The sequence below is a fragment of the Malania oleifera genome, chromosome 4 (assembly GCF_029873635.1).
Source record: "Malania oleifera isolate guangnan ecotype guangnan chromosome 4, ASM2987363v1, whole genome shotgun sequence".
Classification (NCBI taxonomy): Eukaryota; Viridiplantae; Streptophyta; class Magnoliopsida; order Santalales; family Ximeniaceae; genus Malania; species Malania oleifera.
In genome coordinates, this window is record NC_080420.1 from 121,184,472 (window position 1) to 121,328,650 (window position 144,179).

General features: G+C 34.8%; 5 protein-coding genes and 15 non-coding genes across 21 annotated transcripts; 14 read left to right on the forward strand and 6 right to left on the reverse strand.

Moving 5' to 3' along the window:
- Positions 1 to 13,573: 13,573 nt before the first annotated feature.
- Positions 13,574 to 19,462, forward strand: LOC131154540 (small ribosomal subunit protein uS10y-like). 2 transcript variants are annotated; one of them, XM_058107368.1, is made up of 4 exons: positions 13,574 to 13,646; positions 13,844 to 13,963; positions 14,329 to 14,442; positions 19,052 to 19,462. In XM_058107368.1, the coding sequence occupies exons 2-4, from the start codon at positions 13,852 to 13,854 to the stop codon at positions 19,192 to 19,194; spliced, it is 369 nt and encodes a 122-aa protein (XP_057963351.1). In that variant the 5' UTR covers positions 13,574 to 13,646; positions 13,844 to 13,851; the 3' UTR covers positions 19,195 to 19,462. The 2 variants fall into 2 exon arrangements, with proteins under 2 accessions (XP_057963351.1, XP_057963350.1); XM_058107367.1 differs by having other exon boundaries at positions 13,582 to 13,646; positions 13,841 to 13,963.
- A 3,768-nt stretch (positions 19,463 to 23,230) lies between these two features.
- Positions 23,231 to 23,391, forward strand: LOC131154717 (U1 spliceosomal RNA). The gene has a single exon (XR_009136631.1). It is a non-coding gene; the product is annotated as a U1 spliceosomal RNA (small nuclear RNA).
- Positions 23,392 to 24,641: 1,250 nt separating this feature from the next.
- LOC131154662 (U1 spliceosomal RNA) lies at positions 24,642 to 24,802 on the forward strand. The gene has a single exon (XR_009136578.1). It is a non-coding gene; the product is annotated as a U1 spliceosomal RNA (small nuclear RNA).
- Positions 24,803 to 26,714: 1,912 nt separating this feature from the next.
- On the forward strand, positions 26,715 to 26,874 carry LOC131154707 (U1 spliceosomal RNA). The gene has a single exon (XR_009136622.1). It is a non-coding gene; the product is annotated as a U1 spliceosomal RNA (small nuclear RNA).
- Positions 26,875 to 27,764: 890 nt separating this feature from the next.
- Positions 27,765 to 27,921, forward strand: LOC131154722 (U1 spliceosomal RNA). The gene has a single exon (XR_009136635.1). It is a non-coding gene; the product is annotated as a U1 spliceosomal RNA (small nuclear RNA).
- A 2,795-nt stretch (positions 27,922 to 30,716) lies between these two features.
- Positions 30,717 to 30,877, forward strand: LOC131154673 (U1 spliceosomal RNA). The gene has a single exon (XR_009136589.1). It is a non-coding gene; the product is annotated as a U1 spliceosomal RNA (small nuclear RNA).
- Positions 30,878 to 32,277: 1,400 nt separating this feature from the next.
- LOC131154684 (U1 spliceosomal RNA) lies at positions 32,278 to 32,438 on the forward strand. Its single transcript, XR_009136600.1, has one exon. It is a non-coding gene; the product is annotated as a U1 spliceosomal RNA (small nuclear RNA).
- Positions 32,439 to 42,860: 10,422 nt separating this feature from the next.
- LOC131154696 (U1 spliceosomal RNA) lies at positions 42,861 to 43,020 on the forward strand. Its single transcript, XR_009136611.1, has one exon. It is a non-coding gene; the product is annotated as a U1 spliceosomal RNA (small nuclear RNA).
- Positions 43,021 to 59,724: 16,704 nt separating this feature from the next.
- Positions 59,725 to 59,883, forward strand: LOC131154719 (U1 spliceosomal RNA). The gene has a single exon (XR_009136633.1). It is a non-coding gene; the product is annotated as a U1 spliceosomal RNA (small nuclear RNA).
- Positions 59,884 to 61,444: 1,561 nt separating this feature from the next.
- On the forward strand, positions 61,445 to 61,610 carry LOC131154720 (U1 spliceosomal RNA). Its single transcript, XR_009136634.1, has one exon. It is a non-coding gene; the product is annotated as a U1 spliceosomal RNA (small nuclear RNA).
- A 1,219-nt stretch (positions 61,611 to 62,829) lies between these two features.
- On the forward strand, positions 62,830 to 62,989 carry LOC131154718 (U1 spliceosomal RNA). Its single transcript, XR_009136632.1, has one exon. It is a non-coding gene; the product is annotated as a U1 spliceosomal RNA (small nuclear RNA).
- Positions 62,990 to 65,069: 2,080 nt separating this feature from the next.
- LOC131154723 (U1 spliceosomal RNA) lies at positions 65,070 to 65,222 on the forward strand. Its single transcript, XR_009136636.1, has one exon. It is a non-coding gene; the product is annotated as a U1 spliceosomal RNA (small nuclear RNA).
- Positions 65,223 to 70,984: 5,762 nt separating this feature from the next.
- On the reverse strand, positions 70,985 to 71,057 carry TRNAA-AGC (transfer RNA alanine (anticodon AGC)). Its single transcript has one exon. It is a non-coding gene; the product is annotated as a tRNA-Ala (tRNA).
- A 5,600-nt stretch (positions 71,058 to 76,657) lies between these two features.
- On the reverse strand, positions 76,658 to 76,730 carry TRNAA-AGC (transfer RNA alanine (anticodon AGC)). Its single transcript has one exon. It is a non-coding gene; the product is annotated as a tRNA-Ala (tRNA).
- Positions 76,731 to 82,011: 5,281 nt separating this feature from the next.
- LOC131154542 (GTP-binding protein SAR1A) lies at positions 82,012 to 87,592 on the reverse strand. The gene is made up of 3 exons (XM_058107369.1): positions 87,195 to 87,592; positions 86,486 to 86,617; positions 82,012 to 82,446 (listed from the first exon to the last, which is right to left on the reverse strand). Exons 1-3 carry the CDS (start codon positions 87,321 to 87,323, stop codon positions 82,126 to 82,128), a joined length of 582 nt encoding a protein of 193 aa, XP_057963352.1. The 5' UTR covers positions 87,324 to 87,592; the 3' UTR covers positions 82,012 to 82,125.
- LOC131154712 (small nucleolar RNA snoR83) lies at positions 83,597 to 83,713 on the reverse strand. Its single transcript, XR_009136627.1, has one exon. It is a non-coding gene; the product is annotated as a small nucleolar RNA snoR83 (small nucleolar RNA).
- LOC131154711 (small nucleolar RNA snoR83) lies at positions 84,265 to 84,386 on the reverse strand. The gene has a single exon (XR_009136626.1). It is a non-coding gene; the product is annotated as a small nucleolar RNA snoR83 (small nucleolar RNA).
- A 14,438-nt stretch (positions 87,593 to 102,030) lies between the features above and the next one.
- On the forward strand, positions 102,031 to 103,742 carry LOC131154543 (uncharacterized). The gene is made up of 4 exons (XM_058107370.1): positions 102,031 to 102,592; positions 102,682 to 102,788; positions 103,087 to 103,205; positions 103,485 to 103,742. Exons 1-4 carry the CDS (start codon positions 102,415 to 102,417, stop codon positions 103,579 to 103,581), a joined length of 501 nt encoding a protein of 166 aa, XP_057963353.1. The 5' UTR covers positions 102,031 to 102,414; the 3' UTR covers positions 103,582 to 103,742.
- Positions 103,743 to 123,487: 19,745 nt separating this feature from the next.
- Positions 123,488 to 127,025, forward strand: LOC131154544 (small ribosomal subunit protein eS1z). Its single transcript, XM_058107372.1, has 7 exons — positions 123,488 to 123,629; positions 123,732 to 123,779; positions 123,877 to 123,982; positions 125,394 to 125,534; positions 125,652 to 125,837; positions 125,948 to 126,148; positions 126,717 to 127,025. The coding sequence occupies exons 1-7, from the start codon at positions 123,619 to 123,621 to the stop codon at positions 126,807 to 126,809; spliced, it is 786 nt and encodes a 261-aa protein (XP_057963355.1). The 5' UTR covers positions 123,488 to 123,618; the 3' UTR covers positions 126,810 to 127,025.
- A 3,932-nt stretch (positions 127,026 to 130,957) lies between these two features.
- LOC131154545 (calreticulin) lies at positions 130,958 to 135,148 on the reverse strand. Its single transcript, XM_058107373.1, has 14 exons — positions 134,962 to 135,148; positions 133,622 to 133,729; positions 133,285 to 133,477; positions 132,913 to 133,171; positions 132,768 to 132,824; positions 132,626 to 132,673; positions 132,433 to 132,519; positions 132,282 to 132,339; positions 132,120 to 132,187; positions 131,940 to 132,035; positions 131,806 to 131,853; positions 131,603 to 131,632; positions 131,388 to 131,501; positions 130,958 to 131,296 (listed from the first exon to the last, which is right to left on the reverse strand). Exons 1-14 carry the CDS (start codon positions 135,062 to 135,064, stop codon positions 131,285 to 131,287), a joined length of 1,281 nt encoding a protein of 426 aa, XP_057963356.1. The 5' UTR covers positions 135,065 to 135,148; the 3' UTR covers positions 130,958 to 131,284.
- Between the last annotated feature and the right edge of the window lie 9,031 nt (positions 135,149 to 144,179).

A 144,179-nucleotide genomic window follows, 5' to 3' on the forward strand; every position in this document is an offset into this window, starting at 1 on the left:
CCCTTTTCTGACCATACGTCGGGAATATAACAGATATTCAATTTTTGGTACAAACAAATATGTTTATAATACAAGCAGATATGTATCAATACGCACGATGTAATCAATGCACTCACAAATGATAGGATGTGAAGTTCAAGTGAGATTTTGTTAACTAATGTGTTAACTCTCAACAGTATGTATGTCAATGTGTATACGTGAGCATAAGACTTTTGATTTCAAGATAATATACTAAGACTTTTGATTTCAAGATAATATACTTGTAATGTGAATAGTCAAAAAGTCTCTACAACCCTAAACAAATATCACAATAATATTTTTTAAATGTAAAACACAATAGATATTAGGGTTTAAACTTGCTAAAAATATTTTTGACAAAACACAAAGCAAGCTTATGAGCCTTGCAATAAGGATGCAAGATCTTAACCCAAAGAGGAGTTTTTCCCAATTCAATATTTATAAGTGAAATATAATGGGAAAAACTTTAAGCTACTCTCTAAAAATCAATATACAATCAAATGCAAGTGTGAGAGAGTTTAAGCTTGTAAAATGAATATGAAAAACTAATCTCACTCAAAATAAATGACTAGATGTGTAACGCCCCGAACCCTTGTACCCGGGTCCGGCGCGTTATAACTGATAAAATTCCTGATAATCCATAATCAACATATGCACAGCGAAAAATATAAACATAATCTCGATATAACATAATACCAGAGTTTACTAATTCTAACTATAATCCATAATAAATCATTCATTATCTGCATTTCTATAAATCTACATAACTCTCAAAACATTTCAGTATTTTCACAATCATTCCTTACTCAACAGCCTTAAAATATAAAGATATAAAACATAAATATTTACATTTCCTAAAATTATCATAGAAATATATTATTTTCTTTTTCTATTTCCCAATAATGCTATAAAAACCTTGAGCTCTCAAAGCTCGATCTCGAGGAAATATTGAAAAAAGATAAATTCATATTCGGGTTAGACACATTTCAGTAAGGGAAGAAATAATATATTAAAACTGTGTGTGGTCTACATGAAATTTTTAAATAACATATTAATATCATTTGCAAACCATTAACATGAATTTTGAAATCATTTCCTGTTCCTAATCATACACATGCAAAATATTTACCCACGAGACTACCCAAGGATATGGGTGATTACCCGCCCATACAAGTAGTACCCCTCTACTCTAATACCTAGACAACCCAAAGGTCACGGCTAAAACATACCAAGTCACTCACCTTACTCAGTAAATCCTTAAGTAATAAATTGATCTCGTACTCACATAGTTCATACAAAAGTTTACTGGCGAAGGCTTCAAAGAATAGGAAAATTTACCCGCCCATATAAGTAGTTTCCCTCTACCCTAGCACGTTATGCAGCCTATTGCTACACCTGATACAACTAAGACACTCGCCTTTCTCAGCAAACCCTCGGATGAAGAGTTTGCCCCACCCAAACGTAACATGTTTTACTAGCATAAATATTACTAATACCATAATACATTATTTTATTTGCCATTATTTTGCATCTCTCAACTGTTTATATTTTCATCTTCTACTTTTCATTTCATTTCACTTTACGTGACTCTTTTCCATTTTACATTATTCACATTTCACATTTCATTTCTATTTTGTTCATTTCCATTTTCATTTTATTTCATTTCATTTCGTTCATACCCATCATCTTTCAGCTGTTTTACCCAATATCTTTCAACTGTTTTATCCAGCATTTTTTAGTTGTTATACATTTATCCAACATCTTTCAACTGTTTTACCCAACATTTTTCAACTGTCATACATTTACCCAACATCTTTCAGCTATTTTACGTAGTATTTTTCAGCTGTTATACATTTTACCCAACATATTTTAACTGTTTACATGGTTGTATTAACACGCACAAGTAGCATAGTTCATATCATATTTCATTATCAACATATTACTTACTTAACCTGTCTCTCATACACTTAGCATATATTTTCATACAACATTCCTATTTACTCATGCCACACAATTTAGTAATAAAATTCATACACTACCTATAAAATAAGTCAACCAACATTTAATGTTTATATACTGAAAATACCTTTCATTCCTTACATAATTATCCTAAAAATATTTTTCCACTTTCATTAATTCATTTTCGCATATACATATCTAATAAATAATCCTAAACTCGAAAAATATAATTTAAACAATTGACATTTTAAACCCATACCAAAACATATACATGTACATATAACACAATTTATTTTTCATTAAATTCATAAAAATTATGATTTAATATATATTTTTTCTCTTACTTGATTTTTTGAATTACGCAAATAAGGACCTCAAAAAGATGTCTGCGGCGCTTACCTGCACCCTAAAATTAAAAATTATAGTTCCATGTAATTAATAATGAATAAAATATTATTTTAATATTTCCTAAACTCATAAATTCTAAATAAATAAATGTACCTTTAAATATAGTCAAATTACCAAATTTCTCAAATCTCACTCTCGCTTTGGAGTAAGACCTAGAAAACTCCAATTGAAATTTTACTTATGTCAAAATAACGACGATCACGACTAGGACCCCTTGGTGGTGCCTAATCGTCGATTTAACTGCAGATTTAACGAAAAATTAAGAAATTAGGGGAAAGTTACCTTACCCCAGGAATGGTGCCTACGCTGCTCCCACGACAAATCCGTTCCAGTAGAAATGTCGGTGGTGGAGTTAAAAATCCAATGACACCTTCAGTTTCTTGATAGGCGCTCGTTAGACTGACGAAATTGAGGAGAGAGAGAGAGAGAGAGAGAGGGGAAGACGGAGATGAAGAGAGGACCTAAGAGAGAAGAAGAATTGTCTGTTGTTTTAGGAAGCTTTAGCTTCCTGAAGATGCCTTCATTTCATCATTTTCATTTTTTTTTTTTGTTTAACTTACTTTAAGTTATTTCATATACTTATATATAATCACCATTTTACTTAATTAATTCAAGTTAATAATGTTTAACTAATTAATTACCAATAAATAATTTTAATTTAATTTAATTCCTTTTTTATATTTCCTTTATTTATTTATTTAATACATTAATTTAATAATGTTTAACCAATTAACTAGTCAATAATTACTCTTAATTTTAATTAATTAATTTAATTTTTTTAATAAATTTTTTTCCCACGTTATTACATTATTTTCTCCTTTAAGAAATTTCATCCTCGAAATTTTTACCAACTAACCTAACTATCGAGTTCAAATCCCAAGTTCGAATTTCTCTATTCGGAAACATTACCATCGATGGATTTGCCATGATTTTATGAAGCTAATTACTTCTTCACAAAAACACAAAAAATCATCAAGGGAATTCTGCCCCCAAATTTACGAAACACAACTCAGAATTCCTAATGGTATTTTAATCTACCCATCATTATCCTTATCGCAACTTAATCTTATACTCTAGTATAAATTATCCTTAACCTAATACTCTAATATTACTATATCCAAACGATGTGAAATTAATCACACTTCTAACTGGACATTACTCTGCTACCACAATGTAACGCTCCGAACCCTTAAACCCGGGTTCGGTGCGTTATACCTAATAAAATCCCTGATAATACATAATCAACATATACGTAGCGGAAAACATAAGCATAATCTACATATAACATAATACTAGAGTTTGCTAATTCTAACTATAATTCATAATAAATCATTCATCACCTGCATTTCTATAAATCTACATAACTCCCAAAAGGTCACGACTAAAGCATACCAAGGTACTCACCTTACTTAGTAAGCCCTTAAGTGATAAATTGATCTCGTACTCACACAGTTCATACAAAAGTTTACCGGCGAAAGCTCCCAAGAATAGGAAAATCTACCCGCTCATACAAGTAGTTTCCCTCTGTCCTAGTACGTTATGCAGCTTACTATTACACCTGATACAACCAGGGCACTCGCCTTTCTCAACAAGCCCTCGGACGAAGAGTTTGCCTCGCCCAAACGTAACATGTTCTGCTAGCATAAATACTGCTAATACCATAATACATTATTTTATCTGCCATTATTTTGCATCTTTAAACTGTTCATGTTTTCATCTTCTACTTTTCATTTCATTTCACTTTATGTGGCTCTTTCCCATTTTACATTGTTCATATTTCACATTTCATTTTTAATTCGTTCATTTCTATTTTCATTTCATTTCATACTCAACATCTTTCAGCTGTTTTACCCAGCATCTTTCAACTGTTTTTACCCAACATCTTTCAACTGTTTTACCTAACATTTTTCAGTTGTCATACATAGGGGTGAGCATAATTCGGGGAAACCCGAATTAACCGATCAATTTCGGTCGGTTCGGTTATGGATGTACCAAATTTCGGTTAATCGGTTATCGGTTCGGTTAAGAGAAATTTTAATTCGGTTAACCGAATTATCCGAAATAATAATGAATTAAAATTTAAATATAAACTAATAATATATATATATATATATATACATACGCGGGATGGGGAAAAGGCGGAGGTGGTTTTATTTAACTATCTTTGTGCCTACTGCCTACATTGTTCTTGCCTCCAGAAAATGTTGTCCAGAGGCTGGCCTGCAAAATAAATGCACCATGCCCTCTTAGAATTAATATATCCTACTGCAAAATATATCCATACCCTAGTGGTGGCACAATGCCACCTTAATGAAAAATCTAGAAATAATCTCTGGGTAGTTAATTGATGGGATTTGATGCAAGGAGGAACTTATTCTTTGTGATGAATGTTCCAATAACACAGCTAGATCATTTCCCACAAATGAAAGCCATGAGATGATGAGCTCATGTCCATTGCTCTCTTAGAATTATGGAATTGAGTTGTAGTAACTCCACCTAGAAGTCACCAGGGGGAATGCATTCAGTTACTATGACTGCATATCATCTGGACAACAGATTTATAAATTCCACTTTTATAGATTAATAGTAAAATATTCTTTTTTATTAATAAAATTAATAGATGCAAAATATCTTTTTTTTAATAAAATTAATAAATGAGTTGCAGAATTGGTAAAAAAGTTATAATTATAATCTATTTTTAATAATTAATTTTAAAAAAATTCGGTAAAATTCGGTTAACCGATTTACCCAAAAAGGTAATTCGGTCGGGTGAGGTTCGGTTAACATTCCTTATTCGGTCGATTCGGTTAACAAAAATCATTAACCGAAAATTTCGGTTAATTAACCGAATTTGACTGAACTGACCGTTTGCTCATCCCTAGTCATACATTTACCCAACATCTTTTAACCGTTTTACCCAATATTTTTCAGCTGTCATACATTTACCCAACATCTTTCAGTCGTTTTACCCAACATTTTTCAGCTGTCATATATTTATCCAGTATCTTTCAACTATTTTACCCAACATATTTTAGTTGTTTACATGGTTGCATTAACACATACAAGCAACATAGTTCATATCATATTTCATTTTCAACGTATTACTTACTTAACATGTATCTTATACATTTAACATATATTTCCACACAGCATTCCTATTTACTCATGCCACACAATTTAGTAATAAAATTCATATACTGCCTGTAAAATAAGCCAACCAACATGTAATGTTTATGTACTGAAAATATCTTTCATTCCTTACATAATTACCTTGAAAATATTTTTCCACTTTCATCAGTTTATTTTCACATTTACATATCTAATAAATAACCTTAAACTTGAGAAAATATAATTTAAACAGTTAACATTTTAAACCCATAACGAAACATATGCACGTATATATAACATAATTTATTTTTCATTAAATTTATAAAAATTCTGATTTAATAAATATTTTTTTTCTTACCTGATTTCTTGAACTATGCCAACAAGGACCCCAAAAAATGCCTACAACGCTCACCTGCACCCTAAAATTAAAAAATTCTAGTTTCATGTAATTAATCTTGAATAAAATATTATTTTAATATTTCCTAAACTCATAAATTTTAAATAAATAAATATACCCTTAAATATAGTCAAATTACCAAATTTCTCAAATCATACTCTCGCTTTGGAGTGGATCTTAGAAAATTCCAATTGAAACTTTACTCATGTCAAAATGACAACGATCACGACTAGGATCCCGTGGTGATGCCTGATCGTCGATTTAATAACAAATTTAACAAGATATTAAGAAATTAGGGGAAAGTTGCCTTACCACAGGAATGGTACCTGCGCCGCTCTCACGACAAATCCGCTCCAGTAGAAATGTCAGTGGCGGAGTTTGGAATCCAATGAAACCTTTTGTTTCTCGATTGACGCTCTTAGACCGGCAAAATTGAGGAGAGAGAGAGAGGCGGAGACGGAGACGGAGACGGAGACGAAGAGAGGACCTGAGAGAGAAGAAGAATTGTCTGTTGTTTCAGGAAGCTTCAGCTTCCTAAATATGCCTTCATTTCACCATTTTCATTTTTTTTAAACTTACTTTAACTTAAGTTATTTCATATACTTTTATATATATATAATCACCATTTTACTTAACTTAATTAATTCAAGTTAATAATGTTTAACTAATTAATTACCAATAAATAATTTTAATTTAATTTTTTTAATATTTCCTTTATTTATTTATTATACATTAATTTAGTAATGTTTAACCAATTAACTAGTCAATAATTACTCTCAATTTTAATTAATTTTTTTAATTAATTAATTTAAATTTTTTTTTAAATTTTTTCCCAAGTTATTACAAGATGAGTGTGCGAAATAGATTTTGGCAATCTATTTGAAAAATATGGGAGTGTGAATGATTTAACCCAATAAAATTTTCAAAGAAAATTGGCTAGTCTAAAACCCTAATTTTATCTTAATTATGACAAATGAAGAGGTATATATAGAGTTGGGAAAAAATATAACTATTGAGAACACGCAGGGTATTTTTGAAAAAGTTTAATTGAATTTAATGAAAATTAATCCTAATTTACTGTGGTAAAAATTTGCCAACCCGAGAGGTTTCAGTCGACCATATTATTGAGTTCGGTCAATTGTGGTCATTTTGAACTAGATATACGATCAACCGTATCAAGGCGATTTCAAACCTTTCGAGATTCGGTCGACCAAGGCAGGTTTGGTTGACTATTTTCTAAGGTTCGGTCAACCAAGTCAGTTTTGAACTAATGGTTCGGTCGACTAGGTTGTTGGGAGGCACCCACGTGTCAGTTCGGTCGACTGTAAGTGTCAAGTTCATTTTTCGGATGGTCGACTGAGCAAAGTCAAAATGTTGACTTCAGTTTGGTCGACCGACGCTTTTATATAGCTTTGGGTTCAGTCGATCGAGACTACTTAAAATGTACATTTAAGTCCTGTTTTGGTCTCAATGTTTCATCAACCCAGAGTAATTAAGCATAAGGCATTTTAGGCTATATGTGTGATGATTCCTATGGTCATTCTAAGGCCTCTTGAGCATATACCCTATCATGCATGACATGCAAAAGTTATGGTCCATTATTACAGACTTGAAAACTAAATGCAGTTACAATAAGAAACAAATGTCTTCAATTTTCATGCTCTTCACTCTATGGAGTACGCCAGGTGTATGTGTATTATCCGTCTTGACCTTTATTCTCCCTGTCCCTCATGTGTGATCTCAATTGTGGACCTGTGCACATGCTAAATACACACATAAGTTCACTGTACTTCGTCAGCATCAAAACAGAGATCTGACTCACAAAGTCAACAAGTCTTAAACTCGTGCCTGCAACGTTCGCATCAAAACCTTGTAATCCACAAACTCCAATTTATCAGCTCAATCCCAGAATGCATACCACTTTAATATTTCTAGGTTCACATAATTTCAATTACTATTTAAACTTAAAAAAACAACTCTCTTACCTCAGTCTTGGAGTGGTGTCTGGGATCCTCCAAACATAATTCTGCTCTGGTCAAATTAATGAGAATCGCCGCTAGGCCTTAAATACTGAGTTTGGTCGTCGATGGGGCGAGTTTAGAGTGAGAAAATGAGAAGAGAGAGAGAGAATGTTCACAGCCTTGTGTGTGCGTGTGTGTGTGTGTGTGAGAGAGAGAGAGAGTGAGAGAGGGCTTTTGTAATTCTAAAAGAAAAATGACATGCAACCCTTATATACTATTTTGTCCCAAAGAAAATCCATTGACGGTTTTCTTAGGCTCCAAGAAAACCGTCGACGGTTTGGTCTTTAACCAAACCAGTTTTCACTGTTTACCTTTAACCTGGCCGCAGTAAAAATATAACCGTATACGGTTTTCTTAGCACTCCAAAAAACTGTCAATGGTTTGGTCCTCACCAAACCATTTTCCTTTTTTCTTATCTTTTCTATTTTTTGGGTCTTTACATTCTTCCCTCCTTATAAAAAATTCGTTCTTGAAATTTGCTATCTATCATATTTCCAACCTTAAAGAAAAATATTACAATTTTATTAATTACCCTCACTTATGGCGGAGGAATACCGTGGTTATAAGGAAGGGTTCTGAGAGATTACAATCATTTATAGAAAAAGAAAACTCTCTCAAAATCATTTATAACATAAAGCCAAAAACATTAACTATCTTACCCTATACAAGTCAAAAATACACACATTGTTATATATTCTACTTTTAACATCTCATCTTTGATCTCCACTGAATAGATGTAAATATCGCTGGCGCATCTGTTCCTCTAATTCCTCTAATAATAGTTTCATTTCACTTTTTTTTTTTTTTGGAACCAAAATTTGTACTTTTCTCCTTAAACAATTGGGCTAGTATTGGACCAATTTAACACGTCTATTAATGAGCCTAATAAACAAGTCCATTCGAACCAGTTATCAAGTTGCTCATAAGTCAAAACGATTCGAACCCAGCTATGCTCACACTCGGCTTGTTTACAAATCGAATGTAAAAATTGTGTAATGACCCAAAAATATATATTCGACTAAAGCATAATAATAATAATAATAATAATAGTCATTAAGTTAATATCAATACAGAAGTGCTTTCTGTAGGATCCTTGATTTCATGTTTGATACTTAAGAAAGACCTTGTCTTAGCGAGTGCTCAGAGACCATTGCGGTTCAGTCACTCCTTAGAGGTTAGCCTGGTCAAAATGGAATTTCATAGGATAAATAAGATAAATACTGTTTGTACACGTAAATAAGTACATATATATAAAATAGTGTTTTGACAGACATAATTTGAAGAAATACATGGTAAAATAATAATAATAATATAAGTATCCTATGTGGGGCCTACAAGACTATGTGGAGCCCACATGAGTCCCGAAGTTGTGTGGGATTTACATGAGTCCCAAAGTTGTCTAGGATTCATAAAATCGTATGAGAACTATTGGAATTACGTAAGACCCACTTGGGTCTTGAAGTTGTGTGGGGCCCACAAAATCATATGGGGCCCACATGAGTTCCGAAGTTGTGTGAGATCTACATGAGTCCCGAAACTATGTTGGGCTCATAAAAATGTGTGAGGACTATTGAAGTTACGTAAGACCCACTTGGGTTTTGAAGTTGTGTGGGGCCTACATGAGTTTTCAAAATTCGAATTTAATTCTTCAAAAAAAAATGATAATACTAAAACATGGCTTAAAAATAATAATAATAATAATAATAATTTTTTAAAAAATTTTAAAAATAAATAAATAAATAAATAATTAAGTAAGTAATTAATTAAAAAATTATTAAATGGGAGTGGTGTAACGTCCCTCAATAAAATACAACGTAATAAATAAATGGTCAACCCGAACTCGTGGGTAACGGGGACACTTGTCATACACAGCGGAAAACCTAACAGCAGTAAACATAAAAAAATTCATACATCCATCCATAAAGCATAATACCAGAGCTTTCTATTAACATCAATATACTGTTTATATGTACAATCTCCAAAAAGTCAAAATAACACTAGGACTATGTAACAAAAATCTCCTAATTCTAGCTCAGGGCTTATCCTTCTAGTAGGGAAGCACCAATCACTCAACGGCGGCCCTGACCCGCCGGTCTCTCTGGGTTTCCTGAAAAATATATTAATGTTGGGGGTGAGACACTTCTCAGTAAGGGAAAGTAAAATAAATACAACTGTGTGGTAACATGAATATTTAAAGTGCTTATACATATACGGTACATTTCATAACTCTGAAAATAATCATAATATCATGCTGGATAATCATGTATTTTCATATTCGTTAATAAATCATAACATACATAACATTTGTTATAACTCGTAATACTGAAAATATATTTAGGATGAAAAGCTAGCTGGTGTCATGTATTACCCTCCATGACGGGTTGTGTAGCCCGAAGGTGGGACCCGACAATGGCTGGCCTACCACTACCGAGTCAAATATGTCTATAAGTACGATGGGCCCGCCACACCTGGTCTAGACTGTCAGGTGGACGTCTACACTCTACTGAAAGCCACATCAACTATCCATCTCTCATCCCCTCGTGGGATGGTTAGCACTAATACGGCCTCGTGCCAAATCTGATCTACCCATAGCTACGGTACCGAACTTTTGGTCTGAACTAAACTAATATCCTAATTGTGATAACATATAATACATGATCATACATAACATCATTACGGCCTCGTGCCGAAAACATAGATACGGCCTTGAGCCGAAATCATACGTATGACCTCGTGCCAAAATCATAGTAAATATGGCCTCGCACCAATAATATCAATACGACCTCATGCCGATAGTATAAATACATGGTCTTATGCCAAAATCATATAAATACAGTCTCGTGCCGATAACATAAATATGGCCTCGCGCCAAAAACATTTCAGGTATTTACATTTGAAAATAACTCATTTATCATATATTCATCAACTCAATATAACATAACCCATCTTTCCAAAATACCTGAAAATGTATTTTACTTGTAAAAACATTCATATCATATCTCATTTTTTGTAAAATAATATTCATGCCACACATGCTTTATTAAAAGTCATACTTCATATTTTAAAATCATGATTTTCTGACATCTCATACGTACATATACTTTTTTAAGTATCATAGCAGTATTTTTCCAATTGTACATTTCATTCATAATAAACGAATATATCATATGTTTTTCTGAAAATAAATCTACTCATAATCAATAATAGTTTGCATGGAAAAAAACTGCTTTAATTTACTCCCTTACCTAACTACTGAGAAAGTCCCTCAAATTACCTAGCCTGACCCCCGTAGGATTTTCTACTCAATACCCTGAAACTCAAAATTTTCAGTACTAAACATCAATATTTTCATGTGTACATCAATTTCTATAACTACCTTAAAGTCTAATTTGGCTTAAAAAGCCTTACCTCAACTCTGGGATGATTTCCTACTTCGTTCCCTTGACGATCCGCTTCGACAAACTTGTAGGGAAGTTCGTCAGGAGCGTCGTGGTAGCCTCAGATCTTCGATCCGGCATGAAACCAACCCAAAATCGAAGAAACTACTCTTTCCGATCTCATTTTTTGGAGATATTCGTTGTGTTCATAGCACAAAGTAAATGAAGAGATAAGTAAATTTGATTATGTTAGATTTTTATTTAAAATTCATACCCGAATTTATTTGTAAGTAAATTTGATTATGTTAGGATTTTTATTTAAAATTTATACCCTAATTTATTTGTAAGTAAATTTGATTATGTTAGATTTTTTATTTAAAATTCATACCCGAATTTATTTGTAAAATTTCGATTATGTTAGTTATTTTTATAAAATTCTCTTGAGTTTATTTTTACGCATATTCAATTATATTAGTTTTATCTTCAATATTCTTGCATTTATTTTTGAGTTAAAAAATGTTCTAAACCCCTCGGATATTTTACATCATTAATTTCTATTCAAGAAAATATTTTTAACATGAAAATTGTGTGTCATGAGTTTATTTATACGTTACATATTTCACAAAAATATGAGTAAAAATTACATGAGTTGATTTTTTTTTTACGTTGCGTATTTCACAAAAATATTAGTAAAAATGATATTATTTTAATTGTACAAATTACATAATAAAAAAATTTTTAAAACTCCTTATGACAAAGAAAGTTTAAAGTTACAGATGTTCGGTACCGCAACTTAATTGCTTAAAATTTAAACGGATCGTAGTGCACTCACACTGTTTGTAGAGTGATTTTATATGATAATGAATTTCTCTTGAATGCATACCTGGATTGGATCAGAGTTTAATAGGAAAAATCTCACTTAATAATGATGTACGTTGATTTAGTTTGATCGGCCAATCAGTTAAGTCCAGTTTTCGGACCGCACAACCCAATTATGGGATAAACATGACTTACGATTAACAGACATAAGAGTGATTTTTACAGTATATGTATATACATATTTAATTACGTGTATAAAGTTATTGATGATTTGAAGGTAAAGTATAAGTTTATATGAACATGACTATTATTGTGCTTAAATGATGATTTAAAGTAAACATATAAGGAAATATATATATATGTATATAATTAAAAATTATAATTACAGTTTTTAAAGTTAAAAGTTTAATTTAATAGTTATAGTATATGATTATAAATTTTTACTATTGTAGTTGATGACAAAAGTTTTTATGTAGAAATTTTTAAATTTATATTTATTTTAAAAGCATTTTTGAAGTTATAGTATTAAATATTATTTTACGAAATTATGAAAACTCATTTTGGCCATACACTAATAATAATCTTATTTAGTTATTGAGCGTCGTCTCACCCTGATCATTATTTTACATTTCAGATCATTTTGAGGAGCGTACTAGAAATCCGGAGTAACAAGTGCATGGGCGGGAGTAGAAAGAGTAGAATAGAATAAAAAAATTAGCATAATACAATTTAGAATATATTTATGTATTTTAGAATTTTAGAATTTTGCATTTTAATAGTTGAAACATATATTTGTAACAAAACTAATTAGTGTTTTAGTAATAAAAATAATTTAGATTTATTTGCATTCGCTAAAAAATTTATATTTAGGAACCTATTCGAGTTCGGGTCCTTACAAATTGGACTTGTGATTTACTCATTTATACAATAAACAAGTCCTTACCAAGCCAAATTCTCAAACCGCTTATGAGCAGTTTGGCTTGTTTGTAGCCCTACTCATACGTTTGTTAAATTACAAAAAAATAAAAGAATGGTGTATAAAAATACAGGTATTCCATATATATATATATATATATATGTATGTATGTTAAAGGAGGTATCATTAGCAAAAGATAATGTTAGTACTCACATCAAACTTTAATGTGTTAAATGATAAATTTATCTTTTAACTTTTATAATACGATATAAACAGAAGATAAATTTATTATTTTATTGTAAAAATTAATAATTAAATTATCATTTAATATTTGAAAAAATAAATATGTAGTAGTGGTATTTTTAGAGTACAAATAGGAATAATTTCTCTTATTTTTTTCCTAAAAAACCCCCCCGATTACATAACCATATAATATAAAAAAATATAAAATTCGAGAAGGGTAAATAAGTAAATTGATAATAATTATTCAAAGCAATGAGACCCGGAGAGTCCGAGACGCTTGCTTATATATCAACAGTGATGTGCTCTTCCTCTCGCAAACCCTAGAAGTGCGTCTCTTCCCATCCCACCCTCCCCCCTCTCTCGATCCTTGCGATTATCTGGTAATTTTTATTTTTCTTTCTGTGTTTGCGGATTGTAATTTTTCTGATTTCGTGGACGTGATTTTTGAAGAAATAAGATCGAAGAAATCGACTCATTTTATGTAGTTGTTCAGTGATTGTTGGATTATTATTTGGTTATTCATTATTGATTATTGATTTCCTCTCCAAAGAAGTAATTTTGTTATTGGATTTAGCAGAAGTAGCCATGGCTTTCGCAGCTATGAAGCCCACTAAGCCTGGGCTGGAGGAGCCTCAGGATCAGATTCACAAGATCAGAATCACCCTTTCCTCCAAGAACGTCAAGAACCTGGAGAAAGGTCCTTTTGCTCTTTCTTTTGATGAGATGCTTTTGTATCCGTACAATTACTTGTTGAAGTTTTTGATTTTTTTTTTTATAGAATTATTCGATCCTTAGACCAGACCCATGTGCTCTATGTTGTTTCTTTTTGCCACTTAGTGAATTTTTTTTGTTTAATAAGATTCCTTCTTTCTATTTTTATCATGCCCTTTTTTACCTGTTAGGTTTCCAGTTTTAGTAGTGGTTTAAGGAGATTGTTATATGTTGCCATAGAAGAGGCTAATTCCTTTCAATGTTCTGATTCTTTGAAGAAGATAGTACATTGTATAATTAGTGAGTGAACATTTTTAGCTGCTTATTTCTACTTTATGATATATTAATTAGTGTGTGCGGATCTTGTTCGTGGTGCCAAGGACAAGAGACTGAGAGTTAAGGGACCAGTGAGAATGCCCACCAAGGTTCTTCACATCACTACCAGGAAGTCTCCATGTGGTGAAGGTATGTTGTAGACCTAAGTATGGATGTCTACTCAATATGTTTTTTTATAAATTTTAGTGTAAATTCTTAGAACCATGGTTTAGTTTATTTCATGTATTTCATTTAGTTCATTTTACTGCAAATAGTTGATAATCTAAGGGGAAGCTATAGTTGTTAACCTACGTATATATTTCATCTTGATATTCAGTTAAATACTGCAAATTAGTTTTCTTCTTCTTAATGTGTTGTTTGATGAATTTTAGTGTAAATTCTTAGAACTGTGGTTTAATTTTTTCATGTATTTCATTTAGGTGATTTTACCGTGGATAGTTGTAAAACTAAAGGGAAGCTATAGTTCGTACCCTACATACAGATTTCACCTTGATATTCAATTTATTACTGCTAATTAGTTTTCTTTTTCAAACATATATTTAATGTCTTCATTTGTTTCACTAAAATGTGAACAGTTCATTTACTGCTTCAAATATTTATACTATTTTTGGATAGTCATGAGAGGAAAGAAACGAAAAGAAAAGAAAAATATTGGTTTTTTTTATGATAAAAAATAAAAGAAGGGATCCTGCTGTCTCTACTTTTTGTTTGGATAACTATAGAGCAACAAGGAGAGCTGAGCTTTTTTTTTCTCCTATGTTGTTTCGATTACTGAAGAGAGAAAAAAATTCTTATTATGTACAAATATTGACCTTTCTAAAAAAGTAAGCAAGCATGATTATATTGAATTGATAGAGAAAATTTCAGCTAGGATTCATTGTTGGATTCATAAATATCTTTCTTATGCTGGGAGATTCAGCTCATAAAATCAATTCTATTGTTTATTCATAGCTACTGGGTTCAGCCCTTCTTCTTCCTTCTGTTGTAACTAACGGACTAGAGAAAATCTTCTCAGCTTCCTCTGCGATGGAAAAGAGCCGAGCTCTTGTGGGAGTAAAATTAGCTGGGTTAAAATCTGTAGGCCTTTCTCTGAAGTAGGGGTGGATCTCAGACCCTATCTGTCCGAAGAGAATGCTATGCTGCTAAACTTCTTTGGCATTTATGTGTTTCTAGTCTCTTCTTGCGGATGGGTGCTTTCTGTCAAGCGTAAGGATTAAAGAATTTAGGCTATTAAACCCCCCCTTCTTGCATGTGGGTTATATTAAAGGTCAGAAACTCAGCATATAATTGTATAAAATGTGTTATTGGGAATTGGAGGACAAACTTTTCATTGTTCTTCAATAATTGGCATTCACAGTGTCGTAGACCCTTGGTGGATAAGTTCGGTTATCCGATAGCAAATTAATTTAATCTCCCCCTCCATGCTGAAATGTCATGTATTATGAAAGAAGGGATTGTTCCTTCCCAAGGATGAAAAGAAGGAAGATTGATTCCTTTAAGTCAGTTCTTGTTCCTTGTGCTACAAAGCATGACACTACTATCTGGCTGCTTTCTCCTTCTGGTCAATTCTCCATCTCTATTGCCTGGAACCATCTTTGATGCACAGGTTCCCAGATCCCTTGGGTTTCTGATATTTAGTTTAAGGAGAATATCCTGTGGCATGCTTTCATTTCTTGGATGCCTGCCTGGAACAGATTATATACTATTCAGAGGCTTTTGGAATGAGAAAAAACTAATTCAGCTTGTTCTGCTTGTCTTCTCTGTGATCAAGGGCTGGAAAGCTCTCATCATCTTTTTCTTTGATTGTAGCTCCACCAAACCAATTCTTGTCAAAGCTGCCCTGAATTTTAACTTTTCATGGACGGATTTCAGCTGGGAAGAGGTCACTCGTAGGATATCCAGCCTGAAGAACGCCAGATCTGCTTTTTCCCTACATGCTTATTTGGACTGATTCTATCTACCACACCTGGAGATCTAAGAATATAGTTGTGTTAGTATCCAAATTTTGATCTTAATGCTGTCTTGCAAGCTGCTATGCTTGATGTTAATGATTGCATTTCAAGCATTAGGAAGCTAAACTAAGCTCTCCTTATGCCTTGCTCTTTCCTTGTAATTTGTACTTTGTTTTCCCCTTGTGTCAACATATTCTCTCTTACCTCTAAAAAAAAAAAATCACCCTTATTAATTTTTTTTAGTTGTTTTATACTTGATTGGGTATTTGTTGCAATGATGAAATTTTATGGTAAAAACAGTCTCACTTCTCACCAAATCTCTCCATTGTCAAAGAAATTCAAAAAAGTGGGTTGCGAGGAGTGTCAACTTTCTGTTTTTTCATCATTTATTTTATAAAGTGTAATCCAAATGAATGATTTGGAGGAAGTGTATTCTTTTTTTTTTTTTCTCTCTCCAAATCACCCATGCCAATGAAGTGTTAGTGAATATTAATAACATTGCTAACACCTTATTTTGATAATCATTTAGAGTTTAAATTGAAAAAAAAAGGTTTGTTCCTTCTTTTATTGTTTGTGCACATGTTGTCCATTCAGTTCATCTCATGAAGCTTCTACAATATGCGAGCCTATTTGATTCCTTTATGAGCTTCTTTTAAGTAGTATGCCTAGGTAGTTATTTGAAGAAGCCTAAAAACTAAAAATAGGCCCATCTTATTTTCATAAAAATGTTACACATGAACTGTAAACCCCATAATCTAGGTTAAAATATCATTTGAGATTTCAATGTCTTCCTTGGTAAGGTCTTGTTCTTGGTGTGCCATGTATACATCTTGCCATGTCAAACTGCACCATGATATAGTGGCAACAATGCTGATGTTTGGACTCACAAGATGCGGGCTTGCCTGCTACCTTTTTTCCCCTGAGATGAGGGAACCCAACTTGCAGACCTGGGTCATGTCCAGCATGAATATGTGGTGGCATCGTATGAATCTGTGCCTGGAAAAATGTGTGAATGAAGCACATGTATGCATTGTACATGACTACACGTATTGGAACTTCTCTTTTTGGGGGGTGTATTTTACAGTTAAAAATATGAATTTCTTTGTTGCATATGCATGTTTTATTATGTGACAATTTTATTTGATTTCCTTTTCAGGCAGATGCTCTTTGCAACTAATATGTAAATGTGTTGCCTAATTGATCTTCATGTTATCAACATCCAGTATTCACAATGTATTAACAGAACTTAAACTCAATTTTTATTGAACACCACCCCCTCCCCGTTAAAAAGAAAAAAAATTTACCTTACCTTTGGTATTTAGGAATGGTATGAAATCAAGTTTGTCAATTAATTTTTGCATGCTCTACATTCTTTTTTTTTTCCAAATTTCCATTCCATTCCCACCTGATTTGTTTAACAAAGTAAATGTGACAAATTTGTTACTAAAATTTTTACCCTTATGGTGAGGTTTGAAGTGAAGCCTTGAGAAAAAATATCTCATGCTTCGAGTTCATCTGTGTCATTGGTTGTTTGCTACATATTGTGTAAGTAGTTGAGATCGGAAGTTAGGTATCAATATGTTTGCTTTTATATGCAAACTCGTTAACCAGTATCATCTATGTTTTGTCTGTTGCAATCTTTTGAGTCTTATTCATTTGTTCGTGATACCCTATTGTTTTCCAGCCTCTTGCAGTCGGCCTTGTAGGAAATGACTTTGCATTGGTTCACGAAATGGATATTTTTTTTTTGGGGGGAGGGGGCAGTGGGGGTTTCAGATACCATGTCTAAAAATGCTACAGCATGTACGTCTTTAATTCTCATTATATAACTACCACGGGTTTACTGCATTTTAAATGTTTATTGGGAAAATGAGGTTGAAGGCTAATGACCTACAGCTGATGGGACATGGGAGATGGGTACAATTAGATGAAAAATACAGAACCCAATAAGTTCAATAATGTACAGGATAACAGGTCAAAGGATACGGCGACAAAAAAACACATATTTTATGTATATTTGTATTATTTGACAGATGTTAAATTTTTTAGGATAGGCAGCTGCTTATTCTCTAGTAGTAAGTTTGTTATAATGTTTGCATAATTATTATCTTCATAAGAGGAGTTATTCATGAATAAAATGGAACAAAGTTGTACTGGAAGTTGTGATTGTTATGTCTTATAGTGTTAGAAAAGTTTTCTGCAATACAGATTTTTTTTTTTCAAAATCATCTATAATTTTTGCAGGCCATTGGAAGTGTTTGTGGATAATTTTAGGTAGTGCTGCCCTGAGCATTCACTCCACATAACATATAGCCTCATAATATGCCATATGCCTATTTTCATGAAACGCAATATGAGGAGCTCATTTCATGTTTTTATTAAAAAAGATAGCAAGTAATGGGCATATAAAAAAATCCAGAACATGATAGGTTCTTCCATGACTAGTTTTAGTTTTTAGAAGAAATGTTGAGTGGCCCTATCCTAATGAGAGCATAGAGAAAACTGCCTGGAGTGACTGCTCATTCCTCTTGTGACAATAGTGGTGTTTTAGTTTTTAGGAATGTTGAGTGGCCCCATCCTAATGAGAGCACAGAGAAAATTGCCTGGAGTGACTGCTCATTTCTCTTCTGACAATTAGTTGTGTTGCAGCACTTTTGAAAAATTGTTTGTTGATCCAGTTAATCAAGGCTGCAAACTCTGTTTTCTATGTTTTGTGTTCGTTAAATCTGTCGATGTCAAGCTATATTTCCAGTTTATTCACTAGTTTGTATTCTCTCTGTATGCAGGGACCAACACATGGGATAGATTTGAACTCCGGGTGCACAAGCGGGTGATTGACCTCTTCAGTTCCCCAGATGTGGTTAAGCAGATTACCTCCATCACAATTGAACCTGGTGTGGAGGTTGAGGTTACCATTGCAGATTCTTGAATGTAGTTTGTGTGCTCTGTTTTTATTTTTTTACAAGCCATGTAGTTTCCATAACTGAACACTTCCCTCCTTGTAGCCTGCTTGGCTGAGGTTATATTTCCAGAATCCAGGCTTCACAGTTTGGGAGTTGACTTTTTTAGGGTTTAATGCTGTAAGTTACAATTTTGATGCCCCTTTCGTCGTATGAGAGTTCTGTTTTGCTTCAATTTTCAATTTTAGATTTAACACTCAGATTGGAGTTAATTTGATAAAGTGTTTGATGTTGAAATGTTTTTTTTGGGACTACCCCTTTAGTTCATGAGTGACATTACTTGTGTACCCAAAAAAATCAAACAGATGATTCAAATACGCGTAGAAGTCATGTTGAAATGGTTTTGTTTTAGTTGAGTAAATGATGCTTTCTTTGCTTTAATTCCAAATATGAGTTTCAAGACCCCATCAATTCATGGGATGATTCTGAGCTAAGAGAACAATTATGTGTGTTTTTAATATCCTAGTTCTTCATTTGTCATATATTATTTGGTTATGCTCAGATGGAGAGGATTTGAGGTACCTACTGATTCTCAAATTGGCAACCTCTTTACGTGAGGAAAAGAAAATGTATAATGTATTTTTTCACACTTCAACAGGAATATTTACATACTGGAAGTTCTCGAGTGCCATATCATTTGCATCTAAACCCGAATTATATTAGTCCATTTGAAGATTGATAATGTTGGGCTAAATTTTGAGGGGAATTCATATATATATATATATGTTTTTATATCAAATACTTGAGAATCAAAATTTATTAAATTATGCTTTTAAAACTAAGGAATATCAAAGGATGATTATATGTTGATGCAGGACATCATCATAGAGTTGCAGCTTAATACTAAAGATTCTAAGGAACATGAAATTGAAGGAAGCATTCACTTGTCAGATCATAGGTTTTTGAGCTAGGGAGCTCAGAAAGCAAGTGCTAAGACACAGTTTTCATGTATGTATTCATTTAGGAGCGTTATTATTTGAGTTCTTTGTTAGTGAGTTACTACCTATGCTGAGACATTTATACCATAGATTTCATTATAGGTTCACAATTACCTAATTTATTGATGAATCCTAAAGAGCTTTCTGAGTTGAATAGGTCAGTAGGAGAACTTGAAAAAGGTTTTGTGAGCCATTGTCTTAGTCCTTCTGTAGTATCAACTCTACTGACTTCAAAAATGAAAAATGATGGATCTTGGAGGATGTGCATGAATAATAAAGTCATTAATAAAATCACCATCAAGTGTAGGTTCCCATCACTAGACTTAAGGATATGCTTGATATGCTAGCTGACGACTAGTTTGTACTCCAAGATTGAGCTGCATAAATATCACAAAATTAGAATTAGATTAGGAGATGAACGAAAAACATCCTTTATGACAAGATGGTTTATTTGAGTGGTTGGTCATACCCTTTGGACTCTTTGATACTGCTGACACTTTTATGAGGGTTATGACGCATTCTGTAGCCATTCATATTAAATTTCCTGATGACCTATTTTGATGATATATTGATCCGAAGTAAAATTAAGGAGAAGTACTTGAGCATCTTCATGAGATTCTTGTCGCTTTGAGGGGACAAAGTTGTTTGTTAACCTGAAGAAATGCAGCTTTTAGAAGTCTGGTGTGTTTTTCCTTGGTTTTATAGTCTTCGCACTAGGAATAGTCATTGACCTTGATAAAGTTAAAGCAATGAGAGAGTGGGTTGAGCCTAAGATTATTATCGAAGTTCGTACTTTTCATGGTCTCGCTACTTTCTGTAGACAATTCATGAGGCATTTTGGCACCAACATGGCTCCCATCACTGAATGCTTAAAGAAAGGGGAGTTTCATTGGAACCCTTCACCTACTAGAGCTTTTAGAGAGGTTAAGTAGAAGATAACTGGAGCATCTATACTTCACATCCAAACTTCAGTCTCTAGGATGGATATTGGTGGGCTTTTTGAGTCCGGAGGGATAGCCTATAGCACTTTTCAATGAAAAAAATTCCCAGATGTTTGACAGAGATATAACACATAATAGAGGTTTTTTTGTTGTAACAACATTTGAGATATTATTTATAACCTCAAGATTTTGTACTCTTTTTTGATGAACTTGTTTTGCAATATCTAAGTTTATAGAAGATGCTGAGTGTAAAGCATGCTGGTTGGTTGCGTAGAGTTCCTTTGCGAGGACACATTTTTTCTTAAGCATCATTTCGGCGTTGAGCATAAGGTGGTTGATGGCCTCACCGGAGTAGCAATTATTATCTATATCATGAGAGCTAAGGTTATTGGGTTTGATTATCTAAAGGATGAGTATATTTGGGCTTATTTTTCATGGGGTGAGTGAGGGCTATCATAAAGTTTTTCTAGATTTCCATCATCCATGAAGGATACCTATTTAGAGGTACTAGGTCCCATACTTCTTTTAGATACCTTTAGGTTTGGGAATTGCATGCTAGAGATTAGTTGGTTGCCTAGGGAGGGATAGAATCATTGCCTTAGTTGAGGATAGGTCTTATTGATCTTCTTTAAAAGAGGGATGTAGCTATAATAGTGTCTTAATGTTGCACCTCTTAGTTAACCAAATCTAAAAGACACAACATTGGTCCATAAGACCCTCTATACTCTTCTTTCATTGCCGCACATACCTTCAATAGAACTATAATAGCGCGCAATTTTATTCTTTGTGATTAGACTTCTTTTACTTAGCTTGATTAAAAATTTAAATTAACATGCTTAACTCATCTATCTTTTACTATTGGTGCATTCATCTGCTAGTGGAACAAAGGGAATATAACTAAGAACATTTTAAGTCGCAATTTCTAAGTTGAAAATTTTCAACTTTGCAAAACTGTAATAATAATAATAATAATAATAATAATAATAATAATAATAATAATAATAGGAGTCCATTTTCAAGCTGTTAAAGGAACAACTTGAAAATATAATAGTTGGAACATATTTTAACTAAAACATTCCAATTAACCTAAAATCATTTACGCATGGTTCGTTTAGATCAAGAATTTTTCTTTAAAAAGGAAAGAAAAATAAGGAGGAAACCTATTTTCTATTTTATTTTCCTTATATATGAAATATTATTAAAAATGAAAGTTCGTTTTAATATGATAAAAAATTAGGAAAAATCAAATATTAATGATTTGTAAAATCAAAATTTTGTTCTTGGATTTGATATATATTTTATTTTCTTTCTTACTCCCCTTCATAACCAATTATGAAAATATGGATTCCTTGATAATTTTATTTTCTTTTCCTAATATTTTTCGAGTTCCAAACGGGACCTACGAGAAACAAAAATGCTGAACGTCCAACTTTAAATCTCCTAAGAGAATTAGATTACAATCTTATTTTTTTCCCTTATTAGTTCTAGTTGATTTATGTAATACATAATGTGTATATTATAGACTAATTAAAAATAAAATAAAAAGGGCATTCTCGTGCCATAAGAGTGATAAGACCCCTTACTCTACGAGGGTAAAGGGAGGCTCGTCACAATGTACGCAACCTTATAGTGCATTTTTCCTTAAATTTGAACTCGTGACCAAATTGGTCACAAAGGAGTAACCTTGCTGATGATCTAAGGTTCGCTATCGATTAATAATAAAATAAAGAAAAATAATAATATTACATCCACAATATTTTTGTTTGCATGCATTTTATGAGCCAGTTATATGGTTTTTAGCTCAGTTGAAAAAAATAAAATAAAACCATTGTAATTATAGAGCAAGCACAGCTATTCCCCAAAGTTTGGATAAAGAGTTCCCCAAAGTTTGGATAAAGAGAATATTAGTTTCTTAGTTTGGTTCAGTGCAGTATCATCAATGAAGAATCAAAACCTGAAAATATTTGGAAAAAATAATAAAAATAATTTCAAAAAGATTTTTAAAGCAGAATATGACAATTGACAAGAAGAGATTTGTTAAGCTTTTTCTGTCCCACATTGGAAGAAGGTAGAAGAAGAGAAGCAAGTGTGAAGCTTTAAAATGGGCAAATAGGCAAATATGCAAAATACTTACCTGGGCGGGGTCTATGAGTGCTCATGTAGACTCATGGCCTAGGTGTGCAGCTTCCATTGCACTTAGGAGGGGCGCCTGCCTAACATCTCCCCAAGTGGGAGAGTGTACGTCATAATTTGTGGTAGTGGGGGCTTGTGTTCGCGCGGTCCCTTCTTAATTTTATTTTTATAAATTTCATTTCTTTTAAATGATTCTTTCGAGACCTGATTGTTATGGAGCAAGTCAAAGTCGAATTTCTCATTTAATTATTTCAAAATGTCAATTCATATTTTCATTTTTCATCAATTCATATCCCATTCCTCTTTTAAAACTTGAAACTATTGCTGTATATATATTTAAGGATTTTTGTTATTAAGGTAAACCTAAATATGCCAATTGATAAGAGATGGATGAAGATAAAATAAGCAAATAATTGGAAACCAATACACTTGCCACTAAGCATAATTGTGATGAGAAGCTTGTTTTCTTTCAATACAGGCTTGAATATTAAATCTTAAGGCTAAATGAAGGTGATGTATATGCTCTTGTTCTCTTACATGGCATGCTATGCTTCTTGAGAGTACGATTCAAGAAAGATATTATGAAAACCTTTTATTATCGGAAAAGTTGAATGCACATTGTAGTTGGAGTAGTTGTATAGCCTCTTCAGGGATAGTCTTTGGAATATAATTACGCCATGGTTCTACGCTTCTTCCCCAAACATATGTTACCACTATAATGCTTTCATTAATGACTCTCTCTCTCACTCTCCTGAGCCAAGAACGTTTATATTTTTTCAAATCATAGGAATATTAATATGCCAAAAGACAATGCCTAAACCCAACATTATCATGAAATTAACGATAACTGAAACGTGGTAAGTGATGAATTTACCTCATAACCCATGTAGAACATGAATTTTTCGCTACACAATCTGCTAATTTTGTATAATTAATTTTCTTGCGTTTAGGGGTTTAAATTTCATATTTTGATATAAACTTGAATAAAATAAATTATAAAATCATAGTATATTTTTATTGAAATTAATGTAAATCTAAATTTAAGATTTGAAATTTGGAACTTTAAGTTCAATTGGAAAATAAAAAATAGGGAAAAAAATAAAATAAGAAGTAAGTGTGCACATTGGGGCAATCAAAATATTTGGAATTGGGGGACAAGTATGCTAATAAAGAAATGCATCTTGGAAGCAATTGTGGCAATGCTGATTATTATATATTTGTCTTTTTTCTTGGCAGACCAACTTAATAAATCTAAAAAAGTGAAGACTCCAATATTATAACTAAGCTGCCTAATTAGGAATGCAATGGTGGTATTTGTCATCTTGTTTTGTCCCACATCGAAAGAATGAAGAAAAGAAATATGCGTCTAAAGCTATAAAAAGGCCAGATAGCTATGAATGCAACATACTTACCTGGACGGGGTCTTTGAGTGATCAAGAAGGCTCATGGCCTAGGTGTGTGGCCTCCATTGCACTCAGGAGGTGCGCTCGCCTAACATCTCCCCAAGTGGGAGAGTGTACGTCATAATTTGTGATAGTGGGGGCCTGCGTTCGCGCGGCCCCTTCCAAATTTATTTTAAAACTTTTATTACTTTCTAAACATCTCTTTTCATACAAGCACATGAAACCAATTGCTGACAGTGTTCTCAAAAAAGAAAGAAAAATTCAAGGAATGTCTCAGCATTTCTTTAATTTACAAAAATCATTTATGAGTGCATCTCATACTATAGATCTTTTGAATTTCTCTATTGAATAGATAGGTCTAATGAGAAAGACATGAATTTTTTTTTTTTAAAAAGACTTTCGAATTTATACATTCATATTTTGTATTGGTCGATCATTAATAAGCGAAGAACTGATTGACAACTCATCAATTCATTCCATCGCATTTACATGCATATATTTTTTTTTTTCACATGTAGCACCTTTATAAATATTTTTATAAACTAAAAATGGATCATTTTAATATTTTTATAAAATAAAAAAATGCAAAATCTAAGTATAGACTCAAATAAAATGTTAAACCTCCTAATTTCATTGTGTTCCTATGAGCAAAAGACTAAAAGGTGTATTGATCATCCTAACAAATGACATGCCAACGGTGAGAAACTTGTTTTCTTTGAAAACAAACTTGAGTATTCAATATTAAGGCTAAATAAAGGCAATGGATATGCTCTTTTTCTTACAGAGCATGCCATGCTTCTTCAGAGAGTACGGTTTAAAAATGATATTATGAAAACCTTTTATCATCAAAAAAGTTTAACGCACATTGTAGTTGCAATAATTGCATATATAGCCTTTTGAGGGATAGTCTTGAAAATTAGATTATACCATGGGTTTTATACTTCTTCCCCATGGTTTATTGTGCTTTCATTAATGACTCTCAACTAAGAATGTTTGTATTTTTCATACAATAGAAATATTAATATGCCAAAGACAATGCCCAACCCCAACCATAACATGAAAATAATAACTAGTGAACTTACCTCATAGCCCATATAAGACATGAATTTTTCACCTACACAATCTATTAATTTATATAATTAATTTTCATATGTTTAGGGGTTTCAATTTTATAATTTGAATTTAAATTTAAATTTATATAAACTTGAATAAAATAAATTGTAAAATCATAGTATATTTTTATTAAATTTAATGTGAATATAAATTTAATATTTAAGATTTTAACCTCTAAGTTCTATCAAAAAATAAAAAAATAGGGGAAAAAAAAAATCAAAAAGAAAGTGTGCACATTGGAGCTGTTGGGCTTTGTGGAGACTAATTGCGTTTGATCTAAATGATGACCTGACTTTTCTTTAATGATAGATTTCTATCCTAAGGTTTAGTCCATGGAGCTATTGTTTTTTGGGTGATTAGGTTAAGCCCCCGAGAAAATTTTTTAGGCACGTTTTGTAGCCCATTTGGAACCCTTTGCGCAGCATATAAAACAATTGTTTTTTGGGTGATTAGGTTAAGCCGTCATACTTCGCGAGAGAGCGAGAGAGAGAGAGAGAGAGAGTATTGCACCGCCACACTCTGTATTTTCTTCCTGATAATAGTGAAATTCTTGCAACTCTGCAGACGTAGGTAAAATTACCGAATCATGTAAATACTGTCTTGTGCGTGTGATTAATTTTTTTTTGGCGTGTATTCTTTTTCTATTTTGTTTCTCACATGTTTTAGGAATTTGTTGTTAATTCTCAATAGGAGCAATCAAAATATTTGGAATTGGTGGACAAGTATGCTAATAAAGAAATGCTTCTTGGAAGCAATTGTGGCAATGCTTATATTATTATATCTTTTTTTTTCTTGGCAGACTAACTTAATAAATCTAAAAAAACAAAGACCAATATTATCACTAAGCTGCCTAATTAGGAATGTAATGTTGGTATTTGTCATCCTGTCCCACATTGAAAGAACAAAAAAAAAAAAATATGCATCTGAAGCTATAAAAATGCAAGACAGCTAAAGATGCAACATACTTACCTGGATGGGGTCTATGAGTGATCAAGAAGGCTCATGGTCTAGGTGTGCGGCCTCCATTGCACTCAGGAGGTGTGCTTGCCTAACATCTCCCCAGGTGGGAGAGTGTACGTCATAATTTGTGGTAGTGGGGCCTGCGTTCGCGCAGCCCCTTTCAAATCTATTTTAAAACTTTTGTTGTTTTCTTAAGATCCATTTGAGTTGGGGATTGTGTTTTGTCATTTGCAAAATGTTAATCTTAATGCTGCAATTTTTGCATTTTTTCCTAATTGCTATTAATTCAAATGTGTAATAAAGAAGAAATAATAAAAATAATATTTGATACAAATAAATATTGAATATTTTTTTTATATTACATCAATTACTACCTAATAAAAGAAAAATGCCTTCTCAAAAAAGAAAGAAAAATTCAAACAAAGACCCAACATTTCTTTAATTTATAAAAACTATTTATAAGAGAATTTCATACTGTACATCTGGAAATTTCTCTTTTAAATACATAGGTTTATTGAGAAAGACATGAATCTGAAACATCCTCATACTGTAGCCATGATTAGTCATACCTGAGTTGAAATCTAATAAATCAAGCTCCAAATATTGTCCAAACCAAATATTCTAAAGACATAATTCAATTTTAAAAAAACTCACCATTAGTCATAGAAAAAGTAATATACTACTTGGATATGTCAATGCGCTATAGTAAGTCAATTATCCTCTCAATTCAAATAATAATATGTTAGCGTTAGCCTTTAATATATAAGTCTCAAACTTTAACTATTAAAATGAATTCATTCTCTCAATCATTAATATCAGTAATCTTTAAGAAAATAACACCTTTGTTATATGCTAATCTTGATATTTTAATGTTTGCAACATTATATATCTTATATAATCTTTTTTCTAGCCAGACCAACTTGATAAATCCAAAAAAAATAAAAACCCCAGTATTATATTTAAGCTATCATGCAATGCAATGTTGGTACATGTGTACTCTTTTGTCACAGAGAGAGAGAAAAGAAGAATATGAAGTTATAAAAAGTAAAGGCAACAACAGGACGAGGTCAGTAAGTGATCATGAAGGCTCATAGCCTAGGTGTGTGGTCTCCATTGCACTTAGGAGATGCGCTCGCTTAACATCTCCCCAAGTGGGAGAGTGTACGTCATAATTTGTGATAATGGGGGCCTATGTTCGCACGCCCCTTCCAAATTTATTTAAAACTTTTATTGCTTCTTAACATCTCTTTTGAGTGGAGGATTGGTTTTTGTCATTTGCAAAATGTTAATGTAGTGATTCAAAAATAAATAAATAAATAAATAATTTAATTAAATAATAATTATAAAATAAAATAAAATAATAATAAAATAATATAATATTATTATATATATATATATATATATATATATATTCAGATTCAAATTAAATCGGAGACCCCCCTCTCTCTACGCTCACTCCAGCTCTCTCTCTCTCTCTCTCTCTCACCGTCTCTCTCTCTCCTCAAACACACACACTCTCTCTCTCTCTCTCTCTCTCCCCTTAATTTTCTTAGTAAATGTGTGTCAATTGAAGAACAAAAAATATCTCTGGGTTCCGATTTCAGCCACAAACATTTTAATCGGGGAGATTTCGTAGTTTGGGCATCGTAGGCACCATTCCTGGGGTAAAGTAAGGGAAATAGATTATGTCAGTTTATTTTAAAATACTTTCGATTAAATTTAAGTATGTGAATTTAATTAGTTTTATGTTAATTAAAATATGCCTGAACTAAATTAAATTATCGGGATTTGATTATATCATATTTTTTGAAAACATTTTGGAATTAAATCAAACTGCAGTAATTTGATTATATCGAGTTTTCTGAATTATTCAGGCATATGGAAATGATGTTTTTTTTTTTTTGTTATTATATATGTATTTGGGAAAAACCAAAGTGAATTGGGTAATCATCTCCCGTTTTCCTGAAAAATGTATATTGTGAGTTAAATAAAATTATGGAGATGATTAGACATTTGTTTCCCGTAAAATATATTTTCCCCAAGCAATTTATTATATTATGGTATAAACATTTAAATTGTGTGGCATGAGAACAATTTGTTATAATTGCAGAATTAAATCGGTTGGAATCCCTTTTATGATATTATACAGTGAAATTATGATTTCATACATAAATGTGATTTTATACTGAGTATGGATTTTATAATGAGTTATGATTGTATACAGAGAATGTGGTTTTATACTGATCAATGAAAATTTTGAGAATACTGTGGAATTGTGAAAATGAGATCATGCTACTGTTTTTATCATGAAAATTGTAATATAACGTTGGCAGTATATGATGAGGTTATTATATTGTTATTATATAATATTATGTAAATTGCAATATAACGTTGGTAGGATATGAGAAAGTTGTTATATTGTTATTATATAATATTATATAAATTACATTATATGATTTAAGAATTCTAATGGACCAGATATGTTGAGAGCACAGTACCGTAGTTAGTGGAATTGTTAGTGCAGCCACACTGTTATGGAAAGTGTAGGTGGTAAATTGTCGATTTGACTTGCGCAATGTTGTGGACCGCCCCTGGAGTCCGGACTAGATTGCAGTAGGAAAATCGAACTACAAACATATATTACATTGACTTAACCTAGTGGTAGACCAGTCAATGTTAAGTCTAGTCTTTGGAACGCACAACCCGATCATGTGGAATTAATACATGACGTTATATGATTGTCCATTCAGAGATGTTCTTTTATGCATATAAGATGATTTACGCACATGGAGAAATTTATAAAGCCAAAGCATGGTTTTGAGAAAAGTATTTATTTTCAGTTCTATAGATGTGAGTACAGATTTTGAATGCAATTTCATCTAAAGTTAATTAATGGATATATTTGCTTACATAAAAACTCATTTGCCACATACTGATTATAATTTATTCCGTCTTACTAAGAGGTGTCTCGCTCCAATAAATATTTCAACTTTTTAGGACCGTCAGGAAATCAAGCCTAGGAGCTCAAGGTCGGGGTGTAAATAATACAGTTAGGGTAAGTGCTGGTATGAATCTGTGTATATATAAACATTTTTGGTAATTTTGGATTACAACATGGTTTTCGAGAAATTGTATGGTAATGGTTGTGAGGTAGTACTCTGGTATGTAAAATGTTTGGAAGGTTTATTTTTGCTTTTGCGGGCTATGCAATGGTACAAATGTAATATTCTAGAATATTGTGAATATATGTAATATTGTGATAATTGTGGGAAGGAAAAATGGGGTCGTGATAGTTAATCTTAATAATGTATTTTTCTTGATTTATATTGATTTAAATGTGTAAGAAAGAAATAATAAAAATTATATTTGATACATGCACATGAAACTAATTGATGACATCTTAAATAAGACAAAATAAAAATAAATATTGAATACTTTTTTTGTATTGCATCATTTACTACCTAACAAAGAAAAAAAGAACCTTCTCAAAACGAAAAGGAAAATTCAAACAAAGAGCCAATATTTCTTTAATTTACAAAAATCATTTATAAGAGAATCTCACTATAATTCTTGAGAATTTATATTTTAAGTTAAAAAAAAAAGAATTTCATATTTGCATATTCAAATTTTGTATTAGTCAACCATTAACAAGCGATCAACTGATTGACAATTAATCAATTCATTTCATCACATTTACATACATATTTAGATGTTTAAAATTAAATATGTGTATTTAGGTTGTCACAACGATCTGGATAAGGGTAATTTATCTTTGACACAAGTCAGTATGTTCATGATAATAGTTAAAATGATTTTTAAAATTTTTTTGTAATGAAATGGTTATGTTATATCAAATTAGGAAAGCAAATTAAAAACATGATTGGCCAACTAAAGAACGCAGTCAAAGAAATTTGTTAGGTTTTTTCTATCCCACATTGGAAGAAGCTAGAAGAAGAGAAGCAAGTGTGGAGCTTTAAAATGGGCAAATAGCCAAATATGCAAAATACTTACCTGGACGAGGTCTATGAGTGATCATGCAAACTCATGGCCTAGGTGTGTGACTTCCATTGCACTTGGGAGGGGCGCCTACCTAACATTTCCTCAAGTGGGAGAGTGTGCGTCATAATTTGTGGTAGTAGGGGCTTGCGTTCGCGCAGCCCCTTCTCAATTTTCCTCTAAAAATTTCAAGTTGTCTAAGGAATCCTGCCTAGCAATCTAGACAACGAGGGCTCTTGCTCTGCTTCACCACCTTGTTGTTATGGAGCAAGTAGGAATTGATTTCTGATTTAAGAGTGTTCCTCGCTAAGTATGATTAACTATAATAATTATTGCATGTTTGATGCACATGAATAGAATGGAGTCAAATTTCTCATTTAATTTTTTCAAAATGTCAATTCAATTTTTCATTTTTATCCATTCTTTCTCTGTTAAAACCTGAAAATATTGTTGTATGTGTGTGTGTGTGTGTGTGTGTAAGGATTTTTATTATTGAGGTAAACCTAAATATGCCAATTGATAAGTGATGGATGAAGATAAAATAAGCAAATAATTGGATACCAATATGGTTGCCACTAAGCATAATCGTAATGAGAAGCTTGTTTTCTTTCAAGACAGGCTTGAATATTCAATATTAAGGCTAAATGAAGGTGATGTATATGCTTTTTTTCTTATAGAGCATGCAACGTTTCTTGAGAGTACGATTCAAGAATGATGTTATGAAAATCTTTTATTATCGGAAAAGTTTAATGCACATTGAGGTTGCGGTAGTTGCAATAGTTGCATAGCCTCTTGAGGGATAGTCTAGGGAATAGGCTTATGCCATGGTTCTATAGTTCTTCCCCAAACTACAGTAACCATTATATTTCTTTCATTAATGACTCTCTCTCTCTCTCTCTCTCTCTCTCTCTCTCTCTCCAAAAACGTTTATATTTTTTCAAATCATAGAAATATTAATACGTCGAAAGACAATGCCTAGCCCCAACCTTAACATAAAATTAATGATAGCTGAGACGTGGTAAATGATGAACTTACCTCATAACCCATATAGAACATGAATTTTTTGCCTACACAATCTGCTAATTTTATATAATTAATTTTCTTGCGTTTAGGGGTTTAAATTTCATATTTTGATATAAACTTGAATAAAATAAATTATAAAATCATAGTATATTTTTATTAAAACTAATGTAAATCTAAATTTAAGATTTAAAGTTTAGAACTCTAAGTAAAATCGAAAGAATAAAAAATAGGAAAAATAAAAACAAAAACAAAAAGAAAGTGTGCACATTGGAGCAATCAAAATATTTGGAATTGGGGGACAAGTATGCTAATAAAGAAATGCATCTTGGAAGCAATTGTGGCAATGCTGATTATTATATCTTTGCCTTTTTTCTTGAAAGACTAAATAAATCTAAAAAGTTAAAGACTCTGATATCATATCTAAGGTACCTAATTAGGAATGGAATGTTGGTATTTGTCATCCTATTTTGTCCCACATCGAAAGAACAAAGAAAAAAAAAAATGCATCTGAAGCTATAAAAAGGTCAGACAACTAAAGCAATAACATACTTACCTGGACGGGATCTTTGAGTGATCAAGAAGACTCATGGCCTAGGTGTGTGGCCTCCATTGCACTTAGGAGGTGCGCTCGCCTAACATCTCCCCAAGTGGGAGAGTGTACGTCATAATTTGTGATAGTGGGGGCCTGCGTTCGCGCGGCCCCTTTCAAATTTATTTTAACACTTTTATTATTTTTGTAACATTTCTTTTAGTTGAGGATTGTTTCTTGTCGTTTGGAAAATGTTAATCTTAATAATGGATTTTTCCTAATTCATATTGATTTAAATGTGTAAAAAAGAAATAATAAAAATAATATTTGATACAAGCACGTGAAACTAATTGATGACATCTTAAATAAGATAAAATAAAATAAATATTAAATAATTTCTGTGCATTACATCATTTACTACCTAATAAAAAAAGGCCTTCTCAAAAAAAATAAAAGGAAAATTCAAACAAAGACTCAACCTTTCTTTAATTTACAAAAATCATTATTGAGAGAATCTCATACAGATATTGAGAAAGACATGAATTTGAATAATTATTTTATAATTTTTTTTTTTAAAAAAATACTTTCAAATTTGCACATTCAAATTTTGTATTAGTCAACCATCAAGCGATGAACTGATTGACAACTCATCAATCCATTCCATTGCGTTTACTTGTATATTTATTTTTTCACATGTAGCGCCTTTATAAATACTTTTATAAACCATTCCATATTAATTATAAAATAAAAAATGAATCATTTAATATTTTATGCCCTCCCTAGAAAAAAAAAAAAAAAAAACGCAAAATCTAAGTATAGACTCAAATAAAATGTTCAACCTCCAACCTTCATGGCAATCTTAGATTGTTGTTTGTTAGGCTTTTTGCCATATAAATTTCTTTTTGAATTTAAAACCCCTAAGACAACATTGCTCAATAATGTGTCAAATTATTATTATTTTTTAAATTCAAGAAATGCACAAAAAAGATCTTGAGAGTGAATTAAATTATTGAGTCATATCTTTTTGTAAAGAAATATTAATAAATCAAGCTCCAAAGATTGTCCAAACCAAATATTCTAAAGACATTATTCAATTAAATAAACTTACTGCTGTTGTCAAAAATGTTGATCTGACTTCCGGCGAGCTTTTTGATCCGGATCACCTGAAAAGGATGAAAACAAACGTGGCTTGGAGGACCCGAGATGTACTCCGGGAGATCACTCTGATGCCTAAGTAAGAGATTGCTCCAGAGAGGTTATAAGAAACAGTAAAGATGATTTTAGAATGAGAGATACCTTAGCATCTCCGCAGTACCCTTTTTATATTGGTCAAGTTTGATCCTGGTAGATTTGTCATTTATAACGCTTAGCATGGATCACTCCGATCATTATAGCGCGGGGCATGGATCACTTCGGTCCATATATGGCTGGCGTCAATGGCTCTGGTCAAGCGATTAGCTTTGTAGGTGATTTCCCCCATTAATGTTGGGCACGTGTCTTTTCTTTAGCGTAGGTGATATATTTGGGATATATCAGTTGCCCCTCCTCCTTATTTTCAAAGTTTTGAACCATGTTTCTAAAGTTCGAAAGTTGCTAAGCTCGATTTAGGGCGTGCTTGGCTTACCCAAGTTGATCTTGTGGTGCTCTTGACTTTGCCAAGTCGAACTCAAGGGGGAGTCAGCTAGTCCGAGCCTAGGTGGAGGCATACACGGCTTTGCCGAGCTGATTTATCGAGCTGGATTTGGGTGTGGCTTGTCGAGCCGAATGTACTAACATGCCGACTCATTCGAGCCAATGCTTCTATGTGCGAGTCATGCCAAGCCGAGTTTTCGCCTCACATGAGCTGATGGTACCGAGCAGGTCCTCGTCGAGCATTTTGTGCTAAGTAGGTCTCCATAAGGCATTTGTGCCGAGCAGCTCATTGTGGGGCATTCGTGCCGAAAAGTTCTTCATGGGGCATTTGTGTCAAGTCACCGAACTGCTCTTCGTGAGGCATTCTTGCCGAACTGCCAAGCTGCTCTTTATGGGCATTCTTGTCGAGCTGTCGAGCTACTTCTCATGGGAATTCTGTCAAGCTGCTAAGCTGCTTCTCATGGGCATTTTTATCGAGTTGTTCTTTATGGGCATTCTTGCCGAGCAGTCGAGCTCCTTCTTATGAGAATTCTGCTGAGCTGCCGAGTTGCTCCTCATGGGCATTCTTGCCAAGCTACCGAGCTGCTCTTCATGGTGATTCTTACCAAGCTGCTTTTCATTTGGAGTTCTTGCTGAGCTGCTCTTTGTGGGCATTTTTGCCGAGCTGCTCTTCGTGAGTATTCTTACCGAGCTACTTTTCATGGCAATTCTTATTGAGCTGCTCTTCGTGGGCAATTCTTTTGGAGCTGTTTTTACTGCTTTTCGTGGGCAATTCTTGCTGAGCTATTCTTCGTGGCAATTTTCGCCGAGCTATTTTTACCAAGCTGCTCTTTGTGGGCAATTCTTGACGAGTTGTTCTTCTTGGGAAATTCTTGGCGAACTGCTCTTTGTGTACAATTCTTGCCGAGCTGCTTTTTGTAGCAATTCTTGTCGAGCTGCTTTTCGTGGGCAATTCTTGATGAGCTGCTCTTCGTGGGCAATTCTTGCCGAGCTGCTCTTCGTGGGCAATTCTTACCAAGCTGCTCTTCGTGAAAATTCTTGCCGAACTGTTTTTCATGAGTGTTGCCCATCAATTGGGCCATTTTTCTAGTAACTTGAAAAAAATTATTATTATTGTTATTAATAAATTAAATAATTAAATATTATTAAATTAATTAATTAAATAAACAAATAAAAGGAATAGTATGAAAAAAAAAATGGAATAAAGATATATATATATATATATATATATATATATGTAAGGTTATTATAATATAAATTAGTTAAAGTATATATATGTTAGTTAGTTAAGCTTTTGGAAGAAGCTTTTCATTTCCATTTGAATTGCAGAGGACCTGTGCCTCTCTCAGTCTCTGTCCCTTCTCATCCCTCTCCTCATACTACCTCCTCTCTCACCTCATTTTCTTGGTAAATACTCGACGATCGGAAAATAGAAGATACCGCTAGGTTCCTATCTCCGCTACCGACATTCCTATTAGAGTTGATTTGTCGTAGGAGTGATGTAGGCCCACTCCTAGGGTAATGTATACTTTCTCTCTTTCCTCAATTTGTCCTTAAATCTTCAGTTAAATCGATGATCGGGCACATTCACGGGGTCCTAGTCTCGATCAACGTCATTTTGGTTAGAGCAAATTTTCAATTTGGGGGTCCTAGGCACCATTCCAAAGCGAGGGTGAGATTTAGGGAATTAAGAAAATTAGTTATTTTAGAGAGTTTAATTGTTTATTTAGAATTTATGGGCTTAGGAAATGTCAAAATAGTATTTTATTTATGATTGATTTGATTGAACTAGGGTTATTGAATCCGGGTTCGGGTGAGCGCCGCAGGCATCAGTTTGGGGTCCCTACGGGCGTAATGAGGAAACCAAGTAAGGGAAATAGATTAAGCTAATAGTTTTTATTAATTTACCAGTTTAAATAGAAAATATATGTGTTTATAAATGTATATGATTATCAGGTAAGTTTTAAAAGAAAAGCCAACCATTTGAACTGTGATTCTTGAGCCTAAGGCTATAGTTATTATTTGTGAAAATGGAATGATTAAAGTAATTTGTTTTCTGGAAATTATGAAGATAATTTGATGTGTATCTTCAATAAAATGGATGATGAAAAAGGGTTGACTTACTATTTTAATGATATATAATTATGCTTATTATTTGAAATTGTGGCATGAGTAAAATGAAAATACCGAGTTGAGTTGTGATATATATATATATATATATATATATGTGTGTGTGTGTGTGTGTGTGTGTGTGTGTGTGTGTGTATGATATGTTGGAAATACTGAAATGTACTTGAATTATTTGCATGTGTATTGTTAATTAGAGTTGAATGTGAATGTTAAATTGCAATGTATAATTTGAGAACTCCGATGGACCATAGTGAGGCACAGTACTGTTGTGTGTAATTTTTGGTTGAGATTAGTGCACCCACATGTCTCGTAGAGAGTGTGGAGATGAGATGATCGATTGTGCTATATAGGGTAGAGTTCCCCCTGGAATTCGGACTAGTATGGGATAGCCAATTTGACTTACAGAATAAAGAGGTTGTTTTTTGATTTAACTTTGGTGGCTCGACCAGGGTTAAGTTCAGCCTTCGGGCCGTATAACCCATCATGGGGGAAAACATGACAGTGATTATCCATCTGGTAGTGAGTTCTAAATGCATAATTGTTTAATTTAACCAATGAATAATATGAGAACAAAACATGTGAATGCAGATGTGAATACAGAGTAGCATGAAATCAGAGTAATGCGAAATGTGAATGTGAAATGTGGATGATATGAAATGTGGAAGTGAGATTCACGTGCATGAAATCAGAGTAATGCGAAATGTGAAAGTGAATTATGAGATTTGAAATACTAAGAACATGAAAAGATGAGTAATACAGAGATAACAGACACAGAGTAAAGTAAATATGTATTATATATTATAGTATTATATTTATTTGGGGCGAAGTATACACTCCGCCCGAGGGCTTGCTAAGAAAAGCGAGTGCCTTGATTAGTATCTGATGTAGCCATACTGGGCTGCATAACGTATTATTGCAGAGGGAAGCTACTTGTATTGGCGGGTAATCTTTCCTATTCTCGAAAACTTCTGCCAGTAAAAATTTGTGTGAATGTGTTTGTGTACGAGATAAACGAATCACCTGAAGGCTTACTGAGTAAGGCAAGTGCCTTGATATGCTTCAGTTATAGCTATAAGTTGCATAAGGTATCAGAGTAGAGGGGTGCTATTTGTATGGGTGAGTAATCACCCCAATCCTTAGGAACTCTCATTGGTAAAATATGCTACATGTGTGTGAGTAGGGACAGAGAATAGTTTCATAACTGTGATACTTTTATAAATGATGATTATATAGTTGTACACAAACCTCATGTTAGCCACACACTGGTGTTAATCTATTCTAACTTACTGAGATGTGTCTCACCCGATATGGAATTTTATCTTTTTCATGAGGATCGCGTGATCGAGCTCAGTGAGCTCGGGGCTTGGCATAGCGTTTTTGAAAAAGAGAGGGTATAAACTTTGGTTATATTTTTGAGTTGTATATTTTGGGGTTGTATTATATTTAAGTTTTCTGAGATGTATATATGTTTGTGAATACTGGATGTTGGAGAATACCTTTTGAGATTATAGATATGTAGAAATTTTGGTATATTATTGAGGAGTTGTTATTATTTTAGCTGCGTGATTGATGTGAGAATATCATATACAGGTAATGGAACACGTGGCACCCGAGCCCTACTTGGCGGGTTCGGGGCGTCACAAGGTGGTATCAGAGATATATTTTAAATAATACTTCGGACCTTAGTTTTGGGTTTGGGGCATTACAATTTTTGCCTAGTGAGCTGTGTTTATTTGTTGGGCAATCGTCTGGCCTCACGAGCATTGCCTGTCAGTTGGGCCATTTTTGCCTAGTGAGTTGTGCTCATTTGTTGGGCAGTCGTCTGGCCTTACGAGCATTGCTCGTCAGTTGGGCTTTTTTTGCCTAATGAGTTGTGCTCATTTGTTGGGCAGTCTTCTGGCCTCATGAGTATTGCTTGTCAGTTGGGCCGTTTTTGCCTAATGAGCTGTGCTCATTTGTTGGGTAGTCTTCTAGTCTCACGAGTGTTGCTTGTTAGTTAGGCCGTTCTTCATTCGCCTAATGAGGTGTGTTCATATTTTGGGCTGTAATTGAATAATGTGACAGAGAATGCTTTGTAGATATGTACGCAAAATCCGATAATTTAATAAAGGCTTATAAAATATCCGAACATATAACTAATACAGATGCAATTTCATGGAACAATTTCCTTTTTGGGCATACTAGATTAGGTAAGAGCCCCCTAGGGCATTGGTTCGTGAGAAGTTTAGGGGAGTGTAGGACTAGAACTTACTTCTATGTTCTAACCCCCATATTCCTCGAGCTCTTTCTTTTCAAATCAACTCAGTCTCTCCTTGTGTCCATTACTTCTTCCAGATTGATACACTTCTGTGCCCGTGCCATTAGTTCCCCAATGTCGACTTGAGGCCTTTTCCCCAAGGAGTACAAGAAGTCCCCAGGTTGGAGTGTAACGACCTGCTATTTAACTGGTTTATATATATATATATATACTAAAACATTTAACATGCTTTGATACCATACTGGATTAAACCCAAACATCAACCTAAGCAACGAGAAGCAGAAATCGAATAAACATAACCACATATAATTTTATACAATACCAGAGTGCTAAACTATTTCCCAAAAATATACATGTACGACTATTTCCCCAAGATACCCTCAACTGGGCTGGGGCTATACAAAAATACTCCAAAAACATACTCACTATCTATTGACAGGGCAGTACTGTAGCCCTCTATCTGTGAGCTTGGTCTGCTCGCCTACCTAGATCACTTGAAAAATGTTAAAGTAATTGGGATGAGCCAATGCTCAGTAAGACGAAATATACTATTGCTAGTGTGTGGCAGATGAGTTACAATATTATGAAAATCTGTTTCTATAAAATCATGTATAATTGGATCTGTAAGTACAATACAAGTAATAGAAACCACCACCATTTCCATGTTGCTTAACATATCAGTATTTTAGGGTACCATTTAAAATACTTCTAATGTACATAAGTATATTCTTTGTCTCTGTAAATCTGTATATACATAATAATAACTGAAAACTTCCCTGTGGATAACTGTGTGTCATGATTTAACCCTTCATGGCAGGATTGTGTGGCCCGTAGGCAGGATCTACCCTGGTTAGCCGATCAGGGTAAACCACTATGCTCCCTCGGTCTGATTTTCCCTCCTGAACCCATATCTAATGGGGAGCCTGTCCACGTCTAGAGCACTATACGATCGACCTACTACCACGTATTATCTGAATAGGTGGTTGCACTCTGTAAACTGTATGTAGCTACAGTACTGTGCTCTGTAACTGTATGGTCCAACAGGGTCTGATACTATATAATATATTTCTATATACACTAGTGTTTACCATGATTCTGTAATAACTGTATATATCATGACAATGAAATAAACTCTAACTGTATCATCTGTATCTCTGAACTGAACTGTAATCTGTAAGTCATGGTACTGAAAATTGATTAACAGTATTACTGTAATTACTTTAAAACATAACCACTGGTTGTGTATTCTGTAAATCATATCCTGAAAATACTATAAAACATGTTTCTTTACTATACCCATATCCTCAAGCCACATAGAAGTTTTAAACATATTATACATAAATAATAAACTGTACAATTTTCTATCGTGAATAATCATACGATAAAAACGTATAATTTATACTGAAACATAGTAAAATTTTCCTAGCATAGCATATTTCTCTTACCTAATTCCTGCTAAAATCCCCCTACTGTGACGGGTCCTACACCCGTAGGATTCTCCACTCAACACCCTGAAAATCATAAATCCCATAACAAAATATCAATATTTCTTTGCCTACATCATTTCCTACAACTGTCAGAAGGCCAAAAATTGACTAAAAGGCCTTACCCTGAATTTGGGATGAAATCCAACTCAGTCCCACCAATAATCTGTTCCAGCAGACTTGTAGAGAACTTCGCCAAAAGCATCGTGGCTGCCTCAGATCGTCGATCTGGCGACTGACGGGGCTGAAATCTAAGGAAGAAGAGGGAGAGGTCGTAGGAGAGAGAGAAAGAAGAGAGCGGCGTGATTTTTTTGTGATTAAAATGAGTTTAGGGCTATTTATACTGCAGGATTCGTTGACGAGCCATGTTATCTCGTCAATGAGTTCTTAAGTAATTTCATCGACGAACCTTACCCTTGGTCAACGAAATTTAGAGTAGCCTAAATTCCTCTCTCGGTATTTTCTCGTCGACGAAGCTCGCCTTTGTCAATGAGGTCCTGTTGTACCCTCGTCGACGAAGTTGACTGCCTCCTTCTGTAATTGATTCAATTTCTCTCTCTCTTTATTATTTAAATACCATTATTTTTCGGGTCGTTACATGGAGGGCCATGGTTAGGGCTGCCAATACTACCCTATGATCCAAGTTGCAAATCTCTAAGGTAGTAGTGACAAAGCGATGTATGAATTTTTTCAACGTTTCCTTTTCTCCTTGGACTAGGTTCAACAGATGGGCTAAGGTCTTTGCCATCTTGCGGCAGCTGATGAAGTGTCTGGAAAATTGTTATTCCATCTTAGAGAAGGATTTGATGGATCCGGGTTTTAGGGTTTGGTACCATGCCCTGGCCTTCCCTTTAAGGGTGGCGGCAAACGCACAACACATGATAGCATCTGGTGCGCCTTGTAGTTGTATTAACACCTTAAAGGTATCCATTTGATCAATCGGGTCGGTCAAGCCTTCATACCTTTCTAAGGTAGGCATTTTGAACTTACTTGGTAACGAGACCTCCATCACTTCTTTGATGAAAGGTGGATCTGAAGACTTCAACGAGGTCTCCCTACAGGACAGGTTGGAACGAGCCTCCTTCATAATCTTTTCTATTTGGTCAATCTTCTTGATCCTCTCCTCTAGTTTGTTCGATCATTATTCATGGACTCCCACGCTGTTCGAGTCCTCCACCTTTCTTGTGGGGTTGGTTTTTCCATTACTCTCCTTCGGGTCTTCCGCTTTCTTCTGTGAGTCAAGATCAACCAACTGTTGGCAGGGGGTAAGTTTTCCATCACTCATTTGCTGTAAGAGCATATTGAACATGTCCTCTATCTTCTTTTGGGAGGCTTCCATTCTCCTTTGGAAGAAAAGGGATTCCTCCATTGTCACTCTCGAATGGTCTTCGGGTATAGAATGAACGGACTAGTGTGATTGATCACCCACAGCAGGGTCGGATCTGGAATTGGTGGTTGTTGTCATGATGTAGGTATCGAGGATCAAAAATTTAAAACCTTTTAGAAGCATTCTCACAGACGACGCCAACTGTTGCTGCCAAAAATGTCGATTTGATCTCCGACGAGCTTTCCGATCCAGATCACTTGAAAAGGATGAAAACAAACGTGGCTTGGAGAACCTAGGGTATACTCCAGGGGATTACTCCGATGCCTAAGTAAGGGATTGCTTCAGAAAGGTTGTAAGCAATAGTAAATATGGGTTTAGAATAAGAGATACCTTAGCCTCTTCATAATACCCCTTTTATACTTGCCAAGTTTGACCCTGGTAGATCTGTCATTTATAGCACTTGGCGTGAATCACTCTAATCATTGTAGCACGAGGCGTGGATAACTCCGGTCCATATATGGCTAGCGTCAATGGCTCTGGTCAAGCGATTGACTTTGTAGGTGATTTCCCCAATTAATGTTGGGCACATGCCTTCTCTTTAGAGTAGGTGATATATTTGGGGTATATCATTTATTATTATTATTATTATTATTATTATTATTATTATTATTATTATTATTATTATTATTATTATATAAAGGAAAAAATAAAAAGAAAAACTAAATCCTCATCAAACTAATGTTGCATCCATCGATCTACAACAGATTCAAAGGATCCGAGCAGTGAAGAATTCTAGTGAACAGAGGAGGCGTCTTGATAAGCATCAAATTTTGAAAAGATGTTGTATTGATCATCCTAACGAATGACTTGTCAAAAGTAAGAATCTTGTTTTCTTTGAAGACGAACTTGAATGTCCAATATTAAGGCTAAAAGGTGATGTATATGCTCGTTTTCTTACAGAGCATGCCATGCTTCTTGAGAGTACGATTCAAACATAATATTATGAAAACCTTTTATTATCAAAAAAGTTTAACGCATATTGTAGTTGCAGTAGTTGCATAGCCTCTTGATTGATAGAATCAGGAATTGGATTATACCATTGGTTTTATACTTCTTCCCCAAACTAATGCAACCATTTATCGTGCTTTCATTAATGAATCTCTCAACTAAGAATGTCTGTATTTTACGTACAAAAGAAATATTAATATGCCAAAAGACAATGCCCAACCCCAACCTTAACATAAAAATAACAATAGCTGAAATGTGGTAACTAATGTGCTTCCCTCACAGCCCATATAGGACATGGATTTTTCGCCTACACAATCTACTAATTTGCATAATTAATTTTCTTGTGTAAATCATAGTATATTTTTATTGAAATTGATGTAAATCTAAATTTAAGTTTTAAAATTTAGAACTCTAAGTAAAATCGAAAGAATAAAACATAGGAAAAATAAAAACAAAAAGAAAAAGAAAGTGTGCACATTGGAGCAATCAAAATATTTGGAATTGGAGGACTAGTATGCTAATAAAGAAATGCATCTTGGAAGCAATTGTGACAATATTGCTGCTTATTATATCTTTGTCTTTTTTCTTGGCTGACCAACTTTGTAAATTTTAAAAAGTAAAGACTCCAATATTATAACTAAGCTGCCTAATTAGGAATGCAATGGTGGTATTTGTCATCCTGTTTTGACCCACATCGAAAGAGTGAAGAAAATAAATATCCGTCTAAACCTATAAAAAGGCGAGAGAGCTAAAAATGCAACATACTTACCTGGACGGGGTCTTTGAGTGATCAAGAAGGCTCATAGCCTAGGTGTGTGGCCTCCATTGCACTTAGGAGGTGCGCTCACCTAACATCTCCCCAAGTGGGAGAGTGTACGTCATAATTTGTGGTAGCGGGGCCTGCGTTCGCGCGGCCCCTTCCAAATTTATTTTAAAGTTTTTATTGCTTTTTTAACATTTCTTTTATTGGAGTGTTGATTTTTGCCATTTGCAAAATGATAATTGGGGTTGTTCAAGTGGTAAGGTGAGGACCTTGTCTAACACATGGTCGAGTCCGTTGCTCCTAAAATCATACTCAAGATATTAACATGATGTTGGTGGTGGGGTCTGTTAAACATCCCTCGTGTTTTGTGCCGCACTTGGGCATCCAATGTGGTGCGATGGTGACTGGAGTCTCCGGGTAAAAAAAAACATATTTTTCCTAATTACTATTAATTCAAATTTTTAATAAAAAAGAAATAATAAAAATAATATTTAATACAAATAAATATTTAATACATTTTTTGTACTACATCATTTACTACCTAATTAAAAAAAAAAAGCCTTCTCAAAAAAGAAAGGAAAATTCAAACAAAGACCCAACATTTCTTTAATTTATAAAAATCATTTATAAGAAAATCTCATAGTATCTTGGGAATTCCTCTTTTAAATTCATAGGTCTATTGAGAAAGACATGAATCTATATAATATTTTTGTAAGTTTTTTTTACAAGAAAAACAAAAAGATTTTTTATTTGCATATTTGAATTTTGCATTAGTCAACCATTAGCAAGCCATGAACTGATTTACAACTCATCAATTCATTTCACTCCATTTACATACATATTTAGATGTTTAAATATGTGTTTTTAAATTTTCAACATCATATTATAATTTCTAATATAAAATAAACTTTTTACTAGATTGTTTTTTTCACATGTAGCGCCTTTATCAATATTTTTATAAACTACTCCATATTATTTAGAAAATAAAAAAATTATTCATTTTAATACCTTGTGCCCTCTCTACAAAAGAAGAAGAAGAAGAAGAAGTAAAATCTAAGTATAAACTCTAATAACACTAAAAGGCATCGCAATCTAAGATTGTTGCTTGATAGGTTTTTTATTATAAAAATTTCTTTCTACATTCAAACCCCCAAGACTACATTGCTCAATAATGTGTCTAGTTTTTTTTTTTTTTCAACTCAAAATAGATCTTGAGAGTGAATTAAATTATTGAGTAATATTTTTTTTTTTTTTGTTCATGAGCTCTTTCTATTTTTCTTTTTTGTTATTTGTGTGCGAGCTTTTCATTTCTATTTTAATTTTTTTGTCCCCGAAACATCCTCATACCGTAGCCATGATTAATCATACATGAGTTGAAATCTAATAAATCAAGCTCCAAAGATTGTCCAAACCAAATATTCTAAAGACATAATTCAATTAAAAAAAAAAAAAAAAACCTCACCATTAGCCATAAAAGAAGTAATATACTACTTGGGGCATACCAATGCGCTTTAGTGAGTCGATTATCCTCTTAAGTCAAATTATAATATCTCAGTGTTAGACTTTTAGCCTTTAATATGTTAGCCCCAAAATTTAACTATTAAAATGATTTCACTCTCTCAGTCATTAATTTCAATAATCTTTAAGAAAATAACACCTTGGTTATATGCTAATCTTGATATTTTAATGTTTGTAATGTTATACATCTTATATAATCATTTTCTAGCCAAACCAACTTCATAAATCCAAAAAAAATAAAACCCTAGGATTATATTTAAGCTGTCTAGCAATGTGTCACTAGCTAAGCTTGTTTAGGGCATTATGCTTGCCCGTGACCGCTTGCCTCATGTGTTTGGGATGAGTTTTCATCATCTAAATACTAGTGTATGATTATTTTCCAGTATTTATTTCATTGTATGCCAAATAAAGTAGTAAGACTCCTCGGTCACTTTGATGTTTCTTAGTGCCAGAGTGAGAATAACCTAGAAAGCTCTTTAGGGGAGGGTGAGTGTTCATCAGTCATTGTAAAACTCACTAGCTTTTGTCAACGTGTTTAGCCTACTTGCCTCCTTAGCTAAGCACACAATGTCAGCGGAGGTGTTGTTAATGAATTACGTTTGCTTCAATGTTAACTGCTTGCTTGCCACGACTTTCATGAATTGATTACTGTTTCCGCTGCTATTTGAGTGAATGTTAATTAAAGTGTTTCATGGATGAATGATGGTAAACGATAGGTTAGTTAGTTAAGCAGATGTGCTTTAGCTAGCACTGCATGGACCTTCACAAAGGTGTGAAAATAGTCGGACCATGACACTTGGTATCAAAGCCAACACTCAATTGCTACGAGAATTCAGTTACCTTTGTTGTAGGATTTGGAAAGCTTTGGTAAGTAACCACGACACCAAACAATGCTGAAAGAATCAGTGCGCTGGAAGCGCAGGTTGAAGAAACAACCAACATTATGGCCAACGAGATGGCCCAACTGAGGGGACTTGTTGATGAAGTGATGGGATCACACCAACATCAAGCAAGTTTGACAAGTGAAATGTCAGAGGACTTTCACCACACTGTTGAAACTTTGGAGTCTCGGATGGCTGATCTAGATGAAAAGGTGAATCTAATGGTTCTTGCTATGAGGAACTCCAACACTCTGCGAGTTAGCAAGACCAAGGTACCGGAACCCAGGACGTATGGGGGTGCCCGGGATGCCAAGGAGTTAAAGAACTTCTTATTTGATATGGAACAATATTTTCGTGCTGTAAGGATGGCCTCAGAACAGGTGAAAGTGAATACTGTAACTGTAACGACCTAGAAAATATTGATATTCAAATATTAAAGAGAGGAGAAAAAATGGAAACAAGAACAGAAGGAGGCAGTAGATTTCGTCGACGAGTACATAAGGAAACTCATCGATGAATACAGGGCATTATCGACGAGTACAGAAGAGAATTCGTCGACGAAACTACGTCTCGTCAACGAGAAAATATCGAGAGGAGTTCTGGGGCAGCTTGAATTTTGTCGACGAATATAGGGCTTCGTCGACAAAATTAATGAAGGACTCGTCGACCAGGTGAGGTGTCTCGTCGACGAATCTAGCAGTATAAATAAAGGAAAATCAGGATTTTTATCCATTTACCAACACCTCTCTCTCTCTCTCTCTCCTCTCTTTCTCTACGTCTCCCTCTTTCTCCTCTCTCTCTCTACGTCTCCCTCTCCCTTCTCTCTTCGATTCTGGACCCACCAGTCGCCAGATCGACGATCCAAAACTACCACGACGCTCTTGGCGGAATTCTCTATAAGTCTGCTGGAGCGAATCATCAGGAAAACGAAGTTGAATTTCATCCCAAATTTAGGGTAAGGTCTTTTATCCAATTTTTGGCCTTATGGTAGTTATAAGAAATGACGTAAGCGATGAAATACTGATATTTTGTTCTGGGGGATTGCGTTTTTAGGATGTTGGATTAGGAATCTTGCGGGTATAGAGCCAGATTTTTATAGGGCCTTTTCAAAGTTGAGGTAAGGGAAATATGCTATGCTTTGAATTTTTATAAAGTTTTCAGAGATTTTATAGACATATATTCATATCAGCTTATTATTTAATTTATACAAAATATGAGTTAAATGCTAGTGTGGTCTGAGTAGATTTTCATGTGATAAAGAATTTATATAGTTTTGTGATGTATCATATTATACTGAGTACATAGTTAATAACAGTATATACAGCTTATATAGTTTTTTTCCAGTATGTGGGTTTACATAGGATATGCATATATTGATTTATATTCACAGAGAAATGTACATGCATATACAGCTTTTATATGAATAGTTTCATGAAACAGATATATATATATACACATATACATGTATACAGATACTCAGATCAGTATTCTATGTTACAGCTTTACACAGAACAGTAATACAGAGTTATAGTATTCCATGTTTCCTATTACCATAATATACAGAATATACAGACAGAGTATATGTACAAAGTACGCAGACAGATATACAGTGGTAGCATCAAGATGCTACGGATACAGTATATGGAGATTACAGTATTACAACCCAGAAAGATAGAGTTATGGTAATTTTGGAAACATGATGAAGAAAACAGTAAAAGAATATAAATGTATATATGTATATAGTATCAGATCCCTGAGGAAAGATTATAAACAGACACAGTATAGATACAGTTTACAGAGCACGGTACCATTGCTATATTCAGATAGAGTGCAACCACATATCTCAGATAGTGTGTGGGTACCGTCTAACCGTGCTCGGAGAGGATGCAGCTCTCCAGTATGCTGGGTAGAGGGGGTCGGTTAGACGAGGTAGCAGCCAGTCCCGCGCCTAGGAGAGGATGCAGTTTGGCCGGGCTGAGGTAGTGTAAAGTATATTGACTTATCTGGAGGGCCAACCAGATAGAGTCCCGCCTTTGGGCCGCACAACCCTATCATGAGGGGTAAATCATGACAGACAAAGTCCTAGGGATACAACATAGTTATATGTATGTATATAGTTTTACAGTATATGATGAGTATAGTATGATATATCATCATTATGAAAAGTAGAAAACAGATGATACAGTATGTTTTAAATAGAGAAAGAAAGATATGCTTGAAAGATATGATTTATAGATGATTTATTGCATTACAGTTCAGTCATTATTTTAAAAGTATCCTTAACTTAGTTGCTACACACTAGTAATAGCATATTTCCACTTACTGAGCGCCGACTCACCCCATTACTTTAACATTTTTCAGGTGAGCCAGTTAGGCGAGCAGATCAGGCTCGCGGATAGAGTGTAGCTCAGATCACCCTGGTTATAGGGTGAGTTTTGACAGAGTTGTGTATGTTTTTGGGATAGATGATACTAGAGGGGCATTTTTGTATGGTCTGTATGTTCTGGATTCTGGTATTGTATAGTTTATGTATAATGGTTATATGATTTATGTTTCCGATGCGTAGGAATGTTTATTGTATATATATAAAAAAATGGATAGAATTTTGAGGACGTTACAGTAACCATGTACTTGGTTGGTGTCGCCAAACTGTGGTGATGTGCTAAGTACAATGACATTGAAAATGGAAGCTATGTAATTTATAGTTGGGTAGACTTGAAGAAGGAGCTCAAGGCCCAATTCTTTCCTGAGAATGTTGAGTATAATGCAAGGAAAAAGCTGAGAGACCTCAAGCATATTGAGTCAATCAGGGAATACATGAAACAATTTTCTACTTTGATGTTGGATATAAGAGATATGTCGAAGAAGGAGAAGTTGTTCTATTTTCTAGAGGGGATGAAACCGTGGGCAAGAACTGAACTTCATAGACAAAGAGTTCAAGACTTGTCTACTGCACAAGCTACTATAGAATGCTTGACTGACTATGCTGGGGAGAATACGGCTTCGTCCAAAGGGTTTGGTGGAGAGGGAAACAATGGAAATTCTTTCAAGAGAAGCAAACACAAGAATGGGGGTGCCGACTATAATGCATCAATCTCAAAGGAAGCTCCGTCGTCTTGAGGGTTCAACACACCTAAGGGAAAGGGTAAACTTGAGTGTTACTTGTGTCGAGGTCCTCATAGAGTTTGAAAGTGCCCTCACAAAGAAACACTTAATGCTTTAGAGGCTTCCATTGCAGAACAAGCAATGGAAGACGATGGGAAAGAGGATGATACCTCGAGGATGGGTGTAATGCGACATGTGAGCGCATTGGAAAATCTGGCTAAAGCTCCAAATGTTACACGAGCCAGAGAGCTAATGTTTGTGGACTTGAGAATCAATGGGAATAGTACCCACACTATGGTGGATACCGAGGCTACCCATAACTTTGTTTCGCAACCATAAGCTTGGAGACTCAACTTATCCTTAGAGAAGGATACAGGGCGCATGAAAGCAGTTAGTTATGTAGCCTAACCTACTCTGGAAGTAACCAAGCAAGTTACTATGAAGCTTGGGTAGTGGGAAGGTAATGTGAATTTCACAACGGTGCCATTGGATGACTTTCCAGTCATTTTGGGAATGGAGTTCCTAAGGGGGACGAAGGTAGTGCTAATGCCTTCGGCTGGTTCCCTATGTCTGATGAGAGATCACCCGTGCATGGTGCAAGCTGTTACATCAAAAGGAGACAATGGGAAGTTCCTTTTAGCCATGCAACTCAAGAAGGGTTTGAGAAAGGGAGAGTAGACATATCTAGCCACGGTGGTGGTAGATAAAGAAGTAGGCCAAGAGCTGGTGCCTACGACCATCCAAGCGGTGTTGGATGAGTACAAGGAGGTGATGCCAGATAAGTTACTTCACAAATTACCTCCACTACAGGGTGCGGAGCATGAGATCGATCTGTTTTCAGGAGTGAAACCACTTGCTAAAGGGTCATATCGGATGACCTCCAGAGCTAGTAGAATTTAGGAAGCAACTTGATGAGTTATTGGAAGTGGGATATGTTCGCCCTTCCAAAGCACCATTTGGAGCACCGGTGCTGTTTCAAAAGAAACATGATGGGAGCCTGCGGAAGTGTGTAGAGTACCACGTGCTCAATAAGGTGATTGTGCGCCACAAGTATCCTATTCTGTTGATTGCTAATTTATTGGATCAGCTAAGTCATGCCAAGTACTTCACTAAATTTGACTTGAGGTCAGGCTACTATCAAGTGAGGATTGCCAATGGGGATGAGCCGAAAACTACTTATGTGACACGGTATCATATGAATTCTTGGTGATGCCATTCGAGTTGACGAATGCGCCTGCAATATTATGTACCTTGATGAACCAGGTTTTTCGTGAGTACCTTGACAAGTTTTTCGTGGTGTTCCTGGATGATATTGTTGTCTAGAGTTTTGCTCTGGAGGAATATAAAGAGCATCTATGGAAGGTGTTTGACAAGCTAAAGGGGAACAGTTTGTATGTGAAGAAAGAGAAGTGCTCTTTCGATTAATGGAGCATCAAATTCCTTGGTTATGTGATTGAAAAATGTCATATAAGGATGGATATGGAGAAGGTAAGGGCAATTCAAGAATGGAAGATCCCAGCGATAGTGAGGGAGTTGCGTTCCTTTCTTGGCCTTGCCAACTACTACAGGAAGTTTGTAGGGGGGTATTCAAGGAGAACGACTCCTATGACAGAACTACTGAAGAAGGGTCATGGGTGGAACTAGATAAAGAAGTGTCAGGGAGCCATTGATGACTTGAAGGATGCTATCATGAGAGATCCGGTACTTGCTTTTTCGGATGTCATGAAACCCTTTGAGGTACAGATGGATGCATCAGACTTCACCTTTGTAGGAGCCTTGTTACAGGAGGGACATCATGTTGTATACAAAAGTCGTAAGCTAAGTGAAACAGAGCGGAAGTACACAATTCAAGAGAAGGAGATGCTAGTGGTGATACATTGTCTCCGTGTGTGGAGGCATTACTTACTTGGGTCAAGGTTTGTTGTGAAAACAGATAACTCAGGTATTAGCCACTTCTTCACACAGCCAAAGTTGACACCCAAGCAAGGTCGATGGCAAGAATTCTTGTCAGAATTTGATTTCTCTTTTGAGCACAAGGCGGGGCGATTGAACCAAGTCGCGGATGCACTGAGTAGGAAGGCCGAGCTGGCAGCCTTACAAATGGTAGCACATTTGACTGTGAGTATTGTTACCACAACGATGTGGGAGCGCATCAAGGAGAACTTAGCCAAAGATCCAGTTGCGCAGAACCTAATGAAGCTTACTGAAGAAGGGAAGACACGACAGTTTTGGATGGAAGATGGATTGCTGATAACCCATAGTAACCGACTCTTTGTGCCATGAGCTGGTGATTTAAGGAAGACATTGTTGAAGGAATGTCATGATACCATGTGGGCTAGACATCCAGGATGACAGCGCACTTTGGCCTTACTGAAGCAAGGGTACTATTGGTCACACATGCACGATGATGTGGTTGATTATACCCAAACTTGTCTCACTTTCCAACAAGACAAGGTGGAGCAGAGGAAAATTGCAGTATTGTTGGAGCCCCTACCAGTACCGTACAAATCGTGGGAAAGTATCTCATGGGACTTCATCACCAACCTGCCTATAGTGGGAGATGTAGGGTCTATACTTGTTATTATAGACAAGTTTTCGAAGTATGGTACATTCATAGCTGCACCAAAGTACTGTTCGGCAGAGGAGACAACATAGTTGTTTTTCAAGAATATTGTGAAATATTAGGGTGTTCCCCAAGACATTGTTAGTGACCGAGAATTAAAATTCACTGGCAACTTCTGGACAGAACTTGTCAGAATCCTTGGTTGACAACTCAAAATCTCTTTGAGTTATCACCCACAAATAGATGGACAAACGGAGAGATTTCATAGGCTACTGGAAGAGTACTTGCGCCATTTTGTCAACGACAATGAGAAGAATTGGGTACAACTACTTGATGTGGCTCAATTTTGTTTCAATGCCCAAAAGAGCTCAACAACCAACAAGAGCCCTTTTGAGCTTGTTATAGGCCAGCAGCCGTAGTTACCTCACATAGTGGATGAGCTGTACAGAGGAAACAGTCCTTGGGCGTACATTTTAACCAATGAATAGAGACAGAATGTTGAGATTTCCCGAGCCTACTTGGAGAAAGCTACTAAGAGGATGAAGAAGTGGGCAAATCAAGGGAGAAAACCGCAACACTTCAACGTAGGTGACTTGGTGCTTGTTAAGCTCAATCTTGAACAGGTCAGGGCACTGTGAGGATAAGATAGGAAACTACTTCACAAATATGAAGGATCAGTCCCCATCTTGGCCAAAGTCAGGAAGGTCTCCTACAAAATCGACCCTCCAATATGGATGAAACATCCTGTGTTTCACGTCAGCTGCCTCAAGCCATACAACGCCGACACCGATGATCCGAGTAGAATTCAGTCAACTAAAGCAGAAGTGAGTACAATTCAACCTGACAGACATAAAGTTGAAGATATCCTTGCAGACATAGAGTTCATATCCTCAAGGAAGAAGCGGCAAGAGTTCTTAGTGAAGTAGAAAGGCCTTGGTGATGAAGAAATCACCTGGGTTTCTACGGAAGATATGCAATCATTTATAAACAAAGTTGAAGTGTACTATAGAGACCCGAAGAATTATAATAATTAAATAGTAAAAAAAAAAAAAGGAAGGAAAGGGAAATTTTAAAAAAAAAAGACTCATAGGTTCTCATCAACGAATACAGGGATTTTGTCGATGAGTATTCTTCTAGAGATCGTCAACATGGACACGTGTCTCGTCGACGAAAATTTACCGAGAGGGGGTTTTGTAGAGCCTGAAGTTCATCGACAAGGGATTCGTGTTCGGTGATGAACTCCCTTTATGGACTCGTCGATGAGGTGACATGTCTCGTCGACGAATCCAAGTTTATAAGTAAGCCTAAATCGGAAGCTGCAACACTGCTCCTAGGAAGATTCTCTTCAAGTATGCTGGAGTAGATCGTTGGTTAGGCCAACTTGGGCACCATTCCAAAATTTGGATAAGTTGAATAATTAGGTATTTTCAGTTGTATCAGGCTTATTTGAATTTAGATTTTAAGTTATATGTGAATATATTGGGGTTTTGTGGAACAAAATTAGGATGTTGGATTTTAGGACTAGGGTATTTTTAAAACCCTGCAAGCATGGGTTAAGGACCCAGTGAAAAGTTTTAGGAGCTTAGGTAAATTATAATTCAAAAAATTTATGAGTATGTAGGTTCGGGAAAATATAGTTGATTTATTGGAAATATGTATATATGTATTATTTTAAGATTTTGGGGATAGTACGCTATGAGCATAAGGATAAAGTTAGAGACGAGCCTCCCAACCAGTTAGGTAAGGGAAATATGCTATGATAGGAAATTCAGAAATATTATTAAAAAAATTATAACATTTGTTTATTAAGGTACAGAATATAAAGTTATACAGTTTTACAGATTTTAGAATATGAGTTGTATTAATTGTGTGGCTTAAGTAGATATTTGTCTGATACATAATTTATGTAGCTTTTCAGAATATCATGATCTACAATGTATATATATATAGATAGATATGTTTACCAAATAGATATTTTATAGATATTATACAGACGAGTATTTTACAGTAATTACAGAATGTCATACTTTCCAAAACTATAACACTCAGATATTACAGTCAAACATTACAGTTGTAACAGTTAGATACTACGATTGTTTTAGTTAGATATTATAGTATTTTCAGATCAGATTTATAGTGTTATGATTATTTTGGAAACATGATGAAAACGGTAGGATAATTATAGAAATAGTATATATAGTATCAGACCCTAATGAATCAAGTTATGTTCAGTTAGCAGAGCATGGTACCGTTGCTATTTTCATATTAGAGTGCAACCACATATCTCAGATAATATATGGATTCCGTCAACCAGGCCTATGGAGAGATTGCAGTCTCCCCAGTATTATGGGTTGAGGAGGCCAGTTTGATGAGGTAGTTACCAGTTCCGTGCCTAAGAGAGGACGCAGTTTTGTCAGGCTGAGGATTGATAGAGTTACAGTTGGCTTACTTGGTGGGCCAACCAAGATTAAGTCCCCCCCATGGGCCGCACAACCCTGTCATGAGGGGTTAAATCATGACGTACAGTTTTCTAGGGTAAAATTTCATTTATGTATATGTATACAGTTTTATAGAATATCAGTCATATGGTATGATACTAAAAGTATAAAAAGTAGAAAACTCATATATTACAGTTATACTTTAAACTATGATAAATGCGAATTATACCATATATTGATTTACCATCTTATACAGTGAGAATAGCCTAGAAAGCTCTTTAGGGGAGGGTGAGTGTTCATTAGTCTTTGTAAAACTCACTAACTTTTGTTAACGTGTTTAGCCTACTTTCCTCCCTTGTTAAGCACACAATGTCAACGGAGGTGTTGTTAATTAATTATGTTTGTTTCAATGTTTACTACTTGCTTGCCACGACTTTCATGAATTGATTACTGTTTCCGCTGCTATTTGAATGAATGTTAATGAAAGTGTTTCGTAGATGAATGTTGGTAAATGATAGATTGATTAGTTAAGCATGAGTGCTTTAGCTAGCACCGCATGGACCTTCACAAAGGTGTGAAAATAGTCGGACTGTGTCACAAAGCAATGTTGGTACATGTGTCCTCTTTTGTCCCACATCGAAAGAATGAAGAGAGAAGAGATGAATATGAAGTTATACAAAGTAGAGGCAACAACAAACGCAACATACTTACCTGGATGGGGTCTATGAGTGATCATGATGAAATCATAACCCGTTAAAAATACAACCGCTATAGCGGTTCACTCGTTGATCGGGGCCACATGCCAACGTGTACTGAAAGTATTCCATAATAAAATTTGTAAACCATAAGTATTGAAAATATACATTGCTTACAAATCACATAAATTTTTTTACTTACACGGCTCCCAAACCAATTAATAAATTCTTTCTTATGTCTTTCGTCAACATTCTTTTAATAGTGACGATTTTTCAAGTTCGTCACTACTAATGTTCATTAATTTTTTTTATTTTTTTAAATAAAAGAAATATTAGTGACGGTTCCCAAATCCGTCACTAATAATAGGCTAATAGTGACGAATCATCAAATTTGTCACTAATATTGTGAAATAATTTTTTAAATTTTTTAAAATAAAAAAACTAATAGTGACGGTTTCCTAAACAGTCACTAATAAGGCACTGATAGTGACGAATGTGCAAAACTGTCACTAATACTTTGAAAAAAAAATTATTTATTAATACAATAATATTAGTGACGGTTTATTAATCGCCATTAATAAGTCCCTTTCATTGACACATTGAAATCATCACTAATACCTCAAGAATCGTTGCTAATATTTTTCCAAGATAGTTTTCGCGCGAAAAGTGGTTTTCTACGCTTGTTTGAGTTGGAGAAACTAGTTTTTAGTGACGGAGGTATTAGTGAAGGATGAAATTTCATCACTAAAAGTTTTGTATTAGTGAAAGATGGAATTTCGTCACTAATACCTGAACTGTTTAGTGACGGTTTTAGAAAATCGTCACTAATACTGAACTTTTAGTGACGACATTTCATCCTTCACTAATACCTTTGTCACTAAAAACCAATTTTCTTGCAGTGTAATCATGTAAGAGTTGAAATCTAATAAATCAAACTCCAAAAACTGTCCAAACTAAATATTCTAAAGACACAATTCAATTAAAAAAACTCACAATTAGTTATAAAAAAAAGTATTATACTACTTGGACATGCCAATGCGCTACAGTGAGTCGATTATCCTCTTAATTCAAAGCATAATATCTAAGCACTAGAATTTTAGCCTTTAATATGTAAGTCCAAACTTTAACTAATAAAATGATTTCACTTTCTCCATCATTAAAAACAGTAAACTTTAAGAAACTAACATCTTTGTTATATGCTACTCTTGATTTTTAATGTTTACAAGATTATATATCTTATATAATCTTTTTTCTAGCCAGACCAACTCAATAAATCCAAAAAAATAAGAACCCCAGTATTATATTTAAGCTATCTAGCAATGTGTCACGAGCTAAGCTTGTTCAGGGCATTATGCTTGCCTGTGACCGCTTATCTCGTGTGCTTAGGTTGGGTTTCCATCATGTAAATACTAGTGTAGGGTTAATTTCTACTAGTAGAGTCTTTGTAAGCCAAATAAGACAGTATGACTCCTCAGTCACTTTGATGTTTCCTAGCGCCAGGATGATAATTACATAAAAACCTCTTTAGGGGAGGGTGAGTGTTCATCAGTCATTGTAAAACTCACTAGCAATTGTCAACGTGTTTAGCCTACTTACCTCCCTCGCTAAGTACAACATGTCAACGGAGGATTTGTTAATGAATTACGTTTGCTTCAATATTTACTGCTTGGTTGCCACGGCTTTCATGAATTGATTATTATTTCCGCTGCTATCTGAATGAATGTTAATGAAAGTGCTTTGTGGATGAATGTTGGTAAACGATAGGCTGGCTAGTTAAGCAAGAGTGCTTTAGCTAGCGCCGCACGGCCCTTCACAACGGTGTGAAAAAGGCGGACCGTGACATTTAGTATCAGAGCCAAGTCGGTGACACTTGGTGAGAGCCCAAGGTTGAGTTGCTACGTGAATTCGATTGCCTTCGTTGTTGGATTTGGAAAGCTTTGGTAAGTGACCATGGCACCAAAAAATGCTGAGAGGATCAGCGTGCTGGAAGCACAGGTTGAGGAAACAACCAACACTATGGCCGCGAAGGTGGCCCAGATGAGAGGACTTGTTGATGAAGTGATGGGATCACAAAAACATCAAGCAGGTTTGATAGGCGACATGTCAGAGGACTTTCGCCACATTATGGAAACTTTGCAAGCCCGGATGGCAGATCTGGATGCAAAGGTAAATGTGATGGTTCTTGCTATGGGGAACTCCAACACTCTGTGAGTTAGAAAAACCAAGGTGCCAGAACCTAGGACGTATGGGGGTGCCCGAGATGCCAAGGAGTTATAGAACTTCTTGTTTGATGTGGAGTAGTACTTTCGCGTTGTGAGGATGGCCTCAGAACAGGCAAAGGTGGATACTGTGACCATATACTTGGTTGGTGATGCCAAACTATGGTGGCGTACCAAGTACAGAGAAATTGAAAATGGAAACTGTGTAATTGATAGTTGGGTAGACTTGAGGAGAGAGCTCAAGGCCCAATTCTTTCCTGAGAATGTTGAGTATAATGCAAGGAGAAAACCGAGAGATCTCAAGCATATGGGGTCAATCAGCGAATATGTGAAACAATTTTCTGCTTTAATGTTGGATATTCGGGATATGTCGGAGAAGGACAAGTTGTTCTATTTTCTAGAGGGGATGAAATTGTGGGCAAGAACTGAACTTCATAGGCAAAGGGTTCAAGACTTGTCAACTGCACAAGCGACTGCGGAACGCTTGACAGACTACGCTGGTGATAAGACCGCTTCGTCCAAACGGTTTGGTGGAGAGGGAAACGGTGGAAAGTCTTTCAAGAATGGCAAACCCAAGAGTGGGGGAGCCGACTCTAAATCATCAACCTCACAGGAAGCTTCGTCGTCTCAAGGGTTCAACACACCCAATGGAAAGGGGAAGAGTAAAATTGAGTGTTTCTTGTGTCGAGGTCCTCATAGAGTTTTTAAGTGCCCTCACAAAGCATCACTTAATGCCTTACAGGCTTCCATTGTAGAACAGGCAGTGGAAGATGATGGGGAAGAGGATGATGCCCCGAGGGTGGGTTCAGTGTGGTTGGTGAACGCATTGGAAAAGCAGACAAAAACACCGAAAGTTACACGAGCAAGAGGGTTAATATTTGTAGACTTGAGGATAAATGGGAAGAGTACTCACGCTATAGTGGATACGGGAGCTACTCATAATTTTGTTTCGCAGTTGGAAGTAGGGAGACTCAACTTATCCTTAGAGAAGGATACAGGACGCATGAAAGCAGTTAATTCTGTAGCCCAGCCTACTCTGGGAGTAGCCAAGCAAGTGGCTATAAAGCTTGGACAGTGGGAAGGTCATGCGAATTTCATAGCGGTGCCATTGAATGACTATCTAGTCATTCTAGAAATGGAGTTCCTAATGGGGACGAGGGCAGTGCTGATGCCTTCGGCTGGTTCCCTATGTCTGATGGAAGATCACTCGTGCATGGTGCAAGTCGTTGCAACGAAAGGAGATGACAGGAAGTCCCTTTCAGCCATACAACTCAATGAAGGATTGGGTCAGGGTGAGCAGACATGTCTAGCCACGGTGGTGGTAGACAAAGAAGTAGGCCAAGAGCTGGAGCCTACGATCATCCAAGCGGTGTTGGATGAGGATAAGGAGGTGTTGCTGGATAAGCTGCCTCAAAATTTGCCTTCACGACGGACTGTGGAGCAAGAGATCGAGTTGTTATCAGGAGTGAAACCACCAGCTAAAGGGCCATGTTGGATTGTGCCTAGAGAGATAGTGGAGTTAGGGAAACAGCTTGATAAAGTGGAAGCGGGATGTGTTTGCCCTTCCAAAACATCGTTGGGAGCATCGGTGTCGTTTCAGAGGAAACATGAAGAGCATCTACGGAAGGTGTTCGACAGGCTGAAGGGAAACAGTCTGGATTTGAAGAAGGAGAATTTCTCTTTCGCTCGGCGGAGCAACAAATTCCTTGGTCAAGTCGTTGAACAAGGTCGTATCCGGAGGGGTATGGAGAAGGTGAGGATGATTCAAGAGCGGAAGATCCCCACGACGGTGAAGGAGTTGCGTTCCTTTCTTGGCCTTACTAAACTTTGCAGGAAGTTCGTTAAGGGATATTTGCGGAGAATGACTCCAATGACAGGACTACTGCGGAGGTATTATTGGCCGCACACACGGGATGATGTGGTTTATTATACCAAAACTTGTCTCACTTGCCAACAAGACAAGGGGGAGCGGAAGAAGTATGATACTTTCATGGCCGCACCAAAGTACTATTCGGTAGAGGGGATGACACAATTGTTCCTTGTGACTGTTGTGAAACATTGGGGTGTTCCCCAAGTTATTATTTGTGACCAAGATTTAATGTTCACTGACAACTTCTTGACAGAGTTTTTCAGGATATTCAGGTCACACCTTGACATCTCTTCGAGTTATCATCGACAAACAGACGAACAGATGAAGAGATTCAGAGAGCTGCTAGATGAGTACTTGTGCCATTTTGTCAATGTCAACCAGAAGAATGGCGTGCAACTACTTGATGTGGCTCCGTTCTGTGGCAACGCCCAAAGGCGCTCAACAACCAACAAAAGCCCTTTTGAGCTTGTTACACGCCAGCTGCCGCTGTTACCTCACACAGTGGGCGAGCCGTACAGACAAAAGAGTCCCAGGGCGTACATCTTCACCAGCGAAGGGAGAAAGAATGCAGAGTTTGCCCAAGCCTATCTGGAGAAAGCTTCTAAGCAGATGAAGAAGTGGGTAGATCAGGAGAGAAAACCACAATTTCATGTCAATTGCCCCAAGCCATTCAACGCCAACACCAATGACCTGAGCAGAAGTCAGTCAAACAGCGCAGAGTTGAAGATAGTGCAACCTAACAGACATGATGTTGAAGAGATCCTTGTAGACAGAAAGTTCCTATCCTCAAGGAAGAAGCGGCAGAAGTTCCTAGTGAAGTGGAAGTGCCTTGATGACAAAGAAATCAGCTGGATTTCTGTGGAAGATTTGAAGCCATTCGTGGACAAAGTTGAAGTGTACCTATCGCCAAAAGTCTACGAGGCCGTCGACCGCATAAGTGGGGGAGAATGTCACAAGCTAAGCTTGTTCAGGGCATTATGCTTGCTTGTGACCGCTTATCTCGTGTGCTTAGGATTGGTTTCCATCGTGTAAATACTAGTGTAGGGTTAATTTCTACTAGTAGAGTCTTTGTAAGCCAAATAAGGCAGTATGACTCCTCAGTCACTTTGATGTTTCCTAGTGTCAAGATGATAATTACATAAAACCTCTTTAGGGGAGGGTGAGTGTTCATCAGTCATTGTAAAACTCACTAGCAATTGTCAACGTGCTTAGCTTACTTGCCTCCCTCGCTAAGTACAACATGTCAACGGAGGATTTGTTAATGAATTACGTTTGCTTCAATATTTACTGCTTGGTTGCCATGACTTTCATGAATTGATTATTATTTCCGCTGCTATCTGAATGAATGTTAATGAAAGTGCTTTGTGGATGAATGTTGGTAAACGATAGGCTGGCTAGTTAAGCAAGAGTGCTTTAGCTAGCGCCGCACGGCCCTTCACAATGGTGTGAAAAAGGCGGACCGTGACACAATGCAATGTTGGTACATGTATCCTCTGTTGTCCCACATTGAAAGAACGAAGACAGAAGAGATGAGTATGAAGTTATAAAAAGTAGAGGCAACAACAAAAGCAACATACTTACCTGGATGAGGTCTATAAGTGATCACAGAGGCTCATGGCCTAGGTGTGTGACCTCCATTGCACTCGGGAGGTGCGCTCACCTATCATCTCCCCAAGTGGGAGAGTGTATATCATAATTGTGGTAGTGGGGCATGTGTTCGCGGGGACCCTACCAAATCTATTTTAAAACTTTTGTTGCTTTCTTAATATCTCTTTGAGTAGGGAATTGTTTTTTGTCATTTGCAAACTGTTAATCTTAATAATGCATTTCTCCTAATTGCTATTAATTCAAATGTGTAATAAAGAAGAAATAATAAAAATAATATTTGATACAAATAAATATTTAATAAATTTTTTTTTATTACATCATTTACTACCTATTAGAAGAAAAAGGCCTTCTCAAAAAAGAGAGGAAAACTCAAACAAAGACCCAACATTCCTTTAATTTACAAAAATCTTTTATAAGAGAACCTCATTCTATAGATCTTGAGAATTTCTCTTTTAAATACATAGGTCTATTGAGAAAGACATGAATCCGAATAATAATTTTATAATTTTTTCAAAAAAACAAAACAAAAGAATTCCGAATTTGCATATTCAAATTTTGTATTGGTCAACCATTAACAAGCGATGAACTAATTGACAACTCTTCAATTGATTTCATCGCATTTACATATATATTTAGATGATTAAAATTGAAATTTGTGTATTTAGATTTTCAACATCAAATTATTATTTCTAATATAAAATAAACGTTTTACTAGATTGTTTTTTCACATGAATATTAAAAAAAAAAATTTATTCATTTTAATATCGTATGCCCTCTCTACAAAAAATAAAAAAAGAGTAAAATCTAAGCACAAACTCAAATAAAATGGTCAACCTCCTACTTATCGCCATGTTCTAATAACAGAAATGGCGTTGCAAACTTAGATTGTTGCTTGTTAGGTTTTTTATTATGTAAATTTCTTTTCGAATTTAAAACCCCCAAGACTGCATTGCTCAATAATGTGTCTAGTTATTTTTTTTTACTCAAGAAATGCACAAAAATATCTTGAGTGAATTAAATAATTAAGTAATATCTTTTTCTAAAGAAAAATTAAATTATTCATGTTCATGAGCTCTTTCTTTTTTCTTTTTTTCATTTGTGTGAGGTTTTCATTTGTATTTTAATTTTTTTTTCTCCTGAAAACATCCTCATATTGTAGCCATTATTAATCATACATGAGTTGAAATCTAATAAATCAAGCTCCAAATATTCTAAAGACATAATTCAATCAAGAAAACTCACCATTAGTCATAAAAAAAAAAGTAATACACAACCTGGGTATACCAATGCGCTTTAGTAAGTCGATTATCTTTTTAATTCAAATTATAATATCTCAACGTTATACTTTTAGCCTTTAATATGTAAGTCTCAAACTTTAACTATTAAAATAATTTCACTCTCTCAATCATTAATATCAGTAATCTTTAAGAAAATAACATCTTTGTTATATGATAATCTTTGATATTTTAATGTTTGCAACATTATATATCTTATATAATTTTTTGTCTAGCTAGGCCAACTTAATAAATCCAAAAAATAAATTAAAAACCCTAATATTATATTTAAGTTGTCTAGCAATGCAATGTTGGTACATGTGTCCTCTACCTTTTGTCCCACATCGAAAGAATGAAGAGAGAAGAGATGGATATGAAGTTACAAAAAGTAGAGGCAACAACATAAGCAATATATTTACCTAGACGGGGTCTATGAGTGATCATGAAGGCTCATGGCCTAGGTGTGTGGTCTCCATTGCACTTAGGAGAGGTGCTTGCCTAACATCTCCCCAAGTGGGAGAGTGTATGTCATAATTTGTTGTAGTGAGGGCCTGCAAAATTTTGGGTAAGGCCTACTTGAGCAAATGTTGGGGAATTGGGCTTACTCCCAAAAGGGAGATGGTTTCTATTCAAGGAGTAGCAGTTGGAAATCACAAGTGAGGAATAGATTGTTGAGAATTCCACTTGCGAGTTTGTCTCACATTGGAAAAATTTGAGTGGATGATGGGTGCTTATATACATGGTTAGACTCAAGATCCCAACAAATTTAATACTTGACATCTCTAAGTGGTGGATTGTTTGTTGTAATATAAATAATTTTTTTGCACAAGGATATGAAAAGTAACATTAATAAAAAAGTGAGGGTATATTAATAAATAATTGGAGGTGCCGTCCTCTTTTAGTTTAAAAAAAAAAAACACTAATTGACATCTTTAAAAAGTTAAAATAAAAAGTAAATATTGAATATATATATATATTGTGTTGCATCATTCACAAGTACCAAATTAGAAAATCCAAACAAAGATCCAATCAGTTCTTTAAATTAAAAAAAAAAAATCATTTATAAGAGAATCCTTATTATAGATCTTAGGAATTCTCTTTTAATATAGATACATGTATTGAGAAGACATGAATCCATATAATATATTTATAAGTTTCTCATAAGAAATTTTGCCCAAAGAAAAGTATTGCATTTATAACATTCAAGTTTTCTATTGATAAACTGCTAATTAGCGATGAACTAATTGAAAACTCATCAATTCATTCCATCACACTTACATACATATATTGATGTTAAAAATTAAAATATGTTTATTTAGATTTTCAACATTAGCTTATAATTTTTTTATATAAAATCATTTTTTTACTAGATTGGTTTTTACGTGTATCCTTTTTTTGTCATAAATATTTTATCTTTTATTTTTTGTTATTTGCATGAATTTTTTTGGTTCATAAAAGATTTTGAGTTTTAGCCACATAATGGAAGACAACTCATTTTTTTTTTTTTTTTTTGGTTTTTTCAATCTCATATCTCATCTCATTCATTTTCAAAATTGAAACTAAAACTTCCATCTCAAACCATAATCATTGGATATCTCATTTAGAGACACATGGGAAACATTAATGAAAATAATCTTGACTTTTGTACTAATTAATTATGCTTAGAACTTGATTTAATAATAAAAATAAGATCTCAATGGCTACATTTGTTCGATTCTATAGTCCCACATTGGAAGAATATAATAGAGTCTATTGCTTACTTGGCTACAAAAGAAGTAAAAAGCTCACATTACAACATACTTACCTGGACAGGGTCTATGAGCGATCAATAAGGCTCATGGCCTAGGTGTGCGGCTTCCATTGCACTTAGGAGGTGTGCTCACCTAACATCTCCCAAGTGGAAGAGTGTACGTCATAATTTGTGGTAGTGGGGACCTGCGTTTGTGCGGTTCTCTTCAAATCTAATTTAAATATTTTTCTTAGTTCTTTTTAAAAAAGTATTAGCACAATTAATTTGAACTCCCCTTAGGGTGCATACTTGCCCTTATATGATTTAAGAACTGAGTGCAACAAGTTTTTTCTAAATTTATTATTTATGTATCTTTTGGCCTCATTTAGAATCGGAAATATATTTTTAAAAGAAAAAAAAAAAACGAGCAACTTTTTCATATTTAGCTATTAAGGAAAAAGAGAAGAAATAGGAAATATATCAAATAAAAAATAATAATTTTACACATTAGTAAAATGTGTAATATATAAAGAAAATGCGATAGAAAATGAATTTTCTTCTTAATTTCCTTTTCTTTCTTTTTCTTAAACAAAGTCATTAATCTAAATTAATCTTTACAAATTTTAAATTTGAAATTTATTAAAAAAAAATACAAGAGCTAGTATATTTTACAAATCAAGGGTGAGTTTGGACTCCCATTTTCCCTATTTTTTTTTAAAAAAATTAAAATTTATATATAACGTATTTTGTAAATAATCTTTTCAACTTTTGAAAAGCCAACTTTTATCTTTTTCGAAAAATCTTTAAAAAAATTATAGAAATGAAACTTCTAAAAGTTAGAAGATATTTTTTTCCTTTTTATGCCAACAAATTATTCTATTCCATTGCAATTTTTTTCCCAACAAATTATTCTATTCCACTGCTTTTTTTTTTTTTACAAATATTAAAAAATTATCTATACATTAATTACATTTTCTAAAAATGTGTACCATATATTTTAGTTATTTTAAATATTTTTAAGAACCTTGGAATTTTTTTATCAAACTCAAAGTCATTTTTCTTTTTAATAGTTCATTTTTCAAACGGTACCAATTAGTTTTTAGGGCAAAAGACTTTTACCTCCATGACGTTTGTCAAAATGACAGAGACTTGCCGTGAGGTTTCAAAAATATTGAAGACCTCCCTTGAGGTTTGTCAAAAGAATAGAAACGTCTCCTAACAAAAACTTGTCTTTTTTGCAAAATACAAAGAAAAGTTTGTATCTTTTTAACAAATCTCAAGAAAGGTCCTTGAAATTCTTGAAACCTCATCAAAAGTGTTTAGAATTTTTGAAATCTCAGGGGAGTTCATTATCATTTTACCAAACCTTAGAAGAGGTTAGGGTTTTTTACCCTAAAAAAAAGCCACAAGAAAATTATTTCCTCAATTGGGAGAGTATATTTGTGTTTGCATTCATGCAGCCCCTTTAAGTTTACTTTAAAACTCTTTTTTGTCTTTTTTTAATAAAAAAATTTAGATATAAATGAAATTAGTTTTTATAATTTTTTATGCTCTAAATAATTTTTTATAATTGGATTGCAAAATATTTTGATGGATTTTTCTTTTACCCTGTGTTTGGAAGCGTGAATATCATTATTGTACTTGGACTTCTATGATTTAAATAAAATATAGTATAAAATTATATTAAATTTCTTCTAAATCTACCTAAATTAAAATTTAAGTCCTAAAATTTTTACTTTTAAAAACTACCTTCAAAAGACATTTTGAATTTTTAAAATTCAAATCAATATGCTACTAACTATTCATGAACTGATTGACAACTCTCACATAAACGTTGAAAATTTAAATATGTTTATTTGGATTTTCAACACCTCAATATATACCTAGCATGTACAGTATAAGATTAAGAATGATTTGAGATCATTACTACTCATATCTTTAGCACGGTGATCTAAAACCACCCACTCAATAGATTTTACAAAGGGATTGATTGTGTGTGTATGTGTGTATGAATGTAGTTACATGTTGGATTATGTATATTTTATATTTTTCACATTATAGATTTATACACGTATGTGAAGATCATGATGATGAAGATGTTGTGTTTAACTAATAGTAGCATTATAGATTTCTTACATTATGTACCTAACTTTTGACTCAAAGGACACAAACCCTCACTACCGACATGACTAGGCACCTTCATCTAAGGTGAGAGTGGTGAGTAATCAATCAAATTTTCTTTATCCAACATTGAAAAATTTGGGAAAATGATATGGTTGTGCGGCGAATCTATAAAGGAGTAGAAAGAGAAGATGGGGTGTATAAGTGATCATTAAGGCCCTTGGCCTAGGCATGCGGCTTCCATTGCACTTAGGAGGTGCACTTGCCTAACAACTCCCTAAGTGGGAGAGTGTACGTCATAATTTGTGGTAGTGGGGGTCAACGTTCGCCCGGCCCCTTCCGAATCTATTTTAAAACTTTACCCTAGGTTCTATTAATGATTAAAAAAAAAGGTGCACAAAATGTTTGGGCTAGTGTAACTATAAAAAATAAATTATTTTTTACTTTTGAAATAATTATAAAAAAGACTTTTTACTTTAAATTTTTCCATTTTTTAACTCAAAAAACACCCAAAAAAAAAAAATTTCGAAGCATGAATTCAATTTCTAAGATTTTTTTAACAAAAGAATTATTAAATTATAAAACAAACTAAAACAAAAACATGATGAGAGAGGAAAAAATTTTGAAGAGCCCTCGATCACCATGTCAACAACATGAGTAGTAGTCTGCGACTATTCTTATTTCAAGTTGTGAACATGCAAGACTCACTCCCCCTAGGGTGCATACTTATCTTTTTTGGATTTAAGAATTGATTGCAACAAGTTTTCTAATTTTATTTTCTATGTATCGTTTGGCGAAACTGAAATATATTTAAAAGAGAAAAAATTAAAAAACAATCAACTTTTTTATATTTTGTTATTAAGGAAAATGAGAAAGAAATAAACAATATACAAAATAAGAAATAAATAATATGTGCATTGTTGGGAGAGGCCACCCTTATTTCACAACATATTTTAATTTTTTTTTCTCCCCGAAACATCCTCATATTGTAGCCATTATTAATCATACATGAGTTGAAATCTAATAAATCAAGCTCCAAATATTCTAAAGACATAATTCAATCAAGAAAACTCACCATTAGTCATAAAAAAAGTAATACACTACTTGGGTATATCAATGCGCTTTAGTAAGTCGATTATCCTTTTAATTCAAATTATAGTATCTCAGCGTTAGACTTTTAGACTTTTGCCGGTGAATCTTAAGTCTCAGTCACTAACAATGTCTTGGGGAATACCCCAATATTTCACAATATTCTTGAAAAACAATTGTGCTCTCTCCTCTTCCGAACAGTACTTTGGTGCGGCTATGAATGTACCATACTTCGAAAACCTGTCTATAATAACAAGTATAGACTCTGCATCTCCCACTCTGAGCAGGTTGGTGATGAAGTCCAATGAGACACTTTCGCACGGTTTGAACGGTACTAGTAGGGGCTCCAACAGCCCTGTAATTTTCCTCCGCTCCACCTTGTCTTGTTGGCAAGTGACACAAGTTTAGGCATAATCAACCACATCATCACACATATGTGACCAATAATACCCCTGCTTCAGTAAGGCCAAAGTGCGCTGCCATCCTGGATGTTCGGCCCACATGGTATCATGACATTCCTTCAACAATGTCTTCCTTGGATCACTAGCTTGTGGCGCAAAGATTCGGTTACCATGGGTCATCAGCAATCCATCTTCCATCCAGAACTGTCGTGTCTTCCCTTCTTCGGTAAGCTTCATTAAGTTTTACTATTCGAACTTAAGCCATGACTAACTGGGAGGATCATATTGCGCTGAAGTAAGAAGTATTTTCAATTTATATATAGAATTTGAAACACAAGTGTGTATGTGTAATGGTCACACAAAAAAGATGGAAGTGGGAGACAATTTAATTAGCTCCAAATTGAGAGCATCTCAACTCCATGAAGGCAAGGTAATCAAGAGCCTTAGGTATATTCTATATGCATTGAGCTTTTGGTTGATGACGATAATTATTTATTTTGAACACTTTAAATCAAACAGTGAGTTTGAATTTTCTTTCTATTTATTTATTAGATTGCAAGACATTGAGTGATTTCTTTCCAACATTAATCCTAAATGAGTCAATTATAGAATTAATATTTTTGTAATACCTATGAGCACAAATGATGTTATTTGATTGATTTTACTTATTTATTCATGTCACGTTATTATTACTAAAAAGTAGGGTCCTATATACATTTATTCACTAATCATCATTTTTACTAACCAACGATTTTATATAATTGTACCATACACATAATATATATATATATATATATATATATATAGAGAGAGAGAGAGAGAGAGAGAGAGAGAGAGAGAGAGAGACTTATATATATATGAGATAACTGTAGTATTTCCAATTACTAAATTAATGTTTGCCAAAACATTAGTTAACTAATAATTCTGTTGCGATAAAATATAATTTGGGAATTGATGGAATCAAAATAAAATACTTGAATTTACAATTAATTCAGTTGCGATAAAATATAATTTGGGAATTGATGGAATCAAAATAAAATACTTGAATTTACAATTAGTTCCTGGGTTGAAATTAAATCTTGATATAAGTAATAATAAAATTTGTAAGATTATATTCATGCAATAAATTATTTTTTTAATATTTTTTAATCATAAAAATAAAAAAATTTATTGTTATTTTGTCTTAACATTTTTTAGAAAATGAGAAAAATTTATATAAATTTTAATTGGAGTGAAAGAGCTTAAAGTATTTTTAAGAACGAAAACTTCATTGAATACATATTAATATAATATGTGTTCTATAATTATTGATAGTGAAATGCTTAGCCCAAAAAGAAAAGAAAGAAGGAAAGTCAGAAAACGTGGAGAAGCATGCAAAATCCACCCCTACAAGTTTACTTAGCTGCACGTCCACGCGTTAGGACGGCCCTCTCTCCCCGCCCTTTCTCCTTTTCAGTTATTCCTTTCTTTTTCTTCTCCCTCCTTTCTCCGTTCCTTCGTCCTTCCTCTTCTTCTAGTCGGCAATGGCCGAGCTAGAGGTAAGCATAATTCATTCGGTTCGGTTAATATATAGGTTCGATTTGAGATTTATATAATTTTAAGTATTTTATTTTCATTTTAGGCAATATTTAATTCGGTTAACCAAATTACCCAAATTACTAATTAATCAATAATCAAATATAAATTAGTTAGTAATATTAATATATAATATATGTTAAATCTTAAATATTTAATCTGAAAATATCCTTTTTATCAATAAACTCTTTTATTAATTAAGCTGGAATTGGTAAATTAGAAACAAAAATTTGTAATCATTTTTTTTATAATTAATTTTAAATTTATTTGATCAAATTCGGTTAACCAAATTGTCCGAAAACTTTGTTCGGTTACAATAACTTGTTCAGTCGGTTCGGTTAGGGATTAGTGTTAATTTAAAAATTCGATTAATTAATCGAATTTGATCGAATTGACCGTTTGCACACGTTTAACCAAGCCTAACTAAATATTATACCTTATTTTCTGAAATTCTATCGTTTGATTGATAACTTTAATAGGTGAAAAAGAAAAATAGAGGAAATTCTTTACGCACAAAAAAGTGAGTGAGTGATTGATTAATAATTTTCCATTTTCAAATATTTTGTGTTGTGTAATTAAAATTAATTCTCCTAAACATCTATTAGGAATTGATTTTATTGTTATATTTACATCTATTTAATTTAATAACATAATAATTATAGTAAAATTTATATTTGTTAATTTAAATAATTCATGTGAGATTCACATGTAATTTCTATGAAATTTATTATATATTGAGGACAAAATTTGTCCAATGGTTTACTCCATTACCGTTCTATATTTAGTTTTTATGTTTCAATCTCATTATATTAATTTATTATGTCATTGAGAAATTTTTTATATTTGCTCGTAGTTTAGAAGGTGAGTCACCTTCCAACTTGGTGGAACATATTATTACATAGATTAGTGTGCAAAAGAGAAAGTGAAATCAATAGAAAACGTCAAGAAAATGCACATAAAAATAAAATTATATAATTGAATATTTTAAATATTAATCAAATATAAATATTAAATCACGAACACTTTGTATCGTCCAAGAAACATCCAAATCCAGTTCATTAATCAATAGAATAATTTTTGATTCTTACGTTTTGACTTGAAGGGTCAACTGGAACTAGCCACCCGTCCGATTCAAGTGAGTCTTGAAAATTGCATAGCTCGGTACATACTGATATGAACTAGGATACACTTGGAAAAATGAAAGATTCATTAATTCAAACCGAAATTGACCAGCTAAAATTGACTCATAACCAATCCGCACATTAAATGAATCGAATTATCCACCTCTAAATGAGTCTGTTAATGACGAATTTTGGATTTTATCTAATAGATATCTATCTATCCGCTAACAACTAATGTCTAAATTTATTGATAATCTCATATGTCCATACTTATTAGGCATCAATTCAAATAGTATAAGTTCTATTGGGCAACACTCCCAACTCTTGCACTACTATATGCGCCTCTAGATTGCTTCATGCCCACATTCAAACTCAAACCCAAATGCTTAATTTTTTCATGATCAAAATAAAAACACCTAAATTTTGAGAACTAAAAAACTTATAATTTTGTGATTAGTCATTAAACGTTTAACAATTATAAAATTATAATTTTAAAAATAATTTGGTTATGTTCATCATATGGTAAAAAAATTAAATTAGGAATGGAAAAATAATAGATTATCCAATATTCATCACAGATTATACGATCCAAACCACCACAAATCGACAATTGTATTGAGTTAAATATGGATTCTAATATCTTCACCTGATAATTTGCCTTATCGGTCATGAATTATCCAATCCAATCCGCTTTGTCAAATCTAAACCAAGCCAAACCAAGGTGAAATATGGGTTGACCCTATGAGATTATAAAAAAAAATTTGATTTCAGACAGAGGTAGACGTGTCTCCTCCTCCATAGTAATCTACTCTTTCGAGACTATCAACTAATCCCTAAGATGCCACCTCCTCTATTAAGTATTTATAGAAGGTTGAGTGTGTTACAAAAACTCAAAAGTTGTATTTGTGAGTATAAATTTTGAGTTTTAAATTTTTATTTATATGAATTTCAATGAAATTTAATACAAAAACTCAAAAGTTGTGTGTATGTTGCTAAATCATTATCTCTTCTTTTTTTTCTCTTAAATACTCTTTATTAAACTGTTATTTTCTCAATTTATTAATTAAACTGCACCTCTGAATAATTTTAAACAAATTAAACTTAAAGAATTTGAAGCATGCTGATCATATTATCTTGCTCAATTCCCTAATTCAAATGTGAAGAATTGGGAGTTGAACAACACAGCATGAGCATGCAGTTCCAAGGAGTTCAATTATAAATACTGGGTCTCATTGGGTTTCACAAAAAAAAAAAAAATACAAGAAGAAGAAGACGAAGAGGACCTTCACACTTAACAAAGCAAAATGAACAACCTCTCTTATACTTCCCCCACGATAAATAGCCGCCGCCACCTCCTCCATCCCCTCAACACTCTTTTTCGTCCATTCTTATTATCACGCACGGTGCCGATCAAACCCATCTCTGCAAAAGGAAGAAAGAAATTTGAGAAGATAATGTCGAGCTGTGGGCGCCGGTGTGGAGGGATGCGCACGAACAGCTCTGCTGCTGCTTCTCCTCCTTCTCTTCCTCCTCCGGAGGCAACTTTATGCTTCCAGACCCCGAAGAATGAAGCTGCGGGGAAGCAGGCAGAAGTCGTTAAGGTTGAGAAGATGGACGCCAAGAAGGATCCTGTGAAGGTGCAGGTTAAGCAGGCGGCGAAGGTGCTTCCCGACTGAGCTTAGACTCCTGCTAAGTATATATATATATTATGCATACTTGATATAGGTTTAATATAAAGTGAAGCTTTGTTTGGGTTTTGAGCCTGTCCCGTGTAGCTGTATTTTGTGGTCGGATTATGTTTAAAAATACTAAAATACAGTATCGTAATATGATGTTTTAACGAATCTCTATTTCACGTTTTAGTCGTTTGGTTTATTTGCTTTTAGTATACACACAAAAAAAAAAAGGAATTAAATGGAGATGCGGGGTATCGATCCCCGTACCTCTCGCATGCTAAGCGAGCGCTCTACCATCTGAGCTACATCCCCTATCTGCTTTGAACTTTACTTTGCGTCATTCTATCTAAAAGAGACCCCTAAATTGGATTGACCAAAAGGAAAGCTGAAAATAATGATGACTGCGATTTGAATGACCGACCCCGAAGTCTAAAAATAATAATAGCATTAAAAACCTACCTTATTACTTTTAGAACAAAGTACTTTATTTTCAGATATTTTAAACTTTAAAAATATAAAATTAGAGCATTTATGGTCATCAAGTTAAAACTTCAAATAATGATTTAAAGTTTTTTTTTTTTTAAATAAATCATTTTCCCAATATTTTATTTTTCAAAATATGATACATATAAAATAAAATTACATTAAAGAAAAGTGAAAATAAGATATATTAGGGTGTCTCTTACAATATATTGTATTCATATAAAATATTAAATTTGAAATTGCTCATGTTAAATATTCTTCTCATGGGATATCCTATACCAATTCCTCCAAATCGTGCGCAAATAGGATTTATCCCGACCTATTTGCAAGTTGGTATGGTCAACTATACCTAGACATCCTCTCCAAGTCACTATGGAGATGCAGAAACATCAAGAAGTCATAATACTTTTTAACCCCATACTTACATGCATCATTAATCATTGGGATTGAAGAGCGGGTACTAATATTGTGGATTGGTGCATTTGAAGTAACAAAACCTTGTGTAAAAATAGGTCATTCGGTAAGGAGATTCTGAAATTGTGGAAGCTTGGTTCAATCAAGCCGTTGAGTATTGGAAACAAGCTATTGTGCTTTGAGTATTGGTTGACGATTACAAGATGTTTCAAATAAATGAACACTCTGTTTTAAGTGAGTTCTCTGACCCGTGGGTACCACCAGGGATCTAACAAAATATACAGCAAAAACCTACGCAGTAGAAAGTATAAAATTATATACATCTCATCATAATGTGCCCAATACATACCAAAGTACTATAAACACTAACTCTCAGTATATATACATCTCAAAAATGGAATCTAGGGACAATTCCCACAAAAACCTAATTGTCCCTACCAAAAACTTACCCTTCACAGAGGGCAGATAAACAACACTAATTTTGCGAGGCTTTTCCCGCTCTCCTATCCGGGGCTTCTGAAAAGTTAATAAAATTTAAGAGTGAGACACCTCTCAGTAAGGGAAATAAACTAATATTAGTGTATGACAATATGAGTAATTCGTATTCAACATATATCATATATAACACATTTAGTACTGTTCCATCAAATTTGGGAAAACATATATATATATATATATATATATATATATGTATATGTATAAAAATCAACATGACGGAACATACTGCATTTTCATAACATATCTCAACTCATGTCATAATAATAATAATAACATAAAACAATCCTGGTAGGTTAGCTGGCTGTTATCATGTATTACCCCCACATGACTGGGTTGTGTGGCCCGAAGGCGGGACCTGATACTGGTTGGCTGACCACTGCCAAGTCGATAGTCTAGTCTATAGGTCCGATGGGTCTACCCAGACTGGTCCGTACACCAGGGGCAAAAACAGCACACTCCTCGAACATAACCACATCGACCATCCAATCTCACACCACTCCGTACAGCGGCGTTAACACAGATATCATGATCACGAGGACCATGAACACATAGCAACGGTACCGTGTAGTGTTAGCCTAAACCAAGCTAACTAGGTTCTGATATCATATACATATACTAAAATCGTGATACATAGATATCTCATATCAATCATTTTCACATCGATCATATCATTTACATATATATATATATATATATATATATATATATATATATATACATGTACCATGAAAATCATCGGCCCGTATGCCAATATTACACATTTTAACATAGCACGGCTCGTACACCGGCAAATCACATAGCACAGCCCGTACGTTGGCAAACCACATAGCATGGTCTGTACGCTGGCAAATCACATAGCATGGCCCGTACGCCGGCAAATCACATCCACACACACACACACACACACATATATATATATATATATATATGTAAAACATCTCGGCCCGTACGCCGGTTTTCCATCCTAAAAATCCATATCATCCACATTCCCAGAAAACGGCATTTCACAACATTTTTACTCATGCCACACAGTAAATTTTCCACATATTCAATATACGATCATTTTCACAGTATTTTGCAAATATAAGACAAATATATATATATATATATATATATATAAACATATACATTTTTCATAAATCAAATGATAACTATATATATATATATATATATATATATATATTATATAATCATTTTCCAAATCAGTACTAGCTTAGTTTATCCCCTTACCTGATCCCTGGAAAATCCCCTAATAAAACTGCCCCGCACCCGCAAGGTTCCTAACTCAATACCCTGAAAATAAAAAATTTCAGAATTAAAGTTTAGTATTTCTAAGCATACAATATTTTTCTCAACTGTCAAAAACCCACATATTGAGTAGAAAGTTTTCATCTAAAAGCATTCAAGTTTAACACCTGAGGGGTTTTCTGACCAATACTCCGAAACTGAAAACCCCCAATATTAAATTTCAGTATTTTCATGCGCACAACATTTCTTATAACTAGCACAAGATCAAATATGGCTTAAAAAGTCTTACCTCAACTCTGGGATGATTTCCAACTATTTTTCTCCCACGATCCGCTCCAGCAGATTTGGAGAGAACTCCACCAGGAGCGTCGTGGTGACTTCGGATCGTTGATCTGACGTAAAAATAGCCCAAAAACGAAGAGAGAGAGAGAGAGAAGAGAGAGAGAGATTTCTTAAAAAATTATATTTTTCCTGGATTTTTCATTCTTATAAAACAGGATTTCGTCGACGAGCCCGACCTTCGTCGACGAGTCCTTCACAAATTTCGTCGACGAGACCCTGTATTCGTCAACGAAATTCAAGCTACCCCAGAACCTCTCTTGGTATTTTCTCGTCGATGAATTCTCTTAAGCCTTCGTCGACGAAGCCTACGACCTCTTTCTGTTTCCGGTTTCCATTTCCTTTTCCTTATTATTTAAATTTCATTTTAAATTTGGGTCGTTACAGGTCAAGTCGAATGTACCAAATCTGGTACAATGGATAGAAACCCGCTTGATCGATCCACGAAATGATCTTCGAATTAGCATGTCACTTCGTCTCTAGTGTGATGCCCATTAAAGGTTCCAAAATGATCATCCTCTCATGCTCTGTGAGAGGGATGGAGAACCCCCAACATCAGGTGCGAAGGATCGGTCTGATCGGGATCTATGTTGTGGAAAAATATGGAAAAATAAGTGTATCCTTAGTGAAGATGATAATTTCTAATATATATTACAAAAAAAAAAAAAACTAACTTAACAATACTGTATTAAATAAAATTCATTAATATTAACTTCAAATTTTCAGGTGCAAATGATCGGTCTAACCGGGATCTATGTTGTGGAAAAATATGGAAAAATAAGTGTATCCTTAGTGAAGATGTTTATTAAGTATTAGATAATTTCTAATGTATATACAAAAAAAAACTAACTTAACAATACTGTATTAAATAAAATTCATTAATATTAACTTCAAATTTTCAATTAAAATGTAACCAAGTCTTACATGATCCATCTTTTTATCATTTAAAAAAATCATAATAAGGCAACTTAGGCATGTGGCTTAGGTATATAGGTATGAAACAAAATTAATTTTTATAAATTTTCATGTTATCTAAATATTTTTTTTCTAATCAAGCTGCAGATGGAGTTCACGGTGATTAGGGCCCATGGTTAGGACATATGGCCTCCATTGCATTTAAGATTCGTCCTATGATTTTTAAGAAATTTCCTTCACTTATTTTAAGAGTTTCTCTTTTAAGAGTTCACTTATTTCTCTTTGTAATTTTTCTTTTTTTTACCATGTGTTTGCAATTATGAATATTAAAATTTGGATGTGAATTTATATGATTTAAATAAAATATAATATAAAATTATATTATGCTGCATTTAGATTTTGGACCTTAAATTTAGATTTGAATGGATTTGAACAAATTTTAATATAATTTTATATTACATTTTATCTAAATCCAATAAAAATTCAAATCTAATGCCTCTCCAAACATAGGATTAGATTGCTTCTAAACTCATGTAAATTCAAATCTAAATCTTGAAATCCATATTCTCAAAAGATGCCCTAAAATAAAATTTTAAACTTTTAAAATTCAAATTATATATATATCAATTTCCTATTAGTTGATCATGGAGTGATTGACAGCCTTCACATCTAGATGCACCCTTAGATGCTGAAAATTTAAATATGCATATTTAGATTTTCAATACTTAATTTTTTTATTTCAAATAGTCTTCATTTTATTTTTCATGAAATTTTTAAATATGTAACTTTATTGAATCGAATATGGATTCTAACATTCTCATCCGGTCATGAATCAAGGTGACATATGGGTTGATTCTATGAGACATGTCTCCTCCTTCGGACAATCTAAACATGTTGCGACAATGTACTCTTTTGAGTTTCAGTTCAACCGTCAACTAAATCTCTAATTAAATCTCTATAGAAGGTTGAGTGTGTTACAAAAACTTAAAAGTTGTGTTTGTAAGCATAAATTTTGAGTTTTAGATTTGTATTTATATGAATTTCAATGAAACTTAATACAAACACTCAGAAGTTGTGCATATATTGCTGAATTGTTTTTATTTTTTTCCTCTTAAATGCTCTTTATTAAACTGTCATTATATATATATATCTTAATTTATTAATTAAACTGCACCTCCGAATAATTTTAAACAAATTAAATTAAAAGAATTTGAAGCATGCTGATCATATTATCTTGTTCAATTCCCTATTCAAATGGGAAGAATTGGGAGTTGAACAACACAGCATGAGCATGCAGTTCCAAGGAGGTCAATTAGAGATACTGGGTCTCATTGGGTTTCACAAAAAAAATAGAAGAAGAAGAAGACGAAGAGGACCTTCACACTTACCAAACCAAAATGAACGACCTCTCTTATACTTCCCCCACGATAAATAGCCACCACCACCTCCTCCTTCCCCCCAACACACAACTCTTCTGAGCTCAACACGCAGTGCTGATCAAACCAATCTCTGCAAAAGGAAGAAAGGAAGAAATTGAGAACAGGATGTCGACTTGTCGGTGCGGGTGTGGAGGGATTAACCCGAACAGAGCTCCTGCTGCTGCTGCTGCTTATCGTCTTCCTCCTCCTGTAGCAACGTCATTTACCCAGACGCCAAAGAATGAAGCAGTGGTGAGGCAGACAGAAGCTGCGAAGACTGAGGAATCGGTGGTGAACGTCAAGAAGGAGGCTGTTAAGGTTGTTCACGGCGGCGGATCTTAATTAACGTCCTGCTAAATATGTATATATATATATAGACATAATAAATTTACCAGCGTGATATAGCTTTAACATGAAAAGAAGCTTCTTTTGGGTTTTCTGCCTGTGCTCTTCAGCGGTATTTTGTATGTTTGGAAAAACTAATATACAATATCGTGTGATATAATGTTTTAAAGAATCTCTCTTTTGGTTCAGTCGTTTGGTTTATTTGCTATTGGTAGAAATATACACGAAGAAAAATATTATGCTCGTTCGGGATGGAGATGCGGGGTATCGATCCCCGTACCTCTCGCATGCTAAGCGAGCGCTCTACCATCTGAGCTACATCCCCATTGCACTTGTAATATTATGTGAAATGGTCCATCAATTGAATCGAATAAAAGGCTCAACCAAGAACACTCGGATTGTATCTTTTGAGCTGTCTTCAAAATTATATCTTTCATCTGAAAATGCAAATTCTAGTCTAAAAATAATAATAATATCATTAAAATAAATACCTTATTTATCAATATAAATTAAACATTATTCTCATAACTAAATTCTTTTACCTTATTTTCAGATATTTTATACTTCATATTAAAATATAAAGTCGCAGCATTTTTTTTGTCTATCAAATTAAAACTTAAAATAATAATTAAAAAAAAACGTCTAAAATTAAAATATATATATTATTTTTTGAAAATAATTTATAAGCAGAAAGATGAAGCCCAATATATTGTATGTGTATGAAATTTGACTAATCTATTGCGCGAGCCTTCTAATTGAGCTTTGGTTCAAAAGAATAACGCTTGAATCCTTTTTTTAACTCAATTTCTTTTTCCTTTTAGTTAAGTGCATCTCGGGTGAAAGGCACGAACGAGGAGACAAAAGTAGTCCTTTGTTCTGTTCTCAACATTGCATTTAAGAATCATCCTATCCTCAACTATATTGAGAAAGACACATTCACACAATTTCTCTTTGTAAATTTTCATGTGTTTAAAAGTACGAATATTAAAATTTTAGTGTGAATTTATATGATTTAAATAAAATTTAATATAAATTTATATTATGCGGTATTTAGATTTTGAACCTTAGATTTAGATTTGAGTGCATTTGAACAAATTTTAATAGACTTTTGTATTACATTTTATTTAAGTCCAATGCCTCTCCAAACATAGGATTAGATTGCTTCTAAATCCATACTCTCAAAAGGTGCCCTCAAAAATTATTTTAAAGTTTTGAACTTCGAATTCTATATCAATTTGCTATTAATGGATTATGAACTGATTGACAACTCTCAAAACTAGATACATACTTAGATGTTGAAAATTTAAATACGCATGTTCATACTTTCAACACTTATTTTTTATTATATTTTTACTAACAAAAGATTAAAAGGCATGAATGTCGCTCATTAGACTTTCAATTATAGAAATGTTCTTTTAAGTTAAAAACCCCAAGGATGCAATGCCCAACCCATGTGACTATTTTTTTCAACTCATAAAAACACAAAATGCTTGCAAGTGAATTCAATTATCGAGTTATATTTTTTTTAAAGAAATATTAAAATACAAAAAATAAGAAAACATGACCGCAGTGTGAGAGTTGAGAAAATAATTTTAGATCAGTTATAAAAAAATTAACTCACATGTACGGTGTACGAATAAGAAAGATAGGAAATCACCACTACTCAAATTTTATTAACAATTTATTAAGAAGGCTTCACAAATGTGATTCGAAACAAAAAAAAAAATGAGATTTTAACGTACTAGAACCAAAATCAGCAAAAACTAACTCATAATCGATCTGCACATTAAATGAGTTGAATATGGTTTAAAAATTTTTTATCCACCTCTAAATGAGTCGGTCAATGACGAATTTAGAATTTTATCTAATAGATATCTACCTATCCGCCAACAACTAATGTCTAAATTCATTGATAAACTCATATGTCCATACGTATTAGGCATCAATTCAAATAGCATAATCTATATATTGGCCAAGACCTAATCCCCAACTCTTACACTACTATATGTTTTGCCATGCTGCTTCATGACCACATTCAAACACAAGCCCAAATGCTTAATTTTCTCGTGATCAAAACAAAAACACCTAAATTCATAATTTGAAAATTTTAAAAATTATAATTGTGATTGGTTATTAAATGTTTAACAATTATCAAGTTATAATTTTAAAAATAACTTTTCTTATGTTACAAATTAAATTATTTATCTAGATGGTAAAAAAAATTATATTAGGGATGGAAAAATGATAGATTATTCGTCATTCGTCATGAATTATCATATCCGAATCGCCATAAATCTGCAAATTTATTGAATCGAATATGAATTCTAATATCCTCACATGATAATATGCCTAACTGGTCATGGATTATTCAATCCGATCCGTTTTTCTAGATCTAAACCAAGTCAAACTAAGGTGAAATCACCCTATGAGATTATAAAAAATAAAAAATTGATTTTAGATAGAGGTAGGCATGTCTCCTCCTCTGATTAGTCCTCCTTTGGACAATCTAAACATGTTGCGGCAAGTTCCAATTCTAATTGTCAATTAAATCCCTAAGTTGTTGCGTTCTATTAAAAAAAATAAAAAATAAATAAACTTAAAAGTTGTGTTTGTGAGCATAAATTTTGAGTTCTAAATTTGTATTTATATGGATTTCAAATTTCAATGAAACTTCATACAAAAACTCAAAAGTTGTGTGAGAGTGCACATTGCTAAATTGTTTTTTTTTTTTTTCTCTTAAATACTCTTTATTAAACTATCATTTTATATATATTTATCTTAATTAATTAATTAGACTGCACCCACATATATGTTTTAAACAAATTAAAATAAAAGAATTTGAAGCATACTTTGTTCAATTCCCTATTCAAATGGGAAGAATTGGGAGTTGAACAACAAGGCATGAGCATGCAGTTCCAAGGAGCTCAATTATAAAGACTGAGTCTCATTGGGTTGAACCAAAAAAAATACAAGCAGAAGAAGAAGAAGAAGACCTTCACGCTTACCAAACCATAATGAACGACCTCTCTTATACTTCCCCCACTATAAATAGCCACCACCACCTCCTTCTTCTCCTTCACAGATAACTCTTCTTGAGTTCATTTTTTATATTAAACACAGTGCTGATAAAACCCATCTCTTGATACAAGGATCCCTAAAATCTCTCTAATTAACAACAACTCACGCCAACGAGAACTTGCTAAGAGAATGTCGAGCTTGGAAGAACTAGAGAAGAGAATGTCGAGCTTGGAAGAAGTTGTGAAGATAATAATGACCACTGAGTGTGAGGGTGGGTGCGGAGGGATTTGCGCATCACTAGAGAAGAGAATGTCCAGGTTGGAAGAACTCGTGAAGATAATAATGAACATTGAGTGTGACAGTGGGTGTCGAGGGATGTTCGCATCACTTGAGAAGAGAATGTCGAGGTTGGAAGAACTTGTGAAGATAATTTTGACCAAGTGCGGGTCTAGAGGGATGCGCGCTAACATCGCTGCTGCTGCTCCTCCTCCTCCTCCTCCACCTCCGGTGGTATCTTCATGCCTCCAGACGCCAAAGAATGAAGCTGCGGAGCAGACTGAAGATGGGAAGGCTGAGAGGCCGGGATGGTTTTCCGCCGCTGAGCTTAGCCTCTCGCTAAATCTAAATGTTAAGGTGTTTCGCCGTGGAGCTTAGCCTCTTGCTAAGTGTTTGTTAATACACACACAAACACATAAATGGGCAATCATAATATATATATATATATATATATATATACATACGTGATATAGCTTTAATATGAGGTGAAGCTTTTTTTAGGGTTTTGGCCTCTCCTCTTTGGCTGTAATGTTTAAAAGAAGTAATATGCAATATCGTTATATGATGCTTTAACAAATCTCTCCTTCTCGTTTAGTCGTTTGGTTTATTCTGTATGCTTCATTAACATGAAAGAAAATTCTACATCCCCCTTACCATAATGATGATTGCCATCTTCAAAATTTTTTATCAATATAAATTTAATATTACTTTAAAATATAAAATTGCAGCATTTATGGTCATTAAAACTTAAAATAATGATTGAAAGGAAATGCCTAAATTTCAAAATCATTAGTCATTTTTTTTTTTTAGAAAAAACATTTTTTGATATTTTATTTTTCAAATATTTATAAATACATATAAAATTTCATTCTTAGGGAACAAAAATTTTCTTTCAGCAAATTCATTCTGTCAACTTTTTTCAAAAATTTTAATTATATTTGAATTAGTTCAATTTCTTAATAGGATTTGATCCCTCAATCTTCATTCAAAGAAAGCCCCAAATATTATGAAATTAGAAACTTCTTCTACAGACGCTCTTAGTAAAGAAAAAAAAAATTTATGTCCTTATTTCTTCCACCAAGTCATTTCATCTAAGAGGTGTGGCAGAGTAAATCCATATATAATATAATACAATGCACTATTTAGTGTATTTTCATCAAAGTCGGTCCTCATTGAATGAGGAACAACAATTGGGCACATACATAATCTAAGGGAATCTACTCTTTAATGTATTTTCTATACCCTCTAATGTATTTCGTTTACTCCTCTCCCTTACTCGGATTTTGATTTTTAAGAGTCTTGGGACTCCAGCCATCGACGAGTCCTTTGGACCACCGGTGCGGCACCAAACCCCACCTACGCCGATGGTGCCCTCCACCTGCGTAGGAAGTGTGCAGCTCAAGTGACAGAAATCGAACTCAAGATTAGGTGACCCTTCCCGACCAAACCTCAGGACACATGTCATACTACCATCCTGGCTACATAATAATTGTGTTACCATCCACTACTAGCTCCATGAGGCATCAACTAAAATTGAACCCAGGGTACCGACAAGCAGCCCTCCCAAACGCACCCTTGCCAACCCGATCTTACGCCTGGGGGCATCTATTTTCTTTGTTTTTTTTTTTTTTTTTTTTGGGTAACGCCGGGTATCCACAGCCGTCAATGCGCGTCCGTTTTACAGTCCGCACACACCAGCATGTGACTAATCCCACGCCCTGTAGCAGGAGCCCCACCCACCACAAAGAAGTAATTCAAACGCCCGTTGCAGGAATCGAACCCGGGATGCCAGGATTAGGCTTACCTCGTGAAAGGAAATCCCGGAATCCGCCCTTGCCAACTAAGCTCAGCCCTGGGGGCCATCTATTTTCTTTGTTGATTGTATAGTAACATGTTGAACCTCCCAAATGACTTAATTATTTCTCACTAAAAACGCATCATTTTCTGTAAATGTCAAACAAAACCCTACAATTTTGTACTAAATTTTAATATTCTTCTTCATTGCTTTTGCTTTAGATTCGTTTTTGTTCAATTGCATTTTTCTCCTCGCATTAGGAGTCCTTTTCCCTCCTTCCTAGTTTTACACTGTACAAAAGCGAGCAATTTCTAGTAAGTATGATTGTTGAACCATAAGAAATGGTAAAAGTTGAACCATAAGAAATAGTAATAATAATAATAATAATAATAATAATAATATGATGGTAATATGATGGTTGTTTGCCAAACATAGAAAATTCAATGATCAAAAAGGGAATTCAACTCCTATCTATCCACAAAAGTCATCAATGAATCACTTGCAGCACATCAAAACATGAGGAAGGGCATGTTTGTCTGTCATTTCATGAAAAAAGCATAACAAGTGAAATACCTGGCTTCAAAGAGTTTCAATAGGGAATAACATTTAAAACCAAACCCAAGCCCCTATTCTACTTGATGTATTGAGAGAGCCACTTGAACCCATCTCCATATCCCATTTTCCGAACAATGCTGCACATGAATACCTCCAGGGGCCGAACATTCGAATCCGCCAGGTTAACCTTACCCTTTCCCGTGGTGACATTGCTCAGGCCCAAATGATATCGAAGCTCATCCTCTGATGCAGCATATGGTATGTCGATCTTGTTTCCCAGAACGAGGAACGGAACATTAGAGAGAGACTCATCGGAGAGGAGAGCATCCAGCTCCTTCTTCGACTCTGCGAACCTCTCCTTGTCATAGGCATCCACCAGGTAAACCACTGCATCCACCTTCACACAAAAGAATTGCATTTTAGTTACTAATCACTTTCACAATCACTTCATCTCCAGATGCAGGCAACCCATATGCAGACCAGAAAAACATCAAGATTCCTGAAACTAGGAAAAGAGGATGAAAAGATCTCCTAAAAGAGTAGCGATGGAAAGAGATAAGCAAGTAAATATTTTAATATAACAAAGGGTAAACACCATAATGCAAGAAAAATAAAGATTACATGGATTAAAAAGGAGAGAGAAGACATGTTCCAAAATTAGATGGGTTAATCAGTAAGAGGAGATTCAATGAGTAGTACTCGAATAGAAATATGCCCTGATGCTGATTTAGAAGGTGAACTAAATTAGTGGAGCTGGGGAAAAAAAAATCAAATAGATCAGGGTTGAACTGGTTTTTTCCCCAGTCTAGTTGCAAACCCGTCAACGGGGAAACAGCAAATGAAAAAATTCTCTACCAAGTTAACTGCCAAATAATGGAAAAACAACCTAAATCTGCATGAGGACCAAATTCAAATACAGAGGAGTTAAAAAGGACCAATGACCTTTTTTAAACAATAGAGCAATGGTAAGCAGATCCATTTCTCTGATCTGTAATCAACAGGTATAAGGTTGAAGCCTAGTCCTTATGGCAAACTGTCAATTTTATATGTGCAACAAAACATTTCAAAAATAGACAGGATATTTGGTCCCCAAGCAATAATGGCTCTTTTCATTTTGCAAACAAAGATAGCACCAGAAATGTTGTCCTTGTTTGGAGGGAAGAGCATTATGTCCTTATGAGGATACGACTCACAAAAGAAAAGACCCAACATAACTCTCTTCCTAGTTAAAAATATATGTAAAATGGATAGTATATCATTGTGCACCAGTATCACACATTCTAGGAGAAAAGAAACAAAATACGTGCAGACAGCCATAAAATCCATAAACAGGAGAATTTTAAATGGTAAAACTCATTCTAGCAGAAATCTTACTTAAATTAGCAAATAAAAGGTTAAAAACTTATGGGTTATATATATATATATACACATTTGGTGAACTTAGGTTGGCTTTTTTTTTGTTTGTTCATTTGTTGTTTGTATTTCCTATTCTTAAATGAGGGAAAGAGAGGAAGAGTACACAAGGTGGGAGAAGTTCATTTAGGGCATGATGTATGGCAAAGTACCAACAGTGCACCCCATGTAATTCGGTGCCATCAGTGGACTCCCATCATTAATGTTGGCCTCACATGAATCAAATAAACACAAATGAGTTTATTTGGAACTAGCAGGGGGCCTATGCCTCAATGAAACAATTACAAATAAGAAAAATGAATTAAGTAATACTAAAGAATGTATGCGAGTAGAAGCAAAACAAACTATCTAATATTTAAAGCTATAATAACTTCTTGGAAAAAAGATATGAGAAAGTTTGATCCTATGAGAACATTTACATTGAATTTTTTGGTCTAACAAGTTAATATTTTCTATCGTATGTTTAAATATGTTACTGTACATCTAATAACTTTTCTGTCCCTATTGTGTGTCGTGTCCCCACATTTTTTAAAAAATTTACCCTACCTGTGTTCATTCTGTGTAGTATTTTTTCTGCTATATGTCCAACAGTTCATATTCATACTCCATAGTTGAAAAGGGAAGAGAGCAAGCTACAACATTTAAAGATAAAAAGGCAGTTGACCATATTTATGGTTGACAAGAGTAACTCATCCAAATAAATCACTCGAAGATGAGACCCTAATTCTCCACTACAAAAAGACCAACCCAAATATAACCCTTCCCTTCAATAAATAATCTCATCAAGCTCAAGCAAAAATGATATTGTATGGTCAGGTACTATTACTACACCTCCTGCAAAATAATGAGGTGCTATCAGCGGACTTCCATTATTAATGTGGGCCTCCCATGAATCAAATAAACACAAAATTGTCTATTTGGGATTATGAAGGCACTACAATTAAAAAAAAAAAAAAGGCTGGACAACCGTAAATGTCAACCAAAAAAGGAAGTGAATGATGCATAAATTTATTCAAGCTTGTTTTTTTATGGAATGTGTTAACATTTCTTGTTATTATACATATTAAAACTTGGCATGGGCTGTAACCTACCATAAAAATAAATCCTCAACATAACGCAAGCCTAAAAAGTATCCACCTCATGGTGACAGATAAAGACACATTTTTCCCTTCACTTAATAATCTAAACACATTAAAATAACATAAGTGTATGAAGCATGGTAAGGTATTATTAAACTATTAGTTATTACTACACCTGCTACCTAAGAAATAGAAAGGTCCATTTAACAAACTCCCCTCATTAACATCAACATCTTTGTTATCTAAGGAATCACACACAAAGACATTTATTTCTGATTTTGAAGCCACAAACAATTTTTGAGAACATGATATGGAAGCAATTTTTACTAAGGAAAATGATAATGGGCCAAGCCACACGGCGCAAGGTCATAAAATTTACAATTTGGATTAAAATTCCAAGGCTTCAAAAAAAATTTTTTTTTTTATTTGAATATTGACTAGCCATGGTCGCACGCTGCAGATTCCATGGGTCCCAAACATAATGCCAAGAAGTTAACTCCTTATTTTAATAGAATTCTCAAGCATATAATGACATTTTTACACTAAAACTAAAAAAATAACTAAGGCTACTTTGGATCATAGAAAACCACACAAAAGTTAGAAAATCCCCTCTCTTATTTAAGTTCAGTATAAACACGAAAATTTTATAGGGAACTTTGGACATTATTTGTAGACAAAATGAAGGTGCATAAAGGGCAGCCCAGCGCACAAAGCTCCCACGTATGTGGCGTTCGGGAAAGGGGCGGACCACAATGGGTCTATAGCATGAGACATAATTTTTTTTTAAAAAAAGGTTAAAGACACTAACCTCTCTTGAGGTTTTACAAAAAGACATGGACTACCCCCTAAGGTTCAAAAATCTCAAGGGCCTCCTCTAAGGTTTGAGAAACGACACAGATCCCCTGAAGGTTTCAAAAAATTCCAAGAACTTTCCCAAGGCTTGCCAAAAATATAGTAACGACCCCTCTATATTCAACAAAAAGGCAAGCCCTATGAGGATATAAGTATGTCAAAAATCAAATGTCTGGGGAGGTCCAGGGATGTCCACATCATTTTTCCGAACTTCACAGGACGTCCATGGGATTTTTTAAGCCTCAGGTGAAATACACATCTTTTTGACAAAATCAAGGATGTTAGTGTTTTTTTTCCTAAAATAAATGCATAGATGACAAGCACATGGAGCATAAATTGTGGCAAGTGTAAACACATAAGCATATCATCTTCAAATGCAACTCATAAATGAACTAAATACTACTTAATATTCAAATACAACTCATTTAAGACATTACTGTTGTTGTTCCAAAGACCTACTAAGAGAGTAAGGTTACATGTAATACATTGGAAAAATATCAGAAGTGATTTGTAGTTTAAAAATGCAAACAAACAAAAAAGCGAACATATCAAAAAACATTATTTTAAGAATTTAAACCAACATACTTGTTAATGATTATAACATAAGTTTGTTAATGCAATAAAATTATTTCAAATTATCAAGAGAAAGACAAAATAGGTCTCAAAAGTAATAAATCAGACCAATATCAAAAGTGAATTTGTAGTTAAAAGTTAAAAACTACATCCCATACACTCAAATACTATATCAACACAAACTACATGAACATTGGCTTATGAATTTAAACTAGCATATCTGTTTCTTTTATGACTACAATGAATATTTTCTTTAACAAGTAGCTGACAATAACCTGGCAAAGACAAAGAACTGGATACCATGGGAATTTGACCACCAATAAATAGCCATCAAAAAATCATAATAAAGATTTAATTCTCATAGAATTTAGCATTTTGCGTCATACAAAAGTGTGAATATCAACAAAGTAAGCTTACCATTGGCAGACATACTCTAAAAACGCTAACCTAAGAATAAGCTGGCATTTCATTCACCTTCATGCCATAATTAAAAAATATATAGGAGGGAACTTTAAGTACCTTAGCATAATAGTCTTTCCAGACTCTACGTGCAATCTGATGCCCTCCCAAATCAAAGGCCTTAAACTTGATTTTTCCAATACTCAACTCTTCAGATGTTGGGTACTGAGTTGGCTGGTGTTGAACCAATCTCTGCCAAAACCAAATTCAAGCACAAGCATGAATGAAAAATAAAAATATCAGAAATCCAAGAGATTCTTTTCCTCTTTTTTTTACTAAAAAAACCAAAAAAACAGAAACTTTGAATTTCAGATTTCAAAAAATTACAAAAGATCCAATAAGCTAAGTCCTCCATTCAGCTTAACTGAACTCATGAAAACCATTGTTGAAGTACCCTTATTATTTCACAGGAATTTAAAACAACATTTTTAACAAGTCAGTAAATTAAAACGACATACAAAAAATAATAGATGATTTTTTAGCCTTCCCCGGGCTTACCGGCGACCAAATTCTCCATGTAGTTGCAGAGAAAGTCCCGAGAAAGAATAAAATGCAAAGTTCAAATCTCAGAATGTTCATTCTTACGAGATCCAAGAAAACAAATGACAGCAGAGGACAAGAAACACAAGATTCAAAGTCCCATTTCATTTCCCTTTCTTCAATTTTCTCAGCAATCAGATAAAAAAAATACTTAAAATGTACAGAAAATGGTAGAAAGAGGAAATCAAAAGACAAAGAAAGAAAGCGTCATTTACAAAAACAAACACACCTCATCTTTCAACATATGAAGCAACGTCGTTTTCCCAGCATTATCGAGCCCTAAGAACAAGATCTTGGCCTCCTTCTGCCACAGACCGAGCGATGCGAGAACTCCGTAGAACCAATCGACCAAAAACATGGTTTTCACGATCTGATCGAATCAGACAACCTCAAAAACTGATATCGAATCGAACACTCGACCAAAATCAAAGTTTTCAAGAAAAACGACCAGATCGATCGATCCACGAACTCGAGAGTTCGTAATCTCTCGATGATTCAACGGGAACCAGCGCTGATTCTCGCAATTCTAGAGAGAGAAAAAGCTATAAATAGAGAGAGCGAGAGCCCTCGTAAGGAGAGAGAAACAGCTTTGCTGAGTTGATTCGTCTTTGTTACCTATTTGTATTTGCTTTTGCTACTTATTTATTTATTATTTATGTCCATTTTTATTTTAAATTTACAATTAAATTTACATTTACCCCCTAACCTTCTATATAATTATCAAACTATAATTTATATTCATTCTCAAATTTCTGCGATAATTTGGTTACGAGAGTTTCTACGTAATAAAAAAAAATAATTAGGGAATTACTCATCTGTCTTAAAATCTTTAATTGTAATAACAAGACAAAATTAAAATTAAAAGTTTAAATTAAAAATAAATAAATAATGACACGAATTAATGCGACCTTATATATTATAATCTTATATTTTATAAATTTTAAAAGTACTGTTTTAATTTTAGACATTTAATTTTATAATTTTATTTATAAAAACTACCATTAGATCCAAATATAAAAATCAAATAATTTTTCAAAGATTTATGATTAAAAAGTTATATTTACAATAAAAGAAATAATTTTTTTATTAGAAAACAAAAATAAAATCATAAATTAATATTTTGACATATACGTACTTGTCATTAGTCAATTGTGATGTCTCTGAAATCGACTTGCTTAAATCGATTTATATCTACTCCTCGGATTGGATTACCCTGCCATATAATATTTTAAAATAAAAATAAAAAAATTAAAACTTAAAACCTAGTAACCCATGAAGCCCAACCCACCCAGCCGACAACAGTGAATTCAATTAACTAAATTCATTGTTCATCACTTCTACTTCTTCTTCATTCAATTTCAGCATTCCCTTATTTTCGTTAGGGTTTCAACTTTCGCTCTTTCAGGGAATCAGGCTTTTGGGTTTCACTTTTACAGGTTTATCATCCACACGAGTGACAAGTCCACGACACAGTCGTAGGTCGTCGCCCGTTGGGTACTCGGACCATCACAGTGTCGCTGGCCCGCTGTGCCTGTGCCTGCTCTGCCTCAGCCTTCAGTACATCACAACTTCACGCCTTCTACCTTCACAGCCTCGCGAGTCGTGGCCCTCGCTGCCTCAACTCAACAGTCCCCTGTTCTTTCTCCTTGCGAAACCCTAGCTTTGAAGGCGATTCGCTGAAGTGCCGACTGCCGAACCAGGTTCAGGTTTAGCTCTCTCTCTTGTAAATTGAATTCCCTTTTTTTGTTATTGTGATTCTGCATCCTTCTTGTAAAGCTGGTGTTGTTGGATTCAACGCGTTTCTGTATGCAACTCACACTGGGAGGGATCACATCTGAATTGTTTGTAGGAGCAGTGGTTTTGTTGTTTTGATGGTTGAACTCATTTATTTTCTCCATTTTCTTTTTTTATTGTTATTTTTTAATGTTGTTAGCTTGGAAGAGTTTGTGTATGGTTTCATCCTTTCAGATTGTTGAAAAAGATAAGCCATATTTCTGTTGAGAAAAAGATGGCATGAAACAAGAGATTATGAGAGTTTGAATATATTCAAATATGCTGCAAAAACTTAATTTCAGAGGAACCCAAGTGGCTTATTTATACAAGCCAAGAAAGAATAAAATAAACCCCAGGGTGTGGTTCAGGTGATAGTGCGGGTTGTAAGAGTGCCTTTCACGAGTTCAGGTGTTCAAACCCTCTTGAGCTCATTTCTGCCCCTGAACTCCTGAATTTACCCTCCCTTTGGAGTTGTGGGGTCAACTTCAAAGGGCACAGGATTAGTCACGTGGACCGTAAAACGGACGCGTGGATACCCGGTGCGTAATCCAAAAAACAGAAAGAATAAAATAAACTAGCTTAAAAAAAAAACAGAGAGATCAAAACAAATCCCTATACAAGTTGTCTAGCAGAAGCATAGAGTAAATCAAGGAGGATGACGTGTGGGCACTGTTTTTCCAAAAATGGCAATTACATTAATTTTCAAGGGACTGCATGTTTAGTTAAAATGGAAACAAAAAAAATTAGAGAATGAGATCGCATATCAAATACAATTATCACATGCTAAAATAATTCATTAAATACCACGTGCTCATTCTTCCATTAGAATATAATAACTCATTTTCTTTTATATCTATCATATGTATCTATAGATAAAAAGATTTGCGTTGTGTGAAGTGTGCAAGTGAAGTGAATGAGCGAAGAGTATAAGAGTGCTGAAGGCGAGAGAGATAAAAGTGTGAGAAGAATTGAGTTGAGTGTGTGTCTTCTCCTCTTATTTTTTTCCTAGGTTATAGTATATTCAGTGTGCTCCATGGACGTAGGTGAGATTAAATCGAAGCACGTAAATCTGGTGTTCTTATTTTGTGTACTTATTTTGCTTTTGTGTGTGATTATTGTTCCTAAATTCCTAACAAGTGGCATCAGAGAGAGGTCAGAGCAAAGTTGCCAGATCGGAGGTCCGAGGAGCTATATTGTGCTAGTTACGTGTCCAAGAAAAATTTTGTTTAGGAGAGTGGGACTTAAGCGGTTCATTGTGATCCCTCACTTCCCTAAAAATTTACCTAATGTAATTTAGTATAATCATTACTGAGCCCCACTAACCACGTCATCAGTCAACCCACTCCAGTGTGACATCATTGTGTCGAGTCAGCACCACTATGGCACGGGCTAAGCTTGTTCAGGGCATTACGCTTGCCTATGACCACTTATCTCGTGTGTTTGGGATGGGTTTCCATCATGTAAATACTAGTGTAGGTTTATTTTCTAGTATTTCTTTCATTGTAAGCCAAATAAGGCAGTATAACTCCTCGGTCACTTTGATGTTTCCTAGTGCTAGAGTGAGAATGGCCTAGAAAGCTCTTTAGGGGAGGGTGAGTGTTCATCAATCATTGTAAAACTCACTAGCAATTGTCAACGTGCTTAGCCTACTTGCCTCCCTCGTTAAGTACAACATGTCAACGGAGGATTTGTTAATGAATTACGTTTGCTTCAATATTTACTGCTTGGTTGCCACGGCTTTCATAAATTGATTATTATTTCCGCTGCTATCTGATTGAATGTTAATGAAAGTGCTTCGTGGATGAATGTTGGTAAACAAAAGGCTGGCTAGTTAAGCAAGAGTGCTTTAGCTAGCGCCGCACGGCCCTTCACAACGGTGTGGAAAAGGCGGACCGTGACATTTGGTATCAGAGCCAAGTCGGTGACACTTGGTGAAAGCCCAAGGTTGAGTTGCTACGTGAATTCGATTGCCTTCATTGTTGGGTTTGGAAAGCTTTGGTAAGTGACCATGGCACCAAACAATGCTGAGAGGATCAGCGTGCTGGAAGCACAGGTTGAAGAGTCAACCAACACTATGGCCGCGGAGGTGGCCCAGATGAGAGAACTTGTTGATGAAGTGAGGGGATCACAAAAACATCAAGCAGGTTTGATAGGCGACATGTCAGAGGACTTTCGCCACACTGTGAAAACTTTGCAAGCCCGGATGGCAGATCTGGATGCAAAGATGAATGTGATGGTTCTTGCTATGGGGAACTCCAACACTCCGGGAGTTAGCAAAACCAAGGTGCCAGAACCCAGGACGTATGGGGGTGCCCAAGATGCCAAGGAGTTAGAGAACTTCTTGTTTGATGTGGAGCAGTACTTTCGCGTTGTGAGGATGGCCTCAGAACAGGCAAAGGTGGATACTGCAACCATGTACTTGGTTGGTGATGCCAAACTGTGGTGGCGTACCAAGTACAGAGAAATTGAAAATGAAAACTGTGTGATTGATAGTTGGGCAGACTTGAGGAGAGAGCTCAAGGCCCAATTCTTTCCTGAGAACGTTGAGTATAATGCAAGGAGAAAACTGAGAGATCTCAAGCATACGGGTTCAATCAGTGACTATGTGAAACAATTTTCTGCTTTAATGTTGGATATTCGGGATATGTCGGAGAAGGACAAGTTGTTCTATTTTCTAGAGGGGATGAAACCGTGGGCAAGAACTGAACTTCATAGGCAAAGGGTTCAAGACTTGTCAACTGCACAAGCGGCTGCAGAATGCTTGACAGACTACGCTGGTGATGAGACCACTTCGTCCAAACGGTTTGGCGAAGAGGGAAACGGTGGAAAGTCTTTCAAGAATGGCAAACCCAAGAGTGGGGGAGCCGACCCTAATTCATCAACCTCACAGGAAGCTTCGTCGTCTCGAGGGTTCAACACACCCAATGGAAAGGGGAAGAGTAAAATTGAGTGTTTCTTGTGTCGAGGTCCTCATAGAGTTTTTGAGTGCCCTCACAAAGCATCACTTAATGCCTTACAGGCTTCTATTGCAGAACAGGCAGTGGAAGACGATGGGGAAGAGGATGATGCCCCGAGGGTGGGTTCAGTGCGGTTGGTGAACGCATTGGAAAAGCAGACAAAAACACCGAAAGTTACACGAGCAAGAGGGTTAATGTTTGTGGACTTGAGGATAAATGGGAAGAGTACTCGCGCTATGGTGGATACGGGAGCTACTCATAATTTTGTTTCACAGTTGGAAGCAGGAAGACTCAACTTATCCTTAGAGAAGGATACAGGACGCGTGAAAGCAGTTAACTCTGTAGCCCAGCCTACTCTGGGAGTAGCCAAGCAAGTGGTTATAAAGCTTGGATAGTGGGAAGGTCATGCGAATTTCACAGTGGTGCCATTGGATGACTATCCAGTCATTCTAAGAATGGAGTTCCTAATGGGGACGAGGGCAGTGCTGATGCCTTCGGCTGGTTCCCTGTGTCTGATGGGAGATCACTCGTGCATGGTGCAAGTCGTTGCAACGAAAGGAGACGAAGGGAAGTCCCTTTCAGCCATACAACTCAATGAAGGATTGGGTAAGGGTGAGCAGACACGTCTAGCCACGATGGTGGTAGACAAAGAAGTAGGCCAAGTGCTGGAGCCTACGACCATCCAAGCGGTGTTGGATGAGGATAAGGAGGTGTTGCCGGATAAGCTGCCTCAAATTTGCCTTCACGACGGACTGTGGAGCAAGAGATCGAGTTGTTATCAGGAGTGAAACCACCTGCTAAAAGGCCATGTTGGATTGCGCCTAGAGAGATAGTAGAGTTGGAGAAACAGCTTGATGAAGTGGAAGCGAGATGTGTTCGCCCTTCCAAAACACCGTTGGGAGCATCGGTGTCATTTCAGAGGAAACATGAAGAGCATCTACGGAAGGTGTTCGACAGGCTGAAGGGAAACAGTCTGAATATGAAGAAGGAGAATTTCTCTTTCGCTCGGCGGAGCAACAAACTCCTTGGTCAAGCCGTTGAACAAGGTCGTATCCGGAGGGGTATGGAGAAGGTAAGGATGATTCAAGAACGGAAGATCCCCACGATAGTGAAGGAGTTGCGTTCCTTTCTTGGCCTTACTAGTTACTGCAGGAAGTTCGTTAAGGGGTATTCGCGGAGAATGACTCCAATGACAGGACTACTGGGAAGGTATTATTGGCCGCACACGCGGGATGATGTGGTTAATTATACCAAAACTTGTCTCACTTGCCAACAAGACAAGGGGGAGCGGAAGAAGTATGGTACTTTCATGGCCGCACCAAAGTACTGTTCTTCAGAGGGGACGACACAATTGTTCCATGTGACTGTTGTGAAACATTGGGGTGTTCCCCAAGTTATTATTTGTGACCAAGATTTAATGTTCACTGACAACTTCTTAACAGGGTTTTTCAGGATATTCAGGTCACATCTTGACATCTCTTCGAGTTATCATCGACAGACAGACGAACAGATGAAAAGATTCAGAGAGCTACTAGATGAGTACTTGTGCCATTGTGTCAACGACAACCAGAAGAATGGCGTGCAACTACTTGATGTGGCTCCATTCTGTGGCAACGCCCAAAGGCGCTCAACAACCAACAAGAGCCCTTTTGAGCTTGTTACAGGCCAGCTACCGCTGTTACCTCACACAGTGGGCGAGCCGTACAGACGAAAGAGTCCCAGGGCGTACATCTTCACCAGTGAAGGGAGAAAGAATGCAGAGTTTGCCCAAGCCTATCTGGAGAAAGCCTCTAAGCAGATGATGAAGTGGGCAGATCAGGAGAGGAGACCGCAATTTCATGTCAACCGCTTCAAGCCATTCAACGCCAACACTAAAGGCCTAAGCAGAAGTCAGTCAAACAGCGCAGATTTGAAGACAGTGCCACCTGACAGACATGATGTTGAAGAGATCCTTGCAGACAGAAAGTTCATATCCTCAAGGAAGAAGCGGCAGAAGTTCCTAGTGGAGTGGAAATGCCTTAATGACAAAGAAATCAGCTGGATTTCTGCGGAAGATATTCAACTGTTCGTGGACAAATTTGAAGTGTACCTATCGCCAAAAGTCTACGAGGACGTCGACCGCATAAGTGGGGGAGAATGTCACGGGCTAAGCTTGTTCAGGGCATTACGCTTGCCTATGACCGCTTATCTCGTGTGTTTGGAATGGGTTTCCATCATGTAAATACTAGTGTAGGTTTATTTTCTAGTATTTCTTTCATTGTAAGCCAAATAAGGCAGTATGACTCCTCGGTCACTTTGATGTTTCCTAGTGCTAGAGTGAGAATGGCCTAGAAAGCTCTTTAGGGGAGGGTGAGTGTTCATCAATCATTGTAAAACTCACTAGCAATTGTCAACGTGCTTAGCCTACTTGCCTCCCTCGCTAAGTACAACATGTCAACGTAGGATTTGTTAATGAATTACGTTTGCTTCAATATTTACTGCTTGGTTGCCACGGCTTTCATGAATTGATTATTATTTCCGCTGCTATCTGATTGAATGTTAATGAAAGTGCTTCGTGGATGAATGTTGGTAAACAAAAGGCTGGCTAGTTAAGCAAGAGTGCTTTAGCTAGCGCCGCACGGCCCTTCACAACGGTGTGGAAAAGGCGGACCGTGACACTGCCACGTCAGCAGCTAGTTGACGGCGTCAATAACGGCGTTAAGTAACGTCATCGGTAACGGCGTCAGAATATTCCGTTAAGTGGGAGTATATTTCGTTAAGTTTAGCGGAAAGTTGACTGATTTTGACCATAAAGTTTGACTAGCTTTTCAGAGTCATTTCAAGTCCGTTTTTCGAACGACTTGAACCATTTTGAAGGTTTTCGGCCGTTCCGGATCCAACCGTGCTATCCGTTTGAGCTGATTCCATCTCTAAATTGACAAATCGAGATGTCGAATGAAAAGAGCTTAAAGATCAAGATGTTTAACGGCACCAACTTCGGTTTTTGAAAGATGCAAATTAAGGACTACTTGTTTGGTAAGGAGTGCACTTACCATTGAAAGGAAAGTCAGATTCCATGAAGGAGGACGAGTAGGAGTTGCTTGATCGAAAAGCTCTCAAAGGTATCAAGATGACGCTAGCAAAGTCAATTGCCTTCAATATCAAACATATGACAACCACCAAGTCTCTTATGGATGCGCTCTCCAACATGTATGAGCAGCTATCAGCCACCAATAAGGTACACTTAATGAATAAGTCATTTACCATGAACATGTACGCAGGTGAAAGTTTTAGTAGACATCTAAATAATTTCAACGAACTGTCGGATCAACTCGCTTCAGTTGAAATCAAGTTTGACAGTGAGATCTGTGTCTTAATGATTCTTAGTCAGTTGCATGAGAGTTTGAAAGGTGTTGTTATTGCGATTAATAGTTCCGTAGGAAAATCAAAAGTGGACTTTGATGAAGTCACAAGTATGATTTTGATGGAAGAGATCAGGATGCAGTCAAACAGTGTTTCCACCTCAAGTTCAGTCTTAAATGTGGAAAGCCGAGAGAGAGATTCTTGGAAAGGAAGCGGGCATGGACGATCAAACAATCACGGCAGATCTAGGTCTAGGCAATCCAAATTCAGAAATCTCAGAGGTTCTTAGGGCACAAAGAACATTGAGTGTTGAAATTGTGGGTAATTCGGTCATTTCAGAAACCAGTGCAAAGGTCCAAAAAAGGAATATGAGGCAAAGACAAAAGCAAATGTTGTTTCAGAAAAAGGTGATATGTTGATATGCTCTTTGGAGAGTAAGAAGGAGTCTTGAGTCTTAGACTCTAGAGCCTCATTTCATGTCACTTGCAGTAAAATTGCCTAGAGGAGTATATACCAGGTGACTTCGGTAAGGTATAGGCAATGATCAACCTTGCAACATAAACGGCAACAAACATTGCTTAATTATTTTAAATAAAGTTTAAATTTTCACTTTATAACATGGTTGTACTAACTTAGTTAATGTGATCTCTCATCCAGTTCTTATGATATTTACAACTTGAGGTAGTAACGGAATAGATTGAAATATTAAACTTCTTTTAATCTTATTAATTCATTCTTCCTTTATTTGTTTCATTATTTGGTTAGTAACAATGGTTGCCTTTGATTTCCCATTTCTTTATTTTTGCAGTTCATTACAAGGATTAAAAAAAATGTCTCAGTCAATAGTGAATGCAATTGGTCAAAATGATGAAATGAGTGAAGAAGAAATTTAGTTGTCAGATTTATCAAACGTAGAACCCACAAATGAAACAACCCCACAAATTAAAAGAGCTAGAAAAAATAAACATTTAATATTTCGATAGGTTTTGAGTTGATTGAAAGTGGAGGTAAGCAATATGCTCAATGTAAGTATTGTCTTTAGAAATATCTCTACCACAGTAAGAACTTTTGGAACCTCAAACTTACATTGCCAAATGAAAAAAAAAAAAATGCATGGGTGAGAAAAACAATGATTTGAAACAAATGCTAATGAGTCAAAGTGATGGGCAATTGTCTTTACATGCAATAAAACTTGATCAAATTGTATAGCTTAGGAAGTTGATAATGGCAATTGTGAGACGTAATTTGCCCTTTTCTTTTGTTGAGTATGAAGGAATTCATGAATGAGCTTTAGAATTAAATATAGAGACAAAATTTGTGACAAGAATTACTGTGCAAAAGCTGATGTTAGTTTTTTCCAAGAAAAAGGGTATATCCATGAACTTCTATTGAATAATTCTAGTAGAATTTCTCTAATTTTAAACTTATGGACTTCATTAAACACAGATGGTTATTTATGTTTAACTACATACTTTGTAGATAAAAATTGAAAGTTTCAAAAGAAAGTGTTGAGTTTTTCAAACATACCACCTCCACACACTGGTCTAATCTTAGTAACAAGGTGATGGACTTATTGGTGAATTAGGGTATAGACAAAAAGATATTTTTCATAACATTAGACAACGATATATCCAATGACTACTTCGTAGAGTTTTTGAAGTCTCATCTTGCATTGGAAAATGCTTTGGTAGGAGAGGGAAAGTTTATTTCATGTTCGTCGCTACACTCACATATTAAATCTCATTATCTAAGATGACATAAAATTATTTCATTTGCTGACAAAATACAAGATTATGTCAAATATGTGAAGCATTCCCAACATTAGAAGTTTATATTTTATGAATGTTGTGAAAAGGTGAGAGTACCACATGTGAATGGTTGCCAAGATTGTCATACTAGATGGAATTCTACTTATATGATGCTTGAAAGTGTTTTGTACTATATAGATGATATTTGCCAATTCAAGTTTTTGAAGTTTTTTCCCAAATGATCATAAATGGAAGGAAATTGAGAAAATTGTTGGTTTCTTGAAGGTTTTCTATGATACAACTAATTTTTTTTTTTGGGACATCTTATCTTACTGCAAATTTGTGCGTTCAAGGAGTATGGAAGGTACGAATAACTTTACTTAATGTGACATTGGGTAATGATGTCTTTTAAAGGGATTTGGCTAGTAAAATGCAAGAGAAATTTAATAAATATTGGTTAGATTATAGTAAAATTTTGGCAATGGCAATAATTATGAATCTTCGTTTCAAGATGCAATTTGTATATTATTGTTTAAAAGAAGTGCAACCAATATCTTGGAAAGAGTGAGTAAACAACATCAAGCATGAGATGCAATCTCTTTTTTTGAATGTATGAAACACCATTCCCCTTCAACTTCTAAGAAAATTTCTTCCTTTGAAACAACTATTAGTCATGATCTTGGTCATATGACTCCTATTAAAACATGTGTTTATATGATACTAAAAGTAAGACATTTTTTAAATGCAAGTTTTGTTTTACTTTTATTATATATCTGTAAACTTTTTTTATTTCTATTATTATATACTTCTTTTTAGGATTTTAAATCTTTTGTTAATGAAGAAAAATAAACTCCAATATCATAATTAGAAATGTTTTTTAAATAGCGGATGGTAGATTGTGATAAAGAATTATTATGAAGTGAACTTATTATGCTTGTGACTAATCAAAATATATCACAGAATTATAAATATATATTTCTAGAATGCTTTTACGTTCAAAACCGAACATTCATATATATCCAATGGCCTAGAAATTAAATAATAAAAAGAAATCCAGGTAAAAAATAATCCCCCACCAACTCCTCCACAGTATATCAATTTATATCATTCTTAGTTATTAGTTAATCTCCCTCTTTTCACAAGCACACATTCTTTTTTGAATGTGTAGGATGTACCATATGAATGGTTGTACTATATATTGGAGATATTTAGGGCTTCAAATGAATCAAACTACTTATGAGTAATTCAAAAGTTTAATTTGATAAGAACTTGTTTAAACTCATTTATTATATAAATAAGTGATTTTCAAACTTAATTTTGCAACTCATTTAATCAACGAGCCGAGTTTGAACTTGAATGGTCTTGGGTCACTATGACTCGTGAACAACTTGATTATAGTCGACTTGTAGGTAAGGATTGTTTGTGCATCATTGGGCTCATTTAATAAGTATAAGTTAGAATCATTATGGGCTAATTTAATAAAATTGAATTAGGTTTGATAGATTGTAATCGAGTTATAAGTAAGGATTGTTTGTGCATCGAATAATTTTTAGTCACGAGCATAATTAGTTCACTTACATGGCCAAATCACACTAATTTCTTCAATAAAAAGGATGAGAATTAAGGAGAGCTTTATATTTATTTAGAAATTTCAAAAGGCTATGAGACTATAAATATTATACTATATATTAATCAAGCATATTTTAGAAAGTTAATATTTTTTCACCTAAAAATTACCATGTAAAACTTTTTTGACTCCAAGATATTTTAGAAAGTTAATATCTTGTCATATGAGAACCATGATGTAATTGTTTTTCTTTATTTTTAAAAGTAGTTTAATTAATTTATTTTATTAGTTTTTTAATCTCACATCGGCGGGAAGGATTTTTTAAGCCTTTAGTTTGAGGGTATATAAGGAGCTTCCCTCACCATTTGTAAATACACCTTCCATTTTGTAGAATTACAAATAGTATTTGTGCTCAAGATATTTCTAATTACTATTGGTAATATTAAATTTGCCCAAGTTGTAATTTTCTGGAAATAGTGGATTGATCATCGGCGGCTGAGGACGTTGGTAATTTTTTACTGAACCTCGTAAATTCTTGTGTTGTTCTTTATTATTGTTTTGATTATTAGTTTCTGTATTGCTTTAGTTTGGTTATATATTCAATTGCAATAATTATGGTATTGGTGTTTGGCACGAGTGGAATGTCCGACACAATGCACCAAACATAATTTAAGTTTGTTTTGGTGTCTTATTAGTATTAAAAAGTTTATAAATAAATGTGTTTATATAACCTTGAGTTTCATTACATATATGTATAAATTTGTACATAATATTTATGTACATTGTTCGACACAAAATCATGATGAGATTTAAATATAAATTACATTGAAAAGTTTCATTATTTATGTAGATAAATTTGTAGAAAATATTAAGTTGTATACAAGACCATGGTAATTCATAAGTATGAGATTATTTACAAAATTTGTTAAATTTATTTTAATAATTGGTTTGAAGAATTTCAACTTGTCATGATTTTTCTAGTCGAATCATTGAAGCTACTATAAATTATTAATTATTTTTTAAAAAAAAATTAAGGGCACTGAATGATACAAGATCAACAACTCTAGTACAAATAATAAAATAGATTTATTTAGTTATTTCTAATTAAACATTGCATATGTAAGCATCATTTTCTATCTTTACTAATATTCTCATTTATAGCCAAATCAATTAATCTTTATAAACAAAAATTATTAATTAAGTTTACATACACACACATACATACATATATATATATATATATATATATATATATACAATAATTTTTGTAATAAATCCTATATTTTCAATTAGTTGTTTAACTTTATATATCTACTTGTATAAACATGATTTACAATCATTTATAATTCAGATAATAGACTTTCTAGTGAGTATGTTAATTTTTGTGATAAAAACAAAAAAAGGCATATCTCAATTATCTAAAAATAGTATAATTGGGGTGTATGTGGCGTAAAATGCAAAAAAATAAAAATAAAAAAATCACTTAATCAAATCAGAGTCAAAAAATAAATAAACAATTAAAACTATTTTCATTTTTTATTATTTATGTATATTATTTTCACCAAATGATTAAAAGCAAAGAGGTAAACGGAAGATAATGAAAAGAAATATTTTAACTTAATATTTTTTAAAATTTTTTTTACTATATTCATATATATAATCTAGTCAAAACAAATATACTTATATATAGCTTTTTGGTCCATTGAAAATAAATTGAATCTAACTATATACAAGGAGGTAATTCATCCTCTATCTCATACCCTTATTCAACTCCTCTCAAAGTGAGAACATAAGACCTCTAACATGGAAGTCCAAAACTCATTTATAGAATTTATTTATTCAATTTATTTTCCAATTACTTAATAAGTCCTACCATTCAATTTGTTTGTAAAGTAATATTTGCTCATGCCATTTTCACCTCTCTCTCTCTCTCTCCCTCTTTTCATATACTACATCCCTCATGACATAAACTCGAGATGCTACAGCCCCTTTACCAACCTTGCCAACAATTCATGAGCCTTCTCTCCTCACACCAAATAGTACAAGCTTGATTTCCACATGATGATGCCAAGTTGCCACAAATTGGACTATCAAGGCCGGTGAGACCTCATCCAATGTGGATCCTCCTACAAAAACAATTGGCAAGGAACTTCTCCGATTGATTATTTAAAGATCCTAATGAAAAACATTTGCAATGATAGAAGCAGTGATAGCAACGGTTGTGGAGCATAATGTTGGTGACATATATGAAAAGAAAGGATTATATAGAGGGAGTTGGGATAAGATTATAAATCATCCTACGATGAAATAGGGGGCAATGAATGGACATGTGGTTCCAACATCAATCTAGGGGACAATAAAACTTCTGACAATAAAATTTATGACAGAATAGCGAGACGATTAAACATCAAATAAGTCTATTGGAATCATTGGCAAGGCAACAATCTTGTTGTAGTAGTATCTCTTTATCAATGTTAACAATCAAAGTTGTAGAGAGTAGGAACAAAAAGTAAAACATATCCGTTCAAATTCTTGGTACACATGGGAGAGAATATTTAGTTTTTAAGGATATTTTGGAAATTATCAAACTTCTTGGGATAGGATAAGGATTTAAATTTGACATGAATAATAATTGAAGGGTAATATTATCATTACCAAAGTTGTCACATTGGAGAACTTTTATAAAAATGAGTTTTGCCTTTTAGGAATAGTATACTTGTATAATTGTCCCAAATTTCTTGAATTTCGTGGCAAAGTGTTTCAATTAATTTAATTTTATAGCTGATTTTTTAGTTAGAAAATGAGAAATGGAAAACAATATCATCTATGAAAAACAATATCTTTTACCATGTTTTCTGAAAAGTATTCTTTGGATGGATATGTTGGGTCTCACTTCCCTTCGTCATTAGTTCATCCTCTCGATTTTTGTTTGGTTGGTTTAGATTTTTTGATTTTAGTTTATTTTTTATGTTTATTTTTTGTCAAACCTATTTAGATTTGTTTCTTATTTAATTTTGTTTGGATTTGTAGTCTTGTTTTGGTTGGTTGTTGGTGTTATTTTTTGGAGGCTTTTAATGTCTATTTTATCTGTAATCTCTCAATACTTGTCTTGTAACCACGGTATTCCTCCACCAAAAGTGAGGGTATATCAATAAATAATTGGAGGTGACACCCTCCTTTTTTAAAAAAAGAAAAAAAAAAGTCATTGTTACATTTATTGCAATGATAAAATAATCCTAAAATTTTTTGTTCTCTAGGTAAATTTGGATTGCACAATTTGAGCTCAAGTATTATTATTGTTATTTATATATTTTTTGGTTCATTCAATTATAGTAAAATAAGTACTTACACAAAAATTGATCTTTAACAAATATAGAAAAACACCTATTGAAAAAACGTACCTTTTATAAGTGAATTTGAAATAGCAATATTGCTTTTAGAGTTAGGGCACCCATAACTGCTGTTTTAGAGAGGTGGGTGGCATAATTGTAAATTTTAACAGTTTATGGGCATAATGGTAATTTTACTCTTTCTTTTTTGTATGTCTCTCTTAAGCGGCTCTATTCTCCGCTTATAAATATAGGTATGTTATAAAATTGTAAGAGAATTCTTCACAATTTTCAAAAATCCTCATCAATTTTCCCATGTGCCATTCACATTTTATAATTCACAAAAATAAAATTTATAAAGTGCATTTCGGGGAACCAAACAGGGCATAAAGAAACAAAGAATTTCTCGTGGAATTTGGGTAGCACAGTTTCATTTTATAAATAAATAAATAAAACTTTATTGGACAGCTGACAAGTTCTGTCTTAGCCCAACCCAAAACCAGATAACCATCCCAAGGCCCACCGTCTTCAAAACCCACTAAACCCACACACCACAGCCAGCCCACAGACTTTCTCATTTACCATTTTGCCCCCCAGCAGAACCACTATATATACATTTACCCTTTCCGCCTGCACAATCATAAGATCGCATAAGGTGTTCCCCAGCACAGCCGATTCCTCCTGTTCCTCTCTTCTCTTCAATCGTTCGATCAAAATCCTTTTCGGTAATCCAATGGCCGACGCCGAGCCGCGCGAGCGCAAGATCCTCGTGGCCGTCGATGAGAGCGAGGAGAGCATGTACGCCTTGTCGTGGTGCCTCAAGAACATAGTTTCTCAAAATTCCGAAGATACCCTCGTGCTTCTCTACGCCAAGCCGCCTCCCACCGTGTACGGCGGCCTGGACGGAACAGGTAGGGGTGGTGATTTTTCGCTGGGTTTGTGGGCATTTTAGTAAATGCGAGGGTTCAGTGGCGTTTTGGTCATTTTGTTTGGATTTCAGGGTATTTGTTTTCGTCCGATATACTGGCCACCGTCGAGAGGTACGGCAGAGAGGCGGCGGAGGCGGTGATGGAGAAGGCGAAGAAGCAGTGCGCGGAGCTTCACGATGTGAGTAAAGAAATAAGAAGTAATGTAGATTGACAGTTATACCCTTCTCTTTGGTGCTGTATCTTTTAGGGTTAAATGGGTATAATGGTAAAAACATGAGTTGCAAAATTTTCAGATTTTAATTTTTATTTTAGAACAAAAAATATAACTATTAAGATAAATTATTTATTCATTTAGGTAAAAAGTTAAACAAAGACACGTGTAAGTCGAAAGTGGGAAGGGATTATGGCTTTGAGAGTTCAGGGATAAAACTGTCATTTAATAGTATTATGATATGACGATCGTGCCCTTGGCGCAGGTTAAAGTGGAGACGAGGGTGGAGACTGGTGACGCAAGGGATGTGATTTGCCAGGTGGCGGAGAGGCTGGCCGTTGATATTTTGGTCTTGGGAAGTCACGGCTACGGTCTGATCAAGAGGTGGGGTCCTTCTCATCCTTATCTCTTCTTTTCTTTGACCAACCAGCGTTTAACACGTATTTATTCTTGCCTCAGCTTTTGAATTTGACCAATCTAGTTCAAGAATTGAACCTGAATAATTAATTTTCTTAAAAAAAAATACAAATGGCATAATTTAGATCATTTAAATTATTTTTTTGTTCCAAAAAAATAATTAGAAAGACAGATCTACCCCTACATTTATAACAATTTACTCCTTTTTATAAATATATATATAATTTATTTTCTTCAAAATTGCAGGGCATTACTTGGGAGTGTGAGCAACCACTGTGCACAGAACGTGAAATGCCCGGTATTGATAGTGAAGAAGCCAAAGCCAGCTGCAGCTAGCAAATAATATGTTTTTCTCTAATTAAATTTGTAATTATCTTTTTTCCCATTGGTGCTTTTGGGAATTTCCTTTGCTTGCTTGTATGTGTAATATTTTCGTGCATTAATGTAAATTAGAAGAGATTTAAAAGGGAGATTTCTTATAAAACCGAGCATTTTTCAATTAAATTCAGTTTAATGAGACCATAATTTGGTATACTAAGTTCATTTCAATTAATGAAAATACTTAAATTTGAGCCAAGTTCCAACTACTCAACTAGTTTAATGAGTCGACTTTAAATTTTGTTACAATTGAACTTTTTAACTTAATTATTTTTAAACTGCATAAGTCATTTAATATATAGTATATATGTATTTAATGTTAAACCTAATAGCTCAAGTTTTTAGGTAAAATGGTAATTTAATATGATATTAGAGTCCGATTATTAGGAGGTCTTAATTTCTATTCTTGGCGTTCGTGTTTATTATGTGATGTTTAAAAAAAAATTATATTCTTTATAGTGGATGTTATTTATATTGTGTATTTATCTCTCCAGTGTTATTGGACTATGCAGCAAGCTTGTAGTCGAGTTGAGTTCAAGAGTTCAAGATTAATACTTTTGAGATCGATTGAATTCAAATCGAGTTTCATATTCAAGATTTTCAAATCAAGTAAAGTTTAAATATCCCATTTTTTCAATTCGGTTTAATTCATAAAAACTTTATTTTGATATAGTATAAGGTTGAAATTTAGTTAAACTTTTTTAACTAAACGTGCATTGCAGCTTGTTTCTAGACCATATTTATGGATTATGCTTATGTTGATTATCAAATAATAGATTTCCCTTTTTGAGTTCTTATAGACAAAATGACCTTACCTTTAAGATATTTTTCCATGCCCATGTAGAACTAGGGACGAGTTTTATAGTCCACACACTTCCTTCTTTTAAATTGAGTGTGTGAAAACATGCTACCAAAGGAGCTTTTTTATGTGCACACTCTTAGGTCCTGCCCCATTTTTTTTTAAAAGCCCATTTCTCATGCTAATTAGGGCTAATCATTTACAAAACGTGCGGTTGGAGAGAATTAAGGGGAGAGGTAGAATAGTGCCATAGTTTTAAAAATAAAGAGGAGTTATGGAACTTTAGTTAGAATATTTTTTTTATCCAATTTTACTGAAATTTTGACGCTCATTTAAATTAGGTTTTAGTTTAGTATTAGATGACCCGTTTATCTATATATATGCATACAATATAACCAGCTTGGACGGGTTTGGGTCGGATACCCGCCGGGTGACCCGTTTACCAGCTATCCTACATCTCTAACCATTAACCTGATAATCCACCTCGCCCGGCTAGTCCTCCACCCGACGATCGACACCCAGAAGGCAGAAGCCAGAACGAGAAAGGGGAAAGGCAAAAGGCAAAAGGCAAAAGGCCTCAAGGCTCAAGCTAGAAGCCACAGGCAGTAGGCGCAGAACCCAGACACGAATGGGGAACGGCGAACAGTGAATGACGAACCGCAGTTCGCAGAAACCCCAATTCCCCAATCCCTATTTCCCCCAAACCCTGTTTGGCATCGGCTCATCGGCTATTTCAGACTTCGGACTTAAGACTTCCAGTGTTCCTGCTGCGTGTAGGCAGAGATTTGAGTGATCGGCCATCATCCATCTCTCTCCGTCTCTTGACTCTCTGTCTCTCTCAGATTCTTGCTCAGAACTCTCTCTTCGATCTCTCTCTTTCCCATTCTTTTTTTCTCTTTTCTAATCTTCTCGATCTATCTTTTATTTCTCTCGCTATGTTGCAAGTTTCAATCGAAGATTTAGAGAGATGCAAAATTGAGTTCTGCTTAGGGATGCATTACTTGTGGGCACAGAACTGTTGCACCACCACCACCACCGATTCTAATATTGTTCCTCTTGTATTAACACAGCTCCAGGTCCTCCAAAGCCTTGAGTTCGTGTGTGCCGATGAGTGTAAAAACATTGAGAATATCATTACAACAGCGGAGGGAGATGAAGAAGAAGAGGGGGTAGATCAGGAAAGCAGCAAGAATTCCATGTTCATGTTTCCAAAATTACAAGAATTGTGGTTGGGAGATTTGCCAAGTTGCAAGGATTAATATGTGCCAGTAGGGGACCATGGTTTGTGATTTTTGCAGAAAATACACATACCGATGCCCAAATGAAGAGCCTCCTTATTTCTAGTTCTCTGTCTTTCTTAACTCTTTGACTCTTGTCTCGACGTTTCCGAACGCTAACTGGGATGAGGTGGTAAAAGGTGCTTTAAAAATATTTCGTAGAAAAATATGATATAATTGAGCCGCTACAAACCTTTTAAAATGTGGTTAAAATACTTGATTATTATTTAATTAAGGGTAGAATTAGTATGTATTACCAGAGTTGGGTTCAAAAGTTCGGTTATGCGAGAGGAAGGTATTAGCATCCCTTACGCGCCCGTTCTCACGAACGATACCTAATTAATCGAAAATTATCCCACAAATTAAATTTAATAAATCTTTAAAATTACTTCATTTCAAAAAGTGTAAATAAATGTATAAAATAAAATACTATGTAAGTATTCTCTCATAACCGGGGCATACCATACTCCAAAGAGCTCATACCTTTTTTTTAAATCATTGGGATGAAAAATCGAGAAAATAAGTTATAAAAATACGCTCCCATGCTTTTTGGAAATTTGTGGGATCTTTCTAAGTAAGGAAAAATATATTTTTTGTAACTTTGGGAGGTTTTTGGACTTATTCAGGATGAAAATCCTTTTCGGGACTTCAAAATATTTTTTTTATGTTTTTCCTATGATTTTTCTGATTTCTCTAAGTGCGAAAACATTTTTATGAATTTTGTAATTTTTGTGATTTTTCAATATTTTGCCCGACTTTTAGAATAACAAAAAGGCAATTAAGCAAAATGATGAAAGTTAAATAAAAAATATCTTTTCTAAAATTTTTCTAATGTTCTTTTGAATTTTTGCAATTTTTCTGGTTTTTATGGTTTTTTCTGAAATTTTTCAAGTGCAAAACAAATTTTAAACTTCAAAATATTTTTTTTTAAGATTTTCCTAAATTTTTTTGCATTTTATATAATTTTTTTGAATTTATTTGAATTATTAAAACAAATAAAATAATCAAAATAAGAAGAATTGGTGGAAACCGACTCAAGGGGGAGAACCGATCAAACTTTGGCAGATCTGAGAGGAACCAGTTTAAGGTCTGGTCAAGACCATATGTCAGCATTTAACTGCCGGGTCAATGATGACCCGAATAGGCTACGTGGCACCATCGTAGCCGTTGACATGAAGGAGATCTAACGGCTATAGGGCAAGCACGCGTCCCTCTACGTGCGTGGGGAACAAGTGACCCACGTGTCACCTAGCGAGTGGAGGGGCGGAGCTCGGAGAGTCACCTATCCCGGGGCAATCTGGGTTGTTACTGGGGGGGGGGGGGGGGGGCAAGATCCAACAGTGGAGACTTGGCTGACACGGATTGCTGTCATGGAATGGTCCGGGACATTCAACAAAGGCAAGGAATGAACGGCTAGGATTTTGGCCGTGCATGATCTTGATCATGTGAAGATGAATGGCTCCACATGTTGGCATCCTACGGTTTTGGGGGTAAGCATATCTAAACTAAAAAAATTTCCTTCTTCTCACTTTTCACTCTCTCATTTCGAAGCCCTCTGTTTCATTTCTCCCCCTTTTATCTTCCCTTTCTTATCTTCCCTTTCACAAACACCCTGAAACCCTAGGGTTTCTTTTGCAACTCTCTCAAGCTCTCTCAATCTTACTGAGAGAGGGCTTTGAATACCTGAATTTCGTCGATGAGCTCTCAGTCTCATCCACGAGGCTACATGGCAAGTTGCTTATAAATAGGGAGAAATGAGATTTTCAGCGAGAATTTTACTTTTCCTGTTGTTTCTCTCTCTACCCACGACTCCTCTACCTTCTCTCTTCTATTCCAGGCCGAATTTAGCTCGGTTCGACGATCGGAAGCTACCACGACTCCTGGGAAGATTCTTTGCAAAATTGGCGGAGTGGATTTTCGATTTTAGAAGTTTGAGAAACATCCCAAAACAAGGGTAAGTGAAATAATTTAAGATTTTATTATTATTTTGAGGTATTTGGAGTTTAGGAAGTATTATATAGTTATTTTTCTGAGATTTGAGGAATTTGGAATTTTTAGAATATACGGTCTCATTTTGTTGATTTTAGACTGGAATTCCGAGGAGCAGGTAAGGGGAAATATTTTATAATAGCTTTTTAATAAATTTAAAATGACTAATTTTGGGTTATAATTTCTACATATAGAGGTATAATTTGTCGGAGCCGTGCTGGTATTGAAAATACTGTTTTTAAATAGATATATTATATTAGGAAAAAAATCGTGTGGTTGAAATCATTCTTATTAATTAAATGATTGTGAGCATTGGGGAATGATGAATCATTAAGACTGCGAATATTGTTTGGCTGTGATTTCTACCTGGTTGATTATACTGGTTGATTGCAGATACTGTTGTTGTGTATACTGTGGTAGAACTGTGGATGTGTTGAAGATTGGTTGTTGTTGACTTGTGTTGTGGTTCATGTAAATTGCGATATAGCGTTGGTAGTGGTATGAAGAGGTCATTATATCGTACCCGGTATAACCGTCATATAATGTTGGCAGTGGTATGAGAAGGTTGTTATATGAGCGTTTATATTATGAGGTAAACATTGGTAGTGGTATGAGAAGGTTGTTTACTTATTTACTATGAACGGAGTGTTTGTTTTGTAACCTGTGTGGTTTGATTAGTCCTGTGTGGACCAGTCCTGTGTGGGCATATATGTTACGTGATTGGTTTGTCCTGTGTGGACCATGTAATCTGTGTGATTGATTAGTCCTGCGTGGACCAGTCCTATGTGGACATGTATGTTGTAAATTGACAGTTCTGTGTGGACCAGTTATGTGTGGTCATGTGTGTTGTAATTGATAGTCCTATGTGGACTAGTCCTATATGGATGTGTATGATGTGCGTGTTAGAAGTCTTGTGTGGATGATTACATATTGTGTGAATGTAGACCCTATGTGGGTATGATTGAAGACTGTATGTTTATCCTATGTCGATTGATTGTGATTTGCGTATATGTGTGGGGTTCTATGAAACGAATATTGTTGACTACGAGTGACTTTAATTAATTAAGTATTTAGGGTAAAGTAGATTACTCCACCCGAGGGCTTGCTAAGGAAGGCAAGTACTCTGGTAATTATTTGTGGATACCAAAGTAGAGGGAAGTCACTTGTATGAGCAGGTGACCTTCCCTATTCTCGAAGACTTTACCTAGATACATAACTCGAGGGCTTACTGAGAAAGGTGAGTGCTCTGGTGTTAGCAGTAGAGCAAAGGAAATCTACTTGTATGAGCGGATAGACTTCCCTATTCTCGGGAATTATTAGTAAAATATTTATGTATATGGGCATGTTATTAGAGGACAGAGAAAATTTACCATGGTGTGATTATGAATGTGTTACCTTGGTTGCTATTGGATTACAATCACGTTTGTATGGTAATTTTTATTATATATTAAATACTTCAACCACACACTGTTATAAATTATTTCTTCCTTATTGAGAGGTGTCTCACCCTGTCGATGATTTAATCTTTCCAAGTTATCCAGGTGATCGAGCTTAGATAGCTCTAGGGCGGGATAGTTTTGTGAGTGGTTATCAGAACAGTTATGTATTAAGTTTTACGTTTAACATATTTTAAATTATGATTGTAAAATGAGGAATGAGTTTGTAATTATTATGGATTAGCATATGTAAATATAGAACTCTAGTATATTATGTTCGAGATTATTTTTATTATTTCCATTGCGTGAATGGTATCAGAGACACGTGTTGGTCTCATAACACTCCGAGCCCCACGTGGCGGGTTTGGGGCGTTACAGGAAAGGTTGTGAGACATTATTTAATCTACCCCATAAAGTTCTTAAGAGTAGTAATGTTTTTTTCTAGAGTTGTGTGATAAAACCCTAACAAGTTGAGTCAATTACCTTCATCAAATCCATTTTTAATGCAAGATTTGAAGGATTTCAATTTTGAAAGGAAATCAGGACAATAAGTAGGAAATGCATCTTTATACCTTAAATTGATTAATTGTAACTTAAAATATATACATGTTTGTATATCTATGAATATATGCGTATGTACAGATATAATATTTTCATTCAATTGTTCATAACTTTTAAATGTATTATTTTTATTTTATTTTATACTATTATACTAGTGAGGTTATGTTTACCAACATTAATAATATTATATTTAAGAAAGCTTCATAATATAAAGTCATAGATGCCATTTTCTTTTTAATTTTGATTTTTTTTAGTTGGTTTAAGGTGCATTCGGATTTTGGTGAGAGGCAGATCTCCTCATAAGGTGGGGACAAGGGTAGAAATAATGCTTCAAGGTGAATTCACAGCAGTAGGCAAGGCGGATCATTCAGATTCTTATGAGAGACAAATCTCTTCACGATCTAGAGATAGGGATATGAATAACGATTTGAAGCGGATTCATAGCAATATGCAAGACGAATCATTCATTTTTAGCAGACTAATTTAAACAATCTCCTTTTTGCTCCAAATTTACCCCATTTACATGCCGAACCACTACATTGAAGATTTTATTTTTTATTTTTTATTTTTTATGCTTTATCTATCAATATAAGAATCTAAAAGCGACCAGGGCTTTGGACTTTTGAACTTTCAATCAAAGTTATAGTCACCATAGAAGAGTTTGACTATTTATACTATAAATGTAACAACCTGCTATTTAACTGATTTTTTTTTTTATTATATACTATAGCATTTAAAATGCTCTGATACCACACTGAATTAAACCCAATCATCAACCTAAGCAGCGAGAAGCATAAATCAAATAAATATAACCATATGTAATTATATATAATACTAGAGTGCTAAATTGTTTCTCAAAATATACATATATAACTGTTCCCCAGAAATATCCTCAACTGGCTAGGGTTATACAAAATATTTCCAAAAATACTCACTCTAATATTAGGGCAATACTGAGGCCCCTCAATCTGCTAGTCGGATCTGCTCGTCTACCTGGATCACCTAAAAAATGTTAAAGTAATTGGGATGAGCCAACGCTCAGTAAGACGAAATACGCTATTGTTAGTGTGTGGCAAATGAGTTACAATACTATGAAAATCTATTTCTATATAATCATGTATAATTAGATCTATGAATAATATACAAATAACAGAAACCACCACCAATTTCATATTGCTTAACATATATGAAATTTTAGGTTTCTAGTCAAAATACCTATAATGTACATAAGTATACTCTCTGTCTCTGCAAATCTGTATATACATAATAATAACTGAAAACTTCCCTGTGGATAACTGTGTGTCATGATTTACCCCTCATGACAGGATTGTACGGCCCGTAGGCGGGATCTAACCTGACTGGCCGATCAGGGTAAACCATTATACTCCCTCGATCTGATCTGTCCTCCTCAACTCATATCTAATGGGGAGCTTGTCCACGTCAGGGCACTATACGATCGACTTACTATCACGTATTATCTGAATAGGTGGCTGCACCTTGTTTCCCAACAGAGTCTGATACTATATAATACATCTCTATATACAACTATCTGATATACCATACTTCTGAAATAACTGTATTTACCATGACAATGAAATAAACTGTAACTGTGTCAACTGTGTTTCTGAATTGAACTGTAATCTATAAGTCATGGTACTGGAAACTATATAATCATGATATTCTATAATTACTATAAAACATAATTACTAACTGTTTATTTTGTAAAACATATCCTGAAAAATACTGTAAAACATGTTTCTTTACTATACCTTTATTCTCAAGCCACACAGTAATTTTAAACATATTATACATAAATGATAAACTATATAAATTTCTATCGTGAATAATCATTAGATAAAAACGTATAGTTTATACTGAAACATAGTAAAATTGCCTAACATAGCTGTAGTAACCGGGAAAAATAAAATTTAAAAAATAATAATAATAAAATAATAAAATAAAATAAATTAATTAAATTAACAAGTAAAATGAATAGTATGATAAGGAAAATATATATATATATAAATATTGAAGCATGTATATATATATATATATATATATATATATATATATATATAAAAGTAAGTTATTATGATATGCATTTAATATATAGGTTAAAGGTATATATATAGAAAGTGTGAAAGCTTCTTCAAGAAGCTTTACTTTAATTAATGATTACTATATATAAAATATAACTCAAGCTTCTTCAAGAAGCTTGCTTAGATTTTTTGGAAGTGCTCTCTCTCTTTCTCTCTTCTCTCTCTCTCCTACGACTCTCTCTCTCTCTTCGATTCCGGGCTAGTTTTAGGCCGGATCGACAAACCGAAGCCACCACGACGCTCCTGGCGAAATTCTCTACAAGTCTGCTGGAGCGGATCGTCAGGGAAACGAAGTTGGATTTCATCCCAAATCTAAGGTAAGACTTTATATTCAATATTTGGATTTTTGATAGTTGAAGAAAGTGATATACGCGTAAAAATATTAAACTTTAATACTGAAAATTTTCAGTTCCAGGAGTGTTGATTGGGAACGTTGAAAATCATCCCTAAGTTGAGGTAAGACTTTTTAAGTCGAATTTAACTTAGTGGTAGTTATAGAAAATGTTGTACGTACGAAAATACTAAACTTTAATTCTGCGAGTTTTCATTTTCACGGTATTGAGTTGAGAACCTTGTGGGTACGGGAAAGATTTTCTTATGAGCTTTTCGGGAATCAGGTAAGGGGATAAATTAAGCTAATTTTGTTTTGAAAAAATGCATGTATATATATGTAGCATCTGGTTTCAGGAAAAATAAATATATTTATATATATGATTTATATTTGGAAAATACTGTTTAAATGATGATATGTTGAATACGTGGAAAATTTGTTTAATGTGGCATGAGTATAAAAATGTTGTGAAATACTATTTTCTGGGATTGGGGACGATATGGATTTCTATGATGAAAAATCGGCGTACGGGCTGAGATATTTATATATATATATGTGATTTGCCGGCGTACGGGCCGTGCTATGTGGATATGTTTGCCGGCATACAGGCCGTGCTATGTGGATGAGATTTGCCAGTGTAGGCTGTGCTACGTGATTTGCCAGCGTACGAGCCGAGTTATGTGATTTGCCAGCGTACGGGCTGTACTATGTGATTTGTCGGTGTACGGGCCGAGCTATGATAAAATGTGTAATTCCGGCGTACGGGCCGATGATTTTCATGAAATATGTAAATGTGAAAAATGATATGATTGATTTGATAATTATTGATATGAGGTATCCATGTATCACGATTTTAGTATATGTATATGATATCAGAACCTGGTTGGCTTGGTCTAGGCTAGCACTTGCACGGTATCGTTGCTATGTGTCCATGGTCCTCATGATCATAATATCTGTGTTAACGCCGCTATACGGAGTAGTGTGAGATTGGATGGTCGATGTGGTTATTTTCAAGAAGTGTGCTGTTATCGCCCTGGTGTATGAACCAGTCTAGGTAGACCCATCGGACCTACAGACTACTGTTTGACTTGGCAGTGGTCGGCCAACCATTGTCAGGTCCCGCCTTCGGGCCACACAACCCAGTCATGTGGGGGTAATACATGACCACAGCCAGCTAACCTACTAGGATTGTTTTTATGTTATTATTATTATGATATGAGATGAGAAATGTTTATGAAAATGTAGTATGTTCTGCCATATTTTGATATGCATATGTTTTCCCAGATTTGATAAACAGTATTGTATATGTTATATATGGTATATGTAAAACACAGAATACTCATGTTGCCACACACTGGTATTAGTTTATTTTCCTTACTGAGAGGTGTCTCACCCCTAAATCTTATACATTTTTTAGGAGCCCCTGATGGGAGAGCGGTAAAAGCCCCACTGATCTAGATTAGTTGTTTGCCCTCTTTGGAAGGGTGAGTTTTTGGTAGGGACAGTTAGGTTTTGTGGGGATTGTCCCTAGATTTCATTTTTGAGATGTATATACTGTGAGATAGTAATTGTAGTGACTCTGGTATGTGTTATGCACATTATGATGAGATGTATATGATTTTATACTTTCTGCTGTGTAGGCTTCTGCTGTATGTTTTGTTATATCCCTGGTGCCCACGTGCCCAAGTGGATTGTGACCTGCTGAGCTGGAATGTATGATGTGATGATAATTTATTTATAAATATATATATATATATATATATATATATATATATGTGTGTGTGTGTGTGTGTGTGTGTGTGTGTGTGAAAAAGGAGCAGGTCGTTACAGTTGGTATCAGAGCCTAGGTTGTTAGGTTCTGTAGACTTTAGAGTGCAGCAGGAACAATACCAGAGTTTAGGAAAGGATTTGAGGTTTTGTTCTACAATCTAGAGGCAGGACTTCCGTGGTAGTTTCTGTGTTTTTCTTGGGGTGATGATTTCAGGAAAACCATAGTAAGCTATTGTCGGGTTGTGTTCCTAGAATGTAGGACTAAGGATTAGCAATGAGTTAGAAATGTTGAGATAAGTGGTGAGGATAGGTGGGTAAATTATGAGGATAGGATTACTGAATTGCAACTGCTATTTTTCAGGATGGATCTAGAAGGAAATAGTGCTCATGCGAGTGGCAGTGATGGAGTAGGACCATCAGGTGCAGCTAGGACCGACTCTGATGCGGTATTACGTAGCATGGCTCAACAGGTTATGGCTGAGATTGTTAGGAGCTCGAGGGAGTAGAGTGGTCCATCTACAGGCCATGGGTGCACTATAGAGAAATTTACGAAGATGAATCCTCCGGCGTTCTCAGGTGGAGTTGATTCTATAGCCGCTAAGAACTGGATGCAGGAGATTGAGAAAATCTTGGCTGTGCTGCAATGTACTGAGGAATAGAGGGTCCTCTTTGCCACCTACAAATTGATAGGAGAGGCTGAGAGGTGGTGGACTGCGGTGAGACTATTGGAGCAGCAGAGGGTGACTCTGATAGCTATGACATGGGACCGGTTTAAAGATTTGTTCTTTGACAGGTATTTTCCAGCTACTGTGAGGGAGGCTAAGGTAGAAGAGTTCCTGAGTTTGAAGCAGGGACAACTATCCGTCCAGCAGTATGCAGCACGTTTTATCGAGCTCTCTCGATTCGCCCCATACATTGTTCCTGATGAGGTGAGGAAGGTGAGGCAGTTTGAGAGAGGCTTGAGGCGGAGTATATTTAGGCAGGTGGTGGTGCTGCGAATCCAGGACTTCGCTGAGTTGGTCGACAGGGCGGCCTTGGCAGAGATTGGTGAGCTTCTTGATGCGGATGAGCAGGGACAGAGGAAGAGATCTGCATCTACGAGCTACCAGCAGGGTCACAGGCTGGGTCAGTGGAGGAGAGGTAATCATGGTAGAGGGCGGAGACAAGAGACGGGAGGACGCGAGGTGCAGACAGGGCAGGGTCCTCCAGTTTGTCAGACTTGTGGTAGCAGGCACTGGGGAGAGTGTCGAGCTGGTGGTGTAGTGTGCTACCACTGCGGTAGATCGGGACATATAGTGCGAGATTGTCCTACCCCGCCAGATGCAGCTCCGGTGTGCTATCGTTGGGGTAGATCGGGGCACATGGTACGAGATTGCCCTACACCACCAGATGTAGTTCCAGCTCCTAGACCATACCGGGGAGGTTATCAAGCACCACGTGGGGGCCAGCAGAGGAATACAGTTCCAGCCAGGGTGTTTACTCTGACGCCAGGTGAGGCTAAGGCATCAGGTGACGTGGTGACAGGTATGGTCATTATGCTTTCTTTTAAAGTTATTGCATTATTTGATTCAAGAGCTACACACTCGTTTGTGTCCTTGGGATGTATTAAATTATGTGAGGCTAAAACACAATCATTAGATGTTGAACTGTTGGTATCTACACCGACTGGGTCGATAGTGAGCTGTGGTAGGGTACTCCGCGACTGCCCAATAGAGATTCAAGGGAAAACACTGTCTGCTAATTTGATAGTGTTAGACATGCATGGGTTTGACGTTATATTTGGCATGGATTGGCTAGCGGCTAATTTTGCCAGCATAGATTGTCGTGCACGAGAGGTGATATTCAGACCTCCGAGGAAAGCAGAATTCAAATTTGTAGGGTCACGTGTGCAATCCTCGCCTCAGCTCGTTTCAGTTATTCAGGCCAGGAGACTACTGTTGAGTGGTTGTCAGGGGTTTGTGGCTGTTGTGAAAGAGATGTCAGAGAATGAATTGAAACTTGCTAGCACGCCTGTAGTGAAGGAGTTTGTGGATGTTTTTCCAGATGAGTTACTAGGCTTGCCACCTGACCGTGAGGTGGATTTCTCTATTGATCTACCTCTCGGTACAGCGCCGATTTCTAAAGTACCTTATCGAATGGCACGAGTGGAGTTAGCAGAATTGAAGAATCAGTTGCAAGATCTGCTAGATAAGGGCTTCATATGGCCCAGTGTATCTTCGTGAGGAGCTCCAGTTTTTTTTGTGAAAAAGAAAGACGGAACTAGGAGGATGTGTATAGACTATAGGGAGATAAATAAAGTGACAATCAAGAATAGGTATCCTCTATCCTGTATCGATGATTTGTTTGACCAGCTCCAGGGTACACGGGTGTATTCAAAAATTGACCTCAAATCTGGCTACCATCAGGTGAAGGTGAAAGCAGAAGACGTCTCAAAAACGGCCTTCAGGACTAGGTATAGGCATTACGAGTTTCTAGTAATGCCGTTTGATTTGACGAATGCTCCTGCGGTATTTATGGACTTGATGAATAGAGTCTTCCACCAATATCTAGAATAGTTTGTTGTTGTTTTTATTGATGATGTACTGGTCTATTCTAGGAACTATGAGGAGCATGAGACGCACTTGAGGCAGGTTTTTTAGACACTTCGGGAAAAGAAGTTGTACGCCAAGTTCAGTAAATGTGAATTTTGGCTAGAGAAGGTCGTGTTCTTGGGGCATGTTGTATCTGGAGACGGTATTTCTGTGGATCCTAGCAAGATTGAGGCTGTAGTGAATTGGGCTAGACCGAGAAATGTCCAGGAGATCAGGAGTTTCTTGAGGCTAGTAGGCTATTACCATCGTTTTGTTGAGGGATTCTCAGCTTTGTCAGGGCCCTTGACACGACTGACGAGGAAGAATGTTAGATTTGAGTGGGACAATAGTTGTGAGCAGAGTTTTCAGGAGCTGAAGCAGAGACTAGTCACAGCACCAGTGTTGATCATCCCATGTGGGGGTGAAGGGTATACCATTTACAGTGATGCATCCTTGAAGGGACTTGGCTATGTATTAATGCAGCATGGTAGGGTAGTGGCGTATGCATCCAGGCAGTTGAAAGAATATGAAAAGAACTACCCTACCCATGATCTTGAGTTGGCTGCAGTGGTACACGCACTGAAGATTTGGAGGCATTACTTGTACGGTGAGCAATGTGTGATCTTCTCTGACCATAAAAGTTTAAAATATTTCTTTACGCAGAAAGAACTGAATATGAGGCAGAGAAGGTGGTTGGAACTGATTAAGGATTTTGATTGTACCATCAGTTATCACCCAGTGAAAGCAAACGTGGTAGCTGATGCGTTGAGCAAGAAATCCAGGGAGCCAGTGTTGACGGCTATGGGGATCCAGCATCCGATCATAATGGATCTAGAGAGACTCGACATAGAGTTGGTGGAGAGTGATCTCCCAGTATGTATTGCCAGCCTAGTGGTACAGCCTACCCTGCATGAGAGAATTAAAGCTACCCAGAAGGAAGATTCAGAGCTAATGGAGGTGATAGACAGAGTACAGAGTGGGCAGGAGGAGGAGTTCAGTATCGCAGATGACGGAGCTTTGCAGTTCCGTTCCAGATTATGTGTTCCTGCCGATACTAAGATCAGGAAGACTATTCTAGAGGAGGCTCACAGATCTTTGTATACAGTTCATCCCGGTAGTACGAAGATGTACAGAGATTTGCGAGAGTCATACTGGTGGAGTGGTATAAAGAGAGAGATTACCGAGCATGTAGCGCAGTGTTTGATGTGCCAGCAGGTAAAGGCTGAGCACCAGAGACCGGTAGGGCAGTTGCAGCCATTATTCATCCCGGAGTGGAAGTGGGATCACATATCGATGGACTTCGTGTCAGGACTGCCGACGACGTTACATGGTCATAATGCCATCTTGGTGATTGTTGATCAATTGATGAAGACCGCCCACTTTATTCCCATCAAGATCAGCTACTCCCTCAGCCGTTTAGCGGAGATTTACATTTAGGAGATAGTACATTCTCATGGGGTGCCTGTATCTATTGTGTCGGATCGAGACTCACGATTCACATCACGATTTTGGAGGAGTCTGCAGGAGGCTCTGGGGTCTCAGTTATCGTTTAGTACGACATTCCATCCTCAGTCAGACGGGCAGACTGAGAGGACGATACAGATGTTAGAGGACATGTTCAGAGCATGTGTACTAGACTTTGGGGGTAGTTGGACCCAGTTCATGCCATTAGTAGAATTTGCGTATAATAATAGTTATCAATCTATCATTGGCATGACACCATTTGAGGCTCTGTACGGTAGGAGATGCCGTTCTCCTTTGTTTTGGGATGAAGTGGGTGAGCGGTGAGTAGTGGGACCAGAGCTAGTTCAGCAGGCGTTTGATAAAGTTCGTCTTATCAGAGATAGGATCAGTGCAGCTCAGAGCCGACAGAAGAGTTATGCCGACCATTGCCGTAGGAATTTAGAGTTTGACGTAGGTGATCACGTATTTTTGAAGATAGCTCCGATGAAAGGGGTTATGCGATTTGGGAGGAAGGGTAAACTTAGTCCTAGGTTTATCGGTCCATTTGAGATTCTAGATAAAGTGGGTCCGGTAGCCTATAGGCTAGCTTTGCCACCTGTATTGTCCGGGATTCACAACGTATTTCATGTTGCTATGTTGAGGAAATACTTCCCAAACCCTTCTCATGTCATCAGTTATGATGAGTTGGAGCTTAGTGATTCACTGGGATATGAGGAGATACCAATACAGATTCTGGATAGGAAAGTACATGAACTACGTAACAGGAAAATTCCTCAAGTAAAGGTTTTGTGGAGGAATCATGTAGTAGAAAAGGCTGCTTGGGAGTCCGAAGATCAAATGAAACAGAGATATCCGCATTTATTTCAAGAGGTCTGAGTGGATAAAATGTAAATAGTTAGGTAATTTCTTTTGCAGGGTCATGTAATGATTTGAATAGTGTAGTATTTTAGTTCTAGAAGAAGTTTCTTTTGTACATGTAATCTTCTAGGACTTGGAATGTAACCACGGTATTCCTCCGCCATAAGTGAGGGTAGGTAATAAAATGAGTAGACCTTTTTTCTTGATTAAAGGATGGCGAGTTACGGAAACAGTAAATTTCGAGGGCGAAATTCTTTTAAGGGGGAAGGAATGTAGTAACCGGGAAAAATAATATTTTAAAAAAATAAAAATAAAATAATAAAATAAAATTAATTAATTAAATTAACAAGTAAAATGAATAGTATGATAAGAAATATATATATATATATATATATATAAATATTGAAGCATGTATATATATATATATGTGTGTGTGTGTGTGTGTGTGTGTATATATATATATATATATATAAGTAAGTTATTATGATATGCATTTAATATATAGGTTAAAGGTATATATATATATATAAAGTGTGAGAGCTTCTTCAAGAAGTTTTACTTTAATTAATGATTATTATATATAAAATATAACTCAAACTTTTTCAAGAAGCTTGCTTAGATTTTTTGGAAGTGCTCTCTCTCTCCCTCTCCTCTCTCACTCCTACGACTTTCTCTCTCTTTTCGATTCTGGGCTAGTTTTAGGCCGGATCGACAAACCGAAGCCACCACGACGCCCCTGGCGAAATTCTCTACAAGTCTGCCGGAGCGGATCGTCAGGGAAACGAAGTTGGATTTCATCCCAAATCCAAGGTAAGACTTTATATTCAATATTTAGATTTTTGATAGTTGAAGAAAGTGATATACGGGTAAAAATACTAAATTTTAATATTAGAAATTTTCAGTTCTAGGGGTGTTGATTGGGAACATTGGGAATCATCCCTAAGTTGAGATAAGACTTTTTAAGTCGAATTTAACTTAGTGGTAGTTATAGAAAATGTTGTACGTACGAAAATACTAAACTTTAATTCTGCGAGTTTTCATTTTCACGGTATTGAGTTGAGAACCTTGTGGGTACGGGGAAGATTTTCTTATGGGCTTTTCAGGAATCAGGTAAGGGGATAAATTAAGCTAGTTTTGTTTTGAAAAAATGCATGTATATATATGTAGCATCTGGTTTCAGGAAAAACAAATATATTTATATATATGATTTATATTTGGAAAATACTGTTTAAATGATGATATGTTGAATACGTGGAATATTTGTTTATTGTGACATGAGTATAAAAATGTTGTGAAATACTATTTTCTGGGAATGGGGACAATATTGATTTCTATGATGAAAAACCAGCGTACGGGCCGAGATATTTATATATATATATATGTGTGTGTGATTTACCGGCGTACGGGCCGTGCTATGTGGATGAGATTTGCCAGCATAGGGTGTGCTACGTGATTTGCCCGCGTACAGGCCGAACTATGTGATTTGCCAGCGTACGAGCTGTGCTATGTGATTTGCCGGCGTACGGGCCGAGTTATAATAAAATGTGTAATTCCGGCGTACGAACCGATGATTTTCATGAAATATGTATATGTGAAAAATGATATGATTGATTTGATAATTATTGATATGAGATATCCATGTATCACGATTTTAGTATATGTATATGATATCAGAACCTGGTTGGTTTGGTCTAGGCTAGCACTTGCACGGTACCGTTGCTATGTGTCCATGGTCCTCGTGATCATGATATCTGTGTTAACGCCGCTGTACGGAGTGGTGTGAGATTGGATGGTCGATGTGGTTATTTTCAAAAAGTGTGCTGTTATCGCCCTTGGTGTACGGACCAGTCTAGGTAGACCCATCGGACCTACAGACTACTGTTTAACTTGGCAGTGGTCGGCCAACGATTGTCAGGTTCCGCCTTCGGGCCACACAACCCAGTCATGTGGGGGTAATACATGACCACAGCCAGCTAACCTACCAGGATTGTTTTTATGTTATTATTATTATGATATGAGATGAGAAATGTTTATGAAAATACAGTATGTTCTGCCATGTTTTGATATGCATATGTTTTCCCATATTTGATAAACAGTATTGAATATGTTATGTATGATATATGTAGAACACAGAATACTCATGTTGCCACACACTGGTATTAGTTTATTTCCCTTACTGAGAGGTGTCTCACCCCTAAATCTTATACATTTTTCAGGAGCCCCTGATAGGAGAGCGGGAAAAGCCCCGCTGATCTAGATCAGTTGTTTGCCCTTTTTGGAAGGGTAGGTTTTTGGTAGGGACAGTTAGGTTTTGTGGGGATTGTCCTTAGATTTCATTTTTGAGATGTATATACTGTGAGATAGTAATTGTAGTGACTCTAGTATGTGTTATGCACATTATGATGAGATGTATATGATTTTATACTTTCTGCTGCATAGGCTTCTGCTGTATATTTTGTTATATCCCTGGTGCCCACGGGCCCAAGTGGATTGTGACCTGTTAAGCTGGAATGTATGATGTGATGATAATTTATTTATATAAAAAAAAAATATATGTGAAAAAGGAGCAGGTCGTTACAATAGCATATTTCCCTTACCTGATTTCTGCTAAAATCCCCTACTGAGACGGGTCCTACACCCGCAGGGTTTTCCACTTAACACCCTGAAAATCATAAATATCAGAACAAAACATTACTATTTCCATGTCTATTACATTTCTTACAACTGCTAGAAACTCAAATTCCGAATAAAAGACCTGACCTTGGATTTGGGATAAATTCCAACTTCGTTTCACCAACGATCCGCTTTGGCACACTTGAAGAGAACTCCGCCAAAAACGTCGTGGTGGCATCAGATCGTCGATCCGGTGACTGACGGGGCCAGAATCGAAGGGAGAAGAGGGAGAGGCCGTAGGAGAGAGAGAAGAGAGTGGTGCTGATTTTCTATGATTAAAATGAGTTTAGGTCTATTTATATTGCGGGCTTCATCGACGAACCTTACCCATCGTCGACGAAATTTAGAGTAGCCCAAATTCTTCTCTCGATATTTTCTCGTAAACGAGATGGAACCTCGTCGATGAGGTCCTGAAGAACCCTCATCGACGAACCCCTGTATTCGTCGACAAGGCTTAGAAATTTCTTGAAATTATTATTACCTCAAAAGTGCGATATCGTCGACGAAGTCTACTACCTCCTTCGGTTCCTGTTTCCATTTTCCTCCCTCTTTATAATTAAAATACCATTATTCTTCGGGTCACTACAATAAATGTATTTTCATCATAAAATAATAACAAATCAAAAATTTTATTAACTTATAATAAGGAATATAGAAGGAATAATTGTTTCAAAATTTTCATCATTATTAGTAAATAATACTATAAAATTTTTTTCTGAATCTACAATAAAAAAATAGAAAAAGAACAATTATGCATTTCATGTTTTATATTGAATAGAATCACATAAAATTTACATCAATAACTTTAATTATTATATTTCTAAAGAATTACCATCATCTTTATGTAAATACTCAGACTCTTTCTTTCCGACCTATTTGACTCTCTGGCCGTAGTTATTTAGGTGGCATCCTGAGATTTGATGAATTCCTCGTGAGAACACACAAAATAAAGATATGAATGAGGTAAATAGAAAAGGAAAATAGATATTTCGTAAATCATATGTAATTGTATTGTTTGCCCACAACAAGTGTTAGTTAAAGAAAAATAACAACTTTTTCCTTACTATTCTTAAAATATAGTGACACTAAATTAAATTTAAATAAATGTTGTTTATGGTGTGGTTCTTATACTTCGAGAGTTTATAAACAAAGGAAAAAATATATGGATGTGGTTTTGGTGCAGGGCAGCAACAAAGCGCACTCGTCGACGAGGAGATACCGAAGACTCGTTGACAAGTGGACAGATTCGTGGATGAGTGGATAAAATCGTCGCCAATTCTTTGGCTCGTCGACGAGTGCCTTGTTCTCATCGATGAGTGGTTGCTGGGTTGCGAGAAAGAATTTAAATTTTGAATTTGAACATTGAAGTGATTGGGTATTTAGGGGGAAACCCTCGAGGAGTTGTTATATATGTCATTCTAGGCATATTTCAACATATAAGAGAGTATGAGAGGGTGAGAGAAGGAGAGAAGATTATTATATTGTGAGACTTTGATTTTTATAGTGAATCTTTTACCAATTGCTCCTGTGGATATAGGCTTTGCCAAACCACGTAATTCCTGATATCATTACATTTATATTGCTATGATTGTGAAATGTTTTCTATTTATCACCATTTTGTTTGTTGCAAGTATGTATGTGTGATCTTTTATATAATGTTCATTCTGTTGCACATTGTTGAGAGAGACCGCCCTTATTTTTCACAACAATAAAAATTTCAAATTGATATATAAATTAATAAATCTTAAAAATAGGCCAAAAGCCCATAACTCTTCACTAATTCCTTCATTATCTCTATTACTCCTCTCGAAACTCTCCCATAATCACCATTATTCTCTAATTACCTGTCCAAAAGTAATAAATTTAAATATAATTTGTTTATAAATTTATATTAATATTATTAGATTTCAAAGTCAATTGGATAAAATTGTCTCAAAACAATTATTTTTTTTTTTCCAAATAAGGAATAATGAAATTACGACTATGAAAATAATAATGTCAATACTTATTAATTTGTATTTAAGGCAGGGGCAAAATAGGCAACGGAAGTAGAACCCTACGCCTCCGCTGTTATATCTAAACGCAAACCCAAGGAAGAAGCCCTGGCCGCCCAGCTGCGTAGGGTTTTCATTTTGTTGTCTTCGGCTTCCAACTTCTGAAGCAAAAACCCTAGCAATGGCCGTGGGGTAAGCTCTCTCTCTCTCTCTTGCTCGCTGGCTTGCTCTAGCTCTTTAGCGATGTCTCTATGTCTATCTGACTGCTATTGTTTGTTGTTTTGTTGTTTACAGAAAGAACAAGAGGATCTCCAAGGGCAAGAAGGGAGGGAAGAAGAAGGCGTGAGTGCATAAACTAGAGAAAAGCTGTATTGATTTGAAATTTGCTTCTGGATCTGCGAATCGTTTGTTTTAGATGTTGATTTTGTTGTTTTGGCAGGGCGGATCCGTTCGCTAAGAAGGACTGGTATGATATAAAGGCACCTGCGCCCTTCAAGACCAGAAATATCGGCAAAACCCTTGTTACCCGAACTCAGGGAACGAAGGTATGTCTCTCTCCCCCCCTCTCTGAAAGAAATTTTAGAGGTGTTTAGGGACCTAACTTCATTTGATTTGCTCTGCTGCTTCTAATTTAGATCCATTATGTTTGTATGTAGTTACATTCAAAGTTGTATTTTTATTTGATTTCAGTGTCTAACGTATTTTAACTTAAATTTGTTATTGCATTTTACCTGTAAGATGCATAGCAGTGGAGTTTACTTCTTCCCGCATAAATGCAGCTGTTGTGTATTGTTTTGCCATGTAAACCATGTGTATCATTAATAGATGCTTATTACGCCCCTTCTCAGATGATCAGAAATAGAAAATCTCAGCATATATCATTGCTGGATTTTTTGTATACACTTAACTGCCACCAAGTTCCTTCTTTTGGGGGAGGGGGATCTTATGCTGCATTTGAGAGCGTGAATTTCAGGCATTGGATTTGGATTTGGGTGAATTTTGACAAAATTCTATGCAATGCTGTATTAGATTTTTTCCAAATTCATGACAATTCAAATCCAAACCTCCCCCCAACATAGGGTTAAAGTCAGCCCTTTTAGAAACAAATAAATATTATTAGTACATAAATGAGTAACATGGTAAGAACTTAAGCTCTATCTAGTAGGCGAGTTAGTAATAATTTAATTTAACTTAATTTCCTTACTGTCTCAAATGCTCTTGTTCAAACCGAGGGAATCATTTTGGTTGAAATTTAGAATTTTGATAGGGATATTTCAGGATTCTACAAAGCAGAGACCAAAGTGAGATTTATGGGTAGTTATTGTTTAATACCATAGTGGGAAAATTCCATTTCTTTCTGCGTAGATGTAGATAAGGTGATGAGACAACTCCACTATATTTGTTATACATGTACACAGTATTTGGAATAAAAGTGGATGTCAAATAGGAAAAATTCCCTTTTTGTGAGTGAGTTCTGATATAGATTAGGCAAGAGGACAATTCTGTTTTTGCTATACATCCACACTCATGAAAATAGATGCATGGGCTGGCTGAAAAGTTTAGATGATCCATAAGTTAGAATATGATAATAATTGATTCTGGTTTTGTGCTGTTTCTGTTGTTGTGGATTTTAGTTGGCACGGACTCATTTCTTGATAATATGTTATTTACGTACTTCTTGATTTCAATGCTTACAACACATGTCCTCTTAAATTTGTTAATGCCTTCTAGTAGTAGGATGCATTACGGAAGGAATTTAATTGTTTACATTATGTTTCTTGCTTAAGGCATCTATTTAAGGTTACCAATGGGAAGAAATAATTCTGTTGATTGATATTCTTGTCATGTAAAACCATGTCATAAAGATAATGGAGGTTTACCATGTTGTGTTGATCCAAACTAGAAATTGGCATTATGTATTATTGTTGAATTGGTTGCCTGCTCATTTTCCTACAGATTGCATCTGAAGGACTCAAGCATCGAGTGTTTGAGATGTGCCTTGCGGATATTAATGACAATGATGAAGATCAGTCCTACAGGAAGATCCGACTGAGAGCGGAGGATGTGCAGGGGAGGAATGTCCTCACAAACTTCTGGGTAGGCTGGAGATCACAACTAAGTTGTTAATTTACATCCCTATGGCCAAACTATAATAATACTTGTTTAATTTTCCAACTGAAAAAGAAGCATGAAATGGTATACTCTGAATGTTAGGGTATGGATTTCACCACCGATAAGTTGAGGTCATTGGTTCGCAAGTGGCAGACTTTGATTGAAGCTCATGTTGATGTGAAGACAACTGACAACTACAGTCTTAGGATGTTCTGCATTGCATTTACTAAGAAGCGTACAAACCAGGTTAAGCGGACCTGCTATGCTCAATCCAGCCAGATACGTCAGGTTTGGTTAATGCCATGACATGCTTTTTTAAGGAATTGACTGTGAGTTGATTACATTACTGATGTTTTTTTTTCTTATGCTTGACTTTAAATTGGATGTTCTTATGCCAGATTCGCCGAAAGATGAGGGAAATTATGATAAACCAGGCAACTTCCTGTGACCTCAAGGAGCTGGTGGCAAAGTTCATTCCTGAATCTATTGGGAGAGAAATTGTTAAGGCCACTGCAAGCATATATCCTCTACAGAATGTTTTCATCCGTAAAGTCAAGATCTTGAAAGCTCCTAAATTCGATCTTGGAAAGCTGATGGAGGTATTTTCTTAATATTATTTTGAGCTTCTTTTTTCTTCCCAAGTTAACTGTTTTGATCCTTTTAGATATCCCATCTGCTCTAATGACTTGTGGTGATGCAAATGCACATATATTCATGCACTTGTAGTGATGGTATAGCCAGTTATTAGGATGCCTAATTCCCTGGTGAACTGCAAATTAGCACAAGTTCAATGAAACACGATACATTTTCTTTTTGTGTTGGAACACTAAATGTAGTGATCAAAAGTTTAATTCAATATCTTATTTTACAAATGACATTTTTAGTAGTAAAAGTGGGGAAATATTGCTTTATAATATTTTTTCACAACAATTATTAGCCTATTCCACCAAAGATTTTTTGCTTTTTTTGATTTAGAAATGCTTAACCATCGTTATCCATTTTAACCAACATATGAGTATACCATGCAATTTAGAGCATGAGCTGTACCGCAATCCCATACTTGTTAACCAGAATGTTGTGCAATCTAGACATAATGTTTGAATTCTTTCCCATGGTCTTAGGCGGTGCTCTACTTCTTTGTTGTTAATTTAGGGTGTGCACTTGCAGGTTTATGGCGACTTTACTGAAGATCTTGGTGTCAAGGTGGAGAGGCCAGCTGATGAAACAATGGCAGAGGAAACTGAAGTTGTTGGAGCATGAAGTAAAGAAAATCATCTCTTGCATTAATTTTGGTTTTTTCAGAGACTTTCTCCTTTCAATCTTCAATGAGAAGTTTTTTTCAATCTTTTTAGACAGTTTTGGGCATTTTTATTTTAGATGGGGCTAGTGTGCTCTAAGATATGTTGTGAGAACATAAATATTGCTATTCGAGAAGAAGACCTTTTATTTAAATGCATTTAATATTTTGTTTGTTCCCGAGATATTCTCTGTTGTTTATGTTAATGCTCATCTTCCTCCTTGCATGTTCTTCTTAGGCCTTGTTCTGAATATGGAAAATGAAGGAATAAATTAAAATACAGAAAAATATTAGAGCAAATTAATAGTGTAATTTTCACTTGTAATTATCTTTCAATTTTTCTTATTTTAACTGGCAGATGAGTAACAATAGAGAATTGATTTTATAAAAAATATATTTTATTAATTTCTTTGTGAATCAGCTGGTGTTGTATTGGATTGTATTAAGCTGTCGAGAAGCTCGTGTTCAAATTTACTAGAATGGCTGACCCATGTAATGTTGCTCTTAATTTTTTGTAAAAACATAACCTGTTTGATTGCTTTTCACATAGGAAAGATAGAAATCGTCTTGGTAGACATTATGAACAAGACCAATCTAATATTTGCTGTAAGAGCGACTAAATATCGAGGATTAATATCAAATGAGATCGTACTTGGGCAATATCAATTAGTGTTGCTAATCTTTTATACGGTGAGACCACCGTGATCACAAATCCGAGAGGATCTAAGAGTGTATTTTGCCCTAACCTCATTCCTAAGCAGCCTTTGTTCAAGTATAACTAGATAAAAATTTCCAGTCTTTCCAAACCCATGTCCAAGAAAATCCTTGATTACCCGAACCGACTTGCTTACAAAGAAAGTTATCGATTAGGGCATATCTATGTATAGGTCCCTTTGTAGGTTATAGTCCTCACTGAATTTTCACTTCACTTGTTATTGCATGAGATGTAAGTTAAAGTAAATAAAATTTAGGAGGCTATTTCAATATTAAAAGAAAAAATAGAGTAGGAAGTCAAATTGAGAAAAATTCAATGTAGCAAAAGTAAGTTTTTTGTTTTGATTAGGGCCCTAATATTGTCTAATTGATATTCTATTAACCTTACAAATTAAAATAAATAAATAAATAAATAAAAGTTCTCTCTAGGAACATCTGAGTTTAAGATTTATGTCAAAAGGATGGATACTACCAACTAAATCATTAAGCCTGCTCGCTTCAACCCATTTTTCTTTAGAGATTGACCTAAGGTTTATCAACATCGATCATATCCACTCAGTTTTCGGATCGCTACAATATTATTTGGACGATTTACTTGATTCAACCTACTTAGATGTTGTAATCAAATTATCGGCTATTCATTTAATTCAACTCGATTTCGATTTGAAAAATCACTAGATTGATCTTGTCAATTCGATTCAACATCCACCTCCCGCGAATATTGATATTATTATTTTTGTGGTTTACAACAATATTTATAGGTTAAGTTTCACTTTTTAATTTTCATTGGTATTGCGTATGTTTTGCAAAATTTCTAATAAATCATGCTCATCTCGGTATTCATTTTTCAGACAAATAAATTAACTTGCCAATCCAACCCAACTCACCAAAGGATCAAATCTATTCAAACTGCATCCAATGTGATTTGAATTTGACTTAGGTCATTTTTTTCTCCTCAAACTAAACTAATTGGCTTAGTTGAAAATTTAAGTCTGAGCTGACCCAACTTAAACTGCAAAAACGTTTTAGATTTCTCTATGTATTCTCTTAGGCTTTCCCCTTATGATTAAGCAGAAAAAGAGGACATAATCTACTTGCTAGTTGTAGAGAGGCAATAGGAGGAGATTTGTTTAACTAGAATTAAGCAAACCAAAATAATCTAATCTATACAAATTTGGAATTCAAAATTAAACCAACTAAAATAATATAACCCATACTCTAAAATAAATTTTTAAAAAATTTTCAAAAAAATCAAACGAATTAAAATCAACCCAAATCCTTGAACCTATCAAATGCTCTTCTTTTAGCTGAATTCATAACAAATATACTATTTAAGTTGAGTTGATTAATTTTTAAGTCACCATTCAAGTGGAGAATAACCATAAGCCCGAAATGAAAATGGAATTATTGAAATCAAGCAATTTAATTCCTCATGATCTTGAAATTAATTTAGAATTTTTGAAAATCAACAATGTAACTATCCCCCAACTCAAACACTAATTCAAGATTTTTCATAGAATTTTTTTAGCTCATGAATTAATAATTAACCTTAAAATAGATAATTAATTTTAAAATTTTAAGCTAAAAATTAATTTGAACAGAATTTTCTTAAAATAAAGTAGGAAAAAACTTAGAAACAGAGTGCATAACTTGATGATAGCCTAAAAAAAAAAATAACATAAAAAAATTGTTTGAGATTACAAAAAGTATGCCTTAAAAATAAATCCTATCTTATTTCTCAAATGCTATCGTGGCATTGCTTCGGTACTATATAAACATCAATATTTCACATGCTTAAGTGTTTTTCACACAATATGAAAACATTAATGCAAATTATTTATCATAAACGAGTACATGATAAAAGCTTAACACACAAAATATTGAAGCTATGCAAGTGAAGGAGCAGGTGTCTATCAATTGGACGATCATATTTTTATCAAATATTTGAGGCTTTTTATGTGGAAAAACTATTCAATATATAATAAAGACACCAATGATTTGACAAATAGATCTCCAAAAATTTACTTCGATAAAATGTTTGTTAGCATTCTCCCATTTTCTAAAGCAACATTCAAAATTATGAGACGCTCTCAAATCTATAGCCATTTTAGTTTAAGAAAAGAAAATAAAAAGATCAGTACAACTTTATTAATAAAATATAGATCAATAGAATACAATAGATTGTCGCGTAACAATTTCAATGTGAATATTCTACAAATCAAACTAATGCAAACCATGATTAATATTGATTGAAAACTATTTATTTTTTGATGTTTTGCGAATATTAACTATATTTGAGTTTGATGACACGATAGATTTAACCTACTTAATAATTCTCTCTAACTACACGAGAATTATATTGGTATTTATATTAAATTATTGAATATACTCTTCTTCACGGGATAACGTGTATCAAGCACATACATTCATATTAAAAATATATGCCAACTTACAATGGAGAATGAGTTTAATCTAAGTAATAGTTTTAGATAATAAATAAATAAAATTTTATTCAACACTTTGTTTAAAATTCCAATATATTATTGTTCAAACCCAAATTCAACATAAATTTAATTCTTTTTGACATGAGTTTTTTTTAAATAAAAACAAAAATGATATGAGATGATAAGATATCCTCGTATGCCCCAAGAACAAGAATCAATTGTCTAGTAATTTTTTAAAAAAGGGAGAAACTATCAGAGCTAATTTAATACTGCATTATGATAAATTCTCTCATTATTATACATCTTGTGATCAAGTATTTTGTCACGGCAACATTTTTACGAATCGAATTAAAAAATTAGAGACTACTGTCACATGAAAATATACAAGTAACCATCAATGAATCTAATAGCAATAGCAATATATCCCTGATTGTGTGTAAGTAAACATCAATTAATATAAGTAACCATCAAAAGTAAACATCAATAAATCAAATAGTAATACAAGTAACCATCAAAGAATCAAAAAGCAATATATCGCAACCTAAGAACATCAACGTTGACAATTGTTGAAGTCCACTGCAACATCATAACCCCACCCCCGTGCAGAATAATCTTATGGAAAAGAAGATGCAGAGAAGCAGCTTGAAGACAAGCGTGCACGAGAGGATTAAACAGCCACAACTCACGCATTCAAATTCAAAAGATGATATTCATACTCAAACTCAATCTTAATTTGAGCAATCGATCTAATCTTAACCTAAGCAGAGACTTGGATCGGAGCCGAAGCTACTTGGCACTTATAACTTGGGTTCCTCAAGCCATGCCTAAGCATCGACCTGAAATAATGACTCAAAAACTGATGGAGTCGAATGAGGGCCTCAAAAATCAGTAGCATTCTAGAGAGAGAGAGAGAGAGAGAGAGAGAGAGAGAGAGAGAGAGGAGTCATATGGTGGGGGTGGCTTCAATGATATTTGCTGCCCAAGATTCATTTCATTCATGTAAATAAAAACAAAAATAGACAACATTTCCCCTTTCTGTTCTAATGACTCAGCAGTCAAAATGCCATTTTAAAGCACACAATCAGAGAGCCTGACAAGACTTCCCATGCAGCCTTCAAATGTTTCTTTTTCCCTTAGAAAGACACCTACCTTCTAAAACTTAAAAACTCAAAAAAAGGCAAAAAAGAAAAAAGGTAAAACAATTGAGCGCCCAACTGCCCAGGCTTCATCCCCAAATCAAATAGTGTCAGCAGAAATCCGCATTGCCATCTCTTCTTCCCTCACAGTTCATCCTGCAAAAATACAGCAGACGATAAATAACCATATCGGACATGAACAATAGAAATTAGATATAAAAGTAATTTTGGCAGAAAGAAATATTACTTTAACATCATCATCCTTTTCATCTTGGCTAGACTCTGATTTGGCTTCTGTATCAGAGTCATCCCCAGCAGCATCATCAGCATCAGCATCAGCATCATCATCTTCATCCTCAGCCTGAAAAGTTACAAGAGGTAGCAGCAGAAATAAGACCAAACCAAACCAAACCAAACCAAATTCCTCACAAACCTAATTATATAACATGAACACAAACTTACATCAGAATCAACCGGACCACCCTTTGATTCCTGATATTTAAAACAAAATCAGATTCGTTAGTTTGTCTTAGAAAACAGAAATGGAAAAAAGAATCTTCCTAAAGCTAATAAAGCCTTTAAAAAAAAAATTGGTTGCAATTGTGCAAGATGAGTGGGTGTGTGGGTGTTGGGGGGATAAATCACTCAAAGAATGGACAAAGTACCTCCTCTTCTCTTTTCTTCTCTGCCTCATCAAAGGCTGCCTTCTCAGCCTGCAAAAGTAACATGTTCTCAAATGTCAACACCAAGAAAAAAGGGTATATTAGAAGTAAACTTCAAAGGAGAAACTACAACATACATCCTTGTTTTTGCCCCATGTCTCTTCAGCCAGCTTCTTCGCATACTCCGGGTCGTCACAAATCAAGATGTTACTGAACAAGGTTCCAGCTTTAACCTAACACAATACATATGCATACAGGTTGACTCAAATTCGATCAAAGGGCACAACAACATTTAAGAAGTAGACAGATAAAGTTACCTGCCACAACTCAATGCCAACATACTTCAACTTGTCGTAAACATAGAGATTTGGGTCATCTTTGAAATCTGTCATAGCAGCAATTTCACATGTTTAGTGATTTAAAATTTTAAAGACGTATATTTGAAGTAGTGGTAAGCCATTAATGAATGGAAATGGAACCTGGGTTCTCAATCAATGGTGCCTTCCATTTTCCTTTGTAGTTGGGGTTCTTAATTTTCTGCAAAGGGCAAGTAATTATCAGTACTGCACTTAATAGCCATAAATTACTGAAGTTGATAGTCATACAACTAGTTTTAACAACTCCACAAACCTTCGGCGACCATGGTCCCTTGTAATCTGGGTTTGCGACGGTTGGGGCTGTCCATTCCCCATCCTCCTCATCATCCCAGTCCTCAGGCTGCAAAATTTCATTTCATCTAACTCAGTAAACAACAAAGCTGCCAAACATACAAAAAATTCTGTAAAAGAACGTATAATACTGACAGGAAATTCAAAATAATTACCTTCTTTGCATCAGTGTCTGGTATCTCAAGTGGGATGTCATCATAACCCTTCAGAATTAGGAAAGTAAATGTGTTTTCAGATGTCAAATTAGTGATTTGGAACAAAACAGCATAGAAATTTATAGAATTAAGGAATGATTACTTCAGGTTTCTTGTCTTCAGGATCATCAATGTACTCTACTTCATCCCAATCTTCAGGCTGTCACAACCATACAATTAGGTCACAGGAAAAAGACAACCAAACAAATTCAATAGAAACTAGTTCCCATTCATGTGTTAGTAATTACTTTCTTGGCCTCGGGATCTTTGATTTTCTTTGGTGGGAGAATATCCCAGTCCTTATACAGGGTACCAGACTGTTTCTGTACATTGTCAATGAGGATGCTGTAGGTAGCATCTGGACGGAGGATAAATGTATAAACATGGGTCAGCTGGTCAGTCTCACAAGGGACATCCTTCTTGATCAAATGATTTGTTCCATTGTATGTAAGAATGGCATGGACTTTCTTGGTGCTGTAGCCACAGATATCTGGTCCAAACATGATACTGCAACCCGACCAAGCATTATACCAAATCAGAAACTTAAAAATGGCAATAAGAAAATTAAGAGTGAATTGTCGTAAGACAAAATACGCAAATAGAGGGGAACCAGCATTGACCTGTATGGGGTATCACCACCAAATTTCTTTTGATCAATGTCACCACTGAGCAACTTCATATAGCCACCACCACAGTCAAGTTTCTGCTCATGTTTCACAGAAAACTGGAAAACTAATGTCTTGTCCTTATTGCTGAATTCAGGAAACTCAGCTGAGATAGCATAGAATCTGTAGTCTTCGCCAGTCTGGATGCCTGCATCACAACCAACAAACTCATGATCCAGCCAATTATTTTAGTTCTCACAATATAAACACACACACAGAGAACTACAGCAAAATATACCAAGTTTCATACATGTGTTCCTCATAACACCATAAAAAATGAATTTTCAAGTACCTTTATTGTTGGCGTCTCCATACCATTTACCAGAGGTGTAGTTCCATTCCCCAGCCATGTTCTCATCTTTCTTCCAGTCGGATTTAACCCATCGATTTTCCCATCCATCTTACACATTCACCGAAAGAAACATATAATCACAATGCAGGAAATTATATGTGAATTAAAAATTGCACCTGTTCATATGATCACATGGAACTAACAAGAACTGTAAATACTGCACTGAACTAAGAGATGAAGGACATCATGAAATCATCATATTTCCCAACGACTACCCATTTGAATGCAGATAATACTCAAGAAATAAAGAAGAAATAACTTGAAAGTCATTCTCATTCCACTTTGTTTTGGCAACATACAAGAGTAAACTTAGTTGACCTAATCAAAATAGAAATTGGAATTCCAGTTTATTCTGACCAAATACTGTAAAATATATGATCTGAAAGCTAAATTCCAATAAATTTTCAAAATTTTCCATATCAATCAAAAAAAGAAAAAGGGTTAACACAATTCAAGAGCATATAATTTCAAGATAATTAACAACTCAAGAAAGTTTACATGCAGGAGTGGCAATAGCAGGTGATACTATATGCCCAGAAAGATTTCATGTTTCTTTTCCCCCACCCCCTCCTCTAGTCTCCCTCTTTTCAACATTTACCAATTGGCCTAAAAGACTCGCAAAAGACCAATTCAACATAAAATCAACAGCAGTCTCAGATACACACGACTGTAAGGCTGCCTTGAGAATAGTCTGCTAACCCTAATGTAAAATGGAAACAAGAATTCCTCGCCACATATCCTATACAATTACCGCATCCCTTCGTCTACAGCTACTGAAAACGGATCAAAGCAAATGCATAACGACCCAAGTCATCAGAGGTGATATCAGTATAAACGATCAACAGATTCAAATTAACTCAAAAGAGGACCATTCCCCAAGCAGGCCACATTCTCCTCTTCCATTCACACACAACTCTACTCACTAAAACCAGTTCTTCAAAAGTAACACCATTTTCAAAATCTCACCTCTAAACAAAAACACACAACGGAGAAAATGTAAGGAACATGATAAAAAGCTTCATAATTTCTATCTATTAGGTCAATTTAATCACTGATCTACCACAAAAATGACGATTCCGCATGTTCCAAACAACAAAACCTATATAGCCACTCTAAATTAACAGATCGAAGATTATGCACGAAGAGAACACCGATCTTTCTCAAGCAGGGTAATATAAAAATAAACTATACTCGTAAACCTCAAAACGCCAAAACGCAAGCACAAATCTGTAGGTCAGAGGCAAAAAATCAAGACATAGAGAGAGTGTGCGAGAGAGTACCTCCGAAATTTTCTTCGAGGAACACTTCAGCAGATACGATAGCGACGAGAGAGAGCAGAGAGAGGAGAGAGAGAATGCGAGGGTTCCGTCTCTCGATCGCCATGGCTGACCAGAGAGCAAGATCGAGAGAGAGAGAGGTTGAGCTGTGTGGAGAGATGTAGGAAAGGGCTAATATAGGGAGATCCTGTATCTCGATTTTTACCATGGACTGCGCGGTGAAAAATCCAAGCTGGACAGATAAAACTTCCGTGGACGAATAGCAATTGAACGCGTCAGCATTTCAGGCTACTAATGCAGACGTGGCGGCCGACGATTGGAAAATACACGAATTAAGTTCGTTCTGTACGTCACACGTGCTGCATCGCATCTATTTAGTGGTAGGTATACATGTCAGCCCTTAAATTTCTGGGTACCTGTCCGCCACGTCACACGAGGCTTAATTTTTGGAGGTTTTAATTTTTTTTATTAAATAGTTTCAAAAATTTGCATGTGGGACCCACTGAAGCACATTGATCCTTGGATGTAGCCATTTCAACAAAATAAACTTTGGGAATGATAAATTAAATTGATTTGCAAAGTATTTCTTAAGAATTTGTTATTTTATTATTATTTTACTATTTTTATAATTTTTATATTTTAAAATAATATATTATATATTATGTATTTAACACTTCATAATTAAGTTAAATTTAGTTTATTTTAACTCAAATTACTATATTTTAAATCAAATAACCCCGCTCAAATCAAATATATTTTAAATTAAACAATCCCTTAATTTGTAAATTATTTAAATTCAGTTAGATCGATTATATTCAAGTTCAAATTTTATAGTACTAAATGTAATTCTATTGGGTTTTAATTAATTTTTTCATTATTTGTATATTATATAAATGATAGATTATTATGCATTATATATATGGTTACATTTACTAATTTTTTATAATTTAATTGATTTTAATTGATAGATGGAGTTCGAATTTTGAAAACTCACAACTAAATTTGATTATCTTATCGTCTTAACTCGTTTCGAATACAACTTTATACTCAAAGCTAAACTTTAACATAAAAATTAGAAAAAAATTAACTTGCAATAAAATATTCAATAAAGTTTGAATATTAAATATAAATATAGTAGTAGATGCATGCATTTTTAAGAAACTTTTTTTCTTTTTTTAATTTTATTGAGAATTGGATTGGGAAACAAACATAACCCATGTCTAACCGTAAAATTTGATAAAGTACGGCGTTTTGTGCCAATGTTGACCACTTCAAAAATTTAGGATAATCATGACTTGCTAAATACGGTTTTTGGAATTAGGTTACTTCATAAGAATAACAAGAAATAATAAATAAAAAAAAAGAAAAAAAAATATTTTGCACTGAGGGAAGTTAGAAAATTCAAAATTCAAAATTCAAAACTCCTCTCGGACATTAATAATATTTATTAAATTTTTTTATTATTTTGACTAAAAAAATTGCAAACTATGCGATATATTCCCAACATTTTTATTAAAAAAATAATAAAATTATTGAGTTGTAACTCATGTTACAAAATACGGGCCTTGAACTCTCCATGCACAAGATCTCCCTATCTGCTTAAAGTAGCTAAGTGGCGCATTGAGAGGGTGTGAAGTGGGCGAAGCTCCTCAATAGGTATAATAATGTTTGAATCAGAGTACAATGTAATGTATATCATATGAGGGTATTTTGGAGTTTCCATATAGGGTTATATATACACATTGTAGTTAAGGGTTGAAACCCTAAGGTAGCTTTTCATTTGATGGTAAAAATTGCTCACGGACTCTATGGATATAGGCACATTGCCGAATCATGTAAATTTGTGCTCTTCTTCTTACTTTTGATTTTCTTTAATTTTCGTATTTGCTATGTGTGTACATCATAATCACAAGGCATAATTTCATAATATATAAAAATATTTTCAAAATGTGTTTTCATTTAATTAATTAGTTTTTATTGATTAATTAATTTTTAATTTTTAATAGTTTAATTAAATTATTTTCCTATGTTATATATTAAGATTTTAAAAGATAACACGAGAAAAAGGTTATATTTAGTAATGAATTAATTGTGAATTGATTATTTATGTTTATATTCTAGATATAAGCACTTATAAGTCACGTTTGGTTTGCTCCGATGGTATAAGAGTAGTAAAGGAATGCAATAAAAATTTGAATAGAAAGCACGATGAAATTAATATACTTATAAAAATATTTTAAGAAAAAAAAATTGACCACAAAATAGGAAAATATATGAGTATTATTATGCTTAATTGACTTGGATAAATTATTAGGTTAATTGATTTGGAAATTCTTAATAACTCGTAATCAACTTAGATGGAATAAATATTGACAATTTTTTTTTCCAAAAAAATACTACAATTTTGATTATTTGGAAAGGTCAAGGAGATATAATGGTCGTGATGAAATCACAAGGTATTTCTTTGTTTTCAAGTTAAACAATGATGGAAATTTGCGTAATTTTCGTAAAATTAATTTGGCCAAGGATAATTTATAAAGAAAGCATTAATTAATTTTTGTGTCAACTCATGTATTTAGTGAATATATTTCCTTCTTTAAGTATGCATCTTAAATTATGTTTCTCATTATAGTAAATATATTATTTAATTATCTACTTGTAGAAAAAAAATTTTAATAGTTTTTATAATTTTTTCTTTGTTATTTTAAAATTACTAAAATTTAGTATTGTGTTTTGAACTATTTTGTTCTAATCCTAAATATTTTTCAATCATTTTTTAAATTCAATCATCATTTTTTAAAATTATTTTCAAATTCCAAGTTACTTTCTAATTAAGATGTTTATAAATTATGGGTATATAAGTAATTTAATAATTTATATTTTACTTTAAAATTTATAAAAATTAAAATAGTATTACCTTTTAAATTTATAACCCATCACCACCGTTCAAATCTAATCATGAAACAACCTAACTCTTTATATTCATCGATTAAATAGTTTCCATTTCAAATATTCACGATTTTACTCACAACTCCTCCACTATCAACTTGCTCTATTATTTCTTAAAAAATAATAATTTGTGATTAATTTTATCGCATTATTATCATTATATGATTCTTTGTAACTAATACAAAAATATTTTAATTCTTCATCGTAGGAGAGGATCATAATATAATGAGACCACTAAATAATAATAATTTTTTATTTATTTTAATCATTCAAAATTTTAACTTAACGAGTCATTCGAACTGTCTAAAGTTACCAAATTGAGAGAGGACGTGACTGATCCCACAACTCCCTCCTGATAATTAAAAATTAACTTTTATACAGAATTGAACTTACGATCTCCTAGTACTAGAAATACTAAATAATTATTTACGATATCATATTTTATAATTATTTTTTAAATAAATACATTTTTTATAGTAAAAAGTTTTATTGCCGAGGGGTAGATTTGTCCATTTTCCAAATGGCAGCAAGTATTTGACTTCCACACTAAGCATCAAAATGTTTGAATGGGCAGTCCACTTTGAAATCTTCATATGCAATCATATCCGCTAAAGTACTTTATGCCATGGATTTAGTGCCTCCACATTCAACCAAAATCAAGATTTCTATACCTTATAATCAGCATTGCCATTTATTTCTTTTTGAAATTGATTTTAACAATCCGACAGTTGTAAATGTTACATAAAGATTATGCTCAAAGAAAGAGTATTTTTTTTAAAAAAATAGATAAAAACGACAAATTACGTAATTCACGAGCATCTGCGATCTCAGAGTTTACTTTTAAAAAAAATAAATAAAATCTCAAATTGTCAACAAAATTTGTCTAAATTTCAATTTTCAACGACAAATATTAATAACTTTTTATATATATATATATATATTAATATACTTTTATATGACAATATTAAAAAATTTTTATTGAAAAAAATTATATAAATCTTCTTTGTGGTTCTGTAAAAAATCACTAATTCATCGTGTAATTTTGTCTGACACTAAACTCTCTTTATGTTAATCAAAATATGAAAAGTTACAAGGCCATTAATTTTTTTGATACTGATAGGAATCAATATATTAGACGGAAATATTATTTTAATGATAGTACTGGTTCTTTTGTTTTTGTTTTTTGTAATCTTCAAATAACAATCAAATTATTTGCTATCGTAACCATTATTATTAAATAGAATTTAGATATGGTCTTCAAGACTTATTAGAATAGTTTACACTTCAATCACTAAATAGAGTAGATATAAAATTAAAATAGGAATTCTAGATACTTGTTTTAGTGTCTAATTTTAATAATTATCTAATAAACTTAAAAGTGGTATGAGAATAATAATATAATGCTAGTAAAAATTAATTAAATCATATTAATATTAATAAGAAAAATGAGAGGTTAGGGGGGATTGATGCTCTCGGCCCTTGGATTCACCCGTAGCGCCTCCACCCATGTGATTGGAAGATTCCTACTGCTCTCATCAATTCGTTACGTTGATTATTATAGGAGATGTTTTTGTACTTTTAACACATTTGAGTAATACATGAGGTAATGGGGTTATAACTTTTTATGTTCTGAAAATCACAAGAGTGATTTACTGATCATAATAAAGTCACAAGGTTGCTTATTGATGTTGGGTAAAACCACAAGAGAGGTTTTTGTAACTTTTGTTAATTTTAATTGACAAAACATGTTGAAAAAACCAAAAATCCACACAACAATTAATCAAATTAAGATATTAGTTAACTTGATTAATATTCAAGAAAAATTCAAAACTGGCCAACAATAAATGCATCAAATCAGTGCTTAAGCTATATATCAATGTTATTTGGATGTGTACTAGGAAGATCTAGCTTGGGCTTATAATTATTTTTACTCCAACAATGTGAAGTGTCTTTTATTGGACAAACCCATGAAATTAGTGGATCAAAGCGGACAATACCTCATCAAAATTGAGCCCAAGATCGTTGAATATATATATATATATATAGATTGAATTATACCTGGGATTTTGAATTCAAATAAAGTTGAGGTGCTCGAATAGAGAAGGAAGTGGCTCTACCAATGTCTTCGAATAGAAAAGTAGAAACCACATTTCCACACACTCTAGGTAGGTCAAAAAAGGTGCACTTGGGCAGGGCATCAAGGTAATGAAATTTAGAAATCGGAGGAATGGGGAACTACGTCGCTCTTTGATCTGTAGAATAATGCCTACGAGCTCTCTGTTTTATGGCAGAGATCTCTCCACACCAAGGAACCGAATCACAATGAATCAAAGCCCTCCTTTTCCTTCCAATTAGTGAGATTCTATCTCTTACTAGAGGGTAAGCTCCCTATTGCATGTAACCAAAGTATATATATATTGTTGTGAATAAACTTGAATTTCACACAACGAAAATTAAATGCAGCAACCAATGACGAACAAATATGGAACACACACACACAGACACAGCATATATGAAAGCAATAACAACAACGCAAAAATTATGTGGTTCGGCAATGCCTATATCCACGAGAGCAATCAGCAAAGGTTTTTACTATGTAAATGTCAAAGAACACAATATAAAATGATCTTCTTCTCAAAATACACTCACACTAGTATATAAATAAAGTTCCCTTTGGAGGTTTCCCCCCAAAACCCAACCAACTTAATGTTCATATTCAAATTTTAAATTTAGCATTGCTACCCAGAACAAAACCATTAACGGTTTCAGAGACCCCTGCGACGGTTTGCTCGAAGGAAAGATACCGAGAGCAGGAAATTTGGAAATTTGTCAAACCATCGATGGTTTCACTGAAATTGTCGACGGTTTCCCCTAAATTGCTGATATTAACTATGTTCCCCTCCTTGTGTATGTCAACCACTTCAAGAAATGAGCCACCAAACACAAAAATCTCCACCTTGGCAAATTTTTGCCCCATAGGAGAACCCGAGAAATATAGCCCAATGCTCCACGTTGACCTTAGAACGTAGGTTGGGCCCGTCTCCCTTCTATCACTTGGAGACATGAAGTAAGTCCAAGCAATGCTTGAACTTTTCAGTAGTAACCAGTTTTGTTAAGATGTCCGCTGCGTTTTCAAATGTGTGAACCTTCTCCAATACAAGTTCACCTAAAGTAATCAATTCCCAAAACTTGTGGAACCTTACATCAATATGCTTGGTTCTAGCATGGTACAATTGATTTTTCGCCAAGTAAATAGCATTTAGATTATCACAATGCAGCACAACTCCACCTTACTGTATACCCAGCTCTTTAACCAAACCAGTAAGCCATAAGACTTTCTTTGCAGCTTTAACAACTGTTATATGTTCATATTCAGTTGTAGACAACGCCACCAAGAATTGTACCATGGACCTCCAACATATAGGTCCTCCCACAAGGCTAAAGACATAACTCATTGTAAACCTTCTGTCATCCATATCCCCTGCATAATCAGCATCAACAAACCCTACAGCTGATGGACTATCCTGTTATTTGCCGAACATGATGCCATAACTAGAAGTACCCCGTAAGTATCTGAAAATTGATTTTACAGCTTCCCAGTGTTGTCTACCTGGATTAGAGAGAAACTTACTCACCACACTCACTGCATGTGCTAAGTCTAGTCTTGTACACATCATAACATACATTAAACTCCCCACGACACTAGCATAGGGGACCTTTGACATGTCTCGGATATCATCATCCATACTTGGGCATTCAACAGTATACAATTTAAAGTGACTCGCTAAAGGTGTACATACTGGTTCAGCATCAGCCATGTTGAACCTTTCCAACACCTTCTCCACATAACCGCCTTGAGATAGTCACAACCTCCCTGCAATTTTGTCCCTACGAATCTCCATCCCAATTATTTCTTTGCTGGACCAAGATACTTCATGTCAAACTCTTTATGCAACAGATCCTTTAACTGATTTACCTCAATTAAATCTTTCGCAGCTATTAATATGTCATTGACATACAATAACAAGAAAACAATAAAACCAACCCCCAGGGTGTGGTTCAGGTGCTAGTGTGGGCTACGGGAGTGCCTCTCACGAGGTCAGGTGTTCAAACCCTTCCGAACTTATTTCTGCCCTTGGACTCCTGAATTTACCCTCCCTTTGGAGTTGTGGGGTCAACTTTAAGGGGCGCAAGATTAGTCACGTGGGTCATAAAACAGACGCGTGAATACCTGGTGCGTAATCCAAAAGAAAAATGAAAACAAGAAAACCATCATCAAGCTTCTTTACATATACGCAGCAGTCATACTCACATATTTTGTAGCCTATCCTAATCATATATGAATCAAATCTTTTGTACCATTACCTTAGAGATTGTTTCAACCCATAAAGAGACTTCTTCAACTTGCAAACTTAGTGTTCTTGTTAGCTTTACTATAATCCCAAGAGGGGGGGGGGGTGAATTGGTATTTTTAAAAATTTAAGCCCTAGGTTAATCTCCTAACACCAATATATTCACAACCCTATGGACAATCTAGTGCAAGCAATGTAAACATATACCAAAAAGTAAATAAATTAATTTAATCAATCACTCATGCACTAAAAAGCAGTAAAGTAAGAGTGATGCATGAATGTTATCAAGATTCAGCCAATTGCCTACGTCCCTGCCTTGGCTAACAAGTACAAGGATTACCACTATAACTTGCTCACTTAAACGGGTGGAGCGACACCTATACAAACCAGGTCAATTAGCATAGGGCTGACCTCAACCTTTACAACAATCCTTACCGGGCTGGATTACCGCCCCCTTAGGCCACGCCTGAAATCACTCAGATTTTACAATCAAATGGTACGGATAAAAGTGCTTTCAAGTAAAGTAGATATGTACCCAAATGTGTTCAATCACATACACCACAAATAATTTAATATGTAAGCTCAGTGTTGTCGAATAGTTCAATTCTCAAATGTATTTTCTATCAGTGTAGTGAGTACGTGAGAGTATTAACAACAATTTGTGTATCTCAAAATATTCAATCAAACGTGTTCACAGATGATGTCAAGTGAGTCTCAAGTGTGTCAATTAGTAGGATGTCTCAATCACGGATATAGAGTATATGCTTGGTTTGCAAAAAATATGCAATCTTTGTATTTAGCAAATGATGTGTACTTGAATAAATATTGCAACAAAGATTAATATCACAAACACAAATATCTTTTCACAAATATATCAATGTAAATCCCACAAGATATTTGAGTAAGTTTGAAAATGATTTTGCAACCCAAAAACAAATACAAGCTTCCTAAGATATTGCAATACGAGTGCAACACTCAGAAGCTTAGATAAGTCTTCTTAAGATAGACTTATAAGCAAAGCGTCCTAAGAACACTTAGGTTTTGCTCTCAATGAAAATCAATTCAATCACAAGCAATGAGAGAGCAAACCTAATTACAAAAACACTCAAGACACTTACAGAGGATTTAGGAGCTTGAGAAGGTAAGTTTGAGTGATTTTGGGAAAGAGTATGAGTAGTAGAGATTATTTTGCTTGAGAGAGAATTTTTTATTTTTGTCTGCTAATCAAAAAAATTTCTAATTTTCCCAAATGAAGGGGTATTTATAGACACCCCATGAAATATAACCGTTGGGGACATAGCCGGGATTATTAGAAAAGATTAATGATGTTTTAAATATTTTAACCCTGATAAAAATAAGTTAACCACGGTAAAAATACAGGACAACCCGAGAGACCCGGTCGACCAGAACCATTTCGGTCGATCGAAGTTCTTGAGGCGCGGCCGACCGGACCAAAAATGAACTTCAGGTTCGGTCGACCGGATGAGTATGTCCGAAGGGCGATTATCCATTTTGTGAGGTTTGGTCGACCGAGAAGATTTGAACTAGATGGTTCGATCGACCATACCATTGGGACAATTCCCGAGGACCCTCGGTCAACCAGAGCGTTAGAGTACATTTTTCTCTCGATCAACTAGGAAGTCAAAATGTTAACTTCACGAGGGTTCGGTCGACCGGGGCCATTTGAACTACAAGAGTTCGATTGACCGGGCTGTGGTCAACTGGTTGACCTAGACCGGGTTCGATCGATCGGGGCAGAATGAACTACCAAGGTCGGTCGACCGAAAGTGCACAAAGTGTGCATTTCAGTCCTGATTCAATGCACTTTCACCCTATTCAAGTTCCTAATACATGCAAGTGCAATGGTGAGTGTCTTAGGGTCTTTTTTATTTTGAGCTTAAGTATTTGACCATCTATGTG

Coding starts and splice junctions, on each gene's coding strand:
- LOC131154543 (XM_058107370.1), top strand. CDS start 102,415: ATGGCCGACGCCGAGCCGCGCGAGCGCAAGATCCTCGTGGCCGTCGAT. Junction 102,593..102,681: donor CGGCGGCCTGGACGGAACAG/GTAGGGGTGGTG, acceptor TTTGGATTTCAG/GGTATTTGTTTTCGTCCGAT. Junction 103,206..103,484: donor GGCTACGGTCTGATCAAGAG/GTGGGGTCCTTC, acceptor TCAAAATTGCAG/GGCATTACTTGGGAGTGTGA.
- LOC131154542 (XM_058107369.1), bottom strand. CDS start 87,323: ATGTTTTTGGTCGATTGGTTCTACGGAGTTCTCGCATCGCTCGGTCTG. Junction 86,618..87,194: donor TTCATATGTTGAAAGATGAG/GTGTGTTTGTTT, acceptor TGGTTTTGGCAG/AGATTGGTTCAACACCAGCC. Junction 82,447..86,485: donor GGAAAGACTATTATGCTAAG/GTACTTAAAGTT, acceptor TTTTGTGTGAAG/GTGGATGCAGTGGTTTACCT.
- LOC131154540 (XM_058107368.1), top strand. CDS start 13,852: ATGGCTTTCGCAGCTATGAAGCCCACTAAGCCTGGGCTGGAGGAGCCT. Junction 13,964..14,328: donor CGTCAAGAACCTGGAGAAAG/GTCCTTTTGCTC, acceptor TATATTAATTAG/TGTGTGCGGATCTTGTTCGT. Junction 14,443..19,051: donor GAAGTCTCCATGTGGTGAAG/GTATGTTGTAGA, acceptor CTCTGTATGCAG/GGACCAACACATGGGATAGA.
- LOC131154545 (XM_058107373.1), bottom strand. CDS start 135,064: ATGGCGATCGAGAGACGGAACCCTCGCATTCTCTCTCTCCTCTCTCTG. Junction 133,478..133,621: donor TGGAGACGCCAACAATAAAG/GTACTTGAAAAT, acceptor GTTGTGATGCAG/GCATCCAGACTGGCGAAGAC. Junction 132,188..132,281: donor ACCATTGATTGAGAACCCAG/GTTCCATTTCCA, acceptor CTGCTATGACAG/ATTTCAAAGATGACCCAAAT.
- LOC131154544 (XM_058107372.1), top strand. Junction 123,780..123,876: donor AAGGGAGGGAAGAAGAAGGC/GTGAGTGCATAA, acceptor TTGTTTTGGCAG/GGCGGATCCGTTCGCTAAGA. Junction 125,838..125,947: donor AATCCAGCCAGATACGTCAG/GTTTGGTTAATG, acceptor TTCTTATGCCAG/ATTCGCCGAAAGATGAGGGA.